Source organism: Cavia porcellus, unplaced genomic scaffold (assembly GCF_034190915.1).
Source record: "Cavia porcellus strain 051 isolate PalLab524CR breed Dunkin Hartley unplaced genomic scaffold, mCavPor4.1 scaffold_19, whole genome shotgun sequence".
NCBI lineage: Eukaryota > Metazoa > Chordata > Mammalia > Rodentia > Caviidae > Cavia > Cavia porcellus.
In genome coordinates, this window is record NW_026947502.1 from 41036770 (window position 1) to 41180948 (window position 144179).

The window sequence follows — 144179 nt, forward strand, 5'->3', positions numbered from 1 at the left end:
GTACATAGAACAGTCTAAGGGTTTTGTTTTTCTTAAATGCTGAAAAAGAGATATCTATCTTGACTGCCTGAGACAAAGTAATTACCCAACTTTTCTTATTGGGATAAATGTGAGGGATACTGTTTTTCAAGTGGCTGGTTGGTACCTAGGGGCTCCATGCTGGTTTTTAAGGAGTTATAGTGGGTGGTAGCCTATGGAAAGATCTAAGGAGAAAAGGAAAGGCACAGTGCTCATGTGCCTGAGTCTCACAGGAGGTGCCCTGGGGACTCAGGGAGCCTGCATCCTACTTACTGCAGGGGGTGTGCTCAGGAGGACTTCAGACCTCCTCTTTTCTATCTGTAGATAGGCCCACACGGCACTCCATGGGACATCCTGCAGATCCCAATAACCTCACCAGCAAGGGAAACCTAAAAATTGGGAACAGTTGATTCCAATAATCTGAAAAAATGACAACATATCTTCTATTGCAATACTGTTTGGATCCCATAATAATTAGAAGATGGCAGGAGGTCAGTACAGAATGGCAGTCAGATCTATAATGCTATTTTTCAGTTACATCTTTTCTGCAAAAGGCAGGGAAAGTGGTGTGAAATTCCTTATTTTTATGGCTTTTATCTCTGTAAAGGCCCAAGAACTATGACCTTCAAGAGGCCTTCAAAGATGGGGAAATTGGTACCACTGATGACCCATCCTCGGACCCCCATGGCCTCTGAGGGGAATATGAGTGTCCATGACCTGTTTTATAAAAACAGCCTCGCAGGAAGGACTCCTTGACTTCTGTATATAACCCTCAGCTCAGGAAATTGGTCCCATCCTCTTCAGGTGACTCAGGAACTTTCCAGGAGGCCCGATGCTCCCAGTCCCTCCTTTGTGATCTTGGACAGCTTCTGTTCCTGCAGGATGTGTGCCGAGTGGAGTTTCTCATTCTGCTGACCCATACATCATCCAGTCCTGAGAGGGGTCCCAGGAGTACAGGGGCCACTCAAGTCCAGCTTCCTTTTCCAGTGGCAGATGCCCAACACTGCAAAATATGATAAGTTGATTTTCAGAAGATCTGGTAGGTTTGCAGGTGGATTTCAAAGTTTGACTTTTGCCTTTGGCCTGTTTTAGCAAGATGTCCAATTTGTCTTGGCTACTTTCTGTACCCTGCATGACAAATAAAGGTGAAAATGTGAGAGAATTTACATAAGGCAAAGAGGGAAGCCCAGCTACCACTTGTAGCCAATTAGTAGAAACTTTCTGTAAATATATAAACCTGCATCCAGCTTCCAGGGAGGGACGCATACTGAGACATTTCTTTAGTCAATTAGCCCCAGACATTGGGATCAAATTATAAAAACTTCAGATGAACCCCCAGACTCATTTGTCCTAATTTCTAGACACAGCCTTTTCTCTGCTCAACAACTGGGATCTAGAAGAGGGTGAAAGCAGAGGGCTGGAAAAAAAGGCAGGTCAAAATTATAGTTGTCCTAGTGGAAATAACTTAAGAAGTCACATTATCCTGGGGAAGCTTCAGGCAATCAGAGAAGGAGTTCCTGCTCTACCTGGATACTGGGCACTGGACACTGCACACATGATTGTACTGAGCCACTGCCTGGGGTCTGTTACACATGTCAGGTGGCCAGTGTGTCCAGCTCACGGCACTGGCAGGGCTAGGCCAGTCAAGCTGTCACCTCCTACTTGGATGACGAGGACCAAGGGTCCTGGGGAAATCTGCAATGCTCCTTATCCACAGACATCTTATTCTCCTGTGAGGAACCCAGGTAAATTTACATCATAGAAAAGCAAATACAATTTCTGTTCAATGCAGGGAGGCTTATGTTGTTTTAACTTATTTCTCTGGAAAGCCCTTTTCTAGATCTATAGTCATATTGGTGTCACAAGAACCATAAATCAGAACTTCTTCATACCTGCTCTGAAATGTTAATTCAAAGATCAAATATTCAAAAATGAGATTTTAATTGCTCTAGAGTATCCCTACACCCTCACTAGGAAGAATTATGGGGGCGTTTCTCAAATTGCAGCAAAGATTTTACTTGTTGGAACTATGCCAGGCCTCTCTGACCTAATTAGCCAGCAGCTAGATCCTGCCATGTGGTTTAATGCAATACCTGGGAGAACAAAGTCTGTAGTGTTATAAAACTAAAAGATCTCAACCAATTTCCCAACCAAAGACATCATTATCTAATCAAAGAAGCAAACATTTTAAGGCCTCTGGCCTCTCATAGACAGGTTTCTCAAACATGATTTTCTGCAACCTTACTAGTTCCCTTGCACCACTCTAATTCTCCCCAGAGTAATGTCCTCAGGAGGAAGAGGGCAGCCGGAGACCTCTGCCTCCTCAGCAGGAATCCCACCTTCTAGTGGCAGGCTCCTATACAATCCTCTCCTACATCCCAGGAAACACAGATTGGTTCTCAGAACCTCAAAGTGCTTTCTTCTCCCTCCATTCAGATTCCCAGTTCCCATTTTCCTTTGAATGGAAATATCAACTTCAATGGAAAAGCAACAGTATACTTGGACAATTCTCCCATGGGGCTTCATATCTAGCGCTCACTTTTTTTGCTTAGGCTGTGGGAAAGGACTTAAAGAACCTAGAGATTAATAGAGAACCACTCTACAGTATGTAGATATTATAATCTGCAGCCCAATTTAGGAGCTATTCAATCATAATATAGAATCAACTTTCTACCTAGGAAGGGACATAAAGTCTCAAAGGAAAAGACTCAGATATCATTTAAGAAAGTCCAATACTTGGAATATATTCTTACATCTAGAGATGTCTTGGTTTAGGTTTTCTGTAATTTTGGGTCCCCTGCTTTGTACCTTCCTGGGAATGGTTATCTTCTGCAAGATCTAAATATCTAACTTTAGACTAATACCAAAGCCTTCACATGAGGCTGTCAAAAGCCCTGTGTGTGTGTCCTTAGAATGGACAGATGACTTAAATGTCTTTTGGGAAATAAAACATACCTTCACTCAGACTCCAGCACTAGGACTACCTGAATTAAGAAAACCCTTCTTCCTATACATATCAGAAAAGAAAGGAATTTCTGTGAGTGCCTTGATTCAAAGACTGGGACAAGAACCCTGCTCAGTGGCAAATTTTATTTTTATTTTTAAAATTAATTAATTTATTTTTATTTAGAGGAAAAAATACACAAAAAGGGTATAAATAATACAGACTTTCAAAAAAAGAAAACTAATAACACTAAGAAATCATTAGTTGATAAATTACATATTGCCATCTTAGAAATAGTTATACAAGTTACAAAACCAGCACATAGAAAGTGGACAATCAAACAATGACAGTGCAGTGGAAAATTTTTAATAAGTTAGATGGAGTGGCTGCTGGATAGTAGTCACCCTACTTCAGGGCAATAGCAGCTATCTTATGCTAACACAAGAAGCTATGAAATTAAATTTTGGGGCAAAAACTCAAAAGTCCTGACTCTCCTTCAGGTCAGAGCTCTTCGGGAAAGAAAAGGTTACTTGTGGTTGACAGGAGAATGGCTTCCACCAAGTACCAGGCCAGGCTTCTAGATGTACCTGAGAGTGCCATAAAGACTTCCCTACTCTTAATCATGTCTCACTGATACCTACAGGTTAGCCACTCCTGTAAACAAGTGCTTTCCCAGGTCTACGTAAGCAGGCAGCATATCAGTGCCCTGACCCTTGAAGACCCTGAGGAACTGTGGCTCACTGATGGAGGTACCTTCATTCATAAAGGACGTGGAGAGGCAAGTTATGCAGTTGTCAGTTCACAATAGGGTTTGTCTTTGTAGACAAACCCTTTCGCCTAGGGACCACTGCTCAAAAAGCAGGGCTCATACCCCTTATTTGGGCATTAGAAAAAGGTAACAAGCTAAATATTTACACAGTATGGAAAGAAAGGGGCTTGATAACTAGCAGACAATCGTCTATAAAACACAAGCAGGAAATTATGTAACTTCTGAACTTTCTCTATTGCAAGAAACACCAGAGAGACTTATCTAAAGTCTCTTTGAGAAATCAAAACTCTGATAGGCAAATTTAAGCCTTCCTGCCCCTCAAGACTTTAGCTTTATTTCCAGCTCCTAAGGAAACCATTAAAACCAGTCCACCCCCCAAAAGATAAACAGGCCTTAGGACAGGGGAAATTAAAAAGTAGCTTTTTTGATATTTAGAAAACTAACTGACTCTTGACCAAGGGACACTGTGGAAAACTATCGAAATCCTTTATAATTCCTTTCATGTTGGAGGAGATGCTGTATGAGGAACAGTCACTTGAATTTTCACAGGACTAGCAACAACCCCCAAAGCTGGAGCACTCTTCCTTTGTTTTTTTTTTTTTTTTAATTTTATTTAAGGAGAAAAAGAAAAAAAAAAAACAGAAAAAGGGAGCAAGTAATACAGAATTTTTAAAAAAAACAGGAAATCACTAATTAATAGATTACATATTGTCATCTTGGAAATAGTTGTTCAGGTTACAAAATTAAAGCATATAAAGTGGACATTCAAACAGTGAGACTGCAAACAGTTCTGTTCAATGATCCAACAAAAGGTTATCTATCTTACTTCCGGGAGAACATGGCGGACAGATAACAGCAACTACCGGAGGCTCTCTGAAAACTAGGCTCAGAAGCCAGGTATGGTGCGGACTAAAGAGACATAAGCAGGTGGAGTTATGCTCTGCTGACTCAGGAACGAACTCGGCTGAGAGAAACCAACTCGGAATGCAGTCCTGGTGCTAAAACAGGAACAGAAAAGCCTCGCTGCTGAGGCTGGACCCCACGCCATTTGGGTTTCCCGCCGCGCGGTGGCTGGCTGCCTCTACATCGGCTCGGCAAGGAGAGAGACGCACGGAAACTCTGAGAACGGGAGTCTGTGAACGGAGTCGAAAACAGGACAGGCAGGGAGGCATGTTCTGACTTGTGGCGAGGTGAGTGAGAGAAACTGACACTCCACCACAGTTTGACTCCAGCGGACTTTCTGGGCCCGGGCAGTCCTGTGGGAGCAGGGCGCGCTGGCGACTCCAGCCACACATTCCCCTGTCAGGCGGGATTGGTGAAAAGTGCCTGGCCTGCGTGACGCTGCCGGCGGACTCCGTAGGCTGGCCCAACCCAGATCCCAGAGCCTGACGGAGGCCGGGAGGGGCGGGCCCCCGCGTAGGCTGCCTGGTGTGCAGCAGTGAGTGGAAACACCTAACCGGCGCAATTCGATCAGGCTGTGGCTGACAGAGAGAGAAGCTAGGCCTCTCATATAAGCTTGCATACATAAGGAACAGAGAATATGGGAAGAGGCAGCAACAAGAAAGGCTCCTCGGCCCCCAATTCTGAGAAACAGGCAATAACAGACACCGCACCATTACACATAAGGCGCCATATAGAGAGCCTCATAGACCAATTCAGGAATGAAGTTATCAATGACCTGAAGCTAGAAGTATGCAAAATAGTTAGAGAAATACTAAGCACCACCCAAGAAAAAACAGATGGTGGAATGGAAGAACAGAAAAAGAGGGGAGAAGTGTTTGATGGAGAAAACAGGGAAAGCATAGAATACGTGAAGCAGGTTCAAAGGGACTACCAAGAAACTAAGAAGTCTATCGAAGACTGGCATAACAGCTTGAAAGAAACTAAGGACAGACTATCTGAACTGGAGGGCAGAATTGTAATATGGGAGAATGAAATGAAAAACTTCTTAAAAATAACAAAGAAACAAACAGCAATAATACAAAGACAAGAAGATGATAAGAGGAGCCATAACTTAAGGATTAAGAACATAAAAGAAGAAGTAGGGACACAAACAAATGAACTACAAAAGCTACTCACAGAAATAATCCAGGAGAATTTTCCTAATTTAGCAAAAGGTAAAGATACTCAGATGTATGAGGCATACAGGACCCCAGCTACCTACAACCCAAACAGAGCAACACCCAGGCATATAATAATAAAAATTCCAGAAATTCAATACAAGAACAGAATATTAAAAGCTGTCAGAGACAAGAAGCAGACCACTTACAAGGGAGCACCCATCAGAATTACAGCAGATTTCTCTGCACAAACCATCAAATCACGAAGAGCGTGGGGGGAAATAATTCAAGCTTTGAAAGATAATAATCTCCAGCCAAGATTGAGATATCCTGCACAACTGTCCCTCGAAATTGATGGAAAAACAAGGTGCTTCCAGGATAAAGAGGAACTGGGGGAATTTGCAACCACCAATTCAACTCTACAGAGAGTATTGCAGGATATTCTAAAAAAAGAAAAATACAAAGAATCCAGAAATCATGGAGGCCACAACGAATGGAGCAGAGAACAAAGTGAAGAAGACAAACTGACAGCTACTGACAGAATAAGAGCTCAACAGAAATGAGGCAGAGAAGATTGGATGATAGGAACAGCTATTTTGGAGAAAATGACATCTTAATAGGTAATACTGATTTAGTATCATCTTGTTTTGAAGTCTCATCTAGCTTTTGTCCTTCTGTCTCCAATGGTCCAAATAGGTTGTATCTTACTGGATTTTATTATGTATGATAGTATAAGCAAAAACCTTTTAAAGACAGGGAGATTATACAGAAACCATTGTTCATTTTCTGTTAGTCGATTCTAAATACTCTGTAATGCTGTCATTCTCTTGAATGGTTTTACATTGTTTTGATATACTTAATGCTACAGTATACGAAGTTGTACTCAAGGATTTCAAGGAAAGAGATAATATGGTAACTACTTTTAGGTCAGGATTATCTGGTGGTGAAACACTATTCTGCTTAAATGGTTATGTTTTGATCTGTGCTGTTTCGTTGTTATGCCCTCTTTTATCTCAATCTCCACTCCATTATTTACTTTTTTATTTTTATCCTTTTAATTAAAGGAAAAAAATAGCAGGATATATTATAGTAACCCACTTTGACTTTCCATTACCTCGATTTAAAGCCCTGTATTACTCTCACCATCTGGTTTTTAACTGATGTTCCCCCATTCTGTTTTGCTGGATAGTATCAGGTTCGAAAATTTAGGCATCAGCTGTGAAGATAATGAGATTCATTATGACGCCCATTCTCATTGACTTTTATCTATTTTTGAAGACCTACAATGTCTCCAATGTTTTGGTTTTGTCGGTTTTATTCTTTACAGTTTTGTTCAATTGTATTGTAACTAACAATATAGGCAATTCTATTAGAGATAGCGGGAGGCATTATGGTAACCATTGTTGATCACCTTGTATTATGTTTTCACATTATCTATTATGTCCACCCTTTTGACTTGACCGACTCTGTTCTGTTATGTCACATTTGGTTTTACTCTCTTCCAAAAAAGTAATAAGAACCATGGGAGCAATGAAACCCAAAATGTGTAATAGTCATTGTACAAAAGAGAGGAAAAGAAAGTGCTCTGTACTATATAACTGCATGTATATTTAAGTGTATAAGATAGAAAATGATATCACAGAGTTTTATTGGATCATTGAACAGAACTGTTTGCAGTATCATTGATGGAATGTCCACTTTACAAGCTTTAATTTTGTGACTTGAACAATTATTTCTAAGATGACAATATGTAATCCATTAACTAGTAATTTCCTACTGTTCATTTTTTTTCTGCAAATCTGTATAACTTGTACCCTTTCTCTGCTTTTTTTCTTTTCTCCTTAAATAAAATTTAAAAAAAAAATTAAAAAAAAAAGGTTATCTATCTTATAAGCTTAAATATACATGCAGTTATATCCTTTAGAGCACTTTCTTTTCCTCTCTTTTTTTACAATAACAATTACAAATTATGGGTTTTATTACTTCCACAGTTCTTATTACTTTTTTTTTTTTGGAAGAGAATAAAACCAAATGTGACATAACAAAACAGAGTCAGTCAAATCAAAAGGATGGACATAGTACATAACGTAAAAACAGAATACAAGGTGATCAACAATGTTTACCATAATGCCTCTTGCTATCTTAAAAAAAATTGCCTATATCCTGAGTTATAATAAAACTGAACAAAATAGGAAAGAACAAAACCAATAAAATCAAAACATTGGAGACATTACAGGACTTCAAAAGAAGATTATAGTCAAACCCAACTGGGCATCATAGTGAATCTTATTGTCTTCACTGTTGCCTATACTGTCAAACTTGATACTATCAAGCGAAACAGAATAGAGTAAAATCAGCCAAAACAAGATGGTGAGAGCAATACAGGGTTTCAAATCAAGTTAATAGGAAATCAAAGTGGATTACTAGAATATATCCTGCTATTATTTATTTATTTTTCCCTTAATTAAAAAGATAAAAATAAAAAAATAATAAAAAAGGAGATTGAGATAAAAGAGGACCTAACAACAAAACAGCACAGATCAGAATATAACCATTTAAGCAAAATAGTGTTTCACCACAAGATATCCTGACATAAAAGTAGTTACCATGGTGTCTCTTTCCTTGGAATCTTTGAGTATAACTTCGTATACTGTAGCATCAAGCATACCAAGACAATGTAAAACCATTCAAGAGAATGACAGTTTTACAGGGTATTTAAAACCAACTAACAGCAAATGAACAATGGTTTCTGTATTATATCCTTGTCTATAAAAATTTTTGTTTATATTATAACATATAATAAAATCCAGTAAGATACAACCTGTTAAGACTGATGGAGATAGAAGAACAAAAGCTTGATGGGACTTCAAAACAAGATGATATTGAATCAGCACTAGCTATTACGATGTTTTGTTTTCTCCAAAATAGCTGTTTATATCATCCAACCTTTTCTGCCTCATTTCTGTTGAGCGGTTTTCTGTCATTAGTTATCAGTTTGTCTTCTTCATTTTGCTTTCTGCTCCATTCATTGTGGCCTCTCTGCCATTGTTTCTGGAATCTTGGTATTTTTCTCTTTTAGAATGTCCTGTGGTATTCTCTATAGAGTTGAATTGGTGGTTGCGAATTCCCCTAGTTCCTCTTTATCCTGGAAGCACCTTGTTTCTCCATTAATTTCTAGGGACAGTTGTGCAGGATATATCAATCTTGGCTGGAGGTTGTTATCTTTCAAAGCTTGAATTATTTTGCCCCATGCTTTTCGTGATTTGGTTTGTGCCAAGAAGTCTGCTGTAATTCTGATGGGTGTTCCCTTTTAAGTGGTCTGTTTCTTGTCTCTGACAGCTTTTAATATTCTATAATGGATTTCTTGAATTTTGATTATTATATGCCTGGGTGTAGTTCTGTTTGGGTTGTAGGTGGCTGGGGTCCTGTGTGCCTCATAGATCTGAGTATCTTTACCTTTTCCCATATTAGGGAAGTTCTCCTTGATTATTTCTGTGAATAGCCTTTGCAGTTCATTTGTTTGTATCCCTGCTTCTTCCTTTACATTCTTAATTAAGTTATAGATCCTCTTATCATCTTCTAGCCTTTGTATTGTTACTACTTGTTTCCTTGTTATTTTTAAGAAGTTTTCACTTCATGCTCCCACATTACAAATCTGCCCTCCAGTTCAGATAATCTATCCTTAGTTTCTTCCAAGCTGTTATGCCAGCTTTCGATACAGTTTTTAGTTTCCTGGTAATCTCTTTGAACCTGTTTCATGTATTCTACGTTTTCTCTATTTTCTCCATCAAACAATTCTCCCCTTTTTTCTGTTCTTCCATTCTACCATCTGTTTTTTCTTGGGAGATGCTTAGCATTTCTTTCTATTCTACTTACATCTTGCTTAATTTGGTTAAATACTTCACTTTCGAACCCGTCCCTAAGGTCCTGGAGATGTTGCTTTATGTCTATTGGTGCTGTGCCTGATATTGCATGTTTTCTGTCCTCATTCTTCTTTGCATTTACCTTTCCTGGATCAGTGTTCTCAGGATTGGGGACTGAAGACCCTTTCTTGTTGCTCTCTCTTCCCATATGTATATAGGAGGCCCAATTTCTTTCTTTGTAGATTATAGTTTGTTTGAATCACACTGGCTAGGTGGTCCCACCCACTGCAGTGCACTAGGGAGACACAGACTGGGGCAGCCTATGCTGGGCCCGCCCCTCCAGGTCAGTCAACCTGCTGAAGGCTTCACTGCATTAGGGTGCACTGCCAGGCACAGGGACCTGGTTTGGGCTAGCCTACTGGGTCTCAGTCTGTAGTGTCACCCAGGTCAAGCACTCCCCACCAATCCTGCTTGAGAGGGGAATATGTGACTGAAGTCACTGCAGCGTCCTGTTCCGGTTAGTCTGCCTGGACTCAGAATGTCCTCTGTTGGAGTTTCGAGTCTAAGGAAGGGTCCCCGTTCCTCTCACTTAATGCAGGTCGATGCAGGGCTCCCCACTAGCTCTGCTTTCAATTCAGTTTGCCAATTCCCACTCTCAGAGTTTTCCCGTCTCTATCCCTGCCATGCCAATTCAGATGCAGCAGCGGCAGCAGGAAATTCAGGCTGTAGTTTCCAGAAGTGTGGGTTCCTGTGGTGACACTGAGACTTAGCTGTTCTAGTTGTAGCACCAGGATTGCATTTCCATTTGGTTTCTCTCAGCTTAGTTCATTCCTGTGTCGGCAGGGTATATCTCCCCCTGCTTGGGACTCCCCACACTGCACCATTCCTGGAATCTAAGCTGGCTATCTCAGAGAGCCTCCGTAGCTGCTGTTATCTATTCACCATGTTCCCCTGGAAGTCTCGACCACTCTTTCTTTGAAAACCCTGGCAAGACCAGGCCACCTATGGGACCTGTCTAGAGGAAATACTTGTCCTTGTGGAAACGTAGACATTATCTCAATGCCACCATGTGGGGGATTTAAACAAATAGTGGTCCTAATCGATACCTTTACAGGCTGAATCGAGGCCTTCACTACCTCTTCATAAAAAAACTACGGTGCTCTTCAAAAAGCTCATCTCCCAGTTTGGAAAGTAGGCATTCTTTAACCTCTCAAATAATTCAGGAAGTGGAAAAGACTTTAGGAATAAAGTACCATCTCCAATCTGCATGGATACCTCAGTCCTTCAGAGCGATTGAAAGGGCCAACAAGACTGTCATGGTTTATGTTGGTGGCCCTCAGACCTCATCCCTTTGTATTGTGCATTTATGATGAACCCATTGTCTAGTTCTTGGATTGGGGTGTGAGTGTTACACTGGCCTAGGGGTGCAGCCAGGATGTAATGTAATGGCAGGAAGAAGGTGTGTCTCGCTTTTTCTCTTTGCTGGTTTCTGCCTTGCTGTTTGTAGCTGCCATGAACTGCGGCCCCGCCATGCCACACTGTCTTAGAGCCAACTGAGTATGGACTGAAACCTCCAAAAACTGTAAGAAATAGACCTTTCCTTTCCCAACTTTGGGCTTCAGGTATTTTGTATCAGTGATGAGTAAAAAAGTAACTAAGACAAAGACCATACAGCAAACTGTGGAAAAACTTTGCCAAGAGAGTCTTGGCTCCAATTATTGCCAGTATCCCTCATGAGGATTCAACATATCTCCCAAACTGGGCTAAGTATGAGTCCATTTGACATATTATGTGGGAGGCCTTTTATACCTACTGATATAGTGGACCAGGAGCCCACAAGACTCTTACTGGTTTTGGTCAAGTACAATAGCCCATCCAATTATACGGGAACAAAGTCCTGCCAGCTCCTGGCAGGGTTCTACCATGGGGATCAAAATTAAAATTTGTAAAAAAGGGACTCCTATACACCAATCAAAACCATAGTGGGAGGGCCTTCTTTCCTTGCCACTGCCACTGCAATAAAGGTGGCAGAAATAGATAGCTGGATTCACCTTTCTAGGATAATGCCAGTCCCATCTAAAATGCCTGACAAAAAAGATCACCCAAAAGAACAAAGCTAGTCTTGTAAAGATCTGAGGCTCCTCTTCAAAAAGCAAGACTCCAGTACTGCTCCAGGTTCAGATACACAGAGTCACCCATTCACCACAGTTTAAATGGGCATCTGATTGGTCCAGGTTGCAGGGCTTAGGAACTGGTTTCTCTTTGTGTGTTCTGAATCTCTGTGATTGCTGGATCACACCTACTTGCCCAGCCAATTGCCACATCCTACCCTCCTGTCTCATTTCCCCTCGAGAGATGTAAGTGTTCACAGTGCTTTATGTGATGCTGAGAATATGGACATCTTGGTCTTCATGCAGTTATTTCTGCCTGAAGGGGCTGAAGTCCCTACTTATTGGAGATTATGTGCCCTCCATTTTGGGATGTTGAGGTTCACTGGCTAGGCTCTAAAAAAACCTGTCAGAAGACAGTAAGAAATGAGTTAGTGCCTACATGTGAAGAACAGTTGAACTGTTTGTTCAATTAGAGAAAGGTGGGTGAATTTGTCAGGATAGTCCAGGGCTGTGGCCTAGATCAGCATCTGAGACCTTGAATGGGTAAGCTTCACTACTAGATTGAGGGCGCAGAAACTAAAAATAAGTGGGAAAAATGCAAGATATTTCTTGATGTATCTTAAAAGGTGGACTATGACAGGTTCATCAATTTAAGGCATTATTTGTCTATATTATTATTTGTAAGAAATTTTCTAAATTTCAATTCCATACTTCCTGTGGAGAAAGCACGGCAAAGAGGGGTATTAGATAAACTACCAAGATCTTGAGAGCTGTAGTCCTAGCAAGATTACCCACATGTGGATCAAATTAAAAACAGGAGCCTCAATACGGATGCTCATTTAGACTGTGGTGGACTGGTGACTCTGAGTCTTTTCTTTACACAATATGCTATTTACTTTTTTTTCAAGGTGGATTTGCCAAGAATTGTGAAGGAAATTGGATGTCATGGCACTCAGAGGCTGAGGCAGGAGAATCATGAGTTCAAGGCTAGCCTGGACTCTAGAGCAAGACCCTGTCTTAGGAAAAAAAAAAAGAATTGTGAAGGGTCTGAGTGTGACTTTTGCTTTAAAGAGAGGCTGAGTTATGAATGCGCTCCTTCCCAGAGAATGTTCGTAAATCAGTAAATCTGGCCAACGGTGTCTTATACCTCTGACACAAATAGACAGTGTATCTTGGCTTGCACTTCCATGCTGTCTCCTTCTCATCACTGCTATGTCTCCTCTTGCTTCTGCACAGCCTGGGCTCCTGCTGAGCCTCCAATGCTGTGCATCATCACACCACACAGGGTGCTCACAGCAGCACAGCTGCGACAGTGTCTGGCACACACATGAGCTGGTTCTGTGATTTGTTCCCATCTACCATGTTCATAAGTCAGGGACTTATTGTATTTTTAGGGGATAGTTCACAAGCCTGATTTTGGTTCTACAGAGAAATGTTATCTATGTTTTCCTATTCGTTATATTGTTAATAAATGAACATTCTTAAAGATAGTCTGGAACAAAAGGGCCCTTAGTGTTTCTTGTCAAAAGATAAGCAGAAATATGAGAGAAGATAGTGCTTGAGTCTTAGTATGAATCTTCCTGCCGTGCTTTATATTAGCTGCTGGTATTTTTTCATGTATCAAGTGTAACCTCTTTTATACTAGAGCTCATGGTTCATTTCTGATAAAGACAATCAATCAAGGTTCCTTTGTGCCTGGATAAACCTGTTCATAGGAAAAAGCACCCTTGGCTGTGGTTAGGACCCTTCGGAGACTCTGAAAATGCAGGAGTGGAGGAAGGGTGGGCACAGCATCTGTTTCAAATCAGCACCAAAAATGTGGTTTCAACCATGGTCATTTTGGCAAGGACAGTGCTTTGTACATAACTGTATCACTCTGGGTTCTTATTTATAAGCAAGAATTAATTATGAGAGAATTTTTCAGTAGACAAAAGGTGAGTGACAGAATCTCAAGGAGAGTCAGGCTCTGAGTCTCTAAAACCCAGAAGAGCCCAAATCATGCCACATAATAAGTCTCATCAAGCCACCTTAGATATCCTTTCAGCGGGACACTAAATGCTGCCCCTCAAACTCTGAGAGGACCAGCTTGAATCATTCTCTAGAACCTGTGCTGTCGCTGCTTCCACCAACTTATCACCAGAATGGATTCTTCATAGTTTGGCATTTACTCTGTCCAATTACTGGTTTTCACTGCAGTGCCTTAGGAGGAATTTAGATTACAGCCTATGCCTGACATAAGGAAGGGTGGGATCATGTGTTTCTGTTATTTTCAGAGTAGATAGGGAATTTCCCAATAATAGGAAATTGGCTGAACTGAGCAGCAACAAAGAAAAAGAATGTGGCTTCACTGTAATATCCCTTCATGCTTTCTCAGCTTTCCATACATCACTCAGGCTAAGCTGTAAAGCTACTGTCTCTCCTACATCAGGGACCTCTTGGGAGGAAGGCATCCATAGGAGCAAAGCAAAGGGAACACACTTAGGAGGAGGTCCAGCGCGCAGGGAAGATAAAAACAATCATTCCTGGGAGAGGGGTGGAGAGAGATTAGGACAGTGGGTACAGGGGGTATGAGCTGCTTGTTTTCTTCAGGTGTTAGCAAGCAGCCTGAGTCTTGCCTTTGTGATTATGAAATTAAAACTAAAGCATTCAGTACAAATTTAGAGGAAAGAGCTTTAGTTGGAAGAGATAACAGAGATAACAGAGATAACAGAGACACAGCTCTGATAAGGATCAAGCCAGTTCCCTAATGAAGGAAAGTAAAAGAAGATAGGAAAAGGTCTTCAGTTTGAAGAACTGAAAGGGGAATAGGTTTGAAGAAGGGGCTCAGACAGGCTTATTAAAGGAAAGGGTGCTGTGAGGGGCTGGGGGCTGACACACCATTATCTCAGTCCTGGCTTTTTTTGTAGCTCCAGAGAAATTCTCATGACTTGAGAGGCAAGTTTGTTCCTGTGAGTGAAAGGTGAAATGGGCCATCACTTTTAGGTCCTTGTCCTATTGGTTGGAGACCCTGTTACAGTGCACCTAGCTCTTAACCATCTTCATTGAGTTGGTTTTCTATTCCAGAATTAGGCAAAAACTTCACTCTATAGAATAAACTATTCTGATGGTCCAAGCAAATGAAGTTGATTTTAAAGAAACATCCACCTCCCATTCCTCACAAAGATTTACTCTCCTCATTTCTAAATATTTCACAAAATATCCTCCCTGATATTTCCTCTTATTCCTTCTTAATCAGCTCATTTGGGGTTTGTTTTTATTTCACAACTGAGTAATACTTTGGTCAATAAAATAAGTGCTCTGATGGTTCCAGTAAAGAAGGCTGGTTTTTTTGCTTTTCTTGAAGAAAGCAGAAACAAAAGGAAAAGCAGGTTGTTCATTTCAAAATTGCTTTCCCTGCAAGGAGGAATAGGAGGCAAGACAATAGGAAAATTACTGATTAGTTAATTAATATCAGGTTACTTCAGGTTGATTCTACTACATAAGGATTAAAGCCCAAGGAATGTTGTCACAGTGATAATTGAAATTGTCTCTGTTTGGGAAATTATCAAGCGCTTTCTTTCCTTTCTTTTCCTTCTGTCTTCTTTCCTCTCATGCTTCTTTCTCTTTTTTTTCCCTGTTTTCCTTTCCTGCTTGCTTTCCTTTTCTTTTTTTCTCTCTCTCCTGTTCCTTTTTTTCTTTCAGTTTGCTGGGAGTTGACCCAGGATCACACACACGCTAGGTAAGAGCTTTACCATTGAACTACACCCTAATCCTTTATCTCTGAGTTCAGTGCCCTCTGAGATTGTCTCCCTGAGATTCAGGCAAAGGTGAAAGGCAGATGTGCACAAATAGGTAACAGAACAAAGTTCTCGTTCAAAGTACAGCTGTCAGCGAAAGTGTTGCACTTTGGAGGGTTAGGCTAGTTACACAGATATTTCTCTCATGTTGCTGGACATGAAAACCATACTTCTAGAGCTCAGAACCATGTCTGGTTGGTCGCTGCAGCCACGGGCTTCACTGCATTGTCTCACACAGTTTGTCTGAAGTTTCCCTGCAAAAGTTGCTCTTTTATCATCGTTTCTTATTTTGGTGAATAGTCTGCCATAACCCATTTCTTTTTTTATTATTGTTTTTCATATCCTAGATTTTCAAGCCAGAAACGTGTTTTTTAAAGTTGTTCCTCCCTAACATCAACAACTAATTAATTAAAAGATCTATTAACTTCATTTCCAAATATATTGTAAGATTTTTCTCCCACTTTTGCCCTTCAAAATTTCCTCCAAGGTTTTTTTTCTTGTTGCTCTATTCTTGCCAAATCTAATCCATCCCTCCATAAAGGGGCAAAATGATCTTTCCAAGATATAAATATGTTCTGATTATCTTTTGATGTAATCCTGTTCAAAACTTTTCTGCATGAAATTTGAATATTTAAACATGAACTTTTTAGCTCTGCTTAGTTGCATGGCTTCATATTCTTCTTCCCCAAACCTAGCTGGTGTTTTCCTGGCTAAAATGCCCATTTTTTTTTTTTAAATAGGACTCAATTTTTTAGGCAGTTTTGCTTCCCTTCCTTTGTAATTTTTTTTCTTCCCTTCAAAGAGATTCGTGTAAATTTATTTTTCACCATCAATTATATTTCCACACATTTGTCACAGTATTTTTTAAAATTTACTGGTCCATGTTTGTAGTACAGTGTTATATTCCTTGTGGACAGATGGCACATGTACACAATACATCCTAATTCCTGTTTTCATCCCCTTTCCTTTCCTTCCCTACCCCATCTCTTGATCCCTTTTTTCTCCATGTTTTCTGCACAGTGTTTATAGTCCTGTGTCACAAAGTCTTAATGGGGTGTACCATCACGAGAAATTTACCATCTGACCTGGAGTAGCAATGACCTTATGATCACCTGTAAACTTGTGTCTGAAACTTAGTAGATGCTCAGTAGATGTTGAGTGAATGAATCAATGAATGCTTTGAGGAACACCTATTAACGTTTCTTGTTTTTGCGCCCTGTGATTCTGTTTCCGGAGGTCAGTGGTGGGGTGTAGGACTACACTGGGATGGTTCCCACGTGATTTTCACGCAGGGATTACATTCTGCAGTTTTTAGGACACTGCCGAGATTTTAATTCTTAGAGGGCATATCTGAAAACCCTCAAGGACTGGGGTGTGCTACTTCGCTAGGCCTATGCCCAAGCCCTGTAAACCGCTGTTGAGTGAATGACAAAACCACAGGAGAATGGGCGAGAGTAGATGCCGAGTCAACCATCTGCTGCACAGCTCCTACTTCTGCAGCAGCCGGAAGGCCCTTCAAGGCTGAGTTCAAGGAAGCTAGATGGACGTCGGACTACGTTTCCCAGGGTTCCAAGCGCTCCGCGCCGGCACACTTGGGAACAGGGCGCCGTTTTCCTCCCGGCAGCCCGCGGGACTCTGCCGCGCCCCGCCCTGCCCCGCCCCCTGGCAGCAGTAGCCTTAGGCCGGCTGAGGTTGTGAGAGGGCGACGGGCGACGGCGGTGCAGCCATGGGCTCGCCGCTGAGGTTCGACGGGCGCGTCGTGCTGGTCACCGGCGCGGGGGGAGGTGAGCCGCGGGTGGGCGCGGGCCGAGTGCCCCGAGGAGGGCGCCGGGCCGTCGGACCCAGAGACAGGGGAGCCAGAGGCGCCGGGCGAGGTCCGGTAGGGGTGCGGAGGCCCCGGGCGACCCTCCCTCCCGGGCTGCCTGCCTGCCGGGCCCTGCCGCGGTGCCGGACGCGAAGCTCTGAGCCCGAGCTCCTGCGGGCCGGCGCCTCTGCCAGTCGCCTCCCCTGCCGCGGGCCGCGGGTACTGGGGTCCAGGGCCCCTCCTCCGGGACTGCCTTCGAGTGCGCAGGTTCTGGGGCGCTGGTCACGGGCGTGGGGCCGGGTGGAGCGGGGTCGAGCGAGGAGGAGGAGGACAGAAGAGGACGCAGGAGGAGGGGGATGGAAGGGAAGGACGAGGAGGAGGGGAATGGAGGAGAAGGGAAATGGAGGAGGAGGGGGACAGAGAGAAAAGACGGAGGGGGAGAACTGAGAGGGAGGATGGTGGAGGAGGACAGGAAGGATCGACGGAGAGGATTGAGGAATAAACTGAGCGCAGGGGTGGCAAGGTGAGCACCTGGAGAGCTGAGACGTCTCTGAAGTAGGCCAGCCAGTGGGAAAGTTGCCAGAACTTCTCGTGTTTCAAGAGAACCCAAGTGGAGAGTTGTTATAATCCCGTTTCTAAAGGACGAAGCGTTAAACCACTCATTCCCGCATATGTGCTCGCAGTGAGGTTTACACTGCTTTCCCACCGCTGTGTGACCTTCTTAACTTCCAGGTGCAGGGTCCTGACTTTTTGTGCTGTGCCTAAGAGCGCCTCCATGCACGAATTTGAATTACATCTTAAAAGTCACCAAGAGTGGAATTTTGCCAGCTGACCTGTTTTCACAACCCAACTGATAAAACGAGTCCTTGGGCTGCCTGTCAGAAAGTTGACTATTCATCAATGGCGAAGTATTTTATACTCAGCTGCATTCACTTCAGTGATGTTTTTGAGAAAGCATTTTGTTTGCATTTTGCTTTTGAGGAAATGGTGTGATGTTCTCAGTGTTTTAACTTCTTTTGACAGTGACTGACATGTATGTTTAATATTAGGGCCAGGTACACACACATGTGCACACACATATGTATGCCCACACAAGTAATTTTATCTGTATTCAAAATAAGTTCATGACCCAGTGTAAAGTAGATTAAGTGCACTGTAAAATTTTGTATTCTCTCGTTAATAAATGCTGATTGCAGTCTCTTAGATTGACATGGAGAATAGTTAATGAGTTGTAGACTAGATAATTATGACCTTAGCATTCATAAATTTGGAGAGTTCTGTTTGATCCTTTCACAGTAGATGAAATAGTAAAATTATTCAGTGATACCTTCTAGTTTTGAGAAGCTTTGTATTTTGGGGTGAGGGAGGATCCTAGTAATGATCTTAGTGATAATTTATCTCTATTATTTTTTCTCCAGTGTTGGGAATTGAACCCAGGGCCTTGCACATGCTAGGCAGGTTGTCTACCTCTGAGCTGTATCTGCAGCCAGTTGTATGTTTTTGAGACAGTCTTGCTCAGTTTCCCAGGTAGGACTTGAACTTGTTATCCTTCTGGCTGTTATTTGTATACTTATCAAATGATTGAAATTATCAATAAAAACAAAAATTAGTGCAGGTCAGTGAAATTTATCAGTTAAATTTTAAAAAGTGTACGCATTTTAAAACAATACAAAAATAAGTCTTTTACCCTGGCAGCTAGCCAATTAGTTGTATTCGCTGAAGTAACTATTCTGCCAGTGTCGTGTATTCTTCCAGAGATATTCTAAATTACAGCATATAAAACATAAAAGTTGGGGCCATGGGTTTAGCTCAGTGGCATGAGTGCCTGCCTGGCAAGTGTGAGGTCATGAGTTGGACCCCTGGTACCAACCCCCCCCACCCCCAAACACTAAGAAAACCAAAAAAAAAAAAAAAGTTATATATATGTGTACATGTACCTTTTTGAGTATGTATTTTTATATTTCATATTTTGAGTAAATTAATTTTTTGTACTGGGTAATTGTATAGTGAAGATTCAGGGTGGGATACACAATTCAGTAGTTATTTGAACAGGAAATTAATACAGGCAGTTGTGCTTTAGTCCTCCTGGAAGGCCTTATGGAATGTTGGTAGAGGATCTGGTGTACTGTGAGCTTGTCATCGGCACTCATAGCCTAGCTGGTCACAGAATGTCAAGTAAATAAGGTGTGAAAGCTGCCCTCTAAGGTTTAAGAAGTTGGATCAATAAGTCACTCCTACTATTTTTAAATACCTAGGCAGCTTCAAGAAAAATCAGTTTACCTACAATAGGCAGAATTACAGTAAGAAGGTTTGTGCCTCATTTTCACTGAGTTTTGTGGAACTCTGGTAGAACGCTGTTCATATCTGATGTTGTACAAAGGTAGAATGGTAGGAAATAATAGAATGGGTGGGAAAAATGTTGTTTTAAACTATAATCTCTAGGAGATGAAGTAGAAGTGAGAGCAACAGTGAGGACTACTATTATACTGTACGTAATTGCTCACCTATTAGTTTAAAATGGTTGATTGAGTCAGGTGGGCCAAAATAATTATGTTGACATTTTGTTTAACTTTTTTTTTAGGATTGGGCCGAGCTTATGCCCTGGCTTTTGCAGAAAGAGGAGCATCAGTTATTGGTAAGTTGGTATGTTTTGTTTGTTTTGTTTTGTTAAAAGACAGACTCACTATGTAGTTTAGGCTGACCTTGAATTCGCTATGTAGCACAGTTTACTTTGAGTTCCTGGGAATCCTCCTGCCTTAGCCTTCCAAGTGCTGGTGTCACAGGCATGTGCCACCACACTTAGCATATTTTTCTTCTTAATCAGCAGCTAACTAAAATACAATTTTTGAGAGCTACTTTTGTCTTTCTTTGAAATGTCAAAGTTTAATTTCACATCAATTTTTACTTTTGTTAGCACATTTTTTTCATCCCCCTTAAGGCTGGCAGAATTTTTTTCTTCAGAACTACTAATTATAGATTTGATAAAGAAAAGCAAACATTCATTATATAAAAGGAAATTCTTGACTTTAGTGATGTGAGCTATCCATTCTGGAGATATAATGCTTATCTCTGATGCAGAATCAAAGAATCTGTAAATTCATTGGTAAATGTAAGAAATTTTGAGAATTGAAAATTTGGAGTCAGGAAATCAAAAGGATAGGCTTCTTATCTCTTTCGGCAAAAATTTTTCAATTAAAATCATGTATATCTGTAGTACGTGATGATCATGTTCCTAGGAGAGACTTGGCATGCATATATAGCATCTCCTATTTCCTCCCTTTTAATCTTGTCCCCTGCCCTCATTTCTCGGTTCCCTTCCCCTTTGTGAAAATCTGTCTCATTTCCTGTTGTCCCTTTTATTTTGCTGTTTATGTATATTTTAGGTTTTTCAAATACGAGTAAACTTATGCAATATTTAATCTTATGTGTGTGTGATTTATTTCACAGAACATTCTAGTTTCAAGGTGCATCCATTTTCCTACAGATGACTCCATTTATCCTTTCAGGCACAGTGGTCCTCCATGGTGTGTGAACAATCTATTTTGTTCATGACTTCCTCTGTGGGTAGCATGGAGACAGCCTGCTGACTTATATGAGTTGTAATGTTCCAGTGGAGGAGTCAGCTGTAAAATACTGGATGAAAAATCTGGTCTTTAAGATCACAGCCACTCTTTGCTGATCCAGTCAGCTTCTACATTGTCCCTATTCCAGTATTCTAGTGTCAGAATTTGTCCTCACCGTAAGAAGTCAGTGGGATCAGCAAAGAGCAGCTGTGATCTTGAAATACCATCCAAAGTCTCTGTGTGCCTTTCATAAAGATAAGCTGTGTGTCCACACAGATTTTCCCAAGAACAGTTCATGTTGGAGGCCCATAGATGTATATTGTTACTGTTATTTATCTCAATTTTATTTAGTTATTCATATTTTTACCTTATAAATTTTATCATATCCTTTCTACTCGGTTTTTGTAAGTACAGGGATCTTGTTTGAACATTTTGTAATACATTTCTGTTTTTTGTTTTGTTTTGAATAAAGGTAAAGAAAAAGTTTAAAGTTTGTGTCATACAAATTTTCACAGCCATGTATATTTGTGTGTACCAGATTTTCTTTATATTTGATTTGCTAAATTCAGATGGAAATGTACAGGGACAAAGTGTCTGTTTATTCTCTGATTATCTTGTGATAAAGATGTTATTACAGAGAATCCTCCCCAAAAGTCCAAGGACACAGAAAAAGAAATTTTCTAAATTTGGCTGAAGACCAAGGTTTAATTTGGTGTTGAAGGGTAGGACTTACAACTTTTTAAAATGGTGTCAGGAATTAAGCCTAAAGGTGCTCACCACTCAGCTGTATCCTCAAATCTTTTAATTTTATTTTGAGACAGGGTCTCACTTAGATGGCCAGGCTTGCCATCCTCTTGCTTCAGCTTCCTGGTTAGCTGATATTACAGCGTTTGCTACCCTGCTCAGCTGAAGTGGAACCTGCAGAACTTTATATAGTTGTGTCCTGTTCATTTTCAGTCTGAGTTTTACATCTGAATTTTGTAGGCCACCACGGCATGTGTTCTCCCTAATCTCCACTACTTTCTACTTTAGTCCGTTTGGTTTTTCCCTTTATGGGAGATCGAACTTATGGCCTTTGAACAAAGCTCTATCTTCATGCCTTTTTACTTTTTATTTTGAGGCAAGATCTTAAGAAGTTGTCTATGTTGGTCTCAAAGTTGTAGTCCTCTTGCCTCAGCCTTCAGGATCGGGATTACAGGCAGTTTCGTGCTACCACACCTGATTCTAATATTAACCATTCAGCTTTTAATGGTCTGTGACTGTTATTCCAATTTCAAGATCCCAGCTGAAGGGCATTACTGTTATTGGTCAGCAGAGAGAACATAACAATAGATCTGCCTGTTGGCTCTTCAAGTTTTTGTATGGCTAAGCTCAGAGTTAATAGCATCATTTACTTTTAAATTTCATGTTAATATGAATACTGCGTTTTATATTCCATAATATAAAGCATTATGGGGTAAAGAGTGACACTTGGTTTTGCATAAAATACATCTTTCAGGAATGGTTTGCAGTATTTGATGTGAATACTGAAAATTGAATAGTCTTGAGGTTTTCTTGTAAGGTGGGCCACACCCAGTTATTTTAGTAGTTTTATCTTGTGGGCAAGAACACAAAGCAGAGTAAAATATTGCAGCAAGAACATCTGCTTTGTAAGAAAGGCAGAAAGTTGTTACTCTTGAAGTGAAGTAACAGCTTGGGGTAAATTAAGTTGTGAGCCTGTGAAATAAGATTGACAGGACTTTTTTCTGGGTTGCAGTTACAGAATAGCTGACTGTGTCCAGGCTTGGGTTCTCATGGACTGTTGCCAGAGCCTGTGTTTGTAACCACCGTGTAAGCTGCCAGCTGAATGCCGAATGTCAGCAGGGAATAGCTTCTAAGTTTTCTTAGAATTTAGAGTTCAGATCCTGACTCTGCTGCCTCATTCTGTGACCTTTGTGTTTGTAGCTTTTTTCCTATCCATCAAGTTACATAAAAATTAGAGACTTGCAAAGGGAACGGGAAGGAATTATTGCTGCTTCTTATATGCTGGGCACTGTGCTTAAGGACACTGATGAACTCGTGGGTGAACCTGAGGTCTTGTTCCCTCAGGGGCCTCTCTAGTCCCCTTGGTTAAAACATGTTTCTCCCTTTGATGCGTAAAGAGAAAGGGCTGCTCTAGGCACCAGTGTATTCTCTGTAAGTATAAGCACAGTGTTTTGCTTAGTAATCATAAAGTGTGGTGGTTGATTATCTTAAACTTACATAACACAAGGAGAAAGAGCAGAAGAAGATTCACAGGACCCAGCTTAAAAGGAATGAGCCACATATGCCACACGCAGATCTCTAAATGCCTTCATGACAGTCACCAACACAGGTCATGGGGGAAACCTTTGAATTGCTTTAGAATATCTGTTTGCTATTTATCACTTTTAATGCCTATTTTAAAAAAACTTAGTACCCAGACACAGCATCAGTTGGATTCATTTATTCATCCCAAAAGTCCTAAGAGTATTTCTTGAGTGACTGTTACGTGGCAAGCATTGTTCTGGATGCTGGGAGATTACAGTGGAAATTAAACAAAGTCTCTGCTTTTTTTTTTTTTTTTTTTGGTCTTTTTCCTTTTTATTGGTACCGGGGATCAAACTCACGACTGCCTGCTTGCAAGGCAGGCGCTTATGCCGCTGAAGTCTCTGCTTTTATGGATCTTCTAAAGGGGGCAGTGGAGAGACAGGCAATGAAATATGTGTTTTAAAAAATATAATAGAGTGCTATCAAAAAGTTAGAATGACCAGGTTGGAAGATGCTGGAGGCAGTCTTGAGGAAAGACCTGCAGGAAGTGGAGGAATGCACCTAGGAGTCCTGAGCCTGAGTTCCTTCCTGGCAGAACAGCTGAGGAGGAGCTGATGTGTGTTTCAGGGGCTCCAAGAAGGGGCTTGTGACTGGATGAGGTCAGTGAAAGGAACAAAAGAGAGAGATGAGAGCAAAGGGCTTGCAAGAGTTCTTCCAAAAGTCATGTTGTGATATTAAGAGGTGTAACCTGTAGAAGGCATTTGCACCCTCATAAAAGGATCACAGTTGCAGCATCCTCTTGCCTTTCTTTCCATTCTACAGTTTGTGATGACAGCATTTGTCTGCTCTGAGCTTGTAGCAACCAGGCTGTACCTAGGAAGTGGAGAGCAGCCTTCACCAAACAGTCTTTGGACACTCCAGTCTATGAAGCGAGATTGATATGACTTTTTTCTGTGCTACAGTTATGTAATGGCTGGCAGTGTTGAGTTTTACATTTTCGTGGACCGATGCCAGAACTGTAACTTTTGTAAATAACTTTTATTGTTTATAAAATCTCATAGTGTCTGTGGTATTTTGTTACACCAAGAACAGTGGATAAAAGGACCTAATGCAAGGTGTTGCTTTCTAAACTCTTGCCACATTTTGGAGTCCATCAGATATTTAGATACATTTATGATCATTCTGGGAAAGATTCATTTGTAGTCAAGATGATTGTTATCTTTCTACCAAAGAGTAAAAACAGTATGACAACCCAAGTTTTCATTTCGTTAGCTGTTAAATAGGTTAAGGGTAAACCAGACAAGGCCTCAACTACTTAGGAGTAGCTTATGCCTCCAGTATGTCTGTCTTTCTCTGATGTGACATCTTGTTAAATTTTCTCTTCTGTAATAGTATTATTGCACATGTATTAAAAAAAATAACTTTCCAGAATCAGTTAAAATAGGATGATAATACAGGTAGAAAGAATTTCCATTGGTACCACAGCTCTGTCATCAATTAAAGGAGTTTCTGTTTTGAGTTTTGGTTTTTGGTGCAAGGGGTTGAATCTGTAGCCTTGGGCATGTATACTAAGCATATACTCTACAATGGAGTTAACACCTTTCCCCCAATGAGATGTTTATTTTTTGAGGGATGGATAATATTGAGTATTGAACCCAGGACCTCAAACATGCTAGGCAAATGCTTTACTATTTTACATACCCATCCTTGAAATGCATCTTAGTATTTTTTGCTATAGGAAACTATTGGAACTATCTTCATGTGTTAGGGATAGGAAATAGAAATAGATGGTTACATTTCAAGAAGTGGTTAACGACAGGTATCTTTAGAAGAGAGTTAGCTAGGTGTGAGAGTAAAAAAATTTCTTTTTGAGTTTACATAGTTTCAATCTCGAACAAATAAATACATTCATAATGTAATGTTGCCTCTCTCATCCTCATAGATACTTCTTGGATTATTCAGTATAAAGGTATCACATAATAGCTACGGATGAAAGTTTTTCTGATTTTGTAGAATTGGAAGCACCATTTTACTTTGATAATAAAAAATAGTTTCTGATTTGTCATTGGTAAAGATATAGTTTAGTTGGAGCCAGATCTTTGGATAGATGTTTATGAAAAATTAATATGTATAGGTAATTATAAAGCATTCTTCAGATGTAAAGTATTACAACATTTCTCTTGGTGGGTAAGAGCTGATATGTAGCTGGTAATATGGTGTTGCATGCCTGTAAACCCGGCACTCTGGAGGCTGACGCAGAAGGATGAAAATTCAAAGCCAGCCTGGGATACATAGCAAGACTCAGAAACACCAAATTGAAGTCTGAAGACCTGGCAAGGTGGTGGAAGTGGAGCAGAAGAAGAAATGAACCTTCCGCAAGTTTACTTAACCGCGTTGTGGACCTCGACCAGCTGCTGGACATGTCCCACGAACTGCTGATGCAGCTTTACAGGGTATGGAAGTGGCAGCAGCTGAACCGTGGCTGCCAGCAAAAGCAGCACTCACTGCTGAAGCGCCTGTGCAAGGTCAAAAAAGAAGGCACCACCTTTGGAGCAGCCAGAGGTGGTGAAGACACACCTTCAGGCATGGTCTTGCTGCCTGAGGTGGTGGGCAGCATGGTGGCGTCTGCAGTGGCAAGACCTTCAGCCAGGTGGAGATGAAGCCAGAAATGATGGACACTACCTGGGCGTGCTTTCCATCACCTATAATCCTGGAAAGCTTGGCCAGCCCTAAGCACCTATGTTGTGCTGGATTCGGAGTGGGGACTCCATCTGCATCTTTAAGTGTCCTAATGAAATTGGTGGTGAGACAGGATGTCTCAAGGCACCTGCCTTTCAGGAGTGCAGAAAGAGTGACTGGAAGAAGTCTTATCAGTACAAGAGTGACGCTGAGAACGGAGACAGTTTTAGGGTGATGATACTGGGCTTGGTATGCATTTTTTGTGCAAAGATAAGTTATATCCTTTTAGCTAGTTTAGTCGTCGTGATATCAGGATATCCAAAGCATATTTCTTCCTTTTTTTTTGTCTTTTTCGTTTTTATCTGTACCAGGGGTCAAACTCACGACTGCACACTTGCAAGGAAGGCGCTTATGCCGCTGAGCTAAATCCCCAGCCCCCAAAGCATATTTCTTAATATATAATATTCAGAGCCAGTATCAGAACATGCTGGCATGAAGGACAGAGCAAGAAAACTCCCTTCTCAGAATAAAAAACTGCATCGCATTGAGTCAGAATACTTAATCTGATTTATGTAATAAACCACTGAAAAGCAGTGTGCATATCTTTATATATAAAGGACAGTTACACATTTTCAGAAGGACAAACCCCAGATAGAACAGAAGATAAACAGGAAAACCAGAAATATAAATGGACAATATACCTGTGAAAATAAAATTTTACTTTATTAGTGCTCAAAGAAACAAATCATTGAGCTATAGCTTACAAATATAGATATTTGTCTTACTGAAAAATGCTGTAATGTGGGGAAACAGGCTTTCTCAGTAGTATGGGCCTCTTTTCAGGTTTTCCATGTGCAACAACTTGTTCTTGTTTAGATATCCACTTATCTACTTACAGAAAACTTTGATAGAACTCATGTATTTTGGGATTCCCTGGATCACTACATTTCGAATATAGTTTTATTTAATGCAACTTTGGGACAGATTTTAGGAAAAAGCTTCTATAGTATTTAATAGTCTATCCATGCTACTATTTTATTTAAAATGGCAGAAATAGAGGGCAAATTAAAAAATATTTAAAAACTTACTACTTAATTATGAGGTTGGAATTTATATGGAGAATTTCCAAATATATTACACTTTGGGATACTTTAATGTCAGCTGAAAAGATTTTTTTTCTTAGCTATCAGTTTAACATGTATTACCTATTTACATGGGGTAACTGGTTTATATTTTTCTCTATATCTTCCCCCCAAATGTGATTTTATTTTTCTGAACAGGAATGATTATGTTCTTTTTAAGATTTAAGATTAGGAAAAAGGTAACTGTAGCATTACAGGAACAGAATGTTACTGTATTAGGTCTGGGTGGTAGTCTAAATTTTGCCATTTCATATATTCTAGGAGCCTGGGGTTAGGATCCAACCTTTTCTAAACCTTTCTCTCCTGTGCAAGTAGGAACAGTTGATCCTGCCAGTTTCTTTAAACAGCTGTATAAAGATTACATGCATCAGTGTTCCTAGTGGTTCACTGAAAATGTGAAGTAAGCACCTATTAGTATAAGTTGGTGGTACCATTATTATTATTACTACTATAATTTTAGTCATACGTTGAATTGATAACAGTGTTACATGATGTGAATGTATTTTCCATAACTGCAAATTTTTTTGATTTTAAAGTGGGAGGAAAAGCAAGAGACAAATAATAACAAAAAACTCAAAACAAAAATATAGGCTTTCAAAACAAGATGATAGGAATTTAACAATGGTTGTTATATTGCATATTGTTATAACATCAAAAGAGTTGCTTAGCTATAACATCAAAAGAATTGCTTAGATATAGACATGCAAAATTGATAAAATAGTATTAGCTGGTCTTTTCCAAGACTAATAAAATTAGTAGTATAATCATCTTAGCTATCTTATGTATATATACCCAAATTTGTATCTTTTTTTCCCCTTTGTTTTCTCCTTTTCTCTGTCTCAGTCATTTTTTCCCTCTGAGCAATAGTTTTCTTAACCGCAAAAATTCTTTTTAGCATTTTGATATCTAAGCCCTTGAGCTGGAAACTGGTGTTTTTCTAATATTAATCCCTGTGATTTATAGCTCTAGTGATAGTTGAATGATAGGATGATTGAATGGGTCAGAGGTTAATTTAGTACTGTCTGAATGCAGAAGCTTGTTTTGAGTAAGTCCATTCTGATACTGTTTACACACTGTTGTCCTCAACATTATTTATCCAGGCTTCATTGCTTGCCTTTTGGGTTGCAGTTTGTAAAATTTCCACTTGGGGGTAGTATTCTATTACAAAATTGAGCAATTTTTCTCTTGAAGAGTATATCTGTCAATTGGATTTTGAAATTTCCTGTGCTTATATACAAAATCATAAGAGACTACTAGTTAAATGTTTTAAAACCTTGATTTTTAAAAAATCTGGTTGTTTCCTGTCATTTTAATACAATAATTGCCTGAAAGTGAACAGTTAATAGTAATTTAGTCTTTTGAGAATCAACTATTTTAATCTCTTGAAGGAAAACATAAGTCACTCACAAAATGTTATTTTGTATCTTTGCAGAATTTTTATTTTTAATAAGGCTGTTAATACAGTTTTAGGAAAAATATATCCCATTCTACATTTTTGAAAAGCCTGTTTCCTTAGGCTTTAAGTGTGTGGCTGAGTATTTTATTTTTTTCTCTTTGTATCATCTTTACCTTCTGAATCACCGAATCCTACTTTGTCCCCTCATTTCAATTAAAAAGCAACCAGCCAGAAAAAACCCTTGAAATATTTTCTTCAGGAAATAAATCTTGTTTTTTCTCCAGTTGTAATCATGAATATTGAAATGTTAGTATATATTGCCTTATTTATTGATTAGTAATTGTTATAATCCTCAGAATCTGTATAGTAAACAAAAATGACCACTTCAGTATGCAAATTATTTGTTTCCAGTATTTTTCTTAAGTGTTGCTTTGTCCTAGTTATTTGGCATTGATACAAATATTTTTCATGAGTTTTTGCATATTTTGTCTTGAGTTTTTTTAGTATATGTGCTGCTGAAGAGAGCACTGTCTTGAATTATTATGTAATTAACTTCCCTTTTTCTCCGATATATTGGCCTTGATACATAGTTTATGCTTAAGTCTGTGTATTACTTTGTTGTGAAGCACTTCACTTTCACTACACTAGAATCACCACGCTAGAATACACTAGGACAAACTCCGTACTTGCTATGTAAACACTTCTGTGCCCCACAATAGATTTTCTTAAAAATAGTAAATGTACAGTTCATCTTAATATCCATATAATTAAATGTGAAGAGACATGTGTGATTAAACATAGATTGAGGCATGATTTAGTTCCTGAACACTTAGCTGTATGTAATTTTGACCTCTCTTGATAAATGATTTTTATTTCTTTAGTTCTCCACGAAAATGTATTTTATGAAAATTTCAAGTGTTGTTTTCTGCCTGGTAGTTTAAAGTCATGAATGTGTATGTGTTACTTTTCTATAAACAAGGCTTTCTTCACGTGGAGAAGATATTTTACAACGTGTGCTAATAACGTCTTTTAAAATTTTCTTATAGTACGAATGCAATGTAAGATCTATCCTTATAACAGATTTTTAATTTATGATACAATACCAGTATAGGCACAATGTTGTGTAGCAGATCTCTTTAACTTACTCATCTTGCATAATTGAATCTGTATACCCATTACTTAGCAATTCCCTATTTCTGACCTCTCAGATCTTAGCAACTACCATTCTATCTCTGATCCTGTACATATGGACCATTTTAGATCCTCCCTATGAATGATACTGTGTAGTGTTTGTCTTTTTGTTGACTGTCTTGTTTCACTTAGCATGTCTTCAAGGTTATCTTCTTTTTCATTCACCTTTTAGTGGGACATTTTCTTTCTATACCTTAGCTATAGTGAATAGTACGACAGTGAATGTTGAAGTGCTAATGTCTCTTGAATATTTGAAGAGCTTTTCAATTCTTTTTCCTTCTGATTTCTATTCTTTTGGATTAAAAAACACTGAAGTGGAACTGCTGTATCATTTTGTTTTGAATTTTTAAAAATTAATATTAATGCCCATATTAATGGATTCAGGTGATAGTTCTGTACACACAGCATGCGTTGAGCATATCAAAACTCTTCTTTCATCTCACTCCTCTTCCTTGTAGTCACTGTTCTGCTTTAGCTCCCAGACCATTACATTGTCTTGCTGTGTATCTAATCTTGAAGAGATTTTCATATTGTTTTCTTTTTTCTAAAAAATGAGTTGAACTACCTTTTTTTCCAAAGAGGAAAAACATTGGCAAGTTAAAATTTTCATGACATGAACCTATATTTAATTATATTTACTGTTTATGATAAATAAATATGATTTGGAAATACTTATCTTACGGAATATGTAGTGAAGTTGGGAATATAGGAGGGAATTGGACAGATGACTGAAGAAACAAACTAGTAATAAGAATTTCATTGCTGGGGCTGGGGATTTAGCTCAGCGGCATAAGTGCCTGCCTTGCAAGCAGGCAGTCGTGAGTTCGATCCCTGGTACCGATAAAAAGGAAAAAGACAAAAAAAAAAAAAAATTCATTGCTAATTTATGTTTTAACGTGTAGAAGTTAATTATTGTTTGCTTGTTATTGTATTTTACAGTGAATGATTTAGGAGGGGACTTCAAGGGAGTTGGTAAAGGCTCCTTAGCAGCTGATAAGGTGGTTGAAGAAATAAGAAGAAAAGGTGGAAAAGCAGTGGCCAATTATGGTATGGTATTTGGAAAACTATACTGTTTATTTTCCTTCAATTTATGTATTTGCTTAAATTAATCTTTGAGAAAACACCTTAGCATGCGAGTGTAATTATACTAGATTTTGTCGAATTCTGCCAAAGTTCTTTAGCTGCATATTTTACATAAGACTTGAGAATTTAAAAAATTTTGATATACATTTTTCACAATTGTAACCTTTGTTTTGTTTAGTCCTTTAGTATTTTTATTAATGAACATATGATATATTCAGTAACTTATTCTAGGTAATACTGTTAATGTTTTTGAAAGAATTTTTTTTAGTTAAGAGGTCTTATATATTTGATAAAATGATCGTAAATTCTTTTTAAGAGACCAAGTAATATAAGAAGTATAAGGCCCTCTTTCCATACCAGTCTCCGTATTCTATTCTGCACAGAGTCACGGCTTGTATTAGATAGCTTTCCTGTTGTAGGGGCATAATACCTGACAGCCACACAATTTAAAGCAGGAAGATTAGCATGGCTCTGAGTTTTGGGGGAATTCAGTCCACAGTTGCCTGGCTGCAGTGCAGTAACCTCATGGTGGAAAGGCATGGCTAAAGAAAGCTGCTTGCCTCACAGTAGCTGGGAGGTAGAGAGTGAGGAGATGAGCGAGGAGGGAGAGGTAGTCTTCTAACCAGACCCATTTTCTAACAGCATGTTTGGCTGTGACTCCTCGGGGAATTACTCCAGACAAATGGAATGTTTAATTTTATTTAAACATTTTGAATAGTCAGTAGCCACATATGATTAATGGCTACTATATTGAACCGTGTAGAAATAGGAAGTTTCCATTCTCACAGAAAGTTATATTGGACAATGATTCTTTCGTTAGTGTTTGTCAAGTATTTATTTCCCTCACACCTCCTTTTTGTGTAGATTAAAATTGTGTAGGGCCAGGCCAGGGTTATGGCTTAGCACCATAAGCACCTGTCTGGCCAGCACAAGGTTGTAAGTTTCCTTCCTGGTACTGCCACTAAAAAAAATTGTCTGGGGCCAAATTTCTTTGGTAACATTAAACCATCTGTGTATGTGTCTACAATATAAATGTATATTTTTTGGAAATGAGTTCTGAGGGGTATATGGTATCAATGATGTGCTCTGATAAACGGAAATTAGACTCACTTATGAGGAGATCACCTCATAATAATCTTACTATTTTTCTTCAGATTCAGTGGAAGCAGGAGAGAAGATTGTGAAGGCAGCACTGGATGCTTTTGGAAGAATAGGTGATGTTTCTTTGCATTTATGGTTCTAAAAGAATACCTTCTACTTTCCTGATAAAATATTTTTGAACTTATTTTTGTTACTTTTGGTTTAATATCTGGTATCTTGCAAATGAACTAAAGTGAAGTATATATCGTAAAATTGTTGTTGCTAAGAGGCATTCCAGGACTGGGGTTTAGCTCAGAGGCACAAGTGTCTGCCTGACAAGTGCGAGGTAATGAGTTTGATCCCAGTACCAAAAAAAAAGCATTCCAAGTATACTTATTCCATATTTCTCTAGATGATCTTCCTGGTTTTCTAGTACACATTCTTATTAAGAGATTAATGCATTTCTACCGGGGAAAAATTACTAAAGATAAAATTACCATAGATAGCCTAACATATTTGCAGTTTGAAGCATGTTAGCATGTGTAAACAGACTGTGTGCTTGCTTTTTTTGTTTGGTTTGGCATTTTTTTAAAAAATTACTTTAGGTCGTACTCTTAGCGCCATGATAGAGCATTTGACACAGACGATAGAGGTGTGAAGTCATTGGGCAAAAACAGCCACAAGATGGTGGTTGAATCTAAAAGAAGTAATTGCTTTCTTTGCAGAGAGAATATAACAGCTCTACATCAATATATGGCATCAGTTTTTAACTTTGTTCTCTCTTGGAGCTTTTGTCTTTTGAGTGGCATGAAATGATCTTTAAACTTTTAGTTTTCTGAGTGAATTTTGAAATTGAGTGCTGGATGACTTACGGTTCTGAGTCCTCAGAAACCAACAACAGTTAACTTCTGTATGTATCCTGATAGAATTTCAGTACATAATTGGGGTGGGAAAAAAATACATATTTGAGAGGAAGGTGCTGATATAATGTGATAGTTACATTTTTATGAATCGGTTTTTTTGTTACAAAATTTAGTTTTGATATTATCCTTCTTTACCATGGGGGAGGAGAGAAACCAATTCTGAGAGAAATGTGAGTTGTAAACAAATTAAATTAATATGCTTGCTTTTATATTTGTGATTTGTTCTTTTTTTATATTGTAGATGTTGTAGTCAACAATGCTGGGTGAGTATTTCATTTTTCATTTTCAGTAAAGTGCATATAGTTGTTTTCATGTGTATATTTCTCCCTTTCTATATCAATTTTAATTGTAAAATTATTATTTTAGAATTCTGAGGGACCGTTCTTTCAGTAGGATAAGTGATGAAGACTGGGGTAAGTTGTTTTTAATGTTTCTGTGGAATGTACCTATTTGGCTTTAAAAATTTGATTCATTCATATATTTAAGAAAACAACCTATTTCTGTCTACTTTTCTTATGGCTAGCATAAATGACCATCTCTACTGTTGATGAATAGTTGGAAATTTAACATTTGTTAAATATCTTAAAAATTTTAATTATTTGACAGAAAGGATTTTTTTTGGTTTGTTTCTCTTTTTTCTCCTTAGGAGGTTGTTCACATTTTGTCACAGTGTTCAGTCTTTGTAATAGCCTTTGACGTGTTTATCAAGCTTATATTATTGTTTTTTCAAGACCAGAGCAGGACATGCAGGAGTGTTTAGGGCACAAGAAATGAAAAGTAACAGAGATCTTTGAACAGGAAGGAACAGAATCTGGGTGTATATTTGAAGTTTCTAGTAAATAAGGAAGGATTTCCATTTTCCTTTGCCATATTAGAAAGATTGAATTTAGGTAAAAAGGTCACAGTTGTGATTTTCCTTTTGTTTTTCTCTACTCTGTCCTTATATTCGCTGAACATCAGAACTAAATCAAATAACAGATGAGAACAGTGGTAGGCATGGCAACTGAGTTGAGATAACTCTGACATTGTTCATAGTACATCTGTCCCCCCAAGTCCTTTGAGAAGAAGCAAAAACACCCTTAGGTTTTAGAGTTAGGCAAAGAAGAGCTATTAATGTCTTTTCCCCATATAATGAGTGAAAAAGAAGCTTAGCAAGGTAAAGTTTGCTGGCATGGGAGCTTAGGTTGGTGGTTGGAATTGTAAAGGGACCAGATTCTTTCCTTCTCTGATTCTGGTGCTCAGCCCACCTCTCCTGACTACTTTTTTGTTTTACTGCATAGCTCTTGTTTTCACTCTGCTTTCTTTGATAGACACATGATCATATTTATTGAAACAAAAGTAAGTAAGAGTGGTTTAAAACTTGACAGTTGACAATTTTACACATTAAATCTAGAGTTGTCTATAGCAATGTTCCCTCAGTGTTCATGAGAATGAAATTTCTGAAAATAGATCTCAGTTTTTTTTTGCCTTTTGTGCATTCTTATTCATCCCTATTCCAACTCATTTGCAATCCTATAAAAAGTAGGAATATAGTGAATATTGTGTAGCTATTTCTTGATGATAAGGTATATGGTGTATGATTGTTTTAATACTAGTGTTGAGTGCCAATATATATGTAAAATTCTTATTTATCCATATTAGCAAAATTTTACATAAATGACTACTAAAAGTGGCGTTTTATTTAGATATATATAATGAGATTGCAATAATTTTCTAAGTCATAGGAAAAACAGTTGTAAATGGATGTGAACTAGTGATTGGTAGCAAGCACAACTGGAACAAAAGCAAAAATGATTACTTAGAGCTGTTAACAATAGCTGATTTTGAATTCCAGGTATAAAATAAACATCTTTGTATAGGTAAACGATTGCCTATGTACTTAATATAAATAACTTCTTATTTTAGATATAGTCCATAGGGTTCATTTATGGGGCTCATTTCAAGTGACCCGGGCAGCATGGAATCATATGAAGAAACAGAACTATGGGAGGTAGGATTTCACACAGCAGTCAAAAAGGATTGCAAGGGTGTGTGAATGTGTGTGTGTGTGTTTGTGTGTGTGTGTGAATACAAAGAAGAAACAGAACTGTGGAAAGTAGGATTTCACACAGCTGTCAAAGAGGATTGCAGATGTCTGTGTGTGTGCACGAGAGTGTGTGCGAATACAAAGAAAAAGATTATATGATGTGATATTAAATGATTGCTTGATACTGAGAAAAACATCTTCAGATATGTGCATGTTTTTAAAATGTAGTTTTGTACCCATTAAATTGGTACCATTTATAGTCATAGACTAGCTGAGCTAGATAGCTTTGTATATCTTTTTTCCTACTCTTTCATTTTTAATGACTTTTCTGTTATTTTTTGTATATTAGAAAGTAGTGCAAACATTGTGGATTCAGGTATGTTCTCTTATAAAGTATAATTTCGTGTGTCCAGTGACCAGCTGGAGAGAGCTTAGTGGCTGTTTTCTGCTCTTGATACTGGATGGACATGTATTAGTCGTACAGTCTATTTAGCCACTGAGGACTTATCTTGAAGGCCGCTTCTACTCAGAATGTGGTAATGCTGTGTATTACCCCTTGGTAATTGCACGCTGGTGTCAGGGTCATCCCTGCTAACTTAAGATTCAAGCGTACCATTCAGAAAAAAGTTGTTTGTATTGCATCTTATTGAAGACTTCTATTTTATTTTTGATCTTAGCATTTTCTGAAAATATGAATTTTATTTTGTTTAAGGAGATTGAGGTTTGGTCAGATTATAAAATGGCATTGTTTTAATGAGGATTTTAATATTAACCATAAAGGAAGAGGGGTTAATGTGGTGAGGACAGAGGAACTCAAACTTGATTTAATATTTCTTGCTAAAATTATTACATGTATTGTTATTTTGTGCTTATAAACACTGTTTTTGAAAGACTATTATACTTGAATTCTTCTGGCTGTGACCAAGGAATCATTTCAAACAGACCTCATAGTTGAATTTTGAGAGATTATTTTTACATAAATACTATTTTAGATATATGAATTATGACTTTGAGAACCTAATGATGGTACATAGAGTTAATCTTGATGGATGTAATAGTACCAAAACAGAGTTACAATTGCAACATTATTAAGATACACAAAAGATGATATTGACAGATATATTTTCCTTTTAGGATCATTATGACTACATCGTCTGCAGGAATATATGGTAACTTTGGCCAGGCAAATTACAGTGCAGCAAAATTGGGTCTTTTGGGCCTCTCAAACACTATCGCAATCGAAGGCAAGAAAAACAACATCCATTGCAACACTATTGCCCCCACTGCCGGATCCCGGTTGACTCAGACTGTTATGCCAGATGGTAAGTTAAGTTTTTCAGTGCAGTCACAAACATAGAATGACCTTTCCAAAAGCACTTAATCTTTTGAATACCTAAAACATTTTTCCTTTGTAATTTCAACAACACTTTGTGTAATTTGTGTTCCTTGTTGAAAAATTTAAAAATCACAAAGATAAGATTTCCTGTAACTCTGTAATTGTGCCATGCAGGAAACTCTCCAACTACAGTACAATGGTTTTTGCACTGAGTCATGTGCATCTTAATCCCAGCCCTTTTTTAATTGAGAAGGGGTATTGCGGAGTTGCCACATTGCCCAGACTATGTTGAAAGTATCACTGTCCTGTATCAGCCTGGTAGTCACCCACTTCCTTGCACAGATGGACACAGTGTATATCACTTTTTTATATAGGGTGAGGTAGTGGCTTTCTTAACTGTTTTGTAATCATTATTTAAAAATCATGTTTATTTTTTAGAGCCAGTCTTTGCTTTACAGAAAAGTTGGGAGTTCTTGTTGCTCTACATGCATGGCAGGGTTTGTTGTCAGTCCTTTAAGTTTTAATCTTTCTAATAGATGTGTAGTGGTATCTTGTTTTAATTTGTGACTCTCAGGTAACATAGTGTTGGGGACCTTTTCCTATGCTTGTGTTTCATTTATTTATCATCTTTGAATCTGCTTATTTTTAAATTGGACTGTCTTTGAGTTTTAAGGTTTTTTTCTTTTTATACTTTGGAGCAGGTCCTTTAGCAGATACTATGTTTTGCAAATATCTTTTACTAGTCTATGTTTCACTTTCTGGTTTTTTTTTTTTCCTTTTTGAGACAGGGTCTCACTATGCAGTTCAAGCTGGCGTTGAGCTCACTTTGTAGCCCAGGCTGGTCTTGAACTTGCAGTGATTTCCTGAGTGCTGGGATTACAGAAGTGAGCCACCACACCTGGCTGACTTTCTGTTCTTTTAATCTGCTCTTTTTGGTGGGATTGTTTTTTTTTTTAAATCTGTACAGGGGATTGAACTCAGACTGCCTGCTTGCAAGCCAGGCACTTATGCTGCTGAGCTAAATCCCCAGCCCCTTGATCTGCTTTTTTTAAAGTATCAATGTTTATCAATAGGTGCAAGTATATAAAATCAGGAGATGAACATGACTTGATAAATCAAGTAGACTTAACATCAGTATTACATGAAGGAGGAACCAATTCAAGTTCTTACCATTTGTTCCACATCCATAAAAACTACTTTATGGACATTAATAATCTCTCAGAATTTCTCAGTTTGTGTAAGTAAATGATACTCCTTTTAAAAAGATTTTTGCATTTGCTTGGGGTCAAGGATATTAAAATCTAGTCCATAAATTTACTTTTGCAGAATAATTTTACTTTAAATATTTCAATTCATGTTCACTTTGGTTGCATGGTTTCCGAAGTAGTCTGATTCTCATACTCATTGCTCTTTAGGTTAGGTGTTTTTCCATTCTGGCTACTCCCAAAGTTTTTTCCTTATATTTGATTTTCTGCCATTTGAATATAAAATGCATAGGTAGAGATTTATGTTATTTATAGTGCTTGATTTTTTTTTTTTTTTTGTCTTTTTTTTTTCCCTTTTTATCGGTACTGGGGATTGAACTCAGGACTGCCTGCTTGGAAGGCAGGCGCTTATGCTGCTGAGCTAAATCCCCAGCTCCAATGCTTGATGTTTTCACAACTCCCGGGATCTGTAGTTTGGTGTCTCATTAATTTTGGAAAATTCTCAGTCATCATTACTTTAAAAATTTGACTTTCCTTTTTTTTTTTAAAGGGTAAAATTAAACATAATAAAACAGATCGTAAGAAAGCAATTTAAGAAACAAAGATTGCAAAACAAGACCACTGGAGATCTTCACTGTGTATCATATTGTCTCTTGTTTTCTTCCAAATAGTTGTCTGTCTTCATACACAATGAATTCATACCAAACAAAATAGTACTAAACTGATCAGAACAGGATGATGAAGGCATTTTAGGTCTTCAAGACCAGACAATAGGGAAGTCAACAATGGCTGCCATAGTGTCTTTCTTTCTCTTCAAAATAGCTGTCCATATCTTTACGTATGCTGAAATTAAACAAAATAAAACAGACTAATATTACTCTGGACAGAGAATAATAGTATTGCTAGATTTTATATCATGATGCTACAGAATTAGTACTGGATATCATAGTGTCTCTTTTTCTTCAGAGTATCTGTTCATTACATTGTGCATTATATAATCTCTACATGTATACTTATCCTTTCAGAAACAAATGAAAACAAGACAACAAATTCCTAGAAAAACATGAAATGAAAAAGATGTATAAAACCACCATACTAGGTGATCTACAGTAGTTACTACGATGTCTCCTATTATTTTCAATAGAATTGTCCACATCATCAGACATAATGTAATTGAACATAGCGATACAAAGCAATATTAATAAAAACAAAACATGAGAGACATTGTAGGACTTTAAAAGCAGTTAATAATCGAATGGAATGGGTATCCCTTTGCGTCTTGTTGTCTTCAGAGTAGTTGCCTCTACTCTTAGACTTGATACTATCAAGCATACCAGATTCAAATAAAATTAGTGAAGACCAAACAGTTATCTAACAAACCAGATTCAAATAAGATCAGTCATAGTGAGACAGTGTAAGTAATAAAGGGCTTCAGGTTAAATTAATAGGAAATTAAGATAGTTACTGTAGTATATCCTGCTATTTTTGGGATAGCTGTCTGTGCCCTCAAATCTAGTATGAGTAGACAGACTGGAACAGACTAAAATCAAACTAAACAGAGCCATAAGATTAATGTGCCTTTTAAATCCTGATACACTATTAACAATGTCCTCTGCCTTCCTTTTTTAAAAAATTCCTCCTCTTTCCCTTTCTCAGGGTGCTTTGTGCATTTTGGGGCCCACTAACTCCTTTAGTTCTTAGATTGGGGGGCAACCTGTTATCTCCTAAGTGGTTCTGAACCTTTTTATCCCTGAGCGTGATCTTTTTTTTTTTTTAATTTTATTTAAGAAGAAAAAGAAAAAAAGCAGAGAAAGGGTACAAGTTATACAGATTTACAGAAAAAAATAAACAGTAGGAAATCACTAGTTAATGGATTACATATTGTCATTTTAGAAATAATTGTTCAAGTTACAAAATTAAAGCTTATAAAGTGGACATTCCAACAGTGAGACTGCAAACAGTTCTGTTCAATGATCCAACAAAACTCAGTAATATCATTATCTATCTTACACACTTAAATATACATGCAGTTGTATTGTTGAGAGCATTTTCTTTTCCTCTTTTTTGTACAATGACAATTACACATTTTGGGTTTTGTTGCTCCCACAGTTCTTATTTTTTGGAAGAGAGTAGAACCAAATGTGACATAACAGAACAGAGTCAGTCAAATCAAAAGGGTGGACATAATAGATAATGTAAAAGCATAATACAAGGTGATCAACAATGGTTACCATAATACCTCCCGCTATCTCTAATAGAATTGCCTATATCATCAGTTATAATAAAATTGAACAAAACAGTAAAGAACAAAACTGGCAAAACCAAAACATTGGAGACATTATAGGTCTTCAAAAGTAGATAATAGACAACCAGAATGGGCGTCATAATGAATCCCACTATCTTCACAGCTGTTGCCTAAACTTTTGAACCTGGTACTATCAAGCAAAACAGAGTAGAGGAACATCAGTCAAAACAAGATGGTGAGAGGAATACAGGGCTTTAAATCAAGATAATGGAGAGTCAAAGTGGGTTACTATAATATATCCTGCTATTTTTTTATTTATTTTTCCCTTAATTAAAAGGATAAAAATAAAAAAGTAAATAATGAAGTGGAGATTGAGATAAAAGAGGGCATAACAGCAAAACAGCGCAGATCAAAACATAACCATTTAAGCAAAATAGTGTTTCACCACAAGATAATCCCGACATAAAAGTGCTTACCATATTGTCTCTTTCCTTGAAATCTTTGAGTATAACTTCGTATACTGTAGCATCAAATATATCAAAACAATGTAAAACCATTTAAGAGAATGACAGTATTACAGGGTATTTAGAATCAATTAACAGAAAATGAACAATGGTTTCTGTATAATCTCCTTGACTATAAAAGTTTTTGCTTATACTATCATACATAATAAAATGCAATAAGATACAACCTGTTTAGGCCAATGGAGACAGAAGAACAAAAGCTTGATGAGACTTCAAAACAAGATGATACTAAGTCAGTATTACCTATTAAGACATGATTTTCTCCAAAATAGCCCGTCCTATCATCTAATCTTCTCTGCCTCATTTCTGTTGAGCTCTTTTTCTGTCATTAGTTGTCAGTTTGTCTTCATTTTGTTTTCTGCTCCATTCATTGTGGCCTTTCTGGCACTATTTCTGGATTCTTTGTATTTTTCTTTTTTAGAATATCCTGCAGTATTCTCTGTAGAGTTGAATTGGTGGTTGCATATTCCCCTGGTTCCTCTTTATCCTGGAAGTACCTTGTTGTTCCATCAATTTCCAGGGATAGTTGTGCAGGATATATCAATCTTGGCTGGAGATTATTATCTTTCAAAGCTTGAATTATTTCCTCCCACGCTCTTCGTGATTTGATGGTTTGTGCCGAGAAATCTGCTGTAATTCTGATGGGTGTTCCCTTGTAAGTGATCTGTTTCTTGTCTCTGACGGCTTTTAATATTCTGTTCTTGTATTGGATTTCTGGAATTTTAATTATTTATGCCCGGGTGTTGCTCTGTTTGGGTTGTGTGTGGCTGGGGTCCTATATGCTTCATACAACTGAGTATCTTTACCTTTTGCTAAATTAGGAAAATTCTCCTGGATTATTTCTGTGAGTAGCTTTTGTAGTTCATTTGTTTGTGTCCCTACTTCTTCTTTTATGTTCTTAATTCTTAAGTTATAGATCCTCTTATCATCTAGTCTTTGTATTATTGCTGTTTGTTTCTTTGTTATTTTTAAGAAGTTTTTCATTTCATGCTCCCATATTACAAATCTGCCCTCCAGTTCAGATAATCTGTTAGTTTCTTTCAAGCGGTTATGCCAGTTTTCGATAGAGTTTTTAGTTTCCTGGTAATCTCTTTGAACTTGCTTCACGTATTCTATGCTTTCTCTATTTTCTCCATCAAACAATTCTCCCCTCTTTTTCTGTTCTTCCATTCCACCATCTGTTTTTTCTTGGGTAGTGCTTAGCATTTCTCTAACTATTCTGCTTATGTCTAGCTTCAGGCCATTAATAACTTCATTCCTGAACTTGTCTATGAGGCTTTGGAGATAGTGCTTTATGTCTATTGGTGCTGTGTCTGCTATTGCCTCTTTCTCAGGATTGGGAGCCGAGGAGCCTTTCTTGTTGCTCCCTCTCCCCATATTCTTTGTTCCTTATATATGCAAGTGTATATAGGAGGCCCAGCTTCCCTCCTGTCAGTCACAGTCTGATGGAATTGCTCCGGCTAGGTGTTCCCGCCCACTGCAGTGCACCAGGAAGTTGCAGACCAGGCAGCCTATGTGGCGCCTGCCCCTCCAGGTCAATCTACCTTCAGGCGCTGGGACCTGGGTTGTGCTAGCCTACTGGGTCTCAGCCAGCACCGTCACGTAGGGTAGGCACTGCTCACCAATTCCGCTTGAGAGGGGGATATGTGACTGAATTCACTGCAGCGCCCTGTTCCCACAAGTCTGCCCGGTTCCAGAATGTCCTCTGTTAGAGTCTCCTAGACCGTGGAAGAGTCCCAGTTTCTCTCACTCACTGCAGGTCAATGCACAGCTCCCCGCCTGTCCTGCTTTCAGCTCCATTCACTGATTCCCATTCTCAGAGCTCTCGCTCATCTCTCTCCCTGCCGAGCGGATGTAGACGCAGCAGCTGCAGCAGGAAACCCAAATCGCAGCTTCCAATGGCGTGTCTCCAGCTTCTACACTGAGGCTTTTCTGTTCCTGTTACAGCACCAGGATTGCATTCCTAGTTGGTTTCTCTCAGCCCAGTTCGTTCTTGGGTCAGCAGGGCATATCTTCACTTGCTTATGATTCCTTACTCCACACCATTCCTGAATTCTAAGCTGGGTCTTTCAGAGAGCCTCTGTAGCTGCTGCTATCTGTCTGCCGTGTTCTCCCGGAAGTCCCTGAGCTTTATCTTGAGCTGTATTTGTTTACCTACTAAGGTCTCAAGGTTTTCCTTCATTGTAGCTGAGTAATTCTCCATTGCACAAAAGTGTCATGACTTTCCAACTTATCTGCAGCTGCTGGATGAACTGTCCCAGTTTCTCTCTGGCTCCCTGTCACACAGAGTATTGGTTTTTCATCTTTGATTTTCAGTTCATTAACCTTCTTTCAGGTAGCTGATATTTCCTATTCAGAGCATCTTGATGGACCCTGTCTCCTGATCTACTCTGCCTGTGTTTCTTTTTATTAATGTATCAAGGCCATCTGTGTTAGAGATTATAGCCAGTCTTCTCTGCCTCATCTCTGGTATCCTATTTTTCTGCTGTTGATTGTCTACTTTTCTCCTTCAGTCCATTGCCTGCCCCATTTATTAAGGCCTCTCGGCCACTATTGCTGGAATCCTGGTGATATTTTTCTCTCTCTCTAGAATGTCCTTCAGTATTTTTTATAGGGTTGAATTGGTGATCACGTACTCCCATAGTTCTTCTTTGTCATGGAAACATCTTTTTTCTCCATTAATTTTGAGAGACAGTTTTTCAGGTTACATCAGTCTGGGTTGGAGGTTATTTTCTTTCAGGGCTTGGAATACTTTGTTTCAAGCTTTTGATTTGATAGTTTGTGTTGAGAAGTCTGTCATGATTTTGGTGGACTTTCCTTTATAACTGATCTGTTTCTCTGACCGCTTTTAATATTCTATTCTTGTGATGAATTTTTGGGATCTTGATTATTACCTGTCTGGGTGTAGCTCTGTTTTGGTTGCAGCTGTTTGGAGTTCTATATGCCTCATATATCTGAATATCACTTGCTTTTCCTATGCTTGGGAAGTTTTCCTTAATTATTTCTGTGAATAGCCTTTGTATTTCATTTGTGTTTACTCCTGCTTCTTAGCTCATGTTTTTTACTCTTAAGTTATAGATCCTCTTGTTATCTTCCAGCCTTTGTATTGTTACTTCCGGGTTCCTTGTTATTTTTAAGAGATCTTTCCTTTCACGATCATACATTGCAAATCTATCTTTAAGTTTTGAAAGTCTATCTTTAGTTTCTGTTAAGGAATTTTGCCACCTTTCAATAGAGTTTTTAATTTCCTGGTAATCTCTTTGGATCTGTTTCATGTATTCTAGATTTTGTTTATATTCTTCATCAAAGTTTCTCTCCTTTTTCTGGGTTCCTCCATTCTTCCATCTGTGTCTTCTTGAGGGGTACATAGCATTTCTCTTATTAATCTTTTAATATCTTACCTCACTTGGATTAGAATTTCAGTTTTATGTTTGTCTATGAGATCACGAAAGTATTTCTTTATTTCCGCTAATGCTGTGGCCGATATTGCATGATTGCTGCCCTTGATCTCTTATGTATTTACCTCTCCTGGTCTTATTTTCCCTGGGTCAGCAGCTGGTTTTTTTCTTTTTTCTTTCTCTTTTCATGTATCTGGTTTCTTTTAGACAGGTGTATCGTAGAGGTCTCAGCCCCTTTCTGTATTGCTTATGGTTTTTCTGAAGTGTGTTGGCTGGGGAATTACTGTCCTCTCTAGTTTACTGTTGATCTGAGGTGCCCATAGGGACGATGTGGGCTGGCCCCTGTCCTCTGAGCCAGTCAACCAGTGAGTGCCTTCACCACCTTAGTCTGTGCCATGTGGATTTTACAGGTTCAGGACAGTTTCGTCCCTGGCTTTTGGGTCCCAACCAGGAGCATGACCCAGCCCAAGCAGATACCTTCAGCCGGCTTTGGGCCAGGGCTGGACTGACTGACGCTACTGCGGTTCCAGGTTCAGGCTCATCCAGCCCATCTCCAATATATTGTTCAGCTGATCACTTCTGCGGTCACCCATTTCCTAGCACTTGCCATGGGTTAGTGTAGCTCTCCATGTTGGTTCAGCTCTCCACTGGGCTGCGTCCTCCTGCCTAGGGCCTTGGGCTCACCAACTCTTAATTTCAGTGCTACCTCGACTTTAGCACGATTGTGAGTTGTTTTACTCCAATGTATGCCTAGCACACTGTGGGACTGGTTCCAATGAGAGTGCATCTGGTTCCAGCCTTTCGTCCATGTTTTTCCTTTCTTTCTTTCTTTTTTCTTTTTCCTGGGTTGTGGGAATCCCTCTCCTTTCATTTGGTCTTCTCCATGGTGTTAAATTCTAGCATCTGAGTTGTTTTTCTCAGAGAGGCTCTCTGCCCTGCTACCTATCAAGCCGTCATCTTCCCAGGATCTCCCCCAAAATTTGACTTTCTTAGTCTTTTCCTTTCCATTTTACACATATTACAACTTCTATAATTACAGTTCTTAAATATTCTGTTCTACTTTTCTCTCTGCTTTCAGTTTGGGAAGTTTCTAATTATATATTGGTATTGTCAAGCTCAATGGTTCTTTGTGTCACAGTAGTTTTTATTTCTAACAATTTTTTTATACTAACAATTTTCTTTTGATTGTTTTTCAATTTTTTTGCTTATAGCATCTGTCTGTTTTTGTGTGTTGGCCACTTTTTCCATGAGAGCCCTTAGCATATTAGTTATAGTTAAGTAAAATTTCCAGCCTGTTAATTCCTGTATCATTGCCAGTTTCAAACCAGGTTGATTCATATCAGAATCTGGTTTTCTTTGCCTTTTCAACTTGTACCTTTTCTTGCCTTTTAATGTGGCTTGAATTTTTTTCTTTTGAAAGCTGAACATGATGTATTAGGTAATAAGAATTGAGATAAATATGGCTTTAGTGAAAAGTTGTTTGTTGGTCTCAGGAATTAAGCTGTATTCCTCTAGTTGTACATATAATTGGCTACATTATTGTTTTTGTGTTTGTATGTTTTGTTATTTTGGGTTATGCTAAAAGCTCCTTAAGTAGAAATTGTGTCTTAAAATTCTATCAGCTATAATCTCTTGTTACTATGGTGAAGCCCTGTTGATGTGATTCTGAGGTATTGGGGAGGCAAAATATTTTATAATTTTATGACTTCAGTTATATAGTAGAATTGAGCTTTATGTCTGGGAAAAATTCTCCATAATGCTTCAAATGAAGCGGCTGCAAATGTCACAAAACAGTTAATGACTGGGAATATTTTAAAATTAGCTACTTGATAGACTGTACATATTTATGATACCATTTACTTTTCACATTTAAACTAATATTCATTTTTCAAATTTTTTTTAAAGAATAAAAAAAGAAAACAAAGAACAGAACAAAGCAAATCAGAACACAACAATGCAAGCAACATAGCACTTCACAACAAGACACCAGGATATTAACATTGATTACCATAATGTCTCTTGTTTTGTTCAAAATAGTTGATCACACCTTCACACACAATTATAGCAAACATAACAAAATAGTATAAAGCCCATTCAAAAGAATAAAAGCATTACAGAACTTGAAAACCAGATAACAGGAAATGAACAATGGATACCATAATATCTCAATTTTCTCAAAGTTGTGCATACCATCCCACATAAGAAAGTAAAAACACAACAGGATAGAACCAATCAAAACAAAAACAAGGCATCATAGGACTTCAAAACAAGATGATAGGATATCAGCAGTGGCTACTGTAATGTCTCATTTTCTTCAAAATAGCTGTTCATATCATCACACATAAAATCAAATAAAACAAGGGCTGGGGTTTTAGCTCTGCAGTACAAGCACCTGCCTGGTACACGCAAGGTTGTGATTTCGATCCCAGGTACCAAAAAAAAGACCATGGACAGGCCGGGAGCATAGCTCAGTGGCACAGTGTCTGGCAAGCACAAGGTCATGAGTTTGATCCAGTGTCCCCCTTAAATCAAACAAAACAAAACAGAATAAAACCAATTAAACAAATGAATGAAGCATTATAAGACTTCAAAGCAATAAAATAGGAAACCAAAATTACCATAATATATCCCATTATATTCAAAATAGCTGCCCCTATCATCAAAGTAAAACCTAACAAAACAAGACAGAACAAAGCCAAACCTAACAAAATTGTGAAAACAATACAAGAGTTCAAGGCAAGACAATAAGAAATTAAGAGTAGTTACCGCCTTTCCCTCTGAGGTATTTCCTCCCCTGTCACTTTTACAATAGCTATTTTGTTTTTTGGATCCCACTAACTCCTTCTGTTTCTTATACTAGGGTTCATGTGTATAAGTTTGAACTGTTTTGCCCATGAACGTGATCTCCAGTTGGGTCCATTTACCTACAGGAGCCTTGAGATTATTTATAACTGGGTAGCTTTCCACTGCATGAAAACACGTATCTTCCTTATCCATTCTATGGTTGATGAGCAAGTTACTCTTGCTTTTTTTAACCCCTGGTCTTCTGTCACTTGGAACAATTGTTTTCCCTCTTTTGATTTTCAGTCTATGAATTTCCTTTCCAGTTAAATGTGTTTCTTGTGTACAATATATTGGTGGATCTTCTTTCTTGATCCATTCTCCCTGTGTTTCTTTTTATTGATGAATTGAGGCCATCTACATTAATGGTTACATCCAGCATACATTGATTTGTTCCGGCTATCCTCCTGCTATTGGCCCTCCACTTTTCCCCTCCATTCAATTGTCTGTTCTGTTTGGTGATCCTTCTCTGCTGCTGTTCCTGGAACCATGGTCATCTTTATCTCTTTCTAGAATATCGTTTAGCACTCTGTGTAGGGTTGGTTTGGTAGTCATGAATTCCTTCTGTTGCTCTTTATCATGAAACTATGTTATTTTTCCATCAGTTTTAAAAGATAGTTTTGCAGAGTAGATCAATCTGGGTTGTCAGTTGTTTTCTTTCAGGATTTGAAACACTTCACTCTAAACTCTTCTTGACTTGATGGTTTATGTTGACAAGTTTGCTGTGATTCTGATTGTTTTTCCCATGTAGGTGATCTGTCTCTTTTCTCAAACAGCTTTTAAGATTCTGTTCTTGTGCAGAATTTCTGGTATCTTGATTATTATATGTCTGAGTGTAGATTTACTTTGGTTATGGCTAGTTGGGAATCCTATATGCCTCAGTTATCTGCATGTCAGATCCATTTCCCATGTTTGGGAAGTTTTCTTCTATTACTTCTGTAAGTAACCTTTTAATTTCATTTGGTTGACCCCTGCTTCTTCACCAACTCCTATCACTCTTTTTTTTTTTTTTTTTTTTTTTTGTCTTTTTCCTTTTTATCGGTACCGGGGATCGAACTCATGACTGCCTGCTTTCAAGGCAGGCGCTTATGCCGCTGAGCTAAACCCCCAGCCCCAGCACCTATCACTCTTAAATTATGCTTCTTAGTGTCATCTTGCAGCCATTGAGTTTCCTGATTACGTGTTTTTAAGAGATCTTTCCTTTCACAATCACTAGCTGCAATCTTATTTTGAAGATTTGAAAGTCTGTCTTCAGTCTCTTTCAAATGGTTTTGCTAGCTTTAAATTGAATTTTTAATTTTCTGGATCGGTCTTTGAATCTGGTTCATACATTGTAATTTCTTTCTGTTTTCATTTTATAACTTGGAATTTCATTTTGTGAACATCAGTAGTTTTCTATACTATGTATTTTAAATCACAGTTTCTATTCCACTGTAGTGTAAATTTGTTGTTTCATTCAACTTACTCATGGCACTCTTCCTTTTTGGCTGCTTGGTGATTGTTAACTCTACATCTTTTTCTGTGTTTGTTGTGTTTTAAATTAGCAGTATTTTCTTTAGGAAGAATTTGTCTTTCCTAATATTGGTGGCCAGGAGGCATAACCAGCATGGTCTATTTTGATGAAGTATGCCGTTAGTATTGTTACTGGTATTCATGCCAGGGCAGCCATGCCTTCCCTACAATATGGTGGTAGGACTTTGTTTCTTTTTGAGTGAGTATTCTTCCTCTGTCTCAGGAAGGCTTAAAGCAGTCTCATTTTGGCAACAGAACAAAGTGTCCCTCAGAGTTCTGGGCTCAATGTGATATTAGGTAATAGTGATACTTTTTTTTTTATTGGAGAAAAAGAAAAAAACAGAAAAAGGGTACAAATAATATAAAATTTAAAAAATAAACAGTAAGAAATCACTAGTTAATAGATTACATATTCTTGTCTTAGAAATAGTTGTTCAAGTTACAAAATTGAAGCATATAAAGTGGACTTTCAAACAGTGAGAGTGCAAACAGTTTTGTTCAGTGATCTAAAAAAACTCAGTAATATGGTTATCTATCTTACACACTTAAATGTATATACAGTTATAACCATTAGAGCACTTTCTTTTCTTTTGTACAATGACAACTACACATTTTGGGCTTTATTATACCCACAGTTCTTACTACTTTTTTTTGAAGAGAGTAAAACCAAATGCAACATTTCAGAACAGAGTCAGTCAAATCAAAAGGATGGACATAATAGATAATGTAAAAACAAAAATAAAGATGATCAACAATGGTTACCATACTGCCTCTTGCTATTTTAAGAAGAATTGTCAGTTATAATAAAATTGAACAAAACAGTAAAGAACAAAACCAAAACACTGGAGACATTACAGGACTTTAAAAGAAGATAATAGTCAACCCGAATGGGCATCATAATGAATCTTATTGTCTTCACAGTTTTGCCTATACTTTCGAACTTGGTACTATCAAGCAAAGCAGAATAGGGGAAAATCAGTCAAAACAAGATAGTGAGGGCACACGGATTTCAAATCAAGTTAATAGGAAATCAAAGTGGGTTACTATAATGTATCCTGCTATTTTTTATTTTTTCCCTTAATTAAAAAGATAAAAAAGTAAATAATTTTAAAAAAAGGGGGAATTGAGATAAAAGAGGGCATAACAACAGAACAGCGCAGGTTACAACATAACCATTTAAGCAAAATAGTGTTTCACCACAAGATATCCTGACATAAAAATAGTTACCATAGTGTCTCTTTCCTTGAAATCTTTGAGTATAACTTTGTATAATGTAGCACCAAACATATCAAGACACTATAAAACCATTCAAGCGAATGGCAGTATTTATTACAGGGTATTTAGAACCAACTATCAGAAAATGAACAATGGTTTCTGTATAATCCCTTTGTCTATAAAAGTTTTTGCTTATATTATCACATGTAATAAAGTCCAATAAGATACAACCTGTTAAGACCAATGAAGATAGAAGAATAAAAGCTTGATGGGACTTCAAATCAAGATGATACTAAATCAGCATTAGCCATTATGTCTTATTTTCTCCAAAATAGCTGTTCCTACCATCCGATCTTCTCTGCCTCATTTCTGTTGAGCTCTTTTTCTGGCGTTTGTTGTCAGTTTGTCTTCATTTCGCTTTCTGCTCCATTCATTGTGGCCTCTCTACCACTATTTCTGGAATCTTGATATTTTCCTTTTTTTAGAATATCCTGCAGGATTCTCTGTAAAGTTGAATTGGTGGTTGCAAATTCCCCTAGTTCCTCTTTATCCTGGAAGCACCTTGTTTTCCCATCAATTTCTAGGGACAGTTATGCAGGATATATCAATCTTGGCTGGAGGTTGTTATCTTTCAAAGCTTGAATTATTTCCCCCCATACTCTTCGTGATTTGATAGTTTGGGCCGAGAAGTGTTCTGTAATTCTGATGGGTGTTCCCTTGTAAATGATCTGTTTCTTGTCTCTGACGGCTTTTAATATTCTGTTCTTATATTGGGTTTCTTGAATTTTGATTATTATATGCCTGGGTGTAGCTCTGTTTAGATTGTAGGTGGCTGGGGTCCTGTATGCCTCGTACATCTGAGTATCTTTACCATTTGCTAAATTAGGGAAATTCTCTTGGATTATTTCTGTGACTAGCTTTTGTAGTCCATTTGTTTGTGTCCCTACTTTTTCTTTTATGTTCTTAAGTTATAGATCCTCTTATCATCTTCTAGCCTTTGTATTGTTGCTTTTTTGTTTTTTTGTTATTTTTAAGAAGTTTTTCATTTCATGCTCCCACATTACAAATCTGCCCCTCCAGTTCAGATAATCTATCCTTAGTTTCTCTCAAGCTGTTATGCCAGTTTTCGATGGAGTTTTTAGTTTCCTGGTAATCTCTTTGAACCTGCTTCACGTATTCTATGTTTTCTGTATTTTCTTCATCAAACAATTCTCCCCTTTTTTTCTGTTCTTCCATTCCACCATCTGTTTTTTCTTGGGTGGTGTTTAGCATTTCTCTAACTATTCTACTTATATCTTGCTTCAGTTCGTTAATAACTTCATTCCGGAACTCGTCTATGAGGCTCTGGAGCTGGCGCTTTATGTCTTGGTGTTGTGTCTGATATTGCTTGATTCTCAGGATTGGGGACCAAGGACCCTTTCTTGTTGCTCCCTCTTCCCATATTTTTGTTCATTTTATATAAGCGAATATAGGAGGCCCAATTTCTTTCTTTGTCAGTTACAGTTTGTTTGTATTGCGCCAGCTAGATGCTCCCGCCCACTGCAGTGTACTAGGGAGATAGAGACCTGGGCAGCCTATTGTGGGCCCGCCTCCCGGTCAACCTACCAAAGGCTTCATTGCTAGGGTGCACCTCTAGGTGCTGGGACCTGGTTTGGGCTAGCCTATTGGGTCTTAATCAGTGGCGTCATGCAGGCCAGGCACTCCCCACCAATCCTGCTTGAGAGGGGAATATGTGACTGAAGTCACTGCAACAACCTGTTCTGGCTAGTCTGCTTGGTCCCAGTATGTCCTTTGCTGAAGCCTCTTACTCTATGGAAGGGTACCCGATCCGCTCACTCACCGCAGGTCGATGCAGGGCTCCTGGCCAGTCCCACTCTCAACTCCATTCACCGCTTCCCACTCTCAGAGCTTTCGCGCCTCTCTTCTTGCCTCGCCGATTGGGACGCAGCAGCAGCTGCAGGAAATTCAAATCGCAGCCTCCAGTGGCGTGGGGTCCAGCTTCCGCACTGAGACCTTATCTGTTCCTGTTATATCACTGGGATTGCGTTTCCAGTTGGTTTCTCTTAGTTTAATTCATTCCTGGGTTGGCAAAGTGTATCTCCCCTTGCTTAGGATTTCTTGCCTGGCACCATTCCTGGATTTTAAGTGCAGTTTCTCAGAGAGCCTCCGAAGCTGCTGCTATCTATCTGCCATGTTCTCCCAGAACTCCTCCCCCCGGGTAATAGTGATACTTAACATCATGGAAGAAACACTGGGTTGAGTAAATTGGTCTCAGTTTTGATTTTGATTTCATGTATATTATGCTGTATGACCTCTTAGACATTTTATTTGTCCTCTTGAGTCTTTTTATTATAAAATTGTGTGTAATAGATGCTATCTTACCAGCAGTTTGAGAAGGCACTGGCAAGCAAGGATATTTGTTTATGAAATTAGTGATAATGTATTAAATAAGGTAAAAACAGAAATATTTTTCCAGTGTGACTTTTGCTCCTTTTTTCATCCTTAATAATGGATACTCAGTTGGATTTTATAAGTGTATCTATTTTGCATTCAGGATTAAGTTAGTCAACTCACATATCTAAATTCATGCATAAAATTATTTTAACATTCAGTTGTAAATGTGATATGTGGGGAATTAGAGGAATATTATGTATTGAGATGACTCAGATAGCCTAAGAATGTGTCTTATAGTATAATTTGAGATGATTGGGATCTTCCTTTGGTTGTCCCCATGCAGGTACTAGAGACTGGAAAATTGTGTGCCTTTGGATTGCTTATGTACCTAAGAGCTTTTAAAAGCTATGAAGTAAAGATTTTGAAACTGCTCTTTATTTATAGGACTTCAGATCTCTGATACTTTAGCATATATATAAAATTATCTTTCATCATCACAATTAAATGTTTGCATTTATTTTTCTCTTTAGATAGGATTATAAAGTATCACAAGGTATGTTAACTATTATAAGGTGCCTATACAGTTGTATCTCATTTGAGCTTTGGAATAACTTGGTGAAATAGGCAGTGGAAGCATTTTTAACTGTCACTTTACTGATGAAAACTCAAGTCCTGATTTGGTGAGTTATGTATTTCTAAGTTGTTTACACATGGGGTCAGCACTAAGATTCAAGATTCAAGATCCATTCCTTTGTAGTCCGGCTCTACCTACTGATCATAGAAGGTATGCAGTGGCATAGAAGTTTTTAAATTTCATTACTCATCTGTGATGGCTTAGGTGCATTTCAACCAGTATCTGCCATTAAATTGCCACAGGTGTTTTTCTAGTTTTCTAGATTATAAATAGCTAGGAAAGTAATAGTTTTGGGAATGAGTGGAATCTAAGATTCTCATAAACGGTTTTGCTCATCAGTCTTTTTTTCCTAGACAGCTGTAACTCATTTTTTTGGTGAATAGTGAAAGTTAAATCTGGTACTTGTAGTTTTAGAAGTTTGAGAGTGCTTTTAGTATGTCTTAGTTGTGATGAAAAACTTCTGAAAACTTTGGATATTAGACTACTTATGTGTATATAATGTTGTTCTTACAGAGTATCTCAATTACCAGTGGAAGAAATTTGTAGAAAGTAAAATGATTGAGGAAACATGCACATATTTTTACTCTTTTTGCATTTATTTCAGATCTTGTTCAAGCCCTAAAGCCAGAATATGTGGCACCCCTGGTCCTTTGGCTTTGTCACGATAGTTGTGAGGAAAATGGTGGCTTATTTGAGGTATTTTGAAGTTTCCCTGTTTTCTCCTAAACAATATTTGTGTAATTAAATATTAAAAAATGTTTTAAAATTGGTATTTAAAAAATAAAAAAGGAAAAAATTGGGGCCAGGCATTTAGCTCAGCGTTGGAAGCACCTGCCTGGCTAACATGAGATTGTGAGTTCAATCCCTGGTACCAAAAAAAAAAAAAAAGTAAAATTGGTATTTTCCAAATGCTTACATTTGTAAAAATCTACACCTGTTGGCATTCATTTCTTGTTTATTTTTAAAAATATTATGTGTGTGTTATTAAGAAAAAAGTGTGTATTAGTGACCTTTTGAGACTCTTGTTAACAGCTTTATAAATTGTTTTTCCTTAGTTTTTCATTTCTAATATTCTTACCAAATGAAAATAAGGCTGATTTAATGTGTTTAGGCAGGTATAGAAAGTCTCACTGATTTAAGAAACTCAGTGTTGACGTGGAAAGAGGGCTCAAGGTTTAGAGTCTGCTAGGTCACGTTTTGAATTCTGGTAATTCTGACATGCTGAGTGCTTATATGTTAACATTCTTTATCTTCTTTATATATTAACATTCTTTTCTTGTGCTTTGTTGTGACAGAATTGTACAGAGCTGGTCTTTCTGCAGTGTTAATTACCAGTATAGCAGGAATTTAGTTTGAGTTTGAGAGACCAATAAACACAAATTATTATTGTAACTTTAGTAATAAACTTTTCGAATTTTATATATTACATATTTTTACATGTTTATTGAACATCAAACCACATAATCCCACCATTCAGAGAGGTTAGTGAACCTCTGTTGTAAAAGTCCTTTTAGTTTTTTCTAAACCAATATATATATATATATGTGTATATATATTTTTCTGATTACTTATTTGGGTTTGGTATCTTTTTCTTGCCTGACATGTTGTATATTAGAGTGTCCTTCTCTACTTCATACTCTGTGGTGGTAGTGACCAACCCTGGCATGTATTCTGCAACAGGCTGTTTGTTATCGTTGAGAACTCTAAAAGGTTTCACCATCTCTGTTTGGTGATAGTAATGAACCTGTTGTATACAGAATACCATAGCATCCAAAATATTTCTTGGAAGCAGAAGGACCTGGCTCAGTTTGAAATATATAACATATCACTACATTTTAACACAAAGTTGATGAGTAAATTAAAGAATAAAAAAAGCAGAGATATGTACTTCCCCTTTCTAATCATACCTACTGAATTTGAGTTGTGGAGGTTAAGAGGTAGAAAAGTCTTACAATTTTAATATTACAGAATAAGAAAATTTAATAATATTAAATCATCTTGAGTTTAAAACTTTGCCTAACCCACTTTTACCTAAAGAATTAAAAATTATTTGTTTTTTATGATTACATTTATTAACTACGAAGAGGAGTAAGTTCTACTTGTGAAAGTTTCCAATATGTGAGAACACAGAAAATGATCCAGGTTAATCACCATCCAGAGAGAACTATTAATATTTTTATATATTTTCTTCCAGTCTTTTGTTAGATTTGCATTTTTACACCAGTTTTTTAGATGTGCATTTTACACACACGTATAAATTAGGATCAAACTGCAGGTAGTTTTGCTAGTTTTTTTTTTTACTATATTGTGAATATTTTTAGTAAGGAATATTTACATATATGATTGATACAGTTGGTGAGAGTATCCTGACTTCAGCCTTGGCGAAGTTCTAATAGATACCTCGAGTGGCAGATCCAGACTCTTTAGTTTGGCTGAAGAGTTGTTTTTATTAGCTGAGAAAATCTGTAGCTTCTTAACTTTGCTTGTGAAATTTGGTAGAAAGGTAATGAAAAGTTTGCCTGTGATTAAAACTGTTGCTGGTTTATCTATTACAACTACATCAAGGCAGATCAAATGCACTAGAAAGGTGTGGGCATAGTAATATAAAGGCAGAATGTTATGAAAAGTCTCATACTCAGGGTTAGAGCAGTGTCCACTGTCTGCTCATGCATTTCTCCTTCATATGAGAGATTCCAGTAAGCTCTGACACACTGTAATGGTGCTTGAAGACATGGTAAGATTTTCTTTACATCAGACATTTTTATCCTTCAGACTTTCCTGAGTTACTTCTAGAAAATTGTAGAAATGAAAAATTTATTTTTCTATGTGACTATTAGTGTTTGGTCATTTTCCGTACGTATACAAGGATGTTTCACTAAAATGAGTATGTGTGGTTCATTGAGTCCAATATTTTTTTAAATTCACTAATCTTTTCTACAGGGGCATTTATTTCAAGTCTGTAGTTCACTATATACTATTTATATTATTTGAACTTCAAGATAACTCATGTATTGTTATCTTTTATCTTATGTACAAGAAAACTTGGATCTTGGGAGGTTTCATGATTTGAGACCCAGTCAGAAGAACTGGGTCTTGTTCTCTGGTTTCATCTTCGTTCTTTTTTACTGCATGCATTTCTACTATGTTGTGCTCTTTAGCTTTCTGCTCTCATAACATGAATGATTCAGAGTCATTGGGGCCAAAGGGCTCTGCAGAACCACATGTTACTTTTATTCATTATCCTCTAGTGTTCTAATACTCCTAGTAAGTAGTTGCCTTTTGGTGCCACAAATTCTTTTTTTTTTTTTTTTTTTTTTTTTGACTGGTGCCAGGGATTAAACTCATGACCTTGTGTTTGCGGGCTGGTACTTACACTGCTGAGCTAAATCCCCAGCCCCAGGTAGTTGCTTTTTTAAACAGTTCTGTTAGTGATTTTATATGAGATGATGCAGTGTTTTACTTTTCTTTTTTCTAGGTTGGAGCAGGATGGATTGGAAAATGTAAGTCTTTGTCACTTTTTGCTCGTCAGGTGTTATTTCCATGTCTTTAAACCTATATATCCATTAGAGCTGGAAATAGGAATTTTGTGAAGTGCCAGATCTAGTGCATGTATTTCATTCTTGAACATTGTTATAACAACAGTATTTTAGTAGGCTAGAGACACTTATAAGAACTTTCCTATGCTTCTTTTTTTTTTTTTTTTTTGTCTTTTTTTCCTTTTTATCAGTACTGGGGATCGAACTCACGACCGCCTGCTTGTAAGGCAGGTGCTTATGCTGCTGAGCTAAATCCCTAGCCCCTTTCCTATGCTTCTTATAGGTAGTCCTTCTTGAGACCTGTTCTGTCTTGATTGGAACTGGCTATTTATTCAGACAGCATAGACTCTCAATGCTGATATTTATCAGCAATGTCTATGGCATCCCACGTTCTTTTTTTTTTTTTCTTCTGTTTTATAGAGAATCAACTGGGAGGAAGAACAGATTTTGAAAAGATAAGTTCCTGTTTTAGATAGTAGCGTAAGCTATCTGGAGAGAGTAAAAAACCACATTGTACAACTTTCTAGGACAGAAATTCACCAGTTGTACCCCCCGTGCCTGTCTTGTAAATTCATTTGGCATCGGTGTTTGGTCCTGTCTTAGGATTTGTGAGCATCAAATTTGATAAGGGCATTTTTTAAAATTGTAGAAATCCCAGTGCTCAACTTCTTTTCAGTTGACTGACTGCTGGTATTAAAATTAATCACAAAATTGAGTTATTTAAAAAGTTGTTATCACTGGATAACAACTGGATTGTTGCAGTGTATTGCAGAGTATCAGTATTTTTAGCATTTCTAAATGTTCTCTCCAGTTGTTAAAATGATTGATATTTCTCTAGCATTTGATCATCTTATGATACTCATTTAAGAAAGGTAGATAAGTGTTGAAATCAAAGTTTCTGGCAGTTTATCAATAGAAAAGATCTAGAAGCAGACATTTCTGTCATTCACCAAAACAGATTTTAAATTTAACAGTTATTAAAGTCTGGACATTTTGTTTAAATAAGGTTAAATAGAGGTTATTCTTCTGGATTTTGAAAAAGAAACTTAAAATTTCTAATAGAATTTGTGTAGCTGTAATCTGCCGTAGTCTGACATCTTGTAGAAATTTAAGAATAGGAAGGGAAGATTAAGGGGGAATTGTTTGTGGTCATCCAGTTTATTAACTGGAATATTTGACCTATTATCACCACTAGTCCTGAATTTGCTATGCAGCAAACTTCTTTTAATCATTTTATAAACAAGGAGAGTAAAGGAAGAGTGAAGTGTCTTTACCCTTGTGATCTGCAGTCATGAGGTCAGTCTTTTGGTATGATTATTATAGAATCTAAACTTTTCAGATTTAACATTTTTTCCTTTAGTGCCTAGCATTAGAAGAGAAGTTTTTTTCCGTAGGTTCACACTTTTTTAAAAAAGATTTTTTTTTAGGAAAAATGATTTTGAGACTATAGTAAAACTCTTCGGAAGTTAAAATCTCTTTTCCCTTTTTTTTGAAGTTAAAATTCTATGGGAGTCTTTATGTATGTCTCCCTCAAACTGCACTCAGTATCTTGATTTTGTTTCTCTAACTAGTACGCTGGGAGCGGACCCTGGGAGCTATTGTCAGACGAAAGAATGAGCCAGTGACTCCTGAAACAGTGAAGGCTAACTGGAAGAAGATCTGTGACTTCGATAATGCCAGCAAGCCGCAGAGTATCCAAGGTGCTGCAACTTCTCCTTGACTGAAGAACCAGAGGCAGCAAACATTTTCTTTTCTCAGGAATGTGTCTTCTATCTATTCTTGATGACTTAGACACTTAAATCATCTCTGGTACATTTTTTGCTCTACCAGATACTAGAACTCTTTATGTTTAAGATATTTTACTCCACTATTTTCCAGGTTTTTAAAAAAATAATCTTTTGTTTTGTTGGTGTGTGACTAAGGAAGGATGGTATGAGGTGTTAAATTATCTGTTCCCCAGTTGATGGTTATTTTTAAAATCATTTCTAATCTAGTCATAAGTTCCTTATCTGACCCAGGTTTTCCTCTATTTCCCTAATGGTTTATTTATACCTATTTAAGTTTAGCTCTTTTCTGTCCAGTGAATAGATGTGGGCTCATTTTAGGACTTTGGATTTGCTGCTTTTTTTATGTCTTTTCATCACAACTCTTCCTCCTTCACTACCTGTGCATAATTTTGGGCTACACTCATCTTTTGTTAGTTGAATTTTCACTACTTGAACATCTGATTGTAAGAGCTCTACCATCTCTCCTAATCTCATGAAAATGTGGTTTCTTAACTGTTTGATAAGTTTCTTTAGGGCAGAGATTACCTCATAGGTGATTTTTTTTTCTTTCTTTCATGGAGGGTATCAAACCCAGGTTTGTGTATGGTAGGCAGGTACCCTGCCTATTGAGGTATGCTCAGTGGAATATGTAATTCTGTTGTGTTCAGTGTTAGCATAGTGCTGAATTCACAGACGAGATTTAGTAAATGCCTGTTAACTAGAATTATTTAATCATCTATGATGTGCCCACAGGAGTAGGTACCAAATAAAATTTACATTTTTTCTCGTATAATTTACATGTACATTTGGTATAAGTTTTCTGAGAAAGATCATGAATCAGTGTCATTTGAAAGAAAAACATTTTTCTTTTTAGTGATTTTATATTCAAAGTTTATGGACTATGTCAGATGTATATAGTATAGGTCATATGGTAATATTCTTGTATTCTGTATTTTGGTCTTTCAGATAAATTTATTTTATGATTAACAGTCATTTATTAATGAAACTGAAAGAGAAAAAGGGAAAATTCATTTAAAAACTTGTGATTTATGCTTTAAAACTATTTTTTGCTTCAAAAGTAATGTTACCTAAAACTAATTGATGCCTCTAATGTTTGAAGTACAGTAAAACAACAACAGCAGCAACAAAAACACTTTTCTATAAGAGTTGATTCTCTAGAGCACATAGTCCAGTGTTTTTATTTTACAGAACTACATCACAGAATTACTGGACCGGTCAGTGTTTGACCCAAGACCAGTTGGAGTGTAATGCTTTGACCCTGTAGCAAGGTGCCTTTCAATTCCTTAGCCTTCCCCTCAAGGCAGTAGCCTGAATGGAGAGGTAGGGGAAGATTAACAGGCAAGAACCCCTCCCCTAGTGTCACCTAGAATGGTAGTCTTGGACATTGTAGTTTGGTTTGTGGTTTTTGTCTGAGTTCAGAAGGAAGTCCATTGTCCCACAGGTTTGGTAGGAGCATCCCAGAGGCTTCAGAATACCCTGTGGTGTAAGTGGCTGTGCTGTGAGGGTACTTTATAACCTTTTGGATTGCAGAGCAACACATTCTTTTCCTTTTGGACTCATTGTTTATGAGAGTGAATTTTTTCTATCTCTAGAAGAAATTTTAGCACTATTTTTAGACCTTTTCCTTGTGTAGAAACCTAGGACAGGTAATTTTGGCATTCTTCCATGTCTGTAAACAAGTATCCTACTTTACAATGATAAAATAGCTTAAGATACTGCAAAGCTCAGAGCTCTCCAGAACCTGGGAAGGATATATTAGACAATGTATTGTTTTCCTTTGAGGATAGCTAGTTATTTTTAGTCTCTTTCAGTGTTTCACAGTTTTTTTCTTCAAGAGCCTAACATCATACATTCAGTTTGTGAGTGGTGATGGAGGTTTTTTAGCAACTGTTACCTAGCTTACCATGTAGTTTTTTAGTCACATTTAAACAAAGGTTTTTTTCTTATTTTCCTTAATTTTAGAGTCAACTGGTGGTATGGTTGAAATTTTGCATAAAATAGATTCAGAAGAAGTTTCAACAAATCCTACCAGTCATGCCACATCTACAGCATCGCCAGGATATGTAAGTGTGACAAAAAGGCCTTTGCTTTTGTCTCTCTGGAGGATGTTTTTTTCTTCTTTCTCTTCTCTCTTTCCTTTTGGATGCAGTGAGTGTCTTTCAGTTTTAAGAATGGAGAGAAATAGTGGCACCAATAGTTTGAAATAGAGAATTTATTCAGCATTCATTTATGATTGACTTCAATGCCAGTTCTGACATCCAGGCCTTGAATCCCATGAAGAGCGGCCTGTGGCGAATGCTGAGGAAGTCTGGAATTCCCGTCTCCCTCTCTTCTTCGCTTTCTCTGGACTCTGCTGTCCTTTTCTTTTACCAACTCTAGAGAGGAGATCAGGGCAGCTGAGTAATAGTTTTCAAAGCTCTGCTAGTGCATTGATGGCAGAACTTTTAGACAAGCATCCAGATTGCAACCCAAAACCCATGTATTTATTGCAGAGTGCCAACATGGCAGTTAAACCTAAATACTGAGGTTTTATTTGACAAAAAGCAGCTCGTACATTAACATTTTTTATTTTAAAAGAAGTACAACCTGCGTACCATAGGTTCGCCACCACTGTTCCGATGTGTGAGTGGGGTAGGGAGAAAGGCAGCTAACCTGCTCAGCTTGTTTTGGATTTTCTCGGTGATTGAAAACCTGCTGGGAGCTTATCTGAACTTTTCAGAAGGATTCTCTTCACTAGTATGTTTTGATAGTTTCTTTGGAGGTATGTGATAAATTTAGGTAGTTGTCTGCCTGGTGCTTTAGCTACCTTTATCGTTACGTTGCTGTTGTATGTTAACTTAGGAAGGTACTAGATGGAAGGGGAAGGGAATTAGGGCGGAAGTGAAATTGGCCTCTGGTCCTGAGAGCTTTGCTTGCCTGCCTACCTGCCAGCCTGCTTGTCTCTCCATGTGTCATTTTTATTGTGCTATTAGTGCCTCTTTATCTCTTCAAGCCTAAGTTTCAACTGATGATGAATAGTTCCAAGTTGTGTGAAAATTTGTGGGAGTGATTCTGTTTTGCAGTCTCTGTTTTTCTCCTAATCTACCAAGAAGGAGACTTTGTTACACAATTTTGATACTTATTTTACATACATGTTATTTCCTAAGCTGCTGTTATATTAATAATTGGCCATAAAACTTTCCATAAAATATGTTCTAGATAAACATGTACTAATAAAAAATTGAAAGTGATTTTTTCATTATACTTTCACCAAATCTTTGAAATTTTAACTTTGCAAAACTATTACCTTTACACCTATTTTTGCTTTGGAAAGTGATCTAACTAGAATATCAGTAAATCTGATGGCGACAGTTTCTTTTTTTTAAACCCTAAGAAGGGTTTTTACAGTTTTAATAGGGGGTTAAGGAAAAAAAAACAGAGCTCAGGGTATATAGTGATGGAGCATATAACAAGTTTTTTAGCTGAAACTTGTTCAAACACTTCCAAAATATAATCTGTTAATGATTTCCCTTAAAAGAACAGACTCAGACTCAGACTTTAGAAATATCCTTTTCTAAAAAGTTAGAAAAATAGTGACTAGGATTATCAAAGGATGGTCATGAAAAAGTATTCATCAAATGTATGACAAGCAGAAAATAAAGGCTACATTTAATATTCAATTAATGTTCATTCTATCACTATCTAGAACATATTTTATGAAAGGTTCCAGGAATATAGCAGAGGGATACCTGGGCATATGGAATTTCTAATTTAATTCTTTGAGAAATCTCCATACTGATTTCCATAATGGCTGTACTAGTTTACATTCCCACCAACAATGAAGGAGAGTTTCTTTTTTATCACAGCCTGTCCAGCATTTGTTATTGTTGGAAATAATAAAATTTTTTTTCAACTGTTCCACAGGCTAGCGCTATTGGGTATAAGCTTCCTTCATCTTTTTCCACTTATACGGAACTGGACTGTATTATGTATGCCCTTGGAGTGGGAGCATCAGTGAAAGATCCAAAAAATTTGAGATTTCTCTATGAAGGAAGTCCTGATTTCTCCTGTCTGCCTACTTTTGGAGTTATTGTAGCTCAGAAGTCTGTATTTGGTGGAGGATTAGCAGACGTTCCTGGACTTTCAATCAACTTTGCAAAGGTACGCCTACTAAGAAATTTTCTTTTGCTTATCTTCTGTTTCTTTAAGTGTTACTGGTAAATGCACATCTTATATGTATATATACGTATATGTACTCAAAAACTAAAATATTTTACAATGGTTACTTCAGTAATAAAGATTTAGCATAGACTTTGATTTTTCTAAGAATGAGAGAGAAGAGTTAGTTTAAAATGCCAGCAAAAAAGATTATGCAGAGTCCCCAAACCCTGGCATAATGTTGTTTTTGCTCTACTATTTGTTGTTTGGCCAAGGGTAAATAACTTATTTAGGTTTCAGTTTATTTTATGAGATGCATATGATAATCCCTATTTCATGATACTGGTGAAGGAGTAAATCAGCTAATTACCTGGCGCTGGGGAGAGTATTTGGGGCAGAGAGAACACCTGCAATGACAATGAGGTAGTTGCATACTTGACCTGATTTTGAAGCCGCATGGTGGTCTGTGTAGCTAGTATGAACAATGATCACTGTGTTACCAGTGGTAGGAAAGTAGAACATTGTAATTGTAAGGACTGCAGCTAGTGCTCTGGTTAGTAAGGAAAGCCATTGGTCTGACTGTATTGAAGTCTTACAGTGATCTGGAAAAGAGATGCCTGAGAGCCAGGCGCAGAAGATTCTGTGTTAGCAATGCAAGCAAAAGGGCTAGACATAAGGGGAAGGAAAAGAGGACTCAAGAAGGGATGTGTTTGTTCTAGACAACTGAAATTATATGTACAAGGATATGTGTGTGTGTATACATGTTATATATACAAACATATATATATAGTTATATAAGTATATTTACTACGTACAGCAGTCGATCCTCTACACATAAACTTATTTTAAGGAGTTGGTTTTGGATAAGTTTTGAGATGCTTGTTACATAGTTCGTTGGAGATGTAGAGAGGGCAGTTGAATATTCGTGCAGAGTTTGGAAGAAAGGTCTAAACAGGATCCTTAGCATTTAGATGGTATTTAACAGCGGAGTAGATGCACGTCATTGATGTGTGAGCAGAGTTACAGGAAAGACTTGAGTTCAGAGGTTTGGTAGTGTTTAGAGGTTAAAGAGATGTAAGAGATCTGGAGAAAGAGAAGCTTAGCCTGTGGATATGAGGAATACATTGACAATGTGGTTTTTGAAAAGCCAAATGAATAAAATGTTTCAAGAAGGCAGGAGTAAACAGTTGTGAGAAAACTTTTGAGGGAGGACATATGTTAGTCCTTGAAGTAAGGTTTAGGTTGAGCCCAAATATAATTGTTGAATCATAAAACTATAAGCAGATTTCTGTGATTGGATTGATTTGCCCATTGCTAATGAATATCCCTTCTTAAAAGATGGGAACTTACTTTCTTAAAGCATTTGATGAATTTAGGAAGAAGACTAGAAATACGTGCTTTAGCAGTTGGCTATTTTAGTTACTCTTCATGTGACTTATGGCACACTGTTCTATTTGGATAACGTAAGTGTAAAAAATTAAAATGGATATTTCACAATATCTCCTCAGAGTTAGAAATCTTCAGTGGTGTTTATATTCTTGATCAGGAATGATAGCAGTCTTAGAATTTCAATGCCATTCTTGTCAACCTTGAGTTTTAAGCTGTATGACATAGGAAGGCAGGCAGTCCTTCTTTTATTTTCCATCACCTTTCTTTTCTATCCTTTTTTTTACCTTTTGAATTCTGAGGAAGACTGGAAAGTTGTCTCACTGAAGTGGAGTGCAGTCATTTGGGTGTGAAGGTTACTTTTTTATTTTCTTGACCTGTTGTTTTCCACAAATATTGGTGTATTCTTGCTTTGATACATTGAAGATGCCATTAAGTTACACAGTGTTCTCAGTGTTTACTCTTTGTAAAAGTAATTATACACATGGCTGACATTGATAGTGCTTTTACTTTGAACGTGGTTGTATGGTTTACCTTAGAATTCATGAATGCCAAGAAAGAACACAAGTATATTTTTCCCAGCAGTTTGGGGGACTGATTATTTCTGGATGAGAGGACCTGAAAGTAGAAGCCAAACTGAGGTAGATGATATGGAAGAGTAGTGCTGTGATCATGTGAATGTGAAATGTCACTTTGGATTAGCACTATCCTCAGGCAGAACCTGGGGACAAGAAAGGTTACTAATAAAATTTTGCTTATCCTAACATAGGTTCTTCATGGGGAACAATACTTGCAGATATATAAACCATTTCCTAGAGCAGGTGAGTACCTGATGCATTAATACCAAAATAGCACAGTTTTATTTTTTGATTAATCCTTCAAAGTCTGCTGTGTGTTAATCTAGCATGGAATAGCCAGGTAAAACCTAACAGAAGTAATTATGCGCCCATACACAATTTGATTAATTTGATTTGGTTACTTTAGACTTTGTGAAATGCTGCTCTTAGAATTTTTTACATTCTCATCAGTGTATTCTGATGTATATATCATTAGTGTTTGAAAGGACATTTGTGTGTGTTTTAAACAGTGATTGTGTTAGAGTTCTTCATTCTTTTTCTGAGGTATTTATCTTGATTCTTATTTTCATAAAGTGAACAGTATTTAAAGACACCAAATTTCTTGTAATTTTTTCCTTTCTTTGAGAAGGTAAAAACAAGCCTATGTTGGTTCTCATCTTTTCTCAATCTTGCTTGTTCAATGAAGCTTTCAGTATAACTTGATATATAGTATTTTTTCTCTGATGTCAGAATGTTATCTGACTTATTGGCCATCTAAGTGTTTAAAAGGATATTTACATTGTATATTGTATAATATTGAAGTCAACAAGTAGCTAGAGTCCTATTTTTTCTTTTTCTTTTTTTGTCTTTTTTGTTTTTATCGGTACCAGGGATTGAACTCATCACTGCCTGCTTGCAAGGCAGGCGCTTATGCTGCTGAGCTAAATTCCCAGCCCCCCTATTTTTTTTTAACCTATATTTATCTAAAGTTTTTGAGTGTCTTATTGCTTTATTCCAGTTACAGCGTAAACTTCGAACAGCTTGTTTTATCTGAGATAGAGCACAGTTTGTAACTGTGCATTCATCATATGTCTGCTGAATACTTCCCATTTGCAAGGCGTAGTATTAGGTATTAGATATTTTTCTAACCTGGTTGCATATTTTTTTAAAAATTTTATTAAAGGAGAAAAAGAAAAACAGAAAAAGGGTACAAGTTATACAGAATTTCAGAAAAAATAAACAGTAGGAAATCACTAGTTAGTAGATTACGTATTGTTATCTTAGAAATAGTTGTTCAAGTTACAAAAGTAAAGCATATAAAGTGGACTTTCAAAGAGTGAGACTGTAAACAGTTTTGTTCAATGATCCAACAAAACTCAGTAATATGGTTATCTATCTTAGACACGTAAATATATATGCAGTTATATCTTTTAGAGCACTTTCTTTTCCTTTCTTTTGTACAATGACAATTACACATTTTGGGTTTTATTACTCCCACAGTTCTTATTACTTTTTTTTGAAGAGAGTAAAACCAAATGTGCCATAACAGAACAGAGTCAGTCAAATCAAAAGGATGGACATAATAGATAATGTAAAAACAAAAATAAAGATGATCAACAATGGTTACCATATTGCCTCTTGCTATCTTAAAAAGAATTGCCTATATCATCAGTTATAATAAAATTGAACAAAACAGTAAAAAATAAAACCAAAACATTGGCGACATTACAGGACTTTAAAAGAAGATAATAGTCAACCAGAATGGGCGTTATAATGAATCTTATTATCTTCACAGTTTTGCCGATACTTTCGAACTTGGTACTCTCAAGCAAAGCAGAATAGGGGAAAATCAGTCAAAACAAGATGGTGAGGGCAATACAGGGTTTCAAATCAAGTTAATAGGAAATCAAAGTGGGTTACTATAATGTATCCTGCTATTTTTTATTTATTTTTCCCTTAATTAAAAAGATAAAAATAAAAAACTAAATAATTAAAAAAAAGGAGATTGAGATAAAAGAGGGCATAACAACAAAACAGCACAGGTCAAAGCATAACCATTTAAGCAAAATAGTGTTTGACCACAAGATATGCTGATATAAAAGTAGTTACTATAGTGTCTCTTTCCTTGAAATCTTTGAGTATAGCTTCGTATACTGTAGCACCAAACATACCAAGACAATGTAAAACCATTCAAGAGAATGACAGTATTACAGGGTATTTAGAATCAACTATCAGAAAATGAACAATGGTTTCTGTATAATCTCCTTGTCTATAAAAGTTTTTGCTTATATTATCACATGTAATAAAGTCCAATAAGATACAACCTGTTAAGACCGATGGAGACAGAAGAATAAAAGCTTGATGGGACTTGAAATCAAGATGATACTAAATCAGCATTAGCCATTATGATGTCTTGTTTTCTCCAAAATAGCTGTTCCAACCATCTAATCTTCTCTGCCTCATTTCTGTTGAGCTCTTTTTCTGTTGTTTGTTGTCAGTTTGTCTTCTTCATTTCGCTTTCTGCTCCATTCATTGTGGCCTCTCTGACACTATTTCTGAAATCTTGGTATTTTCCTTTTTTAGAATATCCTGCAGTATCTCTGTAGAGTTGAATTGGTGGTTGCAAATTCGCCTAGTTCCTCTTTATCCTGGAAGCACCTTGTTTTCCCATCAATTTCTAGGGACAGTTGTGCAGGATATATCAATCTTGGCTGGAGGTTGTTATCTTTTAAAGCTTGAATTATTTCCCCCCACACTCTTCATGATTTGATGGCTTATGCTGAGAAGTGTGCTGTAATTCTGATGGGTGTTCCCTTGTAAGTGATCTGTTTCTTGTCTCTGACGGTTTTTAATATTCTGTTCTTATATTGGATTTCTTGAATTTTGATTATTATATGCCTGGGTGTAGCTCTGTTTGGGTTGTAGCTGGCTGGGGTCCTGTATGCCTCATACATCTGAGTATCTTTACCATTTGCTAAATTAGGGAAATTCTCTTGGATTATTTCTGTGACTAGCTTTTGTAGTCCATTTGTTTGTATCCCTACTTCTTCTTGTAGGTTCTTAATTCTTACATTATAGATACTCTTATCATCTTCTAGTCTTTGTATTATTGCTGTTTGTTTTCTTGTTATTTTTAAGAAGTTTTTCATTTCATGCTCCCACATTACAAATCTGCCCTCCAGGTCAGATAATCTATCCTTAGTTTCTTCCAAGCTGTTATGCCAGCTTTCAATAGAGATTTTAGTTTCCTGGTAATCTCTTTGAACCTGCTTCACGTATTTTATGTTTTCTCTGTTTTCTCCATCAAACAATTCTCCCCTTTTTTTCTGTTCTTCCATTCCACCATCTGTTTTTTCTTGGGTAGTGCTTAGCATTTCTCTAACTATTCTATTTATATCTTGCTTTATTTCATTTAATACTTCTCCTCTAAACTTGTCCATGAGGCTCTGGAGATACCACTTTATGTCTGTTGGTGCTGTGTCTGATATTGCTTGTTTTCTGTCCTCCTTTGCATTTACCTTTCCTAGATCAGTGTTCTCAGGACTGGGGACTGAGGACCCTTTCTTGTTGCTTCCTCTTCCCATACTTTTTGTTCCTTCCATACAAGTGAATATACAAGGCCCAGTTTTTTTTCTGTTTGTCTGTTGCAGTTTGTTTGAATTGCGCCAGTGAGGTGTTCCTGCCCACTGCAGTGTCCTAGGGAGACACAGAACTGGGCAGCCTCTGCTGGGCCCACCCCTCCAGGTCAGCCTACCGAAGGCTTCACCGCTAGGGTGCACCTCCAGGCGCTGGGACCTGGTTTGAGCTAGCCTACTGGATCTTAGTCAGCGGCGTCACCCAGGCCAGGCACTCCCCACCAGTCCCGCTTGAGAGGGGAATATGTGACTAAAGTCACTGCAGCGTCCTGTTCCAGCTAATCTGCCCAGTCCCAATATGTCCTTTGCTGAGGCCTCCTACTATATGGAAGGGTCCCCGTTCGCTCACTCACCGCAGGTTGATGCGGGGCTCCCTGCCAGCCCTGCTCTCAACTCTGTTCGCCGATTTCCACTCTCAGAGTTTTCATGCGTCTCTCCCTGCCCTGCTGATTTGGACGCAGCAGCGGCAGCAGGAAATTCAAATCGTGGTTTCCAGTGGCGCGGGTTCCAGCTTCTGCACTGAGACTTTATCTGTTCCCGTTATAGCACCAAGATTGCATTTCCAGTTGGTTTCTCTTAGCTTAGTTCATTCCTGGGTCAGCGGGGTATATCTCCCCTGCTTAGGACTCCTCGTACCGTACCATTCCTGGATTGTAAGCCGGGTATCTCAGAGAGCCTCCATAGCTGCTGCTATCTCTCTGCATGTTCTCCCGGAAGTCTAACCTGGTTGCATATTAAAATTACCTGAATTATTAACATCTGTTATTTTTAGTAAAACATGATATTAGTCCGTTTCCTAGGACAAAATGTCTGTTGTCCACAATTTCCAGGATGAGAGGTTTATTTTGGTTCAGTTTCCAGTGGGTTCAGTCCAGAATTTGCAGAACAGCTTGGTGGGAGGGCTGCTCGAGGACAGCTGCTCATTCCACAGTAGCCAGGAAGCAGAGAGAGAAGAGATCTGGAGACAAAGATTAGTTGCCAGGAACTGTCCCCTCCCAACAGAGCCCCATCTTTGAACAGAGACTTTCTGGGGATATTTGAGATCTAAACCATGATGTGTGGATGTGGACCCCAAACTGGAAGATTTTGTGTGTGTTTGTGTGTGTGCCTGTGGGTGGTGGTGGCATCTGTGGCGGGGAAGGTCCCTTGTGTCTCATACACAACCAGCCTGACAGGTTCATTTGGCATCCATTGCTGTTAGTGAAATAGAAATGTATTTCATTCTGCCTTGAGGGATTTTAAAATATGGAGAGATTAGACATATACTCCAAAATGATTAAAATGGCACAATTTTTTTTATTTTAAAGAGGGTAAAATTAAACACAACGAAACAGAACATAAGAAAGCAATGTAAGAGACATAAATTTCAAAGCAAGACAATCAGAAATCTTCACTATCTATTGTATTGTCTCTTGTTTTCTTCCAAATAATTGTCCATATCTTCACACACAGAGAATTCACACGAAACAACAGGGTGTAGAACTGATCTGAACAAGATGAGGAAGGCATTTTAGGTCTTCAAGATCAGACAGTGGGAAGTCAACAAATGGCTGTCATAGTGTCTCTTATTCTCTTCAAAATAGCTGTCCATACCTTCATTTATGTTGAAATTAAAACCACATCGGCTAAAATCACTCTAAACAAAGAATAGTAGTTTGCTAGATTTCACATCATGATGGTATGGAATCAGCACTGGGTACTGTAGTGTCTCTTTTTCTTTAAAGTAATTGTTCATTTTGTGATGTGTTATATGATCAGTTCTCATAAATTGTTTATAGCTTATACGCATGCATAAGTCTCTACATGTGTTTCTATCCTTTCTGTATTAGAGGGAAAAACAAAAAGTAAGACAAAGCAAAACAAATTCCTATAAAAACATGAAATGAAAAATCATATGAAACCATAGTACAAGGTGATCTACAATGCTTACTGTGTTCTCTCTTGTTATCTTCAGTAGAATTGTCTATATCATCAGGCATAGTATAATTGAATATAGCAGTACATAACAATATCAATAAAAGCAAAACATTGTAGACAGTGCAAAACTTCAAAAGCAAGTAATAATCAAACCAGAGTGAGTATCCTAGTGAATCTTACATCTTCAGTGTAGTTGCCTATACTCTCAGACTTGATACTATCAATCATAACAAATTTGAATAAAATCTATCAATTCAAAACAGCAATCTAACAAACCAGATTCAACTAAGATCAGTCATGATGAAACAGTGTAAGTTATATAGGGCTTCAGATTAAGTTAATAGGAAATAAGGATGATTACCATACTATATATCCTGCTATTTTCGGGATAGCTGTCTGTGTCCTCAAATCTAGTACAAATAGACAAACTGGAATAGAATATAATCCATCTAAACAGAGCAGTGTGTGTAATGTGGGTTTTAAGTCCTGATACACTATTAACAATATCCTCTGCCTTCTTTTTTTGGCCTATTCCTCCCCTTTCCCACAAGATGCGCTGCTCATTTTGGGTCCCACCAACTCTCTCAATTTTTATTGGGGGGGGGCTCCCTGCTTTATCTAAGTGGTTCTCACTCCTGGACTTGATCTTAAGTTGTATTCCTTTACCTACAAAAGTCTCAAGGTTTTCCTTCATAATAGCTGAGTAGTTCTCTATTGCACATAAGAATCCTTTCTTTTCAACCTGTGTGCAGGTGCTGGTTGAGATGCCCCTATTTCTCTCTGGTTCTCTGTCACACAGAGCGTTGTTTTTCTCATATTTGATTTTTGGTCCATAAATATTTTTTCAGGTTAATTATATTTCCTATACAGAGCGTCTCAGTGGACTCTACCTCCCGATCTACTCTGCCTGTGTTTCTTTTTTTTTTTTTTTTAGTGTATCAAAGCCATTTATGTTAGAGATTATAGCCAACCTTCTCTGCCTCATTTCTGTGAATATTCAAATTTTGAGATAGCATGGTTTTTAAATTACAGAAAACCAAAAGGTGTGTTAGTTATGATCTGCCTATAAAATCTTTTACCAGTAGACATATGTCACCATCTTCTTTTGTGAGCTACAGTAGTACTGTCATAAGCGGACTTTCCTTCATCAGGACAGAATGGCCATTAAATGGAATAAAGAAACCTAGTTATGGCACTGTTGTTTTTCATGAATCAGAGCATATTCTCTTCAGAATATTCTGTTCTCTACATTTTCTGAGTCTGAGTTTGATTTATTCTGTTGTAATTCAATCTTTATTAGACTGACTTCTTTCTCAAGATTACTTATTAGTACAAAATAATCCATTATTTCTTCTGGGAAGTGAGACTGATAATGTTATCAACTTTGATTTGCTTTGGGATTATGTAACCGTTAAAGACTAGTATATATAAAAGTGCTTTTGAACAGTTAAGCATTATACAAATAGAATTACTGTGCCAGATTTTCAAAGTAGAATGTCACAGAGCTGTGGCTTTGATCTTTTCTCTCCTTTTTTTTTTTTTTTTTTTTTTTTTTTTTGGTACTGGGAATTGAACTCAGGATCTTGTGCCTGCCCTCAGGCAGGGCTTTGCCTGTATGCTAAATCCCCAGCCCTAATCTTTTTTCTCTTAAGTATACATTTAGCTAGATTTTACAAAATTATAGAATTACATATACTTACAGAAAATTAGAAACTACGGAAAAGTAGATTATGAAACCAATTTGTCTACAATTACTTATTTAATATTTACTAAGTACTTATTATGTGCTGGGCATTCTAACAGTTGACAGTATAAGGAAAAGCTAACGTCCTTGCTTACGCAGTGCTTAGAGTCTTTCTGGGAGACAGTGGGCAATGATAAACTTTGTATAATACTTATAATGGAAGAAACGTAAGTGCACATAGGTGCAAACAAAAGATCTCTAATCTACAACTGAATTTAGTGTTGGGGGAAGCTGCTTGGTGGGAATAAATTCTAAGGTAAGATCTCATGGTTGAATCCTAATTTAACTGTGCAGAGAAGAGACTGAAAAGTGTTGCAAGCAAAGTCAACACTGGGTGCAAAGGTTTGGAAGTGAGAAAAAAGCATTGATTGTTCGGGGAACTGAAAATAGATCAAGTGTCCTAAAGGCCATGTTCAGAAGGGTAGTAAGGAATGAGAATTAGGAGGTAAACAGTCTTAATTTCATTCTAAAGAGGCAGTATAGCCAGTGAAGGACTTTGAAGAGAGGAGTATGTAAACAGATTGGGATTTTGAGAAGTATCACTCTAGCTGGTCTTTGTAATGCTTGGCATCTCTTTTGTCATCTCTTACATCCAGATACATTCTTAATTCTCTCCCTTAAGTATATCTAGAATTTTTCTATTTCTGCCTACCTGCCCTTTGATCTCTTTGTTTCTTACTGTGTTTTTCTCTCATCTTCTAAGTGTTCTGTCTCCATTCTTGTTCCCTTTGGATCCTTTCTGCTCACCATAGCAAGAACGTTATTTTTAACATGCACATATATTAGTTGCTTCCCCACTTAAAACTCTAAATGTCTATCCATAGATTTCAGGATGAAGTTAAAACATCCTAATGTGACCTAACTCCCATCAATTTTGCATACTGAAGTCTTGCTCTGTACAGTACTTAGTCTCTAAGAGTTAGGGGTAATGCTTAAATTTGTGGTTTGGCAGCTGAATGGCTAGTGTCATTCAGTCATATAGAGAACAAAGGAGAAGACAAAGGTTTGAGAAAAAGATGAGTTCACCCCTTAATAATGATAATCTATCAGCATACTGTCATTTAAACACAGTGATAGAGTCTGTAAAAGAACAATCTACTTAGTAATTTCCCTTTGAAGAAAAGTTTAAGAAGTATGCTGAGATGGTGTTGGTACTCAACAAACAGTTGTTGGATGATGAGGTAAAAGAGATCAAAAAGGATCATTGACATTGAAAATTACTCTTTTCAAAACATCTTGTTTTTCAGAAATACTTACGTTTCAAATTAGAAATTGAGGTATTCTTAATTCATGTTTTCTGTTTTCTAGTGAGTTCACAGAAGTTTTTTTAAACTTTAATTTTTCTAGTTTGCTGAAATTATAGTGAAAACTTATATTCTTTCATGTCTTAATAATTTATTGTCTAAACAATACTTTGCTTTTCATTTCAGGAAAATTAAAATGTGAAGCAGTTATTGCTGATATCCTCGATAAAGGATCTGGCTTAGTAATTGTTTTGGATGGTAACTTCTTTACATTTCCTATAATGATATTGTTAGATTGATAGGATTTGTAGGTAACGTAGTATTTTTTAAATTTAATTTTAATTAGTATTATTTTGCAGTACATAATATGCAATATATATAAGTACCAGTTTCCCAAGATGAATGTTGTTGTTTTGTAACACAATATTTCATATGTAAACATAAATTAATGTTTACATTTATTTTCCATTATGTAAGAAAGCAAGATAAACATTTAAAACTTTTATAAGCTCTTTAAGAAAAATAAGGAAGAAGAATTAAGAAGGAACTGGACTGCAGCTAGGGCCTGAGAGGGTAAAGCATTGCAGTGAATGTAAACAACATTACCAAAGCGTGGAGCTGAGGACCATGGTTCATATTCAGATTATGGATGAGGATTATGATTGCTGATGCATATTTTTGGCAGATGAAATGTTAGCCTTCAGTTGATAGGCTTCATTGTTGATATTTCTTATGTTAGGTATTTGAAACTTGGAACATATTTAGCACAGGATCATTCTTCTAAATAGTAATTAGATTGCTAGACTTGTGCGTTTGTATCTGTTTGACACATAATGTTGTTTCAAATACCATAGCCATGTTTTACCTGCAGTGGGGAAAAAAGATTATAGTAATTTAATAAATATTGAAATACTAGTAATTTAATATAAGCTAAAGACACATTGCTTAAATTTTATTTTAAAGTTTAAGAAGAAAAACTTATAGTGAAAAATTTTAAAGTAAGGAATAGTGTAAAATTTAATATTACTTGATGTTTGGAATGTATGCCTTATAATTTCTATATAGTCACATGAAGCATACTTCTTGACTCACCAGTCACTGATAAACCTATTGTAAACTGATTCCCAACTACTCCAGAGGCTGAAGCAGAAGGCTCACAAGTTTAAGGTCAGCCTGGGCAGTTTAGTGCCAAGATCTTATCTCAAAGAACAATTTAGAAAGGACTGGGGTTGTAACCGAGTGCCCCTGGGCTCAGTTGCCAGTATCCTTAAGCAAAAACAAAAAGCACTGAATGCACCTAATACTAAACATCATAGCTTAGCAGCACAAAACAGTTATTTCCCTTCATGACTGCATGACTGACAGGGGGCTGCGGCTTCCAGCCATTACCCAGCCTTGCAGGAAATTTTCCTCTGAGTATTGCTAGCCTTGGAGGTAGGGATGGATACAATCAAGATTCAAAATTTGAAAGTGTTAATTTCTACTGAATACTTATGTACAGTATTCACACCATTGTAGAATTGAAAAATTATAAGTTAAAGCATTTAAAGTTGGAACTATCCATATAGAATATAGGACTTTGGAAGTTGGCTTTGTTTTCACTTAGTAATATGTTGAAAATATGGTTTGATATTCAAATATTATATATGTTTCTCTCCTTTTTCTTTTTTCTTTATCCTTTTTTCCTCTCTTTTGTTTATAGGTTTTTATACTTCTCATTCCAGGTGTTGGTCAACATTTGGCTAACATTTTCACATAACGTACCACAAAACAAGAGTCATTGAATACCCTTGCTTTGATCATTATCATTGTCACTTAATGTGTCCCATTTAGTTAACTACACATTGGTAATGGGTCACAAGAAATTGTAAATACAGCTTAGATCATAAGCTATCCCTGTTTCATGTTTCAATAAAGATAAAAATATTATTTTAAATGCAGATTGCCACAACTTACTGTTGTTGTAATTAGTTTTCGCCTTTGGTATGCAACTCAAAATAGTATTCCTTGTTTTTAAGAACTAGGTAGATGTTTAATTAGTAAGTGGAAGATCAGGTGTCTTAATTGTTTTTTATTTGCTGACTTGATTACTGATATAATTTATTTACTATTTTAATAGTTGACTTAATAATTACACTTCTATTTTTTTTTTTTTTTTACCTAGGCACTATTCTAATTTCTTGCACTATAATGTTGAACAGAACAGCTAAGACCCTACAACTACACTTGTTATATACCTTTATTTTATTTTCCTGTTTACATTCCGTGCTTTGACAGAACGTTTGCAAGTTTGTGTTTATTTTCATTTTCTGTTGCAGTTGTTTAAATGTTTGTAATGGAAAAAAGTTGAATTGTGAGTGGCAGTTTGGGGAGGTGTAGAAGTGAGAAAAACTGCTGTTTCTTGGTGCGGTGCTCTGTGAAGCCCTGCTTTTTTCTGTTCTTCACTCTGGTGGAGAAATGTATCCAATATGGTTGTTCCTGAAGAGCCCCTTCTGGAACTGGGTTTTGTTTTTGAAACTTTTTAAAAAGTTCTTGACCACATGTTAACTAGTTATGTGTTTTATTCATAACTCCTTTTGTTTTCTTCATAGTCTATGCTTATTCTGGGGAGGAACTTATATGCTACAATCAGTTTTCCGTGTTTGTTGTTGGCTCTGGGGGCTTTGGTGGAAAACGTACATCAGAAAAACTCAAGGTAAGGAATTTTTTAAAAATTGAGACATAATATTTGCACAACTTTAAAGGGTAATCATAGTAATTTAGTTCATGTATGCAATATGTAATAATCAAATCAGAAGAGTAAATATTTCCATCTCTTCAAACAACTGTTTTTGTTTGGGAGTTTCATATTCTTTATTTTTAGTTATTTTGAGATACAGATTGTTTTAACCTATAGATACTCTACTGTGCTTAAGAAGAAGCAGAAATAAATCTTCCATTCTGTGTCTAAGAACCCCCTAATTGAGATTGGGGATTTAGCTCAGGGGTATAAGCACCTGTCTGGCAAGCATGAGTTCGATCCCTGGTACCAAAAAAAAAAAAAGAAAAAAGAAAACCCTAATGAACTTTCTGTTCTCCTTTCCCAATCCCTTTGCAGTCTTTATAACTGCTTTTTTACTCTGTTCTTCTACATACTTGATTTACTAGTCTCCACAAATGAGTTATAATGACCTCCAGTCCTGTCCATTTTGCTGCAGATGACAGGATTTAATTCTTTCTATGGCAGAGCAATCAGTCTCTCTCTTTTCCCTCCCCTCCCTGCTCCTCTCTTTCCTTCCTTCTTTTCTATCCATCTATCCCTTCCTCCCTCCCTCCATCTATCCATCCAACCATCCATCATGTATTACATTTTCTTTAGCCATTCATCCTACTGAAAGACATCTGAATTGACTCCATATTTTAGCTATTGTGAGTTGTGCTACAATAAATATGGAGAGTACAGTTTTTTTTTTTTTTTTTTGTCTTTTTCATTTTTATCGGTACCGGGGTTCGAACTCACGACCGCCTGCTTGCAAGGCAGGTGCTTATGCTGCTGAGCTAAATCTCCAGCCCCAAGAGTACAGTTTTTTTGGTATAATATTTTCATTCCTTTTGGATATATATAAGCAGTAGTGGAAATGTGGGATCATATGTTAATACCATTTATAGTCTTTGAGGAGTTCTCATTATGGAAAAAAATGATGTTTTCCCTAATTTCTGTGTAATATAAATGCTATCTGCAGGATATGAGTTGTGCTCTTCTCCATGTGTTGTCTTTTAACCATATACATTTTAGTGGGCTGACACAATGTCATGTGGCTTTGATTTGCAGTTTTCTGGTGATAGTGACAATGAACATTTTTTCATGTATTTGTTGGTCATGTGTTTTTCTTTACAGAGGACTCTGTTTAGATTGTTTGTCTTTGAGTTCCTTATATATTCTGAATATGTGTCTTTTGATCAGATGGATAATCTATAGATATTTTCTCCTAATCTGTAATTTCTCTTACACTAACAGTCTTTTGTACTAAATACAGTCTTATTTAGAACAGTAGTGAAGAGTGACTTCTAGAATGATCACAGGAGGAGCTTCTTACCAGTGAAACAGTCAACTTCACCATGCTTGATGATGGTGATGCTTGCACAGCCATGTGACTACTAAAACCACTGCATTGTCAGTTTAAATGAGCTGTATGTGAATTACATGTGAGGACAGCTATTCAAGAAGTAATATTGATGAATACTTTATAAAAACCATATTTTAGACCTGCATTTAAAAGTGTGTTGTTTCTTGCTCACGTGTGGGCAAATTACTCTTGACAATTTTAGGTTACTACTTATGTGGGACTGTGTCTTTCCAGAGTTGCATCCACAGTGATGTAAGTTGTGTACCGTATCAGTATGTGCATTGTGGTCTTATTCACTCATTTTTCAAACTTTTAATGAATATGTTATAAAGGGAAAAATATAAATCTGAGCTTATGTTAGGTGAAGTAAAAATAACATACTATTTGTTTTTTTCTCCTTTTCTTTTTTAATGTGGTGCTGTGGATTAAATCCAGCGCCTGGTGCATGCTAAGATGCAAATGATCAGTTATGTAATGTTCATTTTTAATGTTGAGTAACAAGTACTGTGGACCAGCCAAGAATCTAGCTAGACTCCCTTCTCTAGATGTATTTGCAGTAATTGAACAGAAGCCCCTCAGTAGTATCTTTGTTGCCTTAGCAACAGTACAACTGGTGGTATATCATCATGAAGCCCTATGTTGCTAACTGGTTGCTGTCATATTAACTGTAAAACTGTTCTGGCACCCTGCCCACCTTACATGCCCCTAGCATATATATATCTTTCTGGCTGTTGCTAACAATTGATTTTGTGAAATATGAGTTACTAAACAAACTTAGAAGACAGCCCAGAACTACTTACCCATAAGACTTAAGAATGAAATCTGCTCCCAAATATCACTGCACCAAACATAGTAGAATGACTTGAAAATAAATATATAAATAAAAACCTCAAAATGCACTACATGTGACTGCAATAAAAAAGGGATATAGTTCATTTTTAACAGAGCCTCTTGTTTGAAAAATAGTAACTTTCCCAGTGATTTTGGTATGGGTATGTCTTTAAGGGTGAGTTTGGGAATATATCTGAGCTTAGCATTTTAAAAGTGAAAAATTGCTAATTCTTTCACATTCTGAAAGAATAAAAGCTGACTTTTTGTAAAAATTTACCCTAATGGAGACAAAATGAATAATATATTGTTTCTCTTATAAATTATTGAAAAGTTGATACCAGCTACTTGAATATAGTTTAGCTGATGAGGATGTTTTTATGTTGGTTTTCAACCAAAATTTATGCTCAAATCTGTACTTGGTACCTGGTACTAAGTTTTCATCTGTAGTCTTAAATCTTGGTATTAAAACATCTTAATAATCGATTCTTTTTGGTAACTGAGTTTAAATGTATAATTTTGTTAAGATGGCCAATTAAAACAAGAATTTTTAAAAACCAATTTACAGATTGAATCAATTTAGATTGATTTTATGTCTAATTATTGTTACAGGTTTTCACACAGGAAAAATGTAACTCTTTCTTCTTTGGGACAGGAGAGTGGGTCTGATTATATAGTTGCTTACATTAAAGAGGGCATTTAAAGCAGGCATGGTGTCACATGCTTGTATTTCCAGCACTCCAGAGGCTGACGGGTTGAGAGGCAGGAAGTTTGCTGTGAGTTTGAAGCCTCCTGGGCTACATGGTGCATTCAAGACCAGCCTGAACAATACAGCAAAACCCTGTCTCAAAAAGAAAAAGAGAGCGAGAAATAAAAATAAAAAGGGTCACTTCAGGGAAATTATAATGTATATGAAGCTAGGAGTTAAGGAACTTAAAATGCCATTGTCTCCTAAAATATTAAACAGAATATTAAGTAAAAACATCTTTTATCCAATTCATAGTTTATTCTTTGAAGCATGATGGTTTTCTTTTATAGAAAGGATACCGTAGTATTTGAGATTTAACCTATAATGTCTTATGATTCTAGGTGGCTGTAGCCATTCCAAGTAGACCCCCTGATGCTGTAATTACAGATAATACCTCACTTGATCAGGTAAGATTGCATTTTTCAGAAGTGATAAATCCACCTGGCTGATGGTGCATTTTAAATTTATAACTCTGATTCTCTATACTATTAACATTTTTATGAATGCATTTTATTAATACATGTTTGCAGTGCACGATGATTATTTGTTGTGGGGTGTTTACACAGGTGCATAACACATCTTAGTTCTTTTTTATTCCCTTCCCTTTCCACCTCTCCCTGTACTTGCCAACTCGTAATCCCATTTCCAGTTGAGAAAGCTCTATTTCTATTTTTTCCTTTGATTTTTTTTTTAAAATCCTTTTCCCCTTCTTTTTTCCTTCCCTCTATCTCTCATTCTCTTTCCCATTTGAAAAAGATCTTCCTACTTCATATTATTTATCGTTTTGCTTTTTATTTATATTTTGGGCTTATATGTATAAGAGAAACCATGCAGTATTTAAACTTTTGAGTGTCTGATTTTATTTCACTTAGCATTGTGGTTTTGAGTTGTGTCCATTTACCTAGTGGTGCCTGTGTCTTCTGCATGATAAAAACGAAAGCTTGTTTCCTCTGATTGAAACTCATTCTTTCAAAATTTTTAGTTGTCAGTTTTTTCTCCGTTACCTATCAAAAGAAGATATTCTCCAGCTTTCTTTAGTCAGTTCCAAAAACAGTGTGCTTTGTTGAATATGGAGTGCTTTTCTTAAAAGAGACTGGATAACTTAATAGTGGAGAATTTCACGAAAAGACTAGAAAATAGATTAAATATGGGCTAAAAGACAAGTTTTAGTCAACCTTACCCATCAGAAAACTGCCACATTACTTGGAAATAGATTATTTGATGCTAACTTTAAAGTACAGGTGAAATAAAACATCTTAGGTCCGTACGATTCAGTCTTTTTCGTTTGCCATAAACAGTTTGTCAGATATTGAGATAAATATCCTGTAAGTTCACAAATTCTGGAGCATGCTGTATTTAAGATACAACCAAACCTGGTGGTGCAAACCCTGTAATCCAGCAGTTTGGGAAGCTAAGGCAGGAAGACCACAAGTTCAAGGCCAGACGGTACAGTTTAGCAATAAATGAATAAATCAATGCGTGAGAATGTATCTCAATGTAAATTGAATCCTCAGTACTATTGTTTTTTAAAAAAAAAGGCAACCCTAAAAGCATTTTTTTGGTGTTTTTTTTTTTTTTTTTTTTTGAGGAACTTAAAGATTTTCTTCTAAGGGAGCCAGAAGACTAATGATGTAGATATAGCAGAGAATTTTAAGACTGGAATTGTGTTATATCTGTGAATGTATATCCTATCAAATTTTTATAATGCTCACTTTTTTATGTTAATTTTAGCATGTTTGATGTGAACGTGTGCAGAGCTTGTTTTCTCGCAAGTAGAAATACAATTTTAACAAGAATCAAGGTTTATACTTATTTTTTTGTGTGCTCCAAATAATCAGGTGATGGAGAAAGACTATCATTTATCCTTAGATTAGTTTTTTCCTTTTTAATATTCGTATCTCTTGCTGATTTTTATCAGTTTCTTAGGACTGTACTCACTTATATAAAGCCTGACGGATTGATTTTGTTAGGATAGAAGAGGCTCATGGTTCAGAATACCCAAAATACTTCTTTATTATTCTTGGGTTATACTCAAATAAATGTATAGTTTTCAGCATTTGTGTTTGTACATAATAAGTAGGATTTCCTTTTTTTTTTTTTTTAAACCTCTTTAAATCAGTTTCTTTTATATACAGAGTGGGCATTCATCATTTGACAGAGGTTATTGATTTTTGCCATGTAATCATTTGATAATGTGATGAAAATTATATACATTTCTTTGAAAAACATTTTACAACAAAAGTTTGCATACATTTTAGGGAATATATGGGTTTTCTGAAATTCAGTGGGAAATACAAACCAAGTTGAACAAATGCCATCATTTTCAAGGAATGGAAAGGCTACTCAAGTTGTAGATGTCTGAAGTGACCAAGGTACCTATTCCAAGGCATAAATGAGTAAGCTCAAGGGATTGATTTATAGAGAAAGTACTATAGTCCCCTAGAGAAGGTATACATACTTGGAAGAGAGATGAAGAAGGGTTTGGTAGTGAAGAATAGACCTTGCTAAATAAACTAAGGTGGTACAATATGTAGATGTTCTCAGAAACATTGGACTCGCAGTTTATTAGGGAGGGGGACTGAGAATAATGATAGAATGAAGGAAAAAAGAAAAGCAGCAGCAAAATAGCTAAAAATTAGTAAAGCTTAATATATTAGTAATAATAAGGAAGAAGGAAAATGAATAAAATGAAATTTGAAAGTGAAAAGGAAGACAAGGAGAGAAAAGTGAGATGAAAAGTCTGATTATAGAATAATAGAAAGTTAGTAGGAGATGAGGGACATCTGCTGTGTTACTGATCACTGACGGGGTGGTGTCTCTTCCCCTTCCCCTCTCCATGTATGTCCCTCCAGAAGCTGGGTGCTCTCTCAGTGTCAGCACTTTGAGGCCCAATCTGTTTAAAAACCACATGACCACCCTGGCCTCTCGCCACAGACAGTGAGATCTCCACATTTTTCATGTCCTGAGCCTCACTGCTGCTTAATCTCACAGGATCTGTGATAGCCTACCCGTTGTCCATGGCTGTCGCCCTCCCTGGCACTGTAGTAGGGTAACCACAGAGACTTTTGATTTCCACAGTAGCTCACTTTTAGACAATAAACCCCTTTCTCAGATCGCTTCTGATTGTATCGCTCCAAGTATGGTGAATGCTGCTAGTGAATTTCTCTTCCAGCTTTAGGCTGACACAGTAAGCAGTGTGAGTAAAACCCTGGGCTGTATGTGCAGCTTATGATAACCGGGGACATGTCTTGGAGCAGCACAGTGGTTCTGCATATTTCTCTAGTGTGCTGCTGACATTCTGGGCACCCTTTGTGTTTGTGGAAATAGGAATTCTGGCAGCGGAGTTAAGAGTGCTGGACAGCTTTGTTCTTTATGTTGTATTTATTGTCTTCATTTCCTCTGTGGTTTTCCTTCTGACTGTTGTTTTCTGGAGTGCTACTTCTTTTTCTCTTCACTGTTATTATTTTTGGTTCTCAGTTTCAAGTTCTAGAGAAGCTGTATTTTGCTGCCAGACTTTACTCTGCCATTTTTAATCTCCAGTTCTATTCACTACAAGGATTTGGCCCTTATTTTTGGTTTCACTTACAGTAACTTTGTATAGATGAAGAGTGCTTTACCTCTGTGTTTTTTGTAGATAAGGTTGATGGTTTGGGATAGTTTCCAAGATCAGTTGTTTGAAATTGCCATTTTTCTATGTGGCAAAGTACAGTTTCTTTAATGGATGGCATATAGTTACGGGGTATTTTGGGGAGATGTTTCATTTAAAAATTTTTCTTTAGTTTTATTTACCTTTTAGGATCATAAATTTGCTTTACCACACAGTCCTCAGAGAGAATCTATTTTTTAGAAATGATGACTTTCAGAGATTGTCATTTGCAGTCCTTTACACTTTTAGTTCTTTTATCTATAGTTAGTGCTATAGTCTCTCAGGTTTCTTTTTAGTGTTGTTACTCTCATAGTGGACTTTATCAGGGAGTGATTTTCCCTTGTTTCCTCTTCTCTCTTCTGTGTTCTGCTTCTAACATGGTCCTCTCCAAGCCATCCACACTGCACTGTGGCTCTTGGAGGTTGCTGAAGAATGGAGCAGCTGGACATTGGTGCTTATTTTTCTATTATTAGGATATGAAGTTTTGTTTTGTCTTTTTAAAAAAATTTTTTTTAATTAATTTTTTATCAGTACCAGGGATCGAACTCACGACTGCCTGCTTGCAATTGCTTATGCCGTTGAGCTAAATCCTCAGCCCTAGGATATGAAGTTTTATGTTCTCTGCCGACTGCTCACACACACTGTAGGCCTGAGATTTGTGTGGCTGTGGTGATTCTTGTTGATCTGTGTATTTTTTTTGGAGGATATGTTGATTTAAGGAGTAATGAACCACTTTAGCATTTAAGCTTAACTTAATGGTAAATATTTAAAAATCAAATCAAGAAATAACTTATATTCAGAAAACCCTACTGCCCACGTTTATTGCACAAGTAAGACAATATGTAGCAATTTTCCTTTTCTTTCTTTCATTGTTTTGGTTGTGATGATTTTTCTATGTTAAGAAGAATGGAAGAAACAAGACAATTTTAGCTTTCTTTTTGCAATATGCCAGCTATTTAAAAATTATAAAATGAGGCTTAGCCTCGTTCCTCACTTATTGGAGAATATTTACTGAATTAAGTCCAAAATCCAGTCATCCATTTGGCTGTGTCATTTTCTGTGCTGGATCTGTTGTCTTTGCTAACTGCTATCTAACAATGCCAGCATTGAACTCATGTGAATTTCATATTAATATATTTGCTTACAGTACTTTTTTTTATTTATAGGAACATTATCTGAGATACAAAAACTAGTACTAATCTTTAAGCCTTGCTTGACTTAATTGTCAGTATCTTTAAAAAATAGCATTTATTGAAACATTAATATTTATCATAGCTGATGCCTTGTGAGTTTTACCCCGTTTACTTTTTTAATTTGCTGTGAAAGTAAATCCTTATAGACTTTCAGTGGTTTTCAAAAAAAGAGATGATTAAGGGCTAACATAGTGAAGAATCTGCCCTTAATAGGCAGTTAGATGCAGTTAGATGTGAATCTGGGTCTGCCTGGGTGCTAGAGGCCATTTGTCGGTGATGTATCTGACAGCTTCCCTTTGAGGCCGGAAATGTATTGTCTTTGATTTGTGAACAACATGACATTATTTGCACAGTATTTCACTGTTTGTAAAATGCTTTTTAAAATTTAATATTCTGGTGTTCAGTAGATATTAATTTAGTTATATTTAGAAGATATATTGAGTCACTTGAAAAGTAAATAACTTATAAAACTGTCTTATGTAGTAATGGGGAAAGAAAAGAGCTTATTATAATTATACAACACACAAGGAAATTAAATTTTCTTCTGAATTATAGAAAGTGTTATTTTCTGCAAATCAAACTTGTTAAAAATAGTAATTTTGGGGGCTGGGGGTTTAGCTCAGCGGCATAAGCGCCTGCCTTGCAAGCAGGCAGTCGTGAGTTCCATCCCTGGTACCGATAAAAACGAAAAAGACAAAAAAAAAAAAAAATAGTAATTTTAAAAGTCAAATGTGCTGGCATGGTTCATCTTTACATAACATTTTAATAGTTTTGGAAAATTTAAAGCAATATTTGATGTGAAATGGAAGTTTTGAGGTCGACCCAAAAGGGTCAAGTTAATGGATTTCTTAAATATCTACCATTAGTTGTTTTATGACTTTCTTTGCTTTAATTCTCAAAAGTATTCTGTTAGCTTAAAAAATGCATAATTTAAATGCCAAGGAAGTGACTTTTTTTCTGTTACATCTAAATCTTTCTACTAATTTTACTTTAAGTAAATTATTGATGTGAAAATCTAGATTAACCAGAGATTTAAACATATTGGCAACCAATCAGTCTGTTTTCTTGCAGGATAGACAGATACTCAGGATTTAGTATAATAGAGGAATGAAAGATTGTGAGAAGTCTTTGGCATTTATGGTCTAACATTGTGTTATAGACTTCATTTAAAATACCCTATTAAGAAAGCTGGTTAGAAGAGACTCTAAACATATTTTACCTTATCTTCTTGTGGTTTAATGAGAGTAGATTGATGAATTCCTTTTGGGAGTTGTCCTCAGGCAGTCAGGTGTAATTCTAGACTTCCTTTTCTATTATTTGACAACCCCATCCTACCCCTTTAATGATTTTAGTGTCAGTTGTTGCTAGAAACATTTAATTTAGAGATAATCTTTCTTTTTCTTTTCTTTTTTTTTTTTTCTGTTCTAGTAATCTAACCCAGGTTACTGTGTGAGTGAGGCACATTTCCAGTGTGGTTTTTTTGTGTTTATTTCTTTGGAGGGGTACTGAGAACTGAGCTTGGGACCTTACACTTGCCAGGCAGGCATTGTACCACTGAGCTAAATCCCTAACCCTCCTGTTTTTTGTTTTTTTTTTAAAGAGATAGTTGTTATAAAAATCAGAATCTGGATTAGGTACATTTTGATGCATATGTTATATAAAATCCAGCTGTGTTTCCTCTTCTTCACTGAATATTTTCTTAAAAAAATTAGTGCTAGAACTATCTCTTAATTCTTTCATCACAGGCTGCTTTGTACCGCCTCAGTGGAGACTGGAACCCTTTGCATATTGACCCTAACTTTGCAAGCCTTGCAGGTGAGTTGCTAGTATGTATAGTGAAAAATATTAGCTGAGTTATATAAATAATAAAACACACTATTATTTATGATCAGTAATTTGATTAACATTTTAGAAATAGTTCTCATTATTTTTAAGTAGAGATTATGGAAAGGTTGGATGTAATGTTGAGAAAATGGCATACTTGAAATTTAGTTTATGGTGTACTGAAGCTTCTGTGTATGCCAACTGCAGGACCAGACTATGGACAAGGATATGAGAGACAGCAGGAGATGAGGCCACTGACACAGGACCCCAAGATGAGGGAGGGCTCGCTGGTCTATATGGCACTGAAGTAAATCACTACCAGGGATTATCATGGTCTTTGTGTTCCCAGATCTCTCACATTCTTTTCCTGTTTTTTGTTGATTTTTCATAATCTCTCCCCTAAAAAGTATTACTTACAGAATATTTTCCATTTTTCTTAAATTAGATGGTATACTTTATTGTATTTCAGTTTAAAGTTGTATTTTTAAAATTTTGAATTAACTTGGTTTTTAAATAAGAAAAGTCCTTACTTTCATCTCAATCCCTTTTTTTTTCTTAGGTTTTGAGAAGCCCATATTACATGGATTATGTACCTTTGGGTTTTCTGCCAGGCATGTTTTACAGCAGTTTGCAGATAATGATGTGTCAAAGTTCAAGGCAATTAAGGTACATGCATAATTTGGACATTAGTTCTTTCTCCGTCATTAAAGAAAAGGAATTTTATGACTTAAGATAATTGCTACACTACGGCAATGTATGTTTTTATTATTTTATCGAGTTGACAATTGGCACATTTTCTTTTTGTAAGTATAATTAACTGTATTAACCAGGCACCATATTATAGTTAACACAGGTTTAACAGATTAATTGGTTTTATAAATAACTAGGAATATACATATATCAACATATATGCTTAAAAACTTAAGATTTACTATTTTTTCTAAAATTTGCCTTAATTTATCTGAAAATATTAGGTGAATATATATATATGAACTCTTAATAAATATTTACCTGTGGTAATAGCTACATATTACTTGTAATTTTTTTTATGTTTTTGTTGATTTTAAGATTTATCCATTGTAAACAAGGAAAGTATCTATACCCTGTATTTTCTTGTAAGTCAAAGATGTACACTTAACCCATTTAAGGCCAGTTCCAAAATCTTTTATTAGTATATATTTTATGTGTGCAACATTGAAAATGCATTTTCTGATGCCTTGCCCTTGATAAGACTGATTATTCTAATACCTTTATTTTATTATAGCTATTTTATTATCCAGTAATGTATATACAGAGCCAATGTATAATATTTTTCTATAAAATGCTATAAAAAATATGAACTAAAAAGTAGAATTATTTTGCCATGTGTACCCTTCCCGGGCCTCATTCCTCTGTATTGAATAAATACCATCTTTAATTACCTGTGTAATTACTCAGTATAGTTTTGTTTCTTGATAGGTCAAGAAAAACTATTGCTTAATAATTCTGTATGGTTTTTTGTTTTTTGGTACCCGGGATTGGATTCGGGTTCTTGTGCTTGCCAGGCAGGAGCTTATGCCGCTAAACCAAGTCCCTAGTCCAATAATTCCATGTTTTGAAACACAAAGAATTTGTTCACTGTTTTGGTATTTGGTATGCTTTCTTTACTAGCTTCTTCATATTATTTTTAGATATTTCACTAGTCTAAATATATTTAAACCATTTTCTTCCTTTTATGCACTCTGACCTAACACCCCACCACACACAAGTAGTTTCTTAAAGCATTTTTAATTCTATACCCAACTTGGTTTTTTTCTTTTTTTTAAGGTTCGTTTTGCAAAACCAGTATATCCAGGGCAAACTCTAAAAACTGAGATGTGGAAGGAAGGTAACAGAATTCACTTTCAAACCAAGGTATGGAAAGAGCTGGAGGTACTTTTCTTACTTCTGTAGCACACTCTGTCCTTGTGTTTCTCTCACCATGGTTTCTTCAATTTTTTTTTTTTTGTAATATGGATATGAGGTAAAATTTAGAAAGGTTTTTTTTTTTCTTTTAACCAATGATAGTTTGTAAATATCCTGAAATAAGCCAAAACTAGTTAATGTCCTGTAGAACAATCAAATTACATTCTTCATAGTTATTTTACTAGACAGAAATTACTTGCTTCTTGATCATGTAGTAATCCACAGACTTAACATTTTGCATTGCAGTCTGGACCTAATAGTAAGTAACAAGCCAAATGAAGGTGTGTTACATTAAAAAGACATTCAATCAGTGCTTTAAGTTTAAGTTTTTAGGAAATAATTCTTAATACATTTAAACAACTAACACTTTTTGGCATGATGATTTTTGTATTACATAGAGCAGGTTTAACAACTCCAACAGTAATAGTAACAATTTTTATTTATTGAGGTACTATACAGAGACTATATTACTGTGCATAATGTATGTAATTATAGCATTGAAATGTACAAATATCTATGTTCATAAAAACATCTTGATGTTGGAGAGAAATAGATGGTGGTTTGTTAGGGGGCTGGGTGCAGAGTCTCTGCGGAGAAATCAGATCAGATGCTAGAATATGACAACATGGAGAGGGCCAGATGAATGGATAACAATTCTTATTAACCAAGGCGGTAACTGAAGGGAAAAATAAAAGTAGGATGAGGAAGAAAAAGTGCGGGTGAAGAGCTGAAGCCCGATGTGCTCACTGAGCCCCGTTCTGCGCTGTACTAGGCACGCCCGAGCATCCAAGGTTGTGCTGAGACCACGGCTGCCGATAATGGGAGGCAGCGAATCCCAGGCCCTTAATGGGAGAATGCGGTGCAGTGAGCAGTGGATCCAAGGGAAAGAGCTACATTGGCTCTTGGCGACTGCTGGAAATTGGGACTGGGGCCCTGCGAAGCAGCCAGAGCCACCTGGCCATGCCGGAGGAGATGGTGAGAAGCTCCTGGGCTCCAAAACCAGACACTATGCAGTTTTCTGACTGATCCACGCTGTGCGGGGAACTCAGTGAAGACATGTGGTGCAGTGTGCAGTGGACCCAAGAGGAAGGTCTGCATTGATTCCCGGTGAGTGCAAGGGATTGGGTCTCGCGGCTGCTGTCACTGGCTGGAGGACATCTTGGAATTGGGCAGAGCCCAGTGCTGCGGCAGCATCATTGACACAGGGAGGACTGCTGGAGGACATCTTGGAGTTGGGCAGAGCCCGACGCCACAGTGACATCAGATAGTCGCCTCTGGCACAGAGAGGTCTGGTGGAGGACAGCTTGGATTTGGGCAGAGCCCGGCACCGCGGTGACATTAGCCGCCCCTGGTGCAGAAAAAACTGGCAGGGTCTGCTGGGGCTGAACTACGCCTCTGGTTGGGACCCAATAAGCAGATACAATATTGTTGCGACTCTGTGACGTCCACAAGGTACAGTCTAACTTGTGGATTGACTGGCACAGAGGCTGGAGGCTAGCCTGCACCGTCCCTGCATTCCTGCCTGTACCTCAGATAATAGCAAATTGGGGAGGGCAGCAAAAACTCCAGTCAGCACGCTTTGGAAAGACCCTAAGCACTATGGAGAGGGCCAGAGACCTCCAGGACACACCAGTCTGAAAGAAACCAGAAACATGACAAGAGATAGAAATCAAAAAAAAATCACCAGCTGCCAAACCTGGGAAAATAAGCCCAGCAGAAGCAAATACAGAAGAGAACCAGCACAGTAACCATCCAATACTAGACACAGCATCAGTGGATATAAAGAAATACCTTCATGACCTCATAGACAAATTTAAAACTATACTTCTGATCTAAATGAGGCAGATATAAAGAGATTAAAGAAATGATAAGCCCCTCCCAAGAGAACACAGATGGAAGAACGGAGGAAATCAGAAAAGAAAGAGAAATGTTTGATGAAGAATTTAAACATAACCTAGAATACATGAAACAGATCCAAAGAGATTACCAGAAAACTAAACTCTCCTTTGAAAACTGGCAAAATGCCTTGACAGAAACTAAAATTAGCCTTTTGAAACTTAAAGACAGATTTATGATATATGATCACGAAAGAAAAGACCTCTTAAAAATAACGAGGAACCAGAAAGAAACAATTCAAAGGCTAGAAGATGACAAATGGATACATAACTTAAGAATAAAGCATGTGAGCAAGGAAGCAGGAGTAACCAAAAATGAACTACAAAGAATATTCACAGATATATTAAAGGAAAACTTCCCAAGCATAGGAAAAAGAAATCATATCCAGATAAATGAGGCATACAGAACTCCAGCCACCTACAACCAAAATAGATCTACACCCAGACATATAATAATCAAGATTCCAGAAATCCACCAAAAGAACAGAATACTAAAAGCAGCCAGGGAAAAGAAGCAGATTACCTACAATGGGAAAATTATCAAAATAACAACAAACTTATCAACAGAAACTCTCAAATTGAGAAGAGCCTGGGGGGGAAATTATCCAAGCCCTGAAAGAAAATAATTTACAACCAAACTGATGTACCCAGAAAAACTCTCTCTCAAAATTAATAGAGAAATAAGATGTTTTCGAGACAAGGAGGAACTGTGGGTGTTCATGGCCAACTACCCAACCCTACAGAGAGTGCTGAAGGACATTCCAGAGAGAGAGAGGAAAGGATACCAGGATTTCAGCAACAGTGGCAAAGAGGCCTCAATGAATGGGGCAGACAGTGGAATGAGGAAGTAAGGTGGACAAATTACAGCAGTAAAGTGGAGTAGCAGACATGAGGCAGAGATGGTAAGCTATATTCTTTAATATAGATAGCCTTGATATACTAAAAAAAAACCAGGCAGAGTAGATTAGGAGACAGGCTCCATCGAGATGCTCTGAATGGGAAATACACTCAACCTGAAGGAGGGTTAATAAACTGAAAGTCAAAGATGAGAAAGCAAAGCTATATACTACAGGAAACCAGAGAGAAATCGGGACAACTCATCCAGCAACCGCAGATAGATTGGAAAGCTATGACACTTTTGGGCAGTATAGAACTACACAGCTGGAAGGAAGGAAAACCTTATGACTTTAGTTAGTAAAGGAGTACAGCTCAAGATCAAGCTCAGGGATACAAAGGTTCAGCAATGCTCAGATAGACAACGGGCTGGCCCCCTAATCTAAAAACTAAAGGGACTAGTGAGACCCAAAACATATAAAGCATCCTAGGAAGGGGAAAGGTGAAAAATAGCCTAAAAAGGGAAAGCAGAGGACATTGTTAATAGTGTGTCAGGATTTAAAAGTCACAGTAGTCTTATCACTCTGTTTAGTTTGATTGTATTTTGTTCCGGTCTGTCCACTCACTCCTATCAGATTTGAGGACACAGACATCTAACCCAAAAATAGGTTGTACCATGGTAGCTATCATTCATTTCCTATTAACTGAAACCCTGTGTTACTTACATTGTCTTACTATGACTGATCTTATTTGAATTTGGTTTGTTAGACTGCGGTTTTGCCTTGCCTGATTTTATTTGAATTTGGTATGCTTGATAGTATCAAGTCTGAAAGTAGAGGCAGCTGCTCTGAAGATGACAAAATGTAAAAGATATCCATACTGGTTTTGATTATTAAGTGCTCTCAAGTCCTACAATGTTTTCAAAGTTGTGTTTTATAAAAATAGCTATGTAATACTATGCTTAACTATATTAAGCCTGATGATGTGGACATGTCTATTGAAAATAACAAAAGAAAGCATAGTAACTGTGGTAGATCACCTAATATTGTGGTCTTATGTGTCTTTTTCATTGCATGCTTTTCTAGGAATTTGTTTTGCTGCCTTGTTATGATTTGTTTTTCCCTATAATACAGAGAGGATAGATATACATGTAGAAATTCACACATGGGAAAAATTTTTTAAATTATTTATGGGAACAGATTATATAATGCAAGATGTAATGAACAGATACTCTGAAGAAGAGACACTAAGAAACCCAATGCTAATTCCGTAACATTATGATATAAAATCTAGCAATACTGTTATTCACTGTTCAGAGTGATATTAGTCTAGTCTCTGAAGTTCAGTTTCAGCATACGTAAAGATAAAGACAGCTACTATGAAGAGAATGAGAGACACTGTGGTAGTCATTATTGTCTTCCCCAATGTCAGATCTTGAAGACCTAAAAAGCCTTCATCATCCTGTAATGATTTGATTAGTTCTATAATATGCAGTATGTTTTCAATGTGTGTGCACATGGGGACAACTTGGAAGAAAACTAGAGACAATAAGATAGACAGTGAAGATCTCCAGTGAACTTGCTTTGAAATCTGTATTTCTTTAAATTGTTTATTTTTGAACTGTTTTGTGCTGTTTTGATATGTTTAATCTTACTCCCTTTAAGATAAAAAGCAAGTGTGTAGGACTGATAACCATATTAGTAAGTTTTTGTTGGATCATTGAGCAAAACTGTTCACAGTGTCACTATTTGAAGGTCACTTTACATACTTTAATTTTGTGACCTGAACAACTATTTCTAAGACGACAATATATAAGTTATCAACTGGTGATTTCTTACTGTTTATTTTTCTGTAGTTCTGTATTATTTCTACCCTTTTTTCCCTTCATTTTATTTTGTTTCTTTCTCTTTAAATAAAAAAAAATTTGAAAAAAAATCTTGATGTTGTTAATAAGTTTCTCACAGCTACCCAGAAAGAGGTTGAGCTGGGATTAAAAACTCAGGTCATCTTGGCTCCCAAGGTGAAATTCTAGGGCTCTAGAACTTATTATTATATCTTCATCTTTTTTCCCCCTTCTATCACTGGAATTTTTATTTTATATTTTCTGAAAGAACTGTTGGATGTAAGTGTAGATTCTTATATATAATTCTGTAATACATACAAAAATTGGTTACCGTATTGAGAAAATTTCACTAATGTAAAATTAAGTATGTACTGTCTTAACTTCTAGAAATTATCTTTTGTTTTTGAAGCAATATTATAATTTTTTTCTTTTTTCTTTTTTTTGTTCCTGAGAATCAAACTCAGGATCTTCTGCTTGAAGGCACTGTGCCCCTGAATTATATCCCTAGCCTAACACTGTAATTTTTATGAAAGAATTGTCATTTGATAATTTGAAATAAAGGATAAGGAATTAGTATTGATTAATGACTATTTTCATAAAAGGACAGACATTCGTTTTATGCCATGTATGCTTCTAATTTGAAATAACTTGAATCACTACATTAATAGCACTATTACTTGTATGTTCCTAGCTAGTTTTATGCTGTATTACTAGAAAAAAATGTGCTGTGGGTAGGTATTGTGTCATGTCTTCTACTATTTATAAGAATTTAACACTTCTCACCTTGGCTCCCTATTAAAAATACTTATATTTGAAAAAAAAATTTCCCAAAGGCCGGTGTGGTAGTTCCATTGCTGGCCATTTAAACTGATATTTTAGGCAATAGGGCCAGGTCATATATATGTATTTTTTTAGGGTGTCAGTTGATTTACTACCAGGGTTAATAATAACAATTATATTAAATACAAAACCTTCATGTTTATTTTACATTACTAACATTTTATTTGGGTTATTTTCTTTTTCATAGGAAACCAAAATATAAATTCATTTTAAACGAGTAGCATTTCACAGAGATTGTTTCCCATTAAGTTCTCAAATTAACTCTTCTTTTTCTTGTTTTGTTCTACTTATAAGATTCTAGAAACTGGAGATATTGTTATTTCAAATGCATATGTAGATCTTGTACCACCATCTGATCTTTCAGCTAAGACACACCCTGAGGTAGGTCATAAAATCTGATATCCAAATCATTTCCTTGCTTTTGAATTTGTTATGATCATTTTAAGAATGTTCAGGCTATTTTGAAAATGAAAGAGTATGAATAGGTTTATAGCTCTTGATGTGAAGGACATTTTTTAGGAGAAAGTAATTTTCTAATTTTAGTGATTTAAATCAGTTGTTTAATTAGAAACCTTAAAATATATTGGATAAAAATAGGTGAAAAATATAAGTATCGTATATCTTTTTTTGATTTAAATATTTGTATTAAAATGTGTGCTGTATATAAATATAAAAATAAGAATATATAGTATTTATTGAAACATTTGTATCTTAACACGCTGAATGAGACATTTGATAAAAATGTTTATTATTCGTTTTCAAAATACTAACTTGAAGATGTTGAGGTTTTATTACCTATGGGCTTTAATTTTCTGTCATAAACCATTTTATCATATAACTGACTGAATATTACAATCTGTTTAGAGCTAGAAGGAAGTTGAGGCTTCATGTAATTTAGTGTCAAAAATGAGAGCACAGAGGGTGATTGGTGGTTCAGTATCTTCCTGAAGTTAACTAGGGCATAGATTATCCAATTTCCTAGTTTACTTTTAAAATATTCCCAAACTTTAGGAGATGGATACAAGGAAGATTACAAAATTTGATCCTACTCTGGATAATTTAGGAAGACTCAAAATAAAGACTTTAAAAAGGGTTGGGATATATTTCAGTGAAAAAGCGTTGGATTCAAGGGTTCAGTCCCCAGTCCTGGGGTTGTGGGTATGATGGGGATATATAAAAAATAAATATTATATATAAAGCATTTAAATTCTGATGAAAGTAGCATCTTCTTAAGACAGTGATAAAAGTAGCTTAATCATATTAATTATATGCAGATTTTAGCTGGGTGTGGTGGCTCATACCTGTAATCCCAGCACTCAGGAGGCTGAGGTGGGAGGGAGGATTGTTGGGAGTTTGAGACCAGCCTGAACTACATAGTGAGACCCCGTCTCCAAAAAAAAAAAAAAAAAAAAAGACAAAAAAATTATATGCAGATTTTAAAGATCATTTTTATTGTACACATTTATAATTATTTTTCTCTTTGAGTCATTTTTACAGAACTTTAACATGCTATTTTGTCTCTTTGCCAGGGAGGGGAACTACAAAGTACGCGTGTATTTGAGGAAATAAATCGTAGGCTTAAGGATATCGGGCACAAGGAGGTGAAGAAAGTAAATGCTGTATTTGAATGGCATATTACTAAAGGTGGAAATACTGCAGCTAAGTGGAGTAAGTCATATTCTAAGATAACTCTGAAGAGGTAGAAGTATTCTTGTTATATTTAGAGTCTCTTTGTAGATAGGTGAACTTAGGTAAAATGTTTTTTGACAGTAATAGATTTTAAGGTGCTCATGATTCTTTTTTATTGATATATAGGAAAACAATTAAAACATACCTTTAAAATATTTCGTTGTAGCATCCAAAATTAGTACAGTTTTCACTCTACTCTTACAGATTCAGTCAACCGCACATTGGAAATGTAGCGAGTTCTAAATGGTACATTTCTACTGAACTTGTAAGGGCACTTTTTTCCCTACTCTTATTCCCTAAACCACACAATGTAACAACTATGTATATTTGGTGTTATAAGTAATCTAGAGATAAGAAAGGGAAAATAAAAGTTATCAAGATGTGTAACTTACATGTAACAACTCCCCATGATGAATGCTATCATCATGTACTACAAACATGTACTAATAAAAACAAAGAATATTTTCAAGGTTATATGCAAGTGCAGTGCCACTTCATATAAAGGACTTGAGCATACTTGGATTATGATATCCAATGGGGGCCCTAGAACTACTGTACTTTAAAACAATCATGTTGGCTGCATATTTTTAAAAAACTAATCTTTCTTTGGTCAAATGCAATATTTTGTCATTATATTTAACAGTTTGAGAATTGTTTTCTTCATCCCAAAACAATAAATTACTATCTTACTAGCATAAAATCATAATTATTTGCTTGATATGTAGAGACTACAATCAGAGATGCCCATTTATCTCTAGGGGAATTACCCATTAGAGTACCGTGTTTGCAGGCTGGCCAACCACCCAATCTAAACTGACATGATGCACATGTAAAGCAGTCTTCTTTCACTAATGTAGAGGTCTAGAAAGACCCTGTTACCATTTTATGAAAAAAGATATTAGATGATAAAGAGAATAAAAGAAGAACCTCTTATCAGGTCTTTTGCATCTGCTGTGTGACTGTGTGTTTTACAGTATTCTAATCTCTGGAGTTGTTGGAGAATTATAGTGTGCCAATGGGATGCTCGCTGAAACTTTCTGAGTTTTCATATTTTTCTACCTGGAAGCCTACAGGGAACGGGACTGTTACTGTTAGTCCAGCCACTGCAGTCCCCAAAGTTGCTTACTGATGTGGAAAAGAAGCATCTAGGAAAATCCGGGAATATAGCTCAGTGGCACAAGTGCCTGCCTGGCAAGTGTGAGGTTGTGAGTTTGATCCCTGGGGTAGTGGGTAGGGGAGGAATAAGCTTCAAGGGTAGTGTAAAACTCAGAGGACTTTTCCTGTCTTTCATAATTGTGAGAGTGGGAGACCATCTAATAGGGACTGGTTTCATGCCCCTGAAGAGATGCAGAACTCCAGAGCTTGGGATTTGTTGCTACTCTAGGACCATTTAATGTTTGGGCCCAATTCAAGAATGGTTGTAGTTCTCTACAATCAGTGAGCAGGTGTATTAAATGTCATAGACTGCATTGTTACCTGAAATCCAGGGCTATAGGCCATGCTTCTGAAAGTACTCTAAGTGATAGAATGAATCATCTTTTCCCTCAGTGTTTGTGCACCATACAATCATACAGGAATGTGCAAAGCACAAGTAGTTTAAAGGAAAAGTGGTGTGTCTGGGTTTTTACTTGCATAGCAGAAGCTATTTATTATATTAAAAAGTTTCATTATTTTTATTCTGAGATTGCCTTTAAGAGGACCTGGTTAGGGGCTGGGGATTTAGCTCAGTGGCATAAGCACCTGCCTTGCAAGCAGGCGGTCATGAGTTCAATCCCCAGTACCAATAAAAATGAAAAAGACAAAAAAAAAAAAAAAAGAAAGAAAGAAAGAGGACCTGGTTAAGTGCCTTGAAAATCGCATTGTTTTATTATTACATCTAAAAGATCACTATAAGTGCTCACTTAGATCAGAAACCTAAAATATATCTAGATCAAATAGAATTTTTGAAATAATCTATTTTTAGGAAACATGTTGAAGTTTTGTTCAGTAAAAACCACTTCCTTTTAATATTTGCTATTCCTTTTAGGTAACATTTGCTCATTATATACAACTTGTTATATAATAGTATAAAGAAAACCAGTGGTGTGTAATTCCAGTACCTACATGTTTTGGAAGACATAAGTACTTATAGGAAGTTAACTCAGAAATGAGGAAAAGGGAGACAAATATGTAATGCAAGGACTGATCAAAAAGCATGGTACGTAGATAGATATTACAGCATAACATTGCTATTAATCCTCTTCAGAACACTCTCCTTCACTGTAGACACACTTATTCCATCACCCTCGCCACTTTCTGAAGCTGTTCTGGAATTCTTTGTGTCTTTATTAGATGGAATAAAAAATATGGTGAACATTGCTGTCAGATACCGATCAGGGGAGAGCCAGATTAGTAAAAACATTTTGGTATGTCCTTGTTACCTTATTCACCAGCTCTGGCACTATGTGACCCCAAAGTGCCCATGGAAGTAAATGTTTTGACTGATTCAGGACATTGAAGCAACCATGATAGTGTCAGCAAAGAGAAACCCAGAGCTGCTTCAGAAAGTGGCAGGGGTGAGGGGAGAAGTGTGTGTGTGAAGCAAGAGGGAGTACTTAGCGAAGGACTAATGGTAATGTGTCTTCTACTGTAATTTTTAATGTTGAAGCAGCCCCCATATTTTTGATTACATTTCATGTATATTCCCTCTCCCAATTTTTTTTTTTTGTGCCAGGGATCAACTCTTCCCCCAAATTTCAAAGTGCCAATTTTTAAAAGATTAACGGTGTAAATAAGAGGTCATCACTGTACGGTCATCTTTCTTTCCTCCTTTCTATTCCTCCATGATGGAATGAAGCTTTTCCCCTATGGATGAAAGCATACTAGAAATTCAAATATAAAGCATAGAACTGTCAAAGAGGACAGGAGTTAGGTGTTACAGAATGAGAAAATGTGCCAGAGACTTGGAAAACTGGCATTCTTTTGAGATCAGAAACCATTTGTTTTTGAGGATACCGTTTGGTAGAGTATATAAATTCCTGATTTGGTGATTCTAGCAGTCAACCAGATTACCCTTTTGGGTTTCTCAGCTTAGTTATGAACTAAATCTGAAGGGTTTTGGATTGAGATTGAGAAGAGTGGGTCGTGCATTTGAAGGAAAAGGGTGCTCTCTAGAAAGAAATGTGCTTTCCATTAGGAGTAAGGCCTGTTTGCTGGAATGTTCCCTTAACAACTGACTGCTTCTCCTTGCATAGCAGCAGCTCTTGAGTACATTCCCATATGCATTTGCTCTTTAAGGGTACACATAAAAGCACATTTAAAAAATCACTTAAAGCAAATGGCTTTCCTCCTTTAAATATGTTGCTTATCTTAATATCTTCATTTTATACTTTTTTGTTTGAAATAATTTCACATTTATGGAAAGATAGACAACTTATATATTTTTGCAATCTTGCCAAATTGTTAAAAATTTTATCCTATTTTATAAAAGTCACTTGCTGACACGGTGTCCTGAAGAGTAGACTAGTAGCATTTCCTAAGAACACAGACATTCTCTTACCTATTTGCAAAACAGTTATTAATATTAGGAATATAAAACTGATATACCATTATCTAACCTATAGACCACATTAATAACTTCATTCATTGCTCCAATTGTGTCATTTGCAGCAAAAGAATAATGATAGTAATAATAACAGTGATAGGAATAAAGAGAGGAAAAAAACTGATCAGGGCCTGAGATTCAGCTCTGTATTTATTATAAAGTATCTTTTAGTCCACATTAGTCTAGAGGTGTTTCTGTTTTTAAGTGACCTTGATATACAGTGCATTTGAAGAGTGGATGCAGTTGTTTTATAGAATATTTCTTAGTGTGTGTTTATTTGATGTTTATTCACAAATTTTGGCAGAAAACACAAAAACATGTGCTTATTTTTTAATTTTAACAAGTCTATTATTTTTTGATAGAGATTCTTCTTTCATCCACTTAACAGTTCCTAACCACTGTACTTTCCATTTAAGGAAGTATATGGGGCACACAGGTGTCAAGATATGTCTGTGAGCCGGGGATGTAGCTCAGTGGCATGGTACCTGCCTGGCAAGCATGAGGTCCTGAGGTTCCGAGTATTTAAAAAAAAAAAAAAAGATGTGTCTGTGCCCACAAAGACCTAACCTTCAGGGTAGAAGGCACGGCAGAAGGAGCTCCTTTGTCCGATGGTGGCACTTTGTGATTTGTAGTACCAATTTTGGAAATGCCACATTTTCATTTACTACCTCAACCCTCCTTTGGTAAAAGCTGCAGAGTGTGAAACTTTAATGATCTGTTTCAGTGTCTTTATGATTATATAGAGTTAAAATTACTTACAAAAACATTTAAATTCTATCACTAAAAGAAACCATGTACTATCAGTTTCTTCATTTCTACATTGAGATTGGCTGGACTTTGCATGAAACTATAATCTCCAGATAGCGGTGGATTCTCCAATGAGCCATATTGTAGACCATGACTCGAGACACTGCAGGACTGGGTGCTCCACTTCTCTACCCCCAGCTTTTGTATTCTTGTGGAGGACCATCGCTGCTTTAGCCATCTTTTATCAGCATTGGTTGTTAGCTTCCCATGAGAAAAAAAAAGTTTTATCACTTGAAAGATCATGGCTGTAAACAGTCTGTGTAGGTGCCTGAGTGGGAAAGTAGACTGCTGATAGCTGTTAATCACTGAGTCCTCTCATTCCTGTAGTCTGCCATTAAGCAAGATGTGGTGCAGTTTTATTCCTGAGCCATGTATATGTATATTTTTCATCTGTAAGTACATCTAGAAGTATGTATAAAAAGCACAAGTAGGACTTTAGGCTTGTGCAGAATGAATGTGAAACCAGTCAAATGCAGGGGCTTGATCAGACGTGACGTCGTCCTTTCTTTGTGGGTGTAGTGCTGCTTACCTGTAACCTCAATACTCAAGGTGGTTGAGGTAGAAGGGAGGAAAGTTCAAACCTGGCCTGGGAAACCTAAGAAGACTGTGTTTCAAAATAAAAAGGACTATGACGTGCAGTATTGCAGTATGACGTGCAGTGTGAGGCCCTGGTTTCAATCTGTAGCACTAAAAATTTTTTTCTACCTGCTGCCTTTTTTCCTTCCTTTCATTCTTTCCCCTTGAGGGTCTTTTCATGTAACTGCCAGTAAACACAGTGGCTTTGCTCTTCATATTATAGTTCTAGTACCTCACATATTTTTTTTTTAACAATTGGGGATCAATTTATTAAAACAGTTGCCTTAGACATCTGCCATGGTGACTTCAACCTCCACTCCTGGCTTGATACTGATGAAAGTAATTTGCTTAACAATCTTAGAAGAACTGCAAATCAATGAGTTGCTTGTGGATTCTCATCGGGAAACCATCCCATGTATTAGAACCTCCACCACAAGGCGTTTTTCTTGCAGTGATTCATGCAAACAGGTCCTTTCACTTTGAGATTCTTTTTCTTTGCACTTCTGATCAAGTCAGCACATAACTTTTCCAGCGAATTCACGTTGTGGCTGGTGAACCTCACAAGTTTTGACACTCATACCAGAAACTTAATGAGGTGGATTAATCATGAACACAAAGCAAAATGGTCCCTTCTCTTCTTGCCATTTGCTTTTACCCAAAGTAAACATTTTTCTTTTTTCTTTTTCTTTCTTTAGTTGGCAAAGTTGTCTTCTCTGGAGGGTTGGAGTAATTTAAGTTTATCTTTGGAACAGAGCTTGCTAAGCAGAATACTAAATGCACTGAGTCTTCCTGTGCACCTGTTCCTGACCCTCAGCTGGGAGTTCTTACAGTCTAGGGAGAGCAATAGGACTGTAGCTCCTCCACTGAAGTAAGAAAGTACATTCATGAAGGAATTGGTTTTCCAGTGTGCATTGTCTCAGTCATACGTGAGACTCTTCAGACTTTGTAAAGTATAACTTTAAAGTTCTGTAAATGTTGCATAAATAAGCAATAAAGTTACATTTTCAGTAGTTCAGTTACACAGCTGTTTCTGGGGCATGTAATCTGTCCCTCCTTTTATTAAGTTTATAGGTGCCATTTAGATGTGCATAATGGTCACATTCATTATAGGGAATTTGTACCTGTGTATGACATTTCTTGATTCTTCTTGATTTCATAATCCCGTCCCCCCTGCAACCCTTCTTTCCCTCCTTATTTACACAGCTTTGTTTACATTTTATCCTTTCATAGTTTTTTTTTCATTTCCCTTTCTTTCTCCCTCCTCCCTCCCTAATTTCTATTTCTTTTGAACAATTACTCTTTGTCAAGAAATTCATTAAAGGAAGAGAAAGTAATTAAAAACTTGTATTAACTATTTTATAAATCACAATATATAACAAACTAGAATATTTTAAAAGTATTTTTATTATCTTGCTGTTCAACCAACATACAACTATTTTAAAACTGAACTTTTCTCTTTTGTGAATTATAATCTGTTTGACTTTCATTTTGCTTCATTATAATATCTTACTGTGTATTAATTCATACTTCTTACATCTTAGTCCTGTGAAAACTTTGGTTTTTTTAATTAAAAAAATTTAAAAAAAGAAGGAGATTAAGATAAAAGAGGACATAACAACACAGGTTAGAACAGAACAATTTAAGCAATGTAGTGTTTCACCATAAGATAACCTGACATAACAGTAGTTACCATAGTGTCTCTTTCCTTGAAGTATTTGAGTATAACTTTGTATACTAAAGCATCAGACATAACATGACAGTGTAAAACCATTCAAGAGAATGAAAGTATTACAGGGTATTTAGACCAACTAACAGAAAATGAACAATGCTTTCTATATTATCTCCTTGTCTATAAAAATTTTGTTTATATTATCACATATAATAAAATCCAATAAGATACAGTGTGATAAACTGATGGAGACAGAAGAACAAAAGCTTGATGGGACTTCAAAACAAGATGATATTAAATCAGTACTAGCTATTATATTGTCTTGTTTTCTTCAAAGTAAGTTAGTCCTGTGAAAACTTTGCAAAGCCATTATTAATCAGACTATTTCAGAGAACTTCTTTATACAAAAAAGTCTTTCTAAATGGCAAATTTGTCTGTAGATAAAAAGTATAAAATAAGTACAACATGAATTTGGAAACAAAATTTTCTACATTTTGCTTAACTGACTGTACTCTCATATTTTGAGGAGAAAATGTAATACACTTTGTTTTCTTCCTGTTTTTTCCAGCTATTGATCTGAAGAATGGCTCTGGAAAAGTGTACCAAGGTCCTGCTGAAGGTTCTGCTGACACTTCCATTTTAATTTCAGATGAAGATTTCATGGAAGTAGTCCTGGGCAAGCTTGACCCTCAGAAGGTAATGCTCTCAAAATCTTCATTGATCCATTATTCTTTTTTGTTTAATAATTGGAGCTTTAGCTAATTTTCAAATTCTGATTCATGAAATTCGTCACAACTCTCAAGTCTGAATTTGGTACCAATATTATGGTTGACAAGTTATTTTTTTAATGGAGTTTCAGTTGACACTTTATAAAACTGAGTTTTGGGATGAAGTTTCTTGTTACAGTAAAACAACAAACAAACCCACACTTAGACTTTCTAATATGATACATCATTAGTCCATGCATGTGAAATTAGTGGATATTCTATAAAATTATTTACTCTTGATATGTAAGTTGAGGAACCTTTATCTGAAATAATTGAGACTAAAGTGTTTCAGAATTTTTTGAAATTTGTAATATTTGCATAGGCTTTACTAGACTATCCCCCATCCAAAAATCTTAAACCCACGACACTCCAGAATCTTAAAGTTTTTGAGCATCATGTCACAACTCAATGTTTTAGATTTCAGATGTTTGAATTAATGATTCAAAACCTATGTAAGATTAAGAACTAATTGAAAACTTTAAATAGGGTGTTTTAACATAGCCATATCTTATTTCGTGTATATTAGCCGCTTTCTTGCTTGCTTTTTTTTTCTTTCTTCCTTCTTGCGTGCTTTTCTTTTCTTTTCCTTTTCCTTTTCCTTTTCCCTTTCTTTCTTTCTGTCTGTCTGTCTGTCTTTCTTTCTTTCTTTCTTTCTTTCTTTCTTTCTTGTTGGAGGACAAAATGTATGACACTGCAGCTTAAGGGAGAAGACTGTGTTTTGGCTCACAGTTTCAGAACACTGTCCATACTGTTAGCTCCAAGGCAGAAAGAGCATGGCAGAAAAGCACAGGGAAACACCGCTCAATCCGTGGCAGCTAAGAAGCAGTGAGACAGACAGACAGATAGACAAATGGGAGTTGGGGACAAGAATGCACCCTTTCAGGTCATGCTCCCAGTAACCCACCTCCTTTAGCTAGGCCTTATGTCCTAACAGCGTATTTAGCTAAGAACTCATCAACGGTTCAGTCCACTGAGGAATAGAATTCCCCTTGAGTGAGTGATCTTCAGAAGCCCCATCTCTGAATGAGACTTTGGGGGATATTTAGATAAGAACTGTAACATTTAGAGGCACTGAAGTGGAAAATCATGATTAATAGTGCTTTCTCTACCTAGATGTGGTGATGTGTGCTGGTAATCTCAGCACTTGGGAGGCTGAGGCAGAAAGACTGCCAGGAGTGCGAGGCCAGCCTGGATTATAATAGTGAGTTCAAGGCTAGTCTGAACTACCAAAAAAACCAAAAACAAGAAAAACCCCCACAAAAAACCAGCACCTTCCCTGATTATTACTAATTAATGTTATTTTGAAACTTTTGGCCATTCCAGAGGAAAACAAAAACCCCCACAAAATTAAAGTAGCTGCTGTGACAGTTTGAATGGAGGAGAAAATTTGTTATTTTCAATGCATGAATATTTAGTTGGAAATTCCAAGAGTATCAACTGATTTTTATAATTAAAGTGTACAAAAAATAGTTGAATGGACAATTATTGTTAGTTTTCACATAGCAGCAACATCAGATGGAAGGTGTTATGGAAAGTTTGCATATAATCACAACACACAGAATAATGTTCAAATGACTACTGTCACAAAGCACAGTGCTTATTTGACAAAACTATACATATTTACAAAGAACCAGGTAATGTGAAATAATGAGGAAGCTTACTATTTTCCTACATATAAAGTAATTTACAAAGAATTATAAAGTGTATAGTGGTTAAATGTCTGGTGTTTAGTATACAGCAAATCTAAGTTTGAATCTTGGCATGGTTGCTTAATCTTAACACCTCAATTTTCTCATTTATGATCCCAAGGATTATTATATGAGTTCTAAAGCCAGTAATATAAATGAATATCAAAATATGATCCTCAGCAGTTTCCCAAGAATTTATTTAATACCTACTCTGATTCAGATTATAGTTAACATTGAACAAGGCAATACCTGTATAGAGCTTAGTTCTAGAGCTCTAATAGAAAAGAATATAATTAGGTATAAAGAAAACGTAAGGTAGGCTAATGGCCGAGAGCAGTGATGGCAAGCTTTTTCTGTAAAGGATCATGTGGTAAATATCCTAGGCTTTGTTGCAGTTGTTCAACTCTGCCATTGTATCATTAATATATAAACAGTTGTGTATGGCTATGTTCTAGTAAAACTATTTGCAAAAACAAGTAGCACAGTAGACTGGCCCCCAGTCTTTAGTTTGCTATTCCTTGGTCTAGAGTATGACAAGATAGGGTAGCTATTTTAGATATAGTTTTCAAAATGCCTGATTAATATTTGAACCAATTAAAGAAATGTATCATGAGACTAAAAAAACTACAATGACAATAAAAATGCCTAAGGCAGGAATACCTTGGCTTATTGTATACCTTTAGCCATGAGGAGGCCAGTAAGGCTAGTAAAATGAATAATGGAGAGAGTCAGATAGGAGAGGCAGGTAAAACTGAATAGCCACATGCATAAGATTGAAACTTCATCCCAACATCTACCCTTTACAAAAGCCAACTCAATATGGATCAAAAATTGTAAGACCTGAAACTACTAGAAGAAAATACAGGGCAACACTTCAAGGCATATTCAAAAATTTTCTGAGTAGGACTCCAGAAACCTAGGAAACAAAACCAAAAATTATCAAATGGGATAACATCCTGCTGAAAAGCTTCTGCACAGAAAAGGAAACAATCAAAAAAGTGAAAAGTCAGCCTATAGAATGGGGGAATATACATTCCAGCTGTTCATTTGATAGGACTAAAATCCAGATTATATAAAGAATTCATAGTGCTTAACAAAAAAACCTAATTTTAAAAAAGGGTAATGATCTAAAAAGATTCGTCTCGGAAGAAGACAAATGGTCAACAGATATGTGAAAAAAATGTTCAATATTTTTAGCAATTAAGGAATAGAAAATCAAAACTAAAAAGAGATACAATCTCATCTAATTAGAATGATTATTATAAAACAGGACGTTGGTGAGGTTGTGGGGAAAAACCTTTGTACATTGTTGTCAGGAATGCAAATTAGTATAGCCGCTATGGCGAATGCTATGAAGATTCTTCAAAAACTAAAACTAGAACTACCATATTATCCAGCTACCCCACTCCAAGGTCTATATGAAATTAGCATAACAGATTTTTGGATGGCTATGTTTATTACTGCATAAATTCACAGTAGCTAAGATAAGGGATAAGCCTAGGTTCCTGTTGCAGATGATTGATAAAGAAAATGTGATGTATGTACACACTGGTGTATTATTCAGCCATAAAGAAGATTAAATCATGTCATTTACAGCAAAATTGATAGAACTAGAGGATAACCGTCAAATGTTGGGATATATACTTCAAGTCATTAAGCATACATAATTTAAGCGGCATGTTCCACTCTAACTTACTACAGTCTGGTCGAGGTAGTCCTAACCTGCAAGGATTGCAAACTAAGGTTTCTATAACTGCATAGTGAAAGTTTCTTAATTTTGAAATCTGTGTCCTGTGTTTGAATGCGTGGCATTATAAAAAAAGTTTTTGCTTTTTCTGTAGTTGATTAAGAATTGCTTCTGAGGTTAAATTCTTGCTAGTTGAAAGGAGGTATTGTGAAACAAAGACAAGTTGAGTTCAAGTCATGGCCCTGTTGTTGGCTTTGTGACTTTATGTAGATTATCAGAGCTCTCTGAAATTGTTTTCTTATCTGTCAGAAGAGATGAGAACTGCTGATGTACATTCTCTCCATGTTGATGACTGGTTCTTAAGTAAGATCATATGGAGCTGCTTTATAATATTAAGTATATACAGATACTGGTTTTTTTTCCCCCAGCTAGCTACAAATCTAGGAATTGCTTTTTCACCTTACTTTTTGTGTGTTATTAATGAACTATAAAAACTGTGATTATTTTTGTTTTTTGGTAGTAGAGAATTTACAATGAGAGAAAACTTAAGTAACTTGTACAAGTTTATATGACAAGCCTGAGCGTTAGTGTAGGAATTTAGTCTTTTAACATGGCAGCCTTTTACTTTACAGCAGTAAGCTAAGCACTTTACACATTATTTAATTTAACTCACATGACAAAATTTGTGTTATTTAGGCACTGTTGTAAAGAGTTTTGTGTATGAAGAGATGAGCTCAGAGAGATTTAATGATTTGCCCATACTTACCTCCCTAATGAGTGGTAGAACCTGGATTTTAAACTAGACATGCTAATGAAACAACTATGGTGGAGGTTATTTTCTTTATGACTTGAAATTCTTCAAGCTCTCCTTGCCTTAAGGGTTTGTGTTGAGAAATCTGATGTGATTCTGATGGTCTTAACAGTTTTTAACATTCTGTTCTTGTGAAGAATTTCTGGAATCTTAACTATTAGATGCCTTGGTGTAGATTATTTTGATCATGGCTATTTGGAATTCTATATGCCTTAAACTTATCTGTATGTCAGATCCTTTTTCCATATTTGGGAAATTTTCTGCCATTACTTCTATGAACATACTTTTTATATTGTTTGTGTTGCCTCCTGCTTTTTCATTGACTCACATCAATCTTATAGTACTATTCTTTGCATCATTTAGTATCTGATGAATTGATTTTTTTTTGTGTGTGTATGTTCCCTTCCTATTTTTAAGAAATGTTGTTTTTTCATGATTGTTCACTGCAATCCTGCCTTCTAGATCTGATATTCTGTCCTTACATTGGTTCATTCTGCATGTACTTTCAGTAGAATTTTTGACCTCCTGGATATCTGTTGTTTCACAGAATTCATTTCTTTTGTATATTAGATGTTCATGGTGTCTATCATTTTCCTAAACTCCTCTACTTTTAAATCTGTATCTATTGTAGGTTCACTGAGTGTCTTTTAGATTTCACTGGCCTCTGGGTTTGCTTTGGGTGAGCTGAAAGTCTGGGGTTACATCTTACTGTATGTCTTCTCATTTTCTTTTTTCTTTTCTTTTCTATTCTCATTTCTTTTTTCTTTTTTTTTTAACCTTAATTTCTGCATTGATGCTTGTAAATTGCTTATGGTAGGTAACTTTATTTCAAGAATTGAGAACTGTTAGGAAACAACTACTTCTTAGAGATGTCATTCAGGTATAGCTGGCTTTTGGGTTTTGACTCTGTTGCAAAATGCTACTACTTCAGTTGATTAAGGATGAGAAGTTGCTGCCTATTCGGCCTAGCACTTGGTTCTTTGACACTGGCCTGTAGTATTGTTTATAACACTGAGATAATCATAATCTTGGCATACAAAGAACAGTTATGTCACTTTGACTAAAGTAGTTCAGTCAGTAACAGTAGCATCAATCATAGTCTAAAAAATGATGAACTGTGGTAACTATTAATTTTCTACCTATAATAGTAGGAACAAGATCTGTAGTTATATAACAAAAACTAAAACAAACTGGAAAATTATGTACGGTAAAAATCTCAAGGCAGTTTTACCCTCAGAGGAGAAAATTTAAAGAGATTGGGAGAAAAAAAAATAGAGAAAGAGAAGAAAAGAAAAAGACTAGAGCACAAAGTAAGACTGTGCAAGCTTTGGGAAACTCTAAAGAACACAGGAGAGAAAGGAAGAAAGAAACAAGAACCAAACCAAACAAAAAGAAACTAGAAACATTGCTCATATTCATATAGGAATAAGGACAAACAAGAAAAAGAGAAAGAAAGAAAAATAGACAATGACAGGAAGAAAAGTAAAACAGGACTGCTTCAGGGCTTGTCTCTGCTGTCACTGGTAGACAAAGAGGGCAGGCAGAGCCCAGATCTGTGTTGATTGCCTCCAGCAAGCCTGTAGTAGAATTATGGTGGGGTGGTGGAGAATCCTAGTGAGCCTCCACCTTCCGTTGCACTGAACTTCAGGCTGCTTCTGGCTTTTGGCTGTGAGGCTAGCACTGGAGTTACTCAGCCTGCAACACTGGGTGCTGCCTGCCAGCTTGAACTTGGTTCCCTGACCTTGGATATTCCCCATGGCTGTACCTTACCCTTACACTGTGAGCTACTAGACAGAGCAAACCTGCAACCACTCTTATTTCTGACTTCAGTTGGCCCCTTTCCAATATGGTAACTGGCCCATGGCCTCTCATGGAGGATGTTGGAACAGGAATAATTCACCAGCCTTTGCAGTCCACAGTGTGCACTGCTCCTTTCCAATGGTGTGCTTTCCTGGGCAGGCCTCTGAAATCACCAGTAATTACTGTGCCTTTGAGGCTTGAGCTGCCTCTCCTGTACCATGAGCTGCATGAGCTGCAACTCGGGGAAAGCTTATCACTTTTTACCTCTGTCTTCTGCACTGAGGTTCCTCTATGCCCTCTTCATGGGCTCTGATTCTGGTTTCCAATCATTGTTGGGCCCTAGGGACCTTCTTTCTTCACATTGTTGTATTCTAGGGTTTGGACACCATATCTTGGATAGGGTGTTTCTCTGCTGCTCACCACTCCACCATCCTCCTGGAAGTCCTAGCCGCGATTGTGCTATACTACCTTATTTTATTCTATGGTTTTCTATAGTAAGATAGAAAATTTAATAGTAGATGTTTAGTCTGATTTTAAGGTTATGAATTGAATATTTTTGTTAGCACAGTATAAACTTTTATTTATATGGCTGAAATTCACATGTAAGAAGAGAATAAAGATAAAAAGGGAGATTAAAACAGGAAATAGACCTTTCAGTTCAGATAGATTATTCTGTGATTTTCTGAAATACCCAGGGATCTCTTTTCTTAACTATCCAAAAATATGAGCACTGTGTATAAGGCTATTATTACTAAGTAAACAGTGCCTATCTTGTGCAGAGTTACTAACCTGTGGTTGTTCTGAGCAGTTGTCTTTTCAAAAAAGAAATGGAATGTGATATGATAATGCTTGGTGCTCTCTTTCTGTCTCTCTTCCAGGCATTCTTCAGTGGCAGACTGAAGGCCAAAGGGAACATCATGCTGAGTCAGAAACTTCAGATGATTCTTAAAGACTATGCCAATCTCTGAAGGGTATCTACACTGCTAGTGAATATAGAATACTTATGCTTGAAGATTCTACAAAAGTGATCAAAACTAAAATATAGAAGAAATTGCATATGTTTTCAGATTTCAGATAACTTCAGATTTTCATTTTCTACTATTTTTCATAAGTATTTTTACAAGTATAAGCTGGTATATAATTATCCTTCTGTGCTTAGATATAATAGCTTCATAAAAAATTTTTATTCAAGTCCAATTTCTATAAAATTCATGATAACACCAATAAATTGACAGTAAAATAAAGAATAAAAGCCACTTTGGTACTTTTATTCTTCCTTTATTTGTTATTTTTTTGTTCTCTAATTTATTGATATTCCTATTTTAACATGAATTACCCTACATGTACTCTTTTTTTCTATACTTTGTTATAATTGGGTTCTGCTTTAAGGCAATAGATAATTCTGCTTCCAAGTCTTTTTCTTTGTTTTCCCCCTCCCTTTCACTGGAAATTCCATACTTTAACATAACATTTGTATGTGTACAAAGGATACACTTGGTTTCTAAACCAGTAACCATAACTACTAGCAAATACTGTCATGTAACAGTTTTGTTTCACATTTACCTCAGTTGAAACATATCCAGGAAATTTTACTGTGACGTGTTGTTTGGAGAAGTAAGCAGCAGTAAATGGGATGCTAAAGTTAAGATTCATGGGCAGTGTGATTCATAGGCAGGAAGTCAATTTGGGAGTATTTTTAGGTCCCAAACCTGTCAGGAGGAGCAAAGGAACCAGGCTTGTGAAAGGGTGACAAGAATATAGACTGAGGGAGCTACAGTTTAGGAACCAGGGACGTTTCAGAAGTTTAAAATTGTAATATTTAGAGCAGTAATGGAACGTAGTAGATATTCATATACTATTGATTTAATGAACAAAGGCACAGAAGAAAAGTTACATATTTGAGAGTTTTGCCTTGGTCTTATGAGCTCTCTAAAACATTGTAAAATTGGTTTTAATTCAGAATGATCACCTACTCTGCCAATGGAAGTTTTAAAAATCAGTGGCTTTTTAAAGTATTGATCTTTTATCGTACTTCAAAGCCATTGAGCTTGGAAACACTATTGTGTCCCAATAGAAACAGCATATTAAAATAAATCAAATGCCACCATACATTAATGAGAAAGTGTTGGTTATGTACCATAGGTATTTAAAACTTATGATGTTTTAAATAGCCTTACTGATGTCTATCTTTAAGACCAAAGAGATCTATCTACTTGTATCCACATTTGGCAAATCATTAGTCTTAATGTTTCTTGATCCTTCTGAAATTTGATAATGTTGAATGCACTATGCTTGACTTAGGTTCCTCTCTTCCAGTGAGAAATACAGTAACTTTCTTAATGAACCTGTTTCCTGTTTGTGTCCTTTATGACTTCCTTTACCCCCAGTAAGTTCACTACAGATTCAGTGCCCAAGGTTTTCATTGGTAGCTTGTTCTCATAGGCTTCCTTAACCTGAGCAGATAGCAAAATTCTAAACCATGAGAAGGAAAGCAGATGTTCACGGTAAATTGTTGTATGTATAAACAGTTGAGTACAGAGAGCCATTCAGTGAGGGAATAGTGGGAGGTACTACCCACGGACCTACCTTTAAAGAACACTTTCTACATGTAGCATTCTCGAGGCCTGCTGTTTTCATTACTATTCAGGTAAGATCAGCTCCACCCAACTGTGTGTCCTAAGAGCAATTCAGGCATGGTATCAGAAGAAATCTGGAGGGCATGGTAGCCATATCAAAACTTCCAACAAAATTAAATTGCTTAAATTGCTTTTTTACCCTATCAGTTGGTAGAATTTTGTATTATCCTTTACCCTTTCAAGTATGTCTCTTACCTATGTGGAGCTGTTTTCAATCAGCAAAGATAGAACAATTTCTGAGTTCTTATACATTAAAACAACCTGGAAAAGCTTTTTTTTTAAAAAAATTGGGGAGAAATAGATTTGAACACTTGCACAAAATTTTAACCTTGTTTTTATGTCAAAAAATAAATGTAGTAAACTACATTCTAATCCATTTATACTGAGAAATTTTGAATTTGAGAAATGTAAAAAGCTGATAGTTACAGAAAATGATATTCTGAAGATAACATTAGGTCAGTGATATTCTGAAGTAACATTAGGTTAGTGTGGACAAAGATCTTGAATACAGATCTTCAAAAATTTGTAAGTAGGTGAAATAGAAAAACTATAGGCCTTAGCTAAAAATCAATTTACATGTATATGTAATGGCTCCAGTTGTCTAATACACACACTGGGATTAACAGCTTTAAAAAATGAGACAGCTGTGCTGGTAAAATGTTGATGTACTAAATTTCTAAATTCCTATAAGAGCTGTCCTGGAACCCATCTTTTCTCATATTGATTATATCGCTTGAATCTGTAGCTAATAACAACTGAAATATAATTGCGTAGAATCATGTTGTTAGGAGCATGTTTTTGAAGGCAATGTGAAAACTCACTAGCATCATTTGAAATGAGGTAAATAGTTCTTTGTACTTAAATCTGGTCAGTAAACAAGATGGATTAAATCAGGAGTTGGCAAACCTTTTCTGTAAGTGGTCAGATAGTAAACATTTTGAGTTCTGTGTCCGCATGTGTTCTCTTTAGCATCTTTATATGTATTTTAATATGTAATGTATCACACGGTTACATAATGTATTACATCATTGTATAATCTCTTACAACTTAACAGACTTGTGTAATACATATAATGAATTTAACATTTTAAGATATAATGTATATGTAGTTTTAAAATACATATTTAAAAACAATGGAAGTTATAAAACCACTTAACTACAGAAGAACGGGCTGAGGTCTAGATTTGGCTTTTGTGGCAGGATGTAGCACAATGTACAGAGCAATCACTTTAGAAAACTTTTTTCACAAGACAACGTGACTGAATAGAGCTACTCAGAGAAATTCAACTAAAACCACAGGCAGTTGGAAGAAAGAGGAAGGACATACATCCTGAGACCAAAATCAGTCTGCAATACAGGACTCATACATCAAGCAAAACATAAAGGGTTTAATAAAACAGCCAGCCAGCCCCCTGGCTGCTGGTGAGTCACTGGTTCGCAGGCAAATTCCCACCATACTTGCAGCTTAGAAGAAGGAGAAAGAAGAGGAGGAGGAGGAGGCAGAACAAGAGTGAATGACTGAATATACTAAAATGATGTGGCTAAATCAAGCCATGCAGGATTGACTTGGGATATATAAGGTCCCCTGCCTCTTGCTTTCCTCCAGACAGTGCTGCAGCTGAGCAGTAAATTCTGCCAGTACACACAGGAGTGAGTTAACTGCTTTCTCCCTAGTGATTGGCCAGTTTTCTCTTTCCCCTCACCTTGTTCCTTTTGTGCAATAGAACACTAACTGGAACCTCTGGGAAGAGGTTAAAAAAATACAGCAGTGCATAGTAAATTAAACAGCTAGCCCCTCCCCCATCACCGTTGGCTAGAGAGGTGTGGGACCTTCACAGCCTTGTGGGACTATGCAGTGTGGGGCTGTCGCCACATTGGGGCAGAAGCAGAAATGTACTTAAGGCACCTCATTCTACCTTGCCCAGTAAAATTACAGACTACAGTGGAGGCAGGTGTCAGTAACAATGGACCTCATAAAGCAGCAAGTGGAAAGTTAGTGCTGAGGACTAATTGAGACTGAGCAACCTTGGACCTTGGATGGGACCTGCAGGACCAGAGGGTGAGGCAACATCAAAGTGTCCCACCAAACCATTCAACAAATGACCTGAGTACAGAGACTTGCCAGTGGAAGAGTAACACCGAAGGCTGAGCGAAGACGGGGAGGAGACAATGGTGCAGACCGGCCCCCTATCTCTGTCTAAAGACAGCACAGTGAGTGGGAGACAGATACAGAGAAACAGGGAAAAGAAGCAGGCCATTAGGGGACATAGTGAAAGTACTGGCTGGAGACTGGCCCCATGCCCCCACATCTGGAGGCAATGATCAGCCTTTTCCCACCACAATTTCTACGGCAGGTTTGGTAGTTTATCCAGTAGTTTTGGGCTCCCAGTAGGTGCGAAGGGGAATTTTTTAAAAAATTGTATTCTTTTGTTTGTTGCTGGTTTCTTTCATTTCCTTTTGTTTTTGTCTTTTACTTGCATTTCTATTCTGATCTGTTTGTTTTATATGCCCCTTTTAAATTTATCTATAGATTTAACCAAATTTCATGAATGGTCTCTAATTTTTCTGTTTAACTTCGATAATGACTTCTTTACTCCATTCTTATTCTAATTTCCCAAGGCTTGTGCGATCATCCTTTGTCCTCTAGCTTTGCTTCTACATTAATCCTCTTTAGTTATCTCTGTTTCTATCCACTATTCTTAAATTTGCCCTTCACAGGGTGAAACCACTCTACCAAAGGGAAATGTCTTACATTCAGCCTTCCATTTATGATGGCTTCTTTTATATAACCTTAAAATTTGCCCCTGTAGTTTAAGGTACAAAATAGTTGCAGATTCTTGGTTTTTAAGGTGTGCTCAATTCTGTTGTTATTGCTAATTATACTATAGCCAGGTTGTCATATATGTTGTATGCAGTTGTTCTACCTTCCATAACAATACTGGAAAGCTTTAGGGGTAACAATCTCCTTATAGCCAGCACCAAAGGACTGGGGACTGAGGCAAACACATACCAAGATCTCACTGTTAATAAACTAGAAAGATAGGGTCTTGGGACAGAAGCAAACCAAGAAGGTACACACAGAAGACATTCCTGAAGAACAAACATTTTCATTGAATTTTAGGTATTGTAAATTAATTTCTATTTTAATTTCATCTGTAACCCATTGGTTGTTCAAGAGGGTGTTATTTATGTATGTTTTGCAGTTTCTTTTGCCTTTAATTTCCAATTTCAGTGCACTATGATCAGATAATATGAATAGGATAATTTCAATCCCTTTACATTTACTTAAGCATATTCTATGAACTAACTAACATATGGTGTATTTTAGAGAATGTCCCATATGCAGCTTAGAAGAATGTATATTCTGATGTTGTTGGGTGGAATACTCTGCAAATGTCTACTAAGTCCATTTGTTCATAGGTTTGATTCAGTTTTGTTATTTCTTTACCAATATTTATTTATTTATGTCTAGTTGATCTATCCCTTAACGATAAAGAGGTATTAAAGTCCCCTGTTACAATTGTGTTATTGAATATTTGGGCATTTTTAGAGACAGGGTGTCTCTATGCAGTTCAGGCTGGCCTTGAGCTCACTTTGTAGCCCAGACTGGTCTTGAACTTGCAATGCTTCAGCTCCCTGAGTGCTGGGATAACAGGCATGAGCCACTATGCCTGGCCTGAATATTTGGTTTTTAATGTCTATTAGTATTTGTTTTATATAGTTGGGTGCTCTTGCATTTGGTGCATATGTATTTATGATTGTTAGCTCTTCCTCTTGAAGTTTTCCCCTAACAAGTTTCCCCTATTTCTTTTGATCATTTTTGGCTTGAAGTTTACATTGTCTGTAAATAGAATAGATACCTCTGCTTTTTTCTGGGTTCCTGTCACATGGAATATTGTTTTCCATCTTTTGACTTTTAGCCTATGAATTTCCTTTTGAGTCAGATGTGTTTCTTTTGTACAGCATATTGTTGGATCTTGTTTCTTGATCCATTCTGTCAACGTATTTCTTTTAATTGGTGGATTGAGGCTATTTACATTGATGAATATACCTGATATGTACTGACTTAATTTTGCCATTTTATTTTCCTGTTTTTGGTTTCCTGCCCCCACCTCCCATTTAATTGCTTGCTCTGCCTGGTAGTTTCTTTCTGTTGTTGTTCTGGGAATTGTAGTCATTTTTGTCATGAATTTCTTCAGTTGTTCTTTATCGTGGAAGTATTTAATTCCTTCACCATTTTTGAAAAAAGTTTTGCAGGGCACACCAATCTGGGTTGTTTTCTTTCAGGGCTTGAAATACTTTACTCCAAGCTCATCTTAACTTGAGTGTGCTGAAAAGTCTGTTATGTTTCTAATGGGCTTTCTTTGATAGGTGAGTTATGTCTTTTCTCCACAGTTTTTAGTATTCTGTTTTTATGCTGATTTTCTGGGACCTTAATTATTATGTCTGGTTGCATATTTCTTTTGGTTATGCCTGTTTGGCATTCTATATGCCTCACTTATCTGCATGTTCAATTCTTTTCCCATTTTGGGAAATTTTCCACTATTTCTGTGAATAGTTTTTTTTTAAGTCATTTGCATTGACTCCTGTATTTTCATTGATGCCTATCAATGATTTTTTTTTTAATTTAAGGAGAAAAAGGAAAAAAAAGCAGAAAAAGGGGCCAAGTTGTACAGAATTTCAGAAAAAAAATAAACAGGAAATCACTAGTTAATGGATTACATATTGTCATCTTAGAAATATTTGTTCAAGTTACAAAATTAAAGCATATAAAGGGGACATTCATACAGTGAGACTGCAAACAGTTCTGTTCAATGATCCAACAAAACTCAGTAATATCATTGTCTATCTTATACACTTAAATATACATGCAGTTATACTGTTTAGAGCACTTTCCTTTCCTCTCTTTTGTACAATGACAATTACACATTTTGGGTTTTATTGCTCCCACAGTTCTTATTACTTTTTTTGGAAGAGAGTAAAACCAAATGTGACATAACAGAACAGAGTCAGTTAAATCAAAAGGGTGGACATAATAGATAATGTAAAAACCTAATACAAGGTGATCAACAATGGTTACCATAATGCTTCCCGCTATCTCAAATAGAATTGCCTATATCATCAGTTATAATAAAATTGAACAAAACAGTAAACGAAACCAACAAAATCAAAATACTGGAGACATTACAGGTCTTCAAAAGTAGATAATAATCAACCAGAATGGGCGTCATAATGAATCCCGCTATCTGCACAGCTGTTGCCTAAACTTTCGAACCTGGTACTATCAAGCAAAACAGAATAGAGGAACATCAGTCAAAACAAGATGGTGAGAGCAATACATGGCTTCAAATCAAGTTAATAGAAAAATTATATACAGGATATACTATAATATATCCTGCTATTTTTAAATTTATTTTTCCCTTAATTAAAAGGATAGAAATAAAAAAGTAAATAAAATGGAGATTGAGATAAAAGAGGGCATAACAACAAAACAGCGCAGATCAAAACATAACCATTTAAGCAAAATAGTGTTTCACCACAAGATAATCTCGACATAAAAGTACTTACCATATTGTCTCTTTCCTTGAAATCTTTGAGTATAACTTCATATACTGTAGAATCAAATATATCAAAACAATATAAAACCATTCAAGAGAATGACAGTATTACAGAGTATGTAGAATCAATTAACAGAAAATGAACAATGGTTTCTATATAATCTCCTTGTCTATAAAAGTTTTTGTTTATACTATCACATATAATAAAGTCCAATAAGATACAACATGTTAAGACCTATGGAGACAGAAGAACAAAAGCTTGATGGGACTTCAAGATGATACCAAATCAACACTACCTATTATGACTTCGTTTTCTCCAAAATAGCTGTTCCTATCATCCAATCTTCTCTGCCTCATTTCTGTTGAGCTCTTTTTCTGTCATTAGTTGTCAGTTTGTCTTATTTTGTTTTCTGCTCCATTCATTGTGGCCTCTCTGCCACTGTTCCTGGATTCTTCGTATTTTTCTTTTTTAGAAAATTCTACAGTATTCTCCATAGAGTTGAATTGGTGGTTGCATATTCCCCTAGTTCCTCTTTATCCTGAAAACACCTTGTTTTTCCATCAATTTCCAGGGATCGTTGTGCAGGATATCTCAATTTTAGCTGGAGGTTATTATCTTTCAGAGCTTGAATTATTTCCCCCCACGCTCTTCGTGATTTGATGGTTTGTGCCGAGAAGTCTGCTGTAATTCTGATGGGTGTTCCCTTGTAAGTGATCTGTTTCTTGCCTCTGACTGCTTTTAATATTCTGTTCTTATATTGGATTTCTTGAATTTTGATTATTATATGCCTGGGTGTAGCTCTGTTTGGGTTGTGGGTGGCTGGGGTCCTGTATGCTTCATACATCTGAGTATCTTTACCTTTTGCTAAATTAGGAAAATTCTCCTGTATTATTTCTGTGAGTAGCTTTTGTAGTTCATTTGTTTGTGTCCCTACCTCTTCTGTTATGTTCTTAATTCTTAAGTTATAGATCCTCTTATCATCTTCTAGTCTTTGTATTGTTGCTGTTTGTTTCTTTGTTATTTTTAAGAAGTTTTTCATTTCATGCTCCCATATTACAAATCTGCCTTCCAGTTCAGATAATCTATCCTTAGTTTCTTTCAAGCTGTTATGCCAGTTTTCGATAGAGTTTTTAGTTTCCTGGTAATCTCTTTGAATCTGCTTCACGTATTCTATGTTTTCTCTATTTTCTCCATCAAACAATTCTCTCTTTTTCTGTTCTTCTATTCCACCATCTGCTTTTTCTTGGATGGTGCTTAGCATTTCTCTAACTATTCTGCTTATGTCTTGCTTCAGGTCATTAATAACTTCATTCCTGAACTCATCTATGAGGCTCTGGAGATATCTTTATGTCTATTGGTGCTGTGTCTGCTATTTCCTGTTTCTCAGGTTTGGGGGCCGAGCAGCCTTTCTTGTTGCTCCCTCTTCCCATATTCTTTGTTCCTTACATATGAAAGTATATATAGGAGGCCCAGCTTCCTTCCCTATTGGCCACAGTCTGATTGAATTGCTCCGGCTAGGTGTTCCTGCCCACCCCAGCACACCAGGGAGTTACGGACCAGGCAGCCTCTGCTGGGCCCACTCGTCCAGGTCAACCTGCCAAAGGCTTTACCATTAGGGTGCACCTCCAGGGGCTGGGACCTGGGTTGTGCTAGCCTACTGGGTCTCAGCAAGCAGCGTCATGTAGGCTAGGCACTGCTCACCAATCCCACTTGAGAGGGGTATATGTGACTGAAGTCACTACAGCGCCCTGTTCTGGCAAGTTTGCCCAGTCCCAGAATGTCTTGTGTTGGAGCCTCCTAGACTGTGGAAGAGTCCCAGTTTCCCTCACTCACCGCAGGTTGATGCACGGCTCCCCGGCCATCCAGCTCTCAACTCCATTCACCAATTCCCTTCTCAGAGCTTTTGCATGTCTCTCTCCCTGCTGAGCCAATTCAGGCTTAGCAGCGGCGGCAGGAAACCCAAATCGCATCTTCCAATGGCGTGGGCTCCAGCTTCCACGCTGAGGCTTTATCTGTTCCTGTTATAGCACCAGGATTGCATTCCCAATTAGTTTCTCTCAGCCCAGTTCGTTCTTAGGTCAACAGGGTATATCTCCTCTTGCTTATGATTCCTCACTCTGCACCATTCCTGGATTCTAAGCTGGGTCTCGCAGAGAGCCTGCGTAGCTGCTGCTATCTGTCTGCCATGTTCTTCAACCCTCCTTGCCTATCAATCTTATATTGCTTCTCTTTGCAGCCTATTGAAGCTGTTCAACTTATTTCATACTCATTTGCTATTTTTAAAAGTTCTTTCCTTTCATGATTGCTAGCTGCAATCCTGTTCTGAGTCCTGAAAGCCTATCTTCAGCTTTATTGAAATGGTTTTGCCAGCTTTCAATGGAGTTTTTTATTTTCTGGACATCTCTTTGAATTTATTTCATACATTCTATTTCTTTCCTAAATTGTTTATTCAAGATTTCCATCATTTTCCCATGCTCTGTACTTTTAAAAAAAAATCTATGTATGACTTCTAATGTCCTCTATTTTATTGTTCCTGATGGAGTGGACCTTTGAGATTGCATTTTGCTTTTTCATTTTGTTATTTTCATCTCTTGGGTTATATTTTGGTCTTTTCAATCCAACTGATCTCAATTGATCATTGTTTGTGTCTTAGGGACCTATTATACGAGTGATGTTTGTCCAATTGCTGGGTCCTACAATGGAAGGGAGGCCCAGTCACCTGAATTCCTCCTGCAGGGTCTGTTGGGTGAGTCTTATATTATCCCTAGGCTGACTAGCCTAGGAGTATTGATGTAAGACAACTCTTAATTTCAGTTGCTACGTGCCTTTAGGCTGTTCCAGGCTCCCAGATTTACCTGGTTTTTGTACACCTCTGCTGTGACCCTACTGTGTCACTGGGGGCCTCCTAAGCCCTTCCCAGTTCCTCTGGGTTTTAGGAGGCCTTATCAGTCCTCTCCTCAATCCACCTGGTGTTCTCTGTATGGAAGAGGGACTCACCCACACTCCTGGTGGACTTAGCAAAGTCCTACAGCAGAGGGGGAGCATTCACTGCTCCTCCTGTTTACCTACTGAGGTTCTCTATTTCAGGTGAAGCTCACTACACTGTCATAGGCCTGCTGAGGTCCTCTGTGTGGGTGGGGGGTTGCTGAGGCTTCCACTAGTCCATTAGGATTCTGTAGGTGGTGGAATGGGCTGCTGATGTTCCATGGGCTGCTGGGGTCTCTGAGATGAAGGGGAGTGGTGATCAATGATCCCACCAGCTGGAGGTCTCCAGAGTAGAGGAGGAGTTGCAACCCATGATCTTGCAGCCCCAAGGTCTCTGGGGTGGAGGAGAAAGGGCTGCTGGTGATCCTACCAGCCCCAGGTCTCTGCGTTGGAGGAGGAGGTTCTGCCAATGATTCTGCTGGCTGCAGTGGTCACACAAGTGGAAGAGGGTGCTGTTGATGATCCTGCATCTTCAGAGGTCTCCAGGAGGGGGAGGACCTCACCTATTTTTATCCATTCATTAGTTGATGGACATCTGAGTTGTTTCCAAGATTTATCTATTACAAACTTTTGCTGTAAAGTTTTTATATGTCTTTTTCATTTCATGTTTTTCTAGGAATTTGTTTTGTTGTCTTGTTTTGATTTGTTTTTCCCTCTAATACAGAAAGAATAGGTATGCATATAGAGATTCACGCAGGTGTAGAAATTCTCAACAGTTTACAAGAATAGATTATATAATGCACTATGTAAAGAACAGATACTCTGAAGAAAAAGAGACACGAAGGTTACCATACGTCTCTGTGGTATGAGTCTTTTAAGTTTGGGGGAAAGATACCAGGAGAAGGAATAGCTGGGTCAAATGGAATCTTTAGTGCTAGTATTATGAGGGATTTTCACCCTGATTTGCACAGTGGTAACATCAATCTACACTCCCACCAGCAGTGTACAAGAGTTCCTTTTCTCCCAAAGCCCCACCAACATTTGTTGTTTGATTTTTTTTTCTGATACCAGGATTGAACTCACAACCTAGCACTTGCCAGGCAAGTGCTTATGCTGCTGAGCTAAATCCCTGGCCCTGTTGCTTGATTTCTTGATGATAAGCTTTCTTTCTGGAGTGATATGGAATCTCGGTGTTGTTTTAATTTGCATTTCCTGAATGATCAATGATGTTGAACATTTTTTCATGTATTTATTTATAGGTTGGTCTTCCTCACCTGAGAAATTTGTATTCTTCTCACATGCCCACTTTTGGATTGGTCTTTAAATTTAGGGGGTCAGATCTTATTTTTTTTCAATTATTTTAAAAAATTTTTTTAAAGAGGGTAAAACCAAACAGAACAAAACAGATCATAAGAAAACAATTTAAGAAACAGATTTCCAAGGAAAACCACCAGAGGTCTTCACTGTCTATCATATTGTCTCTTGTTTTCTTCCAAATAGTTGTCCATATCTTCACACACAGTGAATTCATACTGAACAAAATAGTACTAAACTGATCAGAACAGGATTATGAAGGCATTTTAGGTCTTCAAGACCATAAGTCAACAATGGCAGCCATAGTGTTTCTCTTTGTCTTCAAAATAGCTGTCCATACCTTTACATATGTTGAAATTAAATAAAAGAAAACAGGCTAGTATCACTCTGGACAGAAAATAATAATATTGTTAGATTTTAGATCATGACACTACAGAATTAGCACTGGGTACCTTCGTGTCTCTTTTTCTTCAGAGTATCTGTTCTTTACATAGTGCATTATATAATCTATTCTTGTAAACTGTTGAGAATTTCTACACCTGCGTGAATCTCTATATGCATACCTATTCTTTCTGTATTAGAGGGAAAAACAAATCAAAACAAGACAACAAAACAAATTCCTAGAAAAACATGAAATGAAAAAGACATATAAAACTACAATACTAGGTGATCTACTGTAGTTACTATGGTGTCTCTTGTCATTTTCTATTTTTTTGTCTTTTTCCTTTTTATTGATACCGGGGATTGAACTCACAGCTGCCTGCTTGCAAGGCAGGTGCTTATGCGGCTGAGCTAAATTGCCAGCCCCTCTTTTGTCATTTTCAATAGAATTGTCTACATCATCAAGCATAATATAATTGAACATAGCATTACATAGCAATATTAATAAAAACAGAACATTGGAGACATTATAGGACTTCAAAAGCAGTTAAAAATTGAGTGGAATGAGTATCCTATTGCATTTTGTCATCTTAAGAGTAGTTGCCTCTACTCATAGACTTGATATTATCAAGCATACCAAATTCAAATAAAATCAGTCAAAACAAAACAGTGATCTAACAAACCAGATTCAAATAAGATCAGTCATAGTTAGACTGTAAGTAATACAGCGTTTCAGGTTAAGTTAATAGGAAATTAAGGATAGTTATGTAGTATATCCTGCTATTTTGGGGATAACTCTCTGTGCCCTCAAATCTAGTATGAGTAGACAGACTGGAGCAGAATAAAATAAAACTAAACAGAACAATAAGACTAATGTGGCTTTTAAATCCAGATACACTATTAACAATGCCCTCTGCCTTTCTTTTTTAGACAATTCCTCCCCTTTCCCTTTCTAAGGGTGCTTTGTGCATTTTGGATCCCCCTAACTCCTTTAGTTTTAGATTAGGGAAGCAACTGCTTTCTACCTAAGTGGCTCTGAACCTTTTTGCTCCTGAGATTGATTTTGAGCTGTATTCTTTTACCTACTAAAGCCTCAAGGTTTTCCTTCCTTATTGCTGAGTAGTTCTCCACTGCACAAATGTGTCATGACTTTCCAGCCTATCTGCAGCTGCTGGATGAGCTGTCCCTGCTTCTCTCTGATTCTCTTTCACATAGAGCATCATTTCTCATCTTTGACTTTCAGTTCATTAACCTTCTTTCAGGTAGCTTATATTTCCTATTCAGAGCATCTCAATGGACCCTATCTCCTGATCTATTCTGCCTGTATTTCTTTTTATTAGTGTATCAAGACCATCTGTCTTAGAGATTATAACCAACCTTCTCTGCCTCATCTCTGCTATGCTATTTTTCTGCTGTTGGTTGTCTACTTTTCTCCTTCATTCCACTGCCTGCCCCATTCATTGAGGACTCTCTGCCACTATTGCTGGAATCCTAGTGATATTTTTTTCTCTCTCTGGGATGTCCTTCAGTATTTTTTATGGGGTTGGATTGGTGGTCACAAACTCCCACAGTTCCTTTTTGTCATGGAAACATCTTACTTCTCCGTTAATTTTGAGAGACAGTTTTTCAGGGTACATCAATCAGGGTTGGAGGTTATTTTCTTTCAGGGTTTGGAATACTTCACTTCAAGCTCTTCTTGATTTGATTGTTTGTGTCGAGAAATATGTCATGATTTTGATGGGGTTTCCTTTATAGGTGATCTGTTTCTTTTCTCTGACTACTTTTAATATTCTGTTCTTGTGAAGTTCTGGGATCTTGATTATTATGTGTCTGGGTATAGATCTGTTTTGGTTGTAACTGTCTGGTGTTCTGTATGCCTCATATATCTGAATATCACTTCCTTTTCCTATGCTTGGGAAGTTTTCCTTAATTATTTCTGTGAGTAGACTTTGTATTTCATTTTTGACTTTGTATTTCTTCTTCACTCATGTTTTTATTCTTAAGTTATAGGTCCTCTTGTTATCTTCTAGCCTTTGTATTGTTACTTCCAGGTTCCTTGTTATTTTTAAGAGATCTTTCCTTTCATGATCACACATTGCAAACCTGTCTTCAAGGTTTGATAGCCTATCCTTAGTTTCTTTCAAGTAGTTTTGCTAGCTTTCAATGGAGTTTTTAATTTCCTGATAATCTCTTTGAATCTGCTTCGTGTATTCTAGGTTTTCTTTATATTATTCATCAAAGGTTCTCTCCTTTTTCTGGGTTCCTCCATTCTTCCATCTGTGTCTTCTTGAAAGGTGCTTAGCATTTCTTTTATTAATCTTTTTATATCTTGCTTCACTTGAATTAGAATTTCAGTTTTAAGTTTGTCTATGAGGATATGAAGGTATTTATGTGCACTGATGCTGTGTCTGATATTTCATGATTGCTGCCCTTGATCTCTTCTGTATTTATGTCTCCTGGACTTATTTTCCCTGGGTCAGTGGCTGGAGGCTTTTTCTTTTTCTTTCTCTTGTCATCATTTCTGGTTTCTTTCAGGCAGATGTATGGTGGAGATCTCAGCCTCTTTCTGTGTTGCTTATGATTTTTCTGAAGCATGCTGGTTAGGGGATTGCTGTCTTCTCCAGTTTGCTATTGATTTGTGAGGTGCATGCAGGGACAATGTGGGCTGGTCCCTCTCCTCTGAGCCAGTCAACTAGTGACTGCCTTCACCACCTTAGTCCGTGCCATGTAGATGTCACAGGTTCAGGACAATTTTGTCCCTGGCTATTGGGTGCTGACCAGGGCCATAACCCAGCCTGAGCAGATCCCACCAGTCTTTGGGCCAGTCCTCTTTGATGCCATTGTGGTTCCAGATTCAGGCCCATCCTGCCCAACTCCAGTATGTCGTTCAGCTCGTCACTCCCTCTGTGGTCACCCAAGTCCTAGCACTGACCATGGGTTAGTGTAGCACTCCATGTTGGTTCAGCACTCCATTGCACTGCATCTTCCTGCAAAGGGCCTTGGGCTCACCAACACCCAATTTCAGTGCTACCTTGACTTCAGTGCAACCTTGAGTCATTTTACTACAAGGCATGTCCAGCACAGTGTGGGGCTGGCTCCAGTGAGAGTGCATCTGCTTCCAGCCTTTTGTCCAAGTTTTTCCTTCCTTCCTTTCTTTTCTTTTTCTTTTTCCTTAATTTCTTCCTGGGTTTTGAGAATCCCTCTGCTGTCATCTGGTCTTCTCTATGGTGTTAAATTCTAGCATCTGAGTTGTTTTTCTCAGAAAAACTCTCTACCTTGCTGCCTATGAATCTGCCATCTTCCCAGGATCCTCTGTTTTTTTCAATTCTTTATATGTTCTTGATATAAATTCTTTGTCTTAGGGACAATGGCTGTCACTTTTTTACCACTCTGTGGAATGTCTTTTCATGGTGTTAGTAGTTTATTTTGATGTGCACAGCTTTTTAATAACATGAGATCCCAGTTTTTCATTCATTGTAGTAATTTCTGTGAAGCTGGTTTTGTCTCATGAAATGGTTTTGTAAATCTATGTCTTCAAGAGTTCTATTTTATTTTCCAGATGATTTAGTGTCTCTCTTTTGATATTCAGATCTTTGATCCATGTTGATTTTAGTTTAATGCATGGTGGTAGGTCTGGATGTAGTTTTAGTCTTTTGAATGTGGAAAGCTACCCCTTTTTCTGTCTACCTTGCAGTCTAGAAAGTTTACATTTGTAATCCCATTGAAACATTATCAGAACCCTGGTGAGTTAATTCTAATCTAACACCTCCATTGCAACTCACAGTGAGAAAAAAAGATGCTAAGACATAATAATTATAGGCAGCCAAGTCCAATCTAGAAGAGTCCCATCCAGATGAAGATTCACAGGACAAAGGCCTTGATTTAGGATCTCACCCATAATTTATTAACTTGTGAAGAAGGGAATGACCTGAAGAGGAGTGATGGTGAGAATGGTGGAAATTACATGAGTCCTGAGCTAGGCTTAGCTAGGAGGCCAGAAAGTACCTCTGCAATATGCAGAGAGAAAGATACATAGAAAGACCTATCTGCATAACTCAATTGGGGTAGTATTTAAATGTTTGGGGAGGCTGTTACTTGGGAGGCTGTTTGGGAGGCTGTTACTTCAATTTCTGACATACAAACTTTTGTGCCCTGGGAAGTCATAGCCTTTTATCATGAGGCTCAAACCCAGTTGACATTCCTGGATTTCTGTGGCTCTGCCATCCCATTATGCTCAACTGTTTATAGGGAGACACAAGGGTAGGAACCAGGCAACTGTGAGCTGGCTTTAAAGATTGCACATCAGTATCTCAGCTAGCCCCATTTACATTGCTTAGAACTAATTGAAGAGAGAAGAAAATAGCTTAACCAGCTCTGTATGTATTAGTACATGGACATAGGGCCTGGTTTAAATAATGTGTAGGTAACAGTTCTGCATTTGAAGAGAACTAAGTGGTCTTCTACACCTTAGGCCTTAGGAAAGGTTTCTTCCAGGTCCCACGACTTTTGTGCCTTTTACTAGTGTATAAGCCTGTTATGCCTAGAATCAACCCATGGCACCTAAATACCTAAGGATCTTGTCTTTCCTAAAGCACCAAATACATAGTTATATTTGTCATAGGCCCAAGATCATCCTATGGGTTTGGAGAAGGACATGCTATCTGGGAGCTCTGGAATTGTGATTCCTGGCACTATACTTCGGCAGGCACTGCATTCATCCCTCAGGAATCTGAGGAAGGTCTTTTTCATGCACTGTGACTCGGGGGCTATGGTTGGTGGTGTTGCAACATGGGCAACTTTTACTTTTGCTTGACCTGATGAACCTGGAGACTCTCAGTGTCATATCTCATATAACAGGAGATCAAAGATGCTACTGTCATGAGCTATAGTGATATCAATATCATTGATTTGGTACACATATTTGTAAGCCTATGTATGTCTACCACAAAGTTGAACAACTATTTCCATGAACTGCTGCAGTCTAGCTCATTGAGGCATTCATAGACATGAATATTAGTCATGACTGAAGAAAGCACACATGCTATTTCCTTTTGAGGTCACCCCAAATCAAGGCCAAAGTATTTTCCCAAATCCCTTCCTGTTATCAAAATGAAAATAAAAGAAAACTTTCACTATAAAACCTACTTCATAAGATTGAAAGAGGTGACTGTTGTACCAGATATACAGACAGCAACATAGTGACACAAGAAATGTGAGAGAAATCAAAATACCTTCAAAAGAATATAACTACTCTCCAGAAATAAGTTCTATTTTGCAAGGAATATATTAAATTTAAAATAATGATCCTAAAGAAGATCAGTGAGATTCAAGATAGTGCAGACAATACAAAGAAAAGAAGAAAATAATTGACATGAATGATAAATTTTCCAAAGAGATAGAAACATAAACCAATAAAATGTTGGAACCAAAAATATTATCAATGAAATAATACAATTGAGAGCTTTCACAACAGACTAGAATAAGAAGAAAAGAATTTCTAAACTTCAGGACCTGGAGACAGGTCATTTGAATTAACCCAGTGACACAAACAGAGGGCCCAAAATCAAAAAACGGAAGCAAACAAAAACTCCAACCCAACCAAAATTAACCAAAAAAAAAAAAAAAAAAAAAAAAAAAAAAAAGAAAGAAAGAAAGAATAAAGGAGTATATTAGACATATGTGATGCTATTAGATAGTTACACTAAGGAAATTTCAGAAAAAAAGGAAAAAAAACATATTTGACAAAATAATAGCTGAAATATAAAAAACATATTTCACAAAATAATCACTGAAAACTTCCCAAATCTTCATACGGAGCAAACACTAGAAACTCAAAGGCCCTCTACTAGATTCAAACAAAGTGGACCTTCACTAAGGCATATTAGAGTTTAAATGTCAAAAATACAAAATGAACCCTAAAACAGCAAGTCAAAAACATTAAGTCAGGTGTAAGGGAAGTCCATTGGACTTATAGGAAATTTCTCAGGAGAATTTTTTTTTAGTAAATATTTTTTTAATTTTAAAATGAGAAAAGAATATGATACAGAATTTCAGAACATAATAAGAATTTAACAATGGTTAATAAATTGTTTATTGTTATCTTCAAAGCAGTTGCTCAGAATACAAGATATAGGCATGAAAAAATGATTGAATAACGAAAGCATAATCATTGTTTTTGAAGATCTAACCGCTTAGTAGTATAATTATATATGTGATTCATTTCATATATCTATATCTATATCTATATCTATATCTATATCTATATCTATATATAATTTTCCCCTTCTCTCTTTTCTTCTTTCCCGCATCCCAGTTCTTCTCAGGAAAAATCTTATAGGACAGAAAGGAATAGGATGACATATTCAAAGTATTGAAAGAAAACGATTACCAACCTATACTATCTATCTTTCAGAAATGAAGGGGATACTGAGTCTCATTCCTTTCCGTTTCTCTCTGCATCCTGGCCTCTGTGATAGGAGCTGTTTGTTCTGTCACATACACCCAACATGATGTACTGCCTTATCACAGGCAGGGCAACCAACTGACCACTGACTCAATCCTCTGAAACCCAGAATTAAGAGTTTTTGGAGAGGCCACAAAATAATGGTAGAGTTCTGAGTCACAATAATTTACCGCTCCCAGATTCAGAGTCCACACACTGGGAGGCACACTGGGAAATAGCAGCTTGTAGAAGAAAAAGAGAGAAATAGATTCTGGGAACCAGGAGGGATCTGACAGGAAAATTAAAAGCTACAGAAATTGAAGGGACAAAACACAACATGAAGAAACAGGCTACAAATTTTCCTGATCCAAACTCACAGTGTGTGGGAAAGGGAGACCAAACTTACAGACACTAAATTAATGCTGGGAACCCCAGGGGACCTCAGGGAGAAATGTGGCAGTGGAATGGATCAGCAGTTGCTGTGATCTCCTGGGACAGCATGGGATTTTGCTTCTGTGGAGGGCCTTCAGCAGGCAATAGCTGGAGAATGACTAGTGAAAATGCCTGTCATATCCTTGAAGAGAATGTGTGGTTCAGTGCAGAGAAAGGATTGATTAGATCTGAGACTCAGAATTACTGCTGAGCTCTTAGAGTTTACATTCCCATAGTGACTGAGAGAGACAGCTACAGGGCACAAGTGTGGTCAGGGAGTGGACTTGCAAAAGACACCTGAGAGGTTTGAGCTAAAGAATAAAGGCCCTGCACCCATGACCAGATGCCAGACCTAGCCTCAGTTGCTCTGAACTTCAAAGTTTTAACACTGATGCTCTTTTCTAACTCCTCCTTACCTCTACTGTCCTGATATCCTTTTGGATAACAAAAGAATTTAGAAAACAGATTAAAGAGGTATTCAGTGGGATCACAGAAAATATAATTAAACAGATAATGGAAGTAATAACGAAATGACCCAAGAACTTTCACAAGACATTAATAAAAAGCTAGCTTAGCTAAACTAGATGATGTACAACATGACTGGCTAATTTAGCAAGGATTTAGAGTCAATGAAATGTTTCAATTAGAAGTTTATATTAAAAATCATATTTAAAGTGTGGGGAGTAGAAGCAACCAATGAAAGGACAGAATTTCACAACTAGAAGATAACGAAGTATTAAAAACAGCAAGAGTATCCAAAAGGAAGACACACAGAAGATTACAGTAATTAGAAAAGTAAAAAATCAGAAGACAGCACCAGTGGCATAAAAATCCTGTTCACAGAAAAAAAAAAAAGACAGTTTCCCATTTGCAGTGATACTCTGCTTCACAAACACTTCTTTTGTAAAAAGTACAGTTGGTGAAAGCTGCATCAGGTGACAAAGATAACCATGACCATCTTTCCCACACAAGCACAAACACAGCCACCTTCCCTCAAATCATAAAATAAATTCATAAACCAAGGCACCACTGCATAGGAAAAGAAATAAACATACAGCTAACCGAGGTGTATAGAGAACCTTTCCATTCTGCATAATACTCAAAGTACCAGAAGCCCATTACAAAATCTTAAACACTGTTGATAAAAACCAATGAATCACATGTAAAGTTAAACCCATTAGAATTACAGCAGACTTAACACAAACCTTAAAAATCAGAAGATCTTGAGATGTAGCATTTCAAGCCCTAAAGAATGAGAACCTCTGGACCCAACTTGCATATCTTGCAAAATTTGTTTTCAAAATTTTGGAGAAATAAGGTATCTCCATAACAACCTCAACAAATTCATGACCACCAAAATGACATCACAAAACATTTTCTTAGAGACAATGAAGCCAACAGTGGCAGCATAAGTGAAAAAGATTGACAACATCTGGCAGGAAAAGAAGCTAAGCAAAAGGGGAAAAATTAAAAAATCAGAAATAAGAAAATTATGAAATGATAGGAATAAGTCTTACTTTTCAGTAATAACTTCTAATATGAATGCTTTCAATTCCCCAAATAAAAGACAGATTGGCAGAAAGAATCAAGAAACAAAATCCAATGATAGGAAGCACATAAGAAACACATTTAATTAAATAAAGCTTATTGGCTCTAAACAATGCAACTAGGCAAGCAAAAGTACTGATATGTAATTTTAAAGGCCAATCTGACAGTCTCCTGTCTCCTCACATAGCGCTATCTGTAAAAGATCTGGGCACAGCTCCAGGAATGTCAGCTGGAAGAGGCTATGAGTCCCCAGGGCACAAAAGTTTTCATATCAGAAAGTGAAGCATCAGCTTCCTGAAACAATTCAAATGCTACCTTAATTGAATTATATAGACGTAATTTTTTTTTTTTTTTTTGGTACCGGGGATCAAACTCAGAACCTTATGCTTGCCAGGCAGGTGCTTATGCCACTGAGCTAAATCCCCAGCTAAATTATGCAGAATGATCTTTCTGCATGTCATTCTCCCTGCATTTTGCAGTTGCTTTTCTTCCTACCTGGTTGGCCAGCTTGAGTTACTCAAGTAGTTCCCGTCATCTTCACTGTCACTCATCCTAGAGCCACCCCCTTCTTCACAAGATAATAAGTTCTGGGAGAAGCCTTGGTTCAAGCTTGGCCTTTGGCCACACATCCTCACTTGGACTGGGCTTAGGTCCTCTTGGCTGCCCTTAATTTTGGATATGTCTCAGTGTCTTTACGCTCCCTAAGGGTTGCATTGGAGATGGTAGATTGGAATTAACTTGCCAGGATTCCAATAATGTTTCAGTGAGATCATAAATACAATTTTCTGAATTGTGGGGAAGATTATAAAAAGTATTATAATACCATGATTATAATATATGATATTTGGACTACAACATTCAATATTTGGATTATAATACTATTGGATACAAAATGTCATATAAATACTAGTATGATCATAATTGGAGACCACAGCACCCCACTGCCACAAATAGATCAATTAGTCAAGAAAATACTTAGAAATTAACTTAACCAGGGAAATTATAGACCTCCACAATGAAAACTACAGCTATTCTGAGAAAGAAAATAGAACATCAGAAAATGGAAAGATGTTGCCTGTTGCTGGAGAGACAGGACCAATATAGTAAAAATGGCTATACTTCCAAAACTATCATACAGATTTAATACAATCCCAATTAAAATATCAGTAACCTTTCTCCCAGAAGTTGAGAAAACAATCAAAAAATTCATACAGATTCCATAAGAGATCTAAACTTGCAAAAGCAATTCTGAGAAATTCTGACAAGGCAGAGGCATCACAATTCTAAACTTCAAGTTATATTATAAAGCTGCAATGATAAAAACAGTATGGTGTTGGAAACAAAAAAACAATAACAACAACAAAACAAAACCTCCTAAGAAAATGAAGTCAAACAAAAATCCCCAGATTTATGTGGATCAACGAGCTGGATAGAGGATGCAGAAACAACTCCAGGCACACTCAGCTACCTTATCTTTGGTAAAGGGCCAAATGTTTTTGCTGAAGGAATGATAGCTTCTTAGCAAATTGTCCTAGGAATATTATCAGCATGTCAAATACTGATCCTAAATCTATATCTCTTATCATGTGATAAACTAAAATCAAAAGGGATTAAAGATCTTAATATTAAAACAAACAATCTGCTGGAAGGCAAAATAGGTAAAACTTAAAAAAGCATAGGTATAAGCAAAGACTTTCTGAACTTACTGGTTGTATAAGAAATAGTACCAAGAATCAAGAAAAGGGATTGCATCAAATTAAAAAATCCATACAGCAAAGGAAATCACAAACAGATTAAAGAGACAATCGGCCTCCCTCTGGCATGAGCCAGGAGGAGACCTAGTCAGCAGCTCCAGAGATCCAGCCATGGTGGAATCCAGGCAGCTGCACAAGAAAGCAATTTGCCCACCATCTTGGTGAGCACTTCCCTCTGGCATGGGCCAGTCAGAGGCTCCCATGAGCCTATGGGGAATCAAACATCCCAGACTCTCCCCCTCCCCGATAGCAACTGGGGACAGAGGTCTGAGCATCTCTTGGGAGGATGGCTGTATGCAATACAGCAAATATGGGGGATTTCCTTCTATCTTCTGTTTGAAGGCAAAGGTTGTTGTCACTATTTTGTTTCATTATGATTAATTGTTTTACTCTACTCAATATTCTATTTCGATTGGGTTTATAGTGTTCTGTTTTTGGTTTGATTTTGCTATACCTAATTGACTGGACACCTATTGTGAAGATAACAATATATACCATAGTACCTATTACTACCATCCCAGTATCCTACTGTGAAGTTCTGTACCAATTTCACTGCATTGTCTCGATTGGCTTTGTTCTGTCTTGTTCTGTTGTATTTTACTACCTTAAAATAAAAAACATAAAAATTAATAAAAAATAAAGAGACACCCTATAGAACAGGAAAAATATTTTTGCTCGCTACTCAGAAAAAGGACTAATATCTAGAATATATAAAGGATTCAAATAAATTAGTCTCCCTAAATAAAAGTCACAATAAAATGAGCAACTAAAATGAGTAGGTACGTCTTAGAAGACCTAGTGCACATAGACAATAAATAGATGTTAAAAAAGGTTCAACATTGCTGGCTACTAGAGAAATGCAAATTAAAACAACACTGAGATTCTGTCTCATGCCACAAATAATGATTATTTTCAAGGAATCAGATAGCAAATGTTGAAGAGGCTTCAGAGGAAAAAGGAACATTTCTTTCTGGCTGATGTGATTGTTAACTGGTATAGCCACTATGGAAATCCGTGTGAATATTTGCCCAAAAACCCTAAAATTGCAAATGCCACTTATCCCATGTATTCCCCTTCTAGGTATTTCCTGAAAAAAAAAATAAAGACATTATATTACAGTGGTACAAGTATACCCATGTGTATAGTGGTACAGTTTATGATAGGAAGGAGCCTATGCCTTCATAAACAGATGAATAGATAAGGAAAATACACAAGGTAGCACCACTTTTCCATAAAGATGAGCATAAGTTTTGTAGGAAAATGTATGCACCACGAACGATAATATTAAGTGAAGTAAATCAAATGCACAAGCCTAAGCATGACATGGTTTCTCTTCTGTGAGAAACCCAATATATAAATAAAGCACAAATTAAAAGATGTAGAAAGTAGGGAAATAGATCTTTCTCAAATGGGAAGTGGATCAAGAGATGGATGGAGGAGTGAGGTAGGAGAGAGGAAAGAGATGAAAAAAGAAGTAAGATGCGTCATGGTTATGTACCAATCCCCTGAGGAATGTAACAATTGTGCGCTACAAATATGTCCTAATAAAAATTAAAATTGAAGAAAAAAGAAATGAAAGAGAAATAAAGTCTTTCTTAGATAAGCAGAAACTGAGGCTGTCCACCACCACCCGGAACAACTCTACAACAAATACTAAGAAATCCTCCATTAGAAATGATAGGATGGTAAGTACCATTCTGAAAATACATGGGTGCACAAAACTCACTAGAAGAAGAGGTATGGAACAGAGAGAAGGTAATCAAACCTTACTATGACAGGAAACTAATGAGGCACAAGCATATGTAAAGGGAGGAGAACTTTACAAAGATATAGGAAAGAGGTGGGAACAACAAAATGACAGGAGGAAGTTCATGCTGAGTGATAATAACCTTGAAAGTAAATGGATTGAATTCACCAATCAGAAGACTGACAAAATGGGTTTTAAAAGATCCAGATATGCTAATAGGAAACTCACTTCACTGTAAGGAAACACATAGGCTGATGGTAAAGGCTTGGGAAGAGACATACACACCAAAGGAAACCAAAGACAAGCAGGAGTAGCTATATGAAAGTTAGATAAAACACACTTAAAAAACCTAAACAGACAAGAAGGTAATTACATATTGATAAAAAGTTCAGTACAGCAGAAGATATAATAATTGTAAATACATAAGCACTCAACATGGAACTACCAAATATATAAAGCAAATATGAGACTTAAGAGAGGGATTGACTCCAGTATAGCAGTTGGGTATTTGAGCACCTCATTTTCCTCAATGGACAGATCACTCACCCAGAAAAACCAGCAAAAGCATATGAGTTTAGCAATAATATAGAGGAAATAAGCCTAGCAGACATTTATAGGGCATATCATCTAAACATCAATGAAACACACATGGGATATTCTCCAGGACAGATCACATATAGCCCACAAAACAAGTCTTCATGCACTTTAAACATGTGAAATCATGTCATGAATTCTCTCTGGACAAAATAGAGTAAAAGTACAAATCAGTAACAAGAAAATTAGTGGAAATATAAAATATGTTGAAATCAAATGATATACTTCTAAAGACCAATGGGCAATTAAATTAAATGGGAAAAATGGTGTGAAATAAATGAAAAGCCCAACATATTAATATATGTTCAGCAAAAGTACCAGTGACAGAGAAATGGAAAAAATTAAAAACAACAGTTAGTAGAAGCAAATAGATAACAAAAGATCACAAAAGATGTAGAGACTAAAGACTAATAAGAATAATAAGATCAATAAAATAAAGAGTTGGATTTTATAAAGGTAAATAAAATTGGTAAAACTTTAGCTTAACTAACCAAGAAAGAAGGAATAAGACTCAAATAAATAAAATGCAAATTGAATAATGAGATATAAAAACTGATATGAAAGTCAGAGTATCATAGGAGACAACTATTTAAAATTACATTCTAAAAATTGGAAAATTTAAAACAAAATTTCTGAACACATTCAGCCTACCAAAATTAAAACAAGAAGTAGCAGAAAGTCTAAACAGACAATAATTAGTACAGTGTAAGAAGTTATTAAATTTTCCTACCTAAAAAGCCCCAAGCCTAATGGCTTTGCTGCTGAATTCTATAAAACATTTAAAGAAGAACTATTCTCAAGTCTTCTGAAAGTATCTAAAAATATTGAAGTGAAGGAAACTCTGCCAAACTCTTTGCAAGGCCAGCATTTCCCTGATATAAAGATCAGACAAAAACACAAGGAAAGTACAGACCCATATGCCTGATGAACAGAGATGCTAACATTCTCAGCAAATACTAGCGAGCTGAATTCAGTAGCTCATGAAAAAAATCAGACATTATGATGAAGTAGGATTCATCCCAGGGAGGCAGTTTTGGTTCAGCATATGCAAGGTAATAGTTATAACATGTCAACATAAGGAAGGTTTGCAAAATTATCTATTTTATGACAAAAACTCAATAAATTAAGCATAGAAGGAATGCATCTCTCTCTCTCTCTCTCTCTCTCTCTCTCTCTATATATATATATATATATATATATATATATATGTGTGTGTGTGTGTGTGTGTGTGTGTATGTGTGTGTGTATCCTATAGTCAATGTTATAATGAATGGGAGAAAAGCAAAAGATATTTTCTCTAATATCAGAAATAAGACAAATATCTCTACTTTCAGGATTCTTTTTATTAAAGAAAAACTTGGAACTTTGTTTTCTATAAACAAATGTGTCCCAGTCAGTATTCTTAATTAGTATTTGGCAAGGGAAAAAATGAAGGACATACAGAGCTCATTCAGTAGTGCCTGAGGAGGCCCCCAGTGTCTTACAGGGACCACCATTTCCACTCATGAGCACCACACGGAGTGCACCCCAACATCTTTACAACATCCACCTGAATGTCTTTACAACATCCACCTGAATTGCTACGCTGTGCCTGCTCTGTGGGAGCCTGCTGAGATAGTGGGTCTCTTCCTCCAGCACATCGGAACTGGGCCCACAAGCACTAAACAGCCTAATGAGACCCAAGAGAATACAGTTGAATAATTAAACTAGGAGGGCAGCACAATATATGAATGAGAAATTCAGCAGGTTGGGCATGGAGTCTTGCCCCTGTAATCCCTCAGGAGGCTGAGGCAGGAGAATTGCGGCAAGCCTGAGGTCAGCTTGGGCTACATGGTAAATTCTAGGCCAGCCTGAACTACATAGTGAGACCCTGTCTAACAGAATAAAACAAAACAAACACCCCCCCAATCAAAAATGTTCAGCAGAAAGAGATTTCAAAAAAGAACAAATCAGAAATCTTGGAGTCAGCAGAGCAAAGACAGCTTATAGAATGGTAGAAAATATTTGCCAGTTATTAATCTGATACGGACTTAATCCCCAGAATATATAAATACAATAAAGACCTGGTTTATGATAATAATTCATTCCAAAGCACTTGCGTATCACAGCAAAGAGAGAGGAGAGACCACTGGTTATGGTCATGTGATATTTGATGTCATATACTACTCATATTGCAAGACATCACTCATTTATTGAGTTAACATTTCTTAGAAATGTTTGTGCATCTTACAGAACACTTGCAGACCAAATTACTTGCTACCCATGGTTTGACTGCACCTAAAAAATGTTAAAGATCAAGTAATCCAATTAAAAATTAGCAAAATGGCCTCAATAGACTTGGCTCAAAAGAAATACAAATGGCCAGTTTACATATGAAGGAAAGATATGCAATATCAGCCTTCAGGAAAACTCAAATCAGTACTACAATGAGATATCATCTCTCTCTCAGTTTGCAAAGTTATCATAAAAATAAAAGCAAACAAAAATATCAGATGCTGGCAAGGATTTGGGGAAAAAGAACTCTTATACACTGTTGGGAATGTAGATCAATATAGCCAGTACACAGAGCAATGTGGAGGTTCCTCAAACAACTAAAAATAGAAATATCCTATGGTCTAGCTACCCCACTTTTGGGTACGTTTGGTCACCATACTAAGGAGATACCCACACCCCTTGCATATTGCAGCATTTTGACAATAACTAAGGTGGGAATCAGCCTAGGAGCTCCTCAATGGATGAATAAAGGAAATGCGGTTTAAATATACAATGAAGTATTGTTTAGCTATAGAGAAAAGTGAGATCCTGTCATTTGCAGACAACAACTGGAACGAAGGGACAATATGTTAAATGAAAAAACAGACACAAAAAGGCAAGTGTTGAATATTCTGTCTCATTTGTGGAAGTGAGTAGTCTACCTGACATAGAATACTGATTACAGGTTGGGAAGGGCATACGGGGAGGAGGGAGGTAGAAAAGATTGAATTGGATCAGTGCAAACTATATGCAAATATAGGTATTAATTGAATTCCATTAATGTGTACTATTAATATGTATTAATACAAAGAAATTGTCCATAGACTTCAAATTTCTAAATTATGTTAATGAAAATGTTTAGTTGATATTCATTTTATGAGTTTGTCATGGTTTATGTCTCTGTCCCCAGGCCTCATGAGTTTGCATTGTGTATTTGTGATTGGTTCATTGTCTAGTGCTTGGATTGATGGTGTCATTGCTCCACCCACATAGGGGTGGAGCCGGGATGTGATGTAATGGCAGGAAGAAGGTGTGTCTTGCTGTTTTTTGCTGCTTCCTGCTTTTGCTGTTGGTGGCCGCTATGAACTGTGGCCCAGCCATGCCCGCCTGCCTTAGAGCCAACTGAGCGTGGACTGAAACCTCCAAAAACTGTAAGAAATAAACCTTCCCTTTCCCAAACTTTGGGCTTCAGGTATTTTGTCTCAGCGATGAGTGAAAAGTAACTAAGACAGAGTTCAATGAGAATTCTAATCATTTAACAATTAGACTTCAAGAAAGTATATTATTAAAGTCTGATTTAAATTTATTTCATTGAACACATTTGAAAATCAGTTCAATAGGAGCACAAATAAAAAGTTAGAAGCTCGGATAATAAAATGGGGCCTGTTTTGATTCTTACATTGTCGACAAATTAGTTTCATTATGATAATGTACCCTAAGAAAAACATTAATCTGTCACTATAAAGGTACCTGATATAATAAAATATTGATATAATGTGGCTGAAATAGACAGTCCAGTGTTGGAGCAGACAATGACTCAACTGAAGAACGTATGTAGGCAACTAGAAACAGTTTCTTAGTTTTGTGAGGCACCTCACCTACCCAGGCTTGTATTTATCCCTTCCTCAGTTCAGACAGCTAGCTCAGTGACAAGTGAGCAAATGGCCTCTTGGACTGAAAACGCAAGTTTATGTGTTGCTCATAGTTCATGCTAACAGCAGGGCAGGTCATGGCCCACGCTTGTATCCTGGCTGTTTTAAGAGTTGGACTAGATTTCGCCAGAGGTTTTCTAGTTTTCCTTTTTTTTTTTTAATTTTTATTTTGAAAGTATACAACAGAACAAGTCAGAATAAAGCCAACTAAGATCGTACAGTGAAATTGGTACAGAACTTCACAGCAGGTTACCGGGATAACAGTAATAGGTATCACAGTATATTTTGTTATCTTTATAATAGTTGTTCTTTCAATCCTGTATATCAAAATGAGATGAAATATAGAACACTATAGAACTTATCAAAACAGAATATTGAATAGAGCAGTACCATTAGTAAGAAAAGAGCAAAAGAGTAATAAAAATATTTGCCTTCAAAGAAATGGTAGAAGGAAGTCCCCCTTATTTGTTATGGTCAATCTCCCAGGAGGTGCTCAGATTTCTGGTTCCCATTTGCTAAGTGTGGGAGGGGAGGAGGATAGGGGAAGTGGGATATTTGACTCTAGGCCATGTAGCAGTAGGTTCACTATTGCTAAGCAGGGAGGCAAAATGGTCATTTGTTTTCATAGCGTCCTCAGTTCCAACATGGTGTGGATTTCAGGAGACACTGCTAGTTCTCCCCCTGGAAGGGCTGCCGTCTGCCACCCTGCCCCCAGTTACCAGGGAGGGGAGGTGCTGGCTTGGCTTCCCAGAGTCCCAAGGTTTTCTAGTTTTAAAAGCTCTGTAGACCATAAATATGAAAGTTCTACTATTAGCCTGAAACCATGTATTTCACTTTAGATTATAAGAATTACACTATATAATTGTGCCCAATGATTACCCTTCCTGCTTACAGTAAAAACCCAGCGTTACACCAACACAGCCAAGCATTCCTGGGTGTGGGAGGATGGGTCACGATTTTCCTTATCAATTTCAATGTGATTTTATGACTTCGCTGAATTACAATATCCACATCTTACTTTGCTTCAGCTCCTTTCTCCTTTTATTGCTGCATTCAATCTACACGCAGCAAACATTCTTTTTCACTAATGTATTCCCCCAGCCACGCCATTATATGTCCTAGCCGATACTTAAGTGTCAGGATTAAGAGAGCTAAGCCAGCCAGGGTTCTTGAGGATTGTACTCGGTTGATTCTGTGGTCTTTAGAAACTTCAGGAAAGCCCCAGACAAGCCAAGTCCTTTCACATCTACTCTCGTCACTTCCGGAAGCTCCAAACTCTTCATTTCGTTTTGCAGTGGTTGGTGTTGAGCCCAGAGGCACTGCACCGCTAAGCCCCATCCTGAGTCCTTTTTGCTTTTTGTGTGGAGACAGGGTTTTGCTAGATCACTTTGGATTTCCGATCCTCCTGCCTTAGCCTCCCAAACAGCTGGATATGCTTAATCAAAGACATTTCTTGGAGAAATTCTGCCTCTATTTAACACAGTTTTCCTACTGGGCAGAGTAGAATGGCAAGCCTGGGAGGAATTAGTTGAAAGAATTGACAGTGACCTAGAGGAGAGGCTGGGAGAGGGAGACACTGTCCCTCAGGTTCGATCTCTGGCAGCAACCTGTGTCAGGGGTTTACAAGCATCGTCCAGTTATTCATCACAACAGGCCTGCAGGACAGGCGATGTATTTGCCTTCGCTGCAAAGCTGAGGATGCATGTTTTAAATGACTGTTACATGACATTCCCAAAGTCATGTTGCTTCTAAGTGGCAGATCTGGAATCTCTGAACATATGCAATCTTTGTGCTTAAATCACTATGAAATGCTGTTTTGTCTATGGTACTGGTGCCGCATGTACTTTACATTTTATTACTGTGAATCATGTGCAACTTTCATCATTTTTTCAGAACAGAAAATTTTTCCAAAGTCTCAGCATCAGGTTATAGTGGTGCAGGAGTCCAAGCCAGCCCACTTAGCTCCACAGTGCGTGTTGGTTTGGCAGACTTCCTATTTAAAACATCGGTGCATATGTGTACTGGAATTTATAATGAATAAATTGTTCCCAATGAATTGTTTATAAACAATTTGTAATGATTCCATTATAACTTGCAAGATTTTATAATAAGGATCACAGAGTGCTTCAAAGAAGCTTAAGGAAAACACTTTCATATAGTAAAGCTACCATTGGGCAAGAAATACACTTAGGATTGTGAATTATTAGTGTTGTTTTTGTTTTGGATTCATATTGCTTTATGTTTTGACTTTTTGAAAATAAACTTTCAAAATATGAAAAAGTGTGGTTTATATTAAATGCTGCAACTAAAATACTGAATTTTCATTTTATGTTGAAATTGTGTGTCTCTCTGCAGATATACTTTCTACATAGAAATAGAAGAGAAGGGTGACAGGTAAATCAAGTCTTAATTTTCACAGATGCTTACTAGGCAAGGGAAGATAATTCAGAATCATTAAAATCGGACACATTGAGTCCATCTGCGAATGTCTGAATTCCTGCTGAGTGTGATGAGCATTTGTACAGCCTTCGCTTACCTCTAGTGATGAATTGTTTTGCTGAGGCAGGGAAAGAATTGTCTCAGGAAAGCTGGATGTTATAGTATAAAATTCATGATAGCATGAAAATACGTCTTCTGATAAAATCAGTTAATTTTGGTCTGTGTTTAACAAGGCAGGAGAGAGTAAGGCTGTCCTGCTGTGCAGAGTTGGTTCAGGTTTTTCTAAAAGAAAATGACTGTGTTGTCAAAAGAACAATGTCTAATTCTTCCCTGGGCTAGGAGGCCCTCATTTTTCTCGCCCTCAGCCTTTCTGTCCAGGGAATTCCTTAGCCTGTGGGGATTTTCAGCAACATTTTGCTTGGTTTCCTGAAGGATAATGGTCCAGGTTTGCCTTGAGTAGGTGGAGCAGACCAGCAGAACCCTGTCCAGCTCTGTTTACTTTTTCCAGGATGAGCCCCCACTCGCCAGCCATTGTCCACCTACTTTCTGCCAGTGGTGGCTGAATTTTCTCAACATTATGTTTTGCTTTTTGAGTTGGATACTGAACAACTTTCTAAACATGGCATCTATTTTCTAAACTTCTGAGGTACGATGTCTTAGACTAGTGGTTTTTAAAATATGGATGGCGAATCAGTAGAACCAGTATCTCCTGGGAATTTAGCCCTCCATGGAATGCTGATGCACATTAATATTTAAGATCTGTATCTGTGTCTTGTCTCATGCATCTCTGTGAAGGCATCTTAGGCCCCTATATCTTCTCGTCTTACTCTTAGAGTGTCACGCTTCATTGCATTTTTGTCATCCTGTTGAGATCATTAAGAAGGCTGGATGTGGTAGCCTGTGCCTGTAATTCCAGAACTCAAGAGGCTGAGGCAGGAGGATCTCTGTGATTTTGAGAGCTACAAATCCTGGGCTACAAAGTGAGTTCAAGGCCAGCCTGAACTGCATAGTGAAACTCTGTCTCAAAAAGATACACACAAAAATCTATTAAGAGGATTGCCATTGTTTATACATAAAATAGGCTAGGTTAAGGTTATCATAGATGCATACTGACCACTCATTTGGATGCTGATTTACATGTTCATTCTGACCTAAACTACGTGGGCATTTATATTGCATGGCAAATAATATACAATTATTTCCAAAACAAAAGAAATACCACTGGAGGTAGGAAGGGGTGTGCTGAGGGCTCAAGGGATGGACAGTCACATGCAGGGTAACTTTTCTGTGCTTTTCTTCTCTTTTGTTTCCTTCTGGTTATACCTTTTATCCTATAGGAATAGACGAACAACTTGACAATATTATTAGCCACTGAAAAGAGGAGAGCATTATCCTGTTTACAGATTTTGAGTGTTAATATCCAGAGGTTAAATGTGAGAAATAAGGTGGGTCTTCTTCATTGCTACTTCATTGTCTCAGGAACCACTATGTGGGAGCATCTTTGTTTAGCAACCATGGTTTTCATTAAATTTAATTAAGTCTCCCAGAAGCTTTGCATTTAGGGAGCTTCAAAATGCACGTGGCTTTTGTTAAGCAGAATCATATTTCTGTTATAGCTGCCTTGCTTTGGGGAAGCTGGACTGAGAGACCTGAGGTGTGTGAGCCCATTTCCTGATGTAACCTCTTTCCTCTCTCCTTCCTTCTTCCCACTCCTCTTACATTCTGTCCTCTTTTTCAGAAATATTAACTTGAAAAGAAAGCTGTCCAGATATGATGAGGTCACCAATTCATAGGTTAGTTTTTCTCAGTGTTCTAAACCAGTTGTATTGATCCCTGGAGCAGGTATAGGAGGTAGACAAGGGACCTTGGATTCAGATATTGTTAAAAAACCCAGAAGGCCCAGACCCATGAAAACAAAGGTCTGGGCTGCATCGGTGGCAGACACCAACTGCCAGAGTGAAAGGAGACTCGAGTGCTCGGGGCTCCCCTTGGCCTTCTGTTTAGAATTTTTTCCTTTTGAAACAGGTACATGCTTGTGTTAACCACCCATCTGTTACTGTTAAAAAATACCTGACAAACACAACTTTAAGCAGAAAAGGTCTCTGTTTCGGCTCATGGTTTTAGAGATTTCAGGCCATGGTAAGCTGGCTCCAAGGCAGAAATGGCCCTGCAGAGGAAAGCTGCTCACCTCATAATAGCCAGGAAGCAGAAAGAACAGAAAAAAGCCAGAGAAAAACCACAGTCCTGATCTCAGTGATCTCCCTCCTCCAAAGAGCCCCAGCTCCTAATTTCCCAGTCAGCTGTGACCTCATCAATAGATTGGCCTGCTAATGAGCATCACATCCTCATGATCCAATCATTTCCCCAGGGCCCCACCTATAAACAAACGAGACCTGGCATTTAGGGACATTTTAGATCTAAACCAGTAATTATTCTTTTTTATTTCTAGATTTAGAAAGCACTTTGTGCAAGCTTCCTGTTCTCTCAGTGTACGAACATTATCCAAAACCTTCTTATGTAACTCAGTGTTTCCCTAATGACGAACTGAGTCACAAAAGTAATTTGTTGAAGGTCACCTGGAATAGAATCACAGTCTTCTGAACTCCCATCTATGTGCAGTCCTGCAAATTGAGGTGGGCTTAGGGAGTAGGAGGAGAAGGATGTGGAGTTATTAAACAGTGACAGTGTACAGAAGTGGCCCTGTAAGACCCAGCATTTTCATATGAAAGGAATTCTTCCTCAGAGATCCCAGAACTGTATTTTCTGTAACTATGATGAAATTTCCTCTGACCTAAGAGCAATAACATTGCAAAGGTAATGAGAGAAAGTTGTCAGGAGTCTGAGGTAGCCCAGATACTTTTTGTATTTTTGTTGTCAGCTGTACTTCCCTGAGTGTAAACACAGATTATTTAGGTCAACTCAATTTCTTTGGAAGTTGCAAGCATATTCTTGAATCCTTGATTCCAGTCCTAATGTGGTACAGATTTAATGACAAACCTCATTGTTGTGCTGTGTCCTCATTGGGGAAGAATGCTAAAAAGTCAGTGAATTGTCTTAGTGGTTTACAGCTAAACAAGTAAAATGCCTGGATTTTTGATAGTTTTTTAGTATTTATAATCAGCATTACTATAACTAATTTTTCTCTACCAAATTTCATTTTATCCATGCAAAATAAAAACATTTTACTTCAATTCAGGATTTAATATGGATGGAGTATTGGATAATATTAAGAAACTTTATCAAGTGTGATAATGGTGTCTGTCTGGTTATATAAAAATTCTTATGCTATAAAATAGACACTGAATTATAGTTGCTGGTGCTGTACCCTTTGCATTTGTGCATATTTTGTATGTGTATTCTTACTCACGTGCATTTTTGAGCATTATCATATTAAACACTTAGCTCCTTAATAGATGTGTACTCTCTGACAGACACCTACTGGATCTCATCCACCAAAACATCACATCCCAGTCACGGCCCGATGTTGAGCTGGCAGCCCTTGCTGTTCACCTGTGGCTCTTCTTAGGATCTGTTCAGTCTGTAGCTCTGGATAGTCTTAGTTTAATGCTATATTTTCTTCCATTGCACTTTAATTTCCAGCACACAACTGGAAAAATTAGGTTAAAGGCTAAGCGAGAAAGGTCCTATTATGATCTCAACCATATTCTCTAGTTCTGTCTTCTTGAGCCCCTCATTTAGGGAAACCACTGGACATTTGTATACTCTAATAATGGTCATTGTCTGAAGAATGTACTATCTTTTGTTTGGCTTGAAAAATGAATAAGGAAGTCTGGTAGATGCTACCCCCCAACACTCTAAATCCCAGCAACTTGTCCAAATGGATATAGGACCCTGGATTGTCTGGGTAGCTCATTCCAGGATGAGTTGGTCAAGGATAGGGAAGGAGAAGGCCTGCTTTCCTCATTCAGACTGAGACCATGGGACAGTTGGGGCACTGATGCTGGGAAGCCACAGCCAGGGTCCCTGAGGCTGTGTTTGGGGGAGGTTGCTTTTCTCTGCATATGTTCCCACCCACCATATCCCCTATATTTGCAAAGAGTCTTTCTTAAGTGCTCCTTATAAAATTACTATCTATCTACTTGACGATGGTCTAAATCCCTGCTAGGGAAGACATTTGAGTCTATAATGAGCGATAAAATATAACAAAGTAAACACGTAGTTAAGATGAAGGATTGGAATTCCTTGAATCTGAAGGATAATCTATCACCAAATTGTAAAGTGTAACACTAGAGCTTTTCCTAATGAATACGAAAGCTGTGATGTAGAACGTGTGGGTATTTCCTTTTGGAAAGCAGAAATACCTGTTCCTGGCTCATCCTTGTCTACGCAGATCAACAAAGTCCTTTCTCACTGCTGTGGCCTCTCGTGTCTAAGGCCTTGGAAGCCTTGAGGGAAAGCCTGAAGGGTTTTGAAGTGTGGAGGGTTACTGTCATATTTGGCCTAGGAAAAGCGGTTTTATTGCTTTCTAGTATGGAATTTCTCTTTCTCAGAATTTCAGAGAAGGCAAATGTCAGACAGGAAGCCAAGAAAGAAGTGAAAGGAAGCCTGGCCTATGTGTCTTCTCTCTAGCCATGGATTTGCAGCTGGACTCCTGGTGAGTTGGTGAAGATTATAACTGGGTTTCTAAACCCTCTGCTAATGAATGACTGAAGAGGAGGTTAAATTTAATGGCTAACAGTGGCCACAACTCCAACAAAAGCTCTTTTAAAGGATGTAGTAGATATATTTTTTCTTTAGTACAAAATATTTCTTAACCTAAGAAGGGAAGTAAGTACAGGTTAAAGAGGAAAAAGGTTGATTTTGGGAAGAACAGTAATGGACCTGACTAATGGCTATTGAGCTGACAATATGAACAATATGAAGGTCTCTGTGTCTGAAAAGAAGCTTATTTGATATTATATCCAAATTAAAATATTCAAAATTAAACATGGATGGGTATAAAATTATTAAATTTCACTAAATGTAATTTTGATCTGCTAAAATCATAGTTTTAATTCTATATCTATTTCAGAGGCAGGATTAGTCATGGAAGGGAGTCACAGAATTTTTTGCCATTTAGACTTGGATCAGTTACATTACAAATCCGTGGTTGGGAATTGAATGATGCAGTATTAAATATAAAACTTCTTTTGCAATTGATTATACACAAAGTTGTTTTCCACATTAAGGTTGATTCATTGGGTAATTAAGACAATCCAAACAAGAGCACAGAAGTTATATTTTTCTTCATCAGTGTAATCAGCCTTATGCCTACTATGTGAGCAGGGTAAGAATGTTCTCTCCGTCTCTCCATGTGAGCACTGGAAGAACCAGCCACATTTGTGTGAAGGATAAGTAAGCTGTTTGGCTGTGGGGTTACACCAGAATGGAAAGACTGTGAAACTACAAGAAAACAAGCAGATCTGCTTCAAGCCAGATTCGTGGCTTTTGTAAATAAGATCCTTTTTACATATAAAGGAAAACCATGTGCAGTCCTACAATATCATATGGGAGATGCCTTTACTTTGGTATATGGAATACTTAATTTTATAATTATTTTAACTTTGGAGTCTACCTACAGAGGTAGAGGTGCTTTTAGTAAGTTCTCCTATTAACTTTAATAAAATCTGTCTTTTCCCTGTGTAGAAGCCACCCGTCTCTACTAAAAGGACAGCAACACACACCAGCAGCTGAATCATGTGCAGCTTTGAGACAGAACAAGGGAGTGCAGTGAAATATAACAGAGGGGCTACACACCGTGGATATGGCAGAGGGGGATGAAA

At 37.0% G+C, this 144179-nt stretch overlaps 1 protein-coding gene, 1 long non-coding RNA gene and 1 pseudogene across 2 annotated transcripts in view; all 3 read left to right on the forward strand.

Moving 5' to 3' along the window:
- The first annotated feature begins 17211 nt into the window (after nucleotides 1-17211).
- Hsd17b4 (hydroxysteroid 17-beta dehydrogenase 4) lies at nucleotides 17212-107781 on the forward strand. Its single transcript, NM_001173100.1, is given in 24 exon segments — nucleotides 17212-17325; nucleotides 19927-19980; nucleotides 30524-30631; nucleotides 31822-31881; nucleotides 32912-32933; nucleotides 33037-33083; nucleotides 34576-34660; nucleotides 35831-36018; nucleotides 52605-52696; nucleotides 55476-55500; nucleotides 57108-57236; nucleotides 59286-59386; nucleotides 61227-61463; nucleotides 63616-63667; nucleotides 72130-72201; nucleotides 74535-74638; nucleotides 77967-78032; nucleotides 84210-84279; nucleotides 84848-84954; nucleotides 86095-86181; nucleotides 91939-92025; nucleotides 93174-93312; nucleotides 100537-100664; nucleotides 107600-107781. Coding segments are annotated over 24 exon segments (2208 nt in total). The 5' UTR covers nucleotides 17212-17267; the 3' UTR covers nucleotides 107690-107781.
- LOC134471646 (small ribosomal subunit protein uS19-like) lies at nucleotides 19987-30501 on the forward strand (annotated as a pseudogene).
- A 34861-nt stretch (nucleotides 107782-142642) lies between the features above and the next one.
- LOC134471647 (uncharacterized) overlaps nucleotides 142643-144179 on the forward strand; it is a 3259-nt gene continuing 1722 nt past the window's right edge. Inside the window, exons 1-2 of the long non-coding RNA XR_010041169.1 lie at nucleotides 142643-143011; nucleotides 144043-144179. The exon at nucleotides 144043-144179 is cut by the window's right edge and continues 1722 nt beyond it. This is a non-coding gene — a long non-coding RNA (uncharacterized LOC134471647). The remainder of the gene's footprint in view (nucleotides 143012-144042) is intronic.